The following is a 144,179-nucleotide window of genomic DNA, read 5'->3' as shown; positions in this document are numbered from 1 at the left end:
TTAATAAATGCCGTCATTATCAATAACAATAACGACGGCATACGTTAAGGATTTACAAAGTGCCAAGCGCTGTTCTAAGCGCCGGAGTATAATACAACGGAGTTGGCGGACACGTTCCCTGCCCACCCACCGATTTAAGGGGGTTCCCTGACGGGGGTCTTCCCCTGCCTTTTCTCCTCCTCCTGGGGGGGTCCAGGGAAGCATTACGGGGTCCATAGCTGTGAAGGCTGCAAAGGATTCTTCAAGCGTACCATCCGGAAGGACCTGGTGTACATGTGTCGGGACAACAAAGACTGCTTCGTCGACCGGCGTCGTCGCAACCGATGCCAGTTCTGCCGCTACCACAAGTGCCTGCGCCAGGGCATGAAGCGCGAGGGTGAGGGACGCGGGCGCACGTATGCACTCGGGACATTTACCTGCATGGCACGTCACGCGTGTCACCCGAAGCGGCCCGGCCCCATGGGCAGAGCCCGGCCTACAGAGTCAGAAGGTCATGGGTTCTCATCCCGGCGCTGCCACTTGGCTGCTGTGTGACCGTGGGCAATAATAATAATAATAATAATAATAATAATAATAATAATGATGGCATTTGTTAAGCACTTACTATGTGCAAAACACTGTTCTAAGCGCTGGGGGGGATACAATGTGATCAAGTTGTCCCACGTAGGGCTCACAGTCTTAATCCCCATTTTTCCAGATGAGGTGACTGAGGCTCAGAGAAGTGAAGTGACTTGCCCAAGGTCACACAGCAGACTTGTGGCAGAGCCAGGATTCGAACCTATGACCTCTGACTCCAAAGCCCGGGCTCTTTCCACTGAGCCACGCTGGGCAAGTTGGAGAAGCAGCTTGGCTCAGTGGAAGGAGCCCGGGCTTGGGAGTCGGAGGTCATGGGTTCAAACCCCGGCTCCGCCAATCGTCAGCTGGGTGACTCGGGGCAAGTCACTTCACTTCTCTGGGCCTCAGTTCCCTCATCTGGAAAATGGGGCTTAAAACTGTGAGTCCCCTGTGGGACAACCTCATCACCTTGTAACCTCCACAGCGCTTAGAACAGTGCTCTGCACATAGTAAGGGCTTAATAAATACCATCAACATTATTATTATTAAGTCGCTTCACTTCTCTGGGCCTCAGTTCCCTCCTCTGGAAAATGGGGCTTAAAACTGTGAGCCCCCTGTGGGACAACCTCATCACCTTGTAACCTCCCCAGCGCTTAGAACAGTGCTCTGCACATAGTAAGCGCTTAATACATACCATCATCGTTATTATTATTAAGTCGCTTCACTTCTCTGAGCCTCAGTTCTCTCATCTGGAAAATGGGGTTGAAGACTGTGAGCCCTTTGTGGAACAGGGATGGTGGGCAACTCCGTTATCGTGGATCTACCTCAGTGCTTAGAACAGTGCCTGGAGTGTAGTAAGCGCTTAACAAATGCCATCATTATTAATTGTTATTATTATTATTATGGAGAACACAGCGTTCACCTATACCTCACAGGGGGCACATGTGATTCACCTATAGCTTGCAAGGGACACACACGCCATTCACCTTTAACTCACCCAGGGCATAGGCCGTTCACCTGTAACTTACATGGGAGACACACGCCTTTCACGTGTACCTCATCCGGGGCATCCACCATTCATGTGTACCTTATGCAGGGCATACACACACTCACACTCACACTCACACTCACAATCAATCAATCGTATTTATTGAGCGCTTACTGTGTGCAGAGCACTGTACTAAGCGCTTGGGAAGTACAAGTTGGCAACATATAGAGACAGTCCCTACCCAACAGTGGGCTCACAGTCTAAAACACTCACACTCACACACCCATCTGGAATCCCCCCCGTATCAGGGGTCCTATTTAGACACCTGCCCAATGTCTGCCACTTGTGTTCCCTGCCCATAATGAGCCTACAGTCTAGAGGACTGTATTATCAATTATAGCGGCGTGTGTGAAGTGCGGACTATGTGCTAAGCACTGGGCTAAACCCTGGGGTAGCTACGAGATAATTGGACCCAGTCCCTTGGGGGAAAAAGAAGGGTGGAGAGAGGGGAGATCTCTTTTGCACAGATGAGGATATTGAGACCCAGAGAGGGTAAGGGAAGCAGCGTGGTTCAGTGGAAAGAGCCCAGGCTTTGGAGTCAGAGGTCATGAGTTTGAATCCCGCTCCGCCACATGTCTGCTGTGTGACCTTGGTCAAGTCACTTAACTTCTCGGAGCCTCGGTTACCTCATCTGTAAAATGGGGATGACAACTGTGAGCCCCACGTGGGGCAACCTGATCACCTTGCATCCCGCCCAGTGCTTAGAACAGTGCTTTGCACATAGTAAGCGCTTAACAAATGCCATCATTGTGATTATTTATTATTAAGGGACTCCTTCAAGCGGGCCAGGGCCGAGCTGGGGTTTGGTTCCCGGGGTGGGTCTTGGGCGACCTGAGGCCGAACACCCCACTCTGGGCCCCAGACTTCGGGCCGCCAGCCAGTCAGCGGTATTTTTTGAGCGCTTACTGTGTGCAGAGCACTGTACTAAGCGCTTGGGAGAGTCCAATAGAGAGATTAAACTGACACGTTCCCTGCCCATAGTGAGTTTATCGACTGGAGGGCACCCGGGTCAATCAAGGTTCATGGGAACCAACCGGACGAGACTCTTTAGAGCGGCATCGCCCTTCTCGGAGAGGGTGAGGCTGGCATTTAAAACTCCGGCCCGGGACAGGCTGACCCCTCGCACCTCCAGTGACCCTTCATGGTGCCCTTCCCCCGGACCCCTGCCCTGCCTGGTGGTGCCGGGCACTGACCCCTCCACGTGTCTCTGGGCCCAGCGGTGCAGGAGGAGAGGCAACGGAGCCGGGAGCCCGGAGCGGAGCCCACGGGCACCGGCCACGAGGACATGCCGGTGGAGAGGATCCTGGAAGCAGAGCTGGCCGTCGAGCCCAAGATGGAGCCGGAGATGGATCGGGACCAGAATCCCCAGAACTCAGTCAGTGGGGGGCCGGCAGGGCGGGGCGGGGGGCGGTGGGAGAAACACCCAAGTCCTTTTCTCTCCCCAAATCCCCCAGGCCGCTCTGCCCGGACTTTCATTCCTGTATTTATTAATTCAGTCGTATTTACTGAGCGCTTACTGTGCGCGGAGCACTGTACTAAGCCCTTGGGAGAGGATAATGGAACAGTAAATAGACACAGTCTGGGAAGCGGCATGACGTAGTCGCTAGAGCCCGAGCTTGGGAGTCAGGAGGTCTTGGGTTCTAATCCCACTCCACCACTTGTCTGCCGTGGGACCCCGGGGAAGTCACTTCATTTCTCGGGGCCTCAGTTCCCTCATCTGATAAACGGGGCTTGAGAACGTGAGCCCCCCGTGGGACGGGGACCGTGTCCGACCCGATTTTCCGGTATAATAATGATAGCATTTATTAAGCGCTTACTATGTACAAAGCACTGTTCAAAGCGCCGAGCGCTGGGGAAGTTACAAGGTGATCAGGTTGTCCCACGGGGGGCTCACAGTTTTAATCCCCATTCTACAGATGAGGTAACTGAGGCCCAGAGAAGTGAAGTGACTCGCCCAAAGTCACCCAGCTGACAGTTGGCGGAGCTGGGATTTGAACCCATGACCTCTGACTCCAAAGCCCGGCCTCTTTCCACTGAGTCACGCAGCTTCTCACCCCAGCTCTTAGTACAGTGCCTGGCCCATTCATTCAGTCATTCATTCAATGGTATTTATTGAGCGTTTACTGTGTGCAGAGCACCGGACTAAGCGCTTGGGAAGTACAAATCGGCAACATAGTAAGCACTTAACGAATACCGTAATCATTATTATTATCACCTCACGTGCCCTGCTCACGACTGTGTGCAGAGCACCGGACTAAGCGCTTGGGAAGTACAAATCGGCAACATAGTAAGCACTTAACGAATACCATAATCATTATTATTATTACCTCATGTGCCCTGCTCACGACTGTGTGCAGAGCACCGGACTATAAGCACTTGGGAAGTACAAATCAGCACCATAGTAAGCACTTAACGAATACCATAATCATTATTATTATTACCTCACGAGCCCTGCTCATGATGAGCTCACGGCCTAGTGGGGAGTTCTGAAGTGATGTGATGGCCCCCTCCGCCCCTGTCCCTCTCTCCCCGCCTCGGGTCCCTTCCCGGGGATCCGCCACCAGAGCAACGATCCGGTCACGAACATCTGTCACGCGGCCGACAAGCAGCTGTTCACCCTGGTGGAATGGGCCAAGCGGATCCCCCACTTCTCCGACCTGGCCCTGGAAGACCAGGTCATCCTGCTGCGGGCAGGTGAGCCCCTTCCGCGGGGAGCCGGGTTGGGAGGCTGGGGTGCCAGGTCCGCAACTCTTGGCCTGCGCTAGGGGAACATCCGGGCAAGGGGGACGGAAGGGGTCACCTTCATCGGTTCCCTGGGGAGAGGGAGCATGGGGAATCGGTTCTTCTTCTTTCTTCTTCTCCTCCTTCCTTCTTCTTTCCCTTCTTCTCTCTCTTCTTCTCCCTTTTCCCCCTCTTCTTCTCCTCCCTCCTCCTTCTCCCTCCTCCTTTCTTCTTCTCCTTTCTTCTCTCTCTCCTCCTTTTCCCTTCCCCTGTCCTCTCCTTCCTCCCTCTCCCTCCTCCTTCTTCTCCTTTTTTCTCCCTCCTCCTCTCCCTCCTCCCGTCTTCTCCTTTCTTTTCCCTCTTTCCTCTCTCTCCTCGTTCTTCTCCTCTTCCTTCTTCTTTCCCTTCTTCTCCCTTTTCCCCCTCTTCTTCTCCCTCCTCCTTTCTTCTTCTCCTTTCTTCTCTCTCCTCCTTTTCCCTTCTCTTGTCCTCTCCCTCCTCCTTCTTTCTTCTTCTCCTTTTTTCTCCCGCCTCCTCTCCCTCCTCCCTTCTTCTCCTTTCTTTTCCCTCCTTCCTCTCTCCTCATTCTTCTCCTCCTTCCTTCTTCTTTCCCTTCTTCTCTCCCTTCCTTCTTCTTTCCCTTCTTCTCTCCCTTCTTCTCCCTCCTTCCTCTCTCTCCTCCTTCTCCTCCTTCCTTCTTCTTTCCCTTCTCTCTCTTCTTCTTCCTTTCCCCCTATTCTTCTCCCTCCTCTTTCTCCCTCCTCCTTTCTTCTTCTCCTTTCTTCTCTCTCCTCCTTTTCCCTTCTCCTGTCTTCTCCCTCCTCCCTCTCCTTCCTCCTTCTTTCTTCTTCTCCTTTTTCTCCTTCCTCCTTTCCCTCCTCCTTTCTTCTCCCTCCTTCCTCTCTCTCCTCCTTCTGTCTTCTCCTTTCTTCTCCCTCCTGCCTCTCCCTCCTCCTTCTGTCTTCTCCTTTCTTTTCCCTCCTCCCTCTCCTTCCTCCTTCTTTTTTCTCCTATCTTCTTTGTCCTCCTCCCTCCTCCCTCCTTCTTCTCCTTTCTCTCCCTCCTCCTTCTCCCTCCTTCTTTTCTTCTCCTTTCTCCTCTCTCTTGCTTCTTTCTTCTCCTTTCTTCGTCTCTTCTCTTATTCTTGTTTTCTCCTTTCATCTTTCTTCTCTTCTTCTTCTCCTTTTCTCCTTTCATATTTCTTCTCTTCTTTCTTCTCTCTTCTTCTTTCTTTCTTCTTCCTTCTTCTTCCTTCTTCTCATTCAACAGAGGCGAGATACACATTCCAATCAATCCATAATAGTGTGAACTGTAAGCCCATTTTTCACTTTGTTCGGGGAGACAGACAGACAGATGCAGAAGCAGAGTGGCTTAGTTGGAAGAGCCCAGGCTTGGGAGTCAGGGGATGTGGGTTCTAATTCAGGCTCTGACTCTTGTCTGTTGCGTATCCTTGGGCAAGCCATTTAAAGTCTCTGTGCCTCAGTTACCTCATCTGTAAAATGAGGATTAAGACTGTGAGCCTCACCTGGGACAACCTGATTACCTTATATCGACCCCAGCGCTTACAGCAGTGCCTGTCACATAGTAAGCACTTAATAAATACCATTATTATTATTTTCATTACTAATAATAAAGATTTCCGGCCCCTTGGTCGCTTTGGGGTCCTCTGAGATGTTAGGGGCTAGGGTCGGCCTTCCAGAATCCCTCACTTCTCGCCCTTCCAGGCTGGAACGAGCTCCTGATCGCCTCCTTCTCCCACCGCTCCGTGTTTGTGCAGGATGGCATCCTCCTGGCCACCGGCCTGCACGTGCATCGCAATAGTGCTCACAGCGCCGGCGTCGGCTCCATCTTCGACAGGTATTTCACCCCCTCCGCCGGCACCCTCCCAGCCAAGTAGAGTATGTGAGGTCAACAGAACCGGGGTCACGGGGGGAAGTATCCCAGAACTCTTCCTGGGCCTGAGGGGTCTTGGTCCCAGCCAGAAAGGGAAGGGGGGGGGGGGTCTCTCTGACAGTCTAATTTTCTTGCTTCCCCCCCACACAGGGTCCTGACGGAGCTGGTGTCCAAGATGAAGGGCATGAGGATGGATAAGTCGGAGCTGGGGTGTCTCCGAGCCATCGTGCTCTTTAACCCGGGTAAAAGCCGCCTCGTGACCCCCCACGTGCCCCAAGGCCCTGCTTCCCCCGGGCCTGCACCTCGTCGCGGCCTACTGGAAAGAGAAGCATTTTGTTGAGCGCTTACTGTGTGCAGAGAACTGTACTAATCGCTTGCAAGAGGTCAATAGAAAAATAAAGACATTATCCCTGCCCCCAGCCAGCTTACAGTCTAGAGGGGGAAGACAGACATTAATTTGAATGAATAATAGGTATAACAATGATGATAATAATAATAGCAGTGTGGTCTAGTTGCTAGAACCCTGAAAGTCAGGAGGACCTGGGTTCTAATCCCGGCTCCGCCACTTGCCTGATGGGTGACCTTGGGCAAGTCAATTCACTTCTCTGGGCCTCAGTTCCCTCATCTGGAAAATGATGATGAAGACCGTGAACCTTTTGTGGGACAGGGACTGGGTCCAACCGGATTATCTTTTTTATGGCATTTGTTCATTCATTCATTCAATCGTATTTATTGAGTGCTTACTGTGTGCAGAGCACTGTACTAAGCGCTTGGGAAGTACAAGCCAGCAACATATAGAGACAGTCCCTACCCAACAACGGGCTCACAGTCTACTCTGTGCCAGGCACTGTATTAAGCTCTGGGGTGGGTAAAATCTAATCATAACCGTGGTATTTATCAAGCATTTACTATGTGCCGGACACTGTACTAAGTGCTGGGGCAGATACAAGCTAATCAAGTTGGGCACAGTACCTGTCTCTTTTGGGGCTCGCGATCTTAATCCCCATTTTCCAGGTGAGAGAACTGAGGCTCAGAGAAGTGGTGTGACCTGCCAGAGGTCACACAGCAGATAAGTGGCGGGGCCGGGATTAGAACCCAGACCAGGGCTCTATTCACTAGGCCACACTGCGACATGATGATATGCCGGCCTCCTCTTTTTCAGAAGCCAAAGGTCTGTCCAGCCCCTTGGAGGTGGAGTCCCTGAGGGAGAAAGTGTATGCTACGCTCGAAGGATACACCAAGCAGAAATACCCCAGCCAGCCAGGCCGGTGAGAATGATAATAATAATAATAATAATAATAATAGTAATAATAATAATAATAATAATAATGATATTTGTTAAGCACTTACTATACTAATAATAATGATGACATTTGTTAAGGACTTCCTATGTACAAAGCACTGTTCTAAGCGCTGGGAGGATACAAGGTGATCAGGTTGTCCCACGTGGGGCTCACGGTCTTCATCCCCATTTTACAGATGAGGTAACTGAGGCCCAGAGAAGTGAAGTGACTTGCCCAAAGCCACACAGCTGACAAGCGGCGGAGCCGGGATTTGAACCCATGACCTCTGACTCCCAAGCCCGGGCTCTTTCCACTGAGCCGCGCTGCTTCCCTATGTGCCGAGCACTGTTCTAAGCGCTGGGGAGATGATAATGATGGCATTTATTAACCACTTACTATGTGCAAAGCACTATTCTAAGCGCTGGGGAGGTTAAAATATGATCAGGTTGTCCCACATGGGGCTCACAGTCTTAATCCCCATTTTACAGATGAGGGAACTGAGGCCCAGAGAAGTGAAGTGACTTGCCCAAAGTGGCACAGCTGACAAGTGGTGGAGTCGGGATTCAAACCCATGATCTCTGACTCCAAAGCCCAGGCTCTTTCCACTGAGCCACGATGCAAGTTAATCAGGTTGGGCCCAGTTCCTGTCCCACACGGGGTTCACCCTCTTAATCCCCATTTTGCAGATGAGGGGACTGAGGCCCAGAGAAGGGAAATGACTTACCCAAGGCAACACAGGAGAGACAGCAGCATCTGCAAAGACGGGTCTGGCGCCGTCCAGCGGCTTCCCCTGCGCCCTCGGCTGATGGTCAGGGAAATGGGGGGCCCCAAAGTGACCAGAGGGACCCCCAGAAAGGGAGAGGGAGGGGCTCCCCCCCCACCTTATCATGAGAAGCAGAGTGGCTCAGTGGAAAGAGCCCGGGCTTGGGAGTCAGAGGTCATGAGTTCTAATCCCGGCTCTGCCACTTGTCAGCTGGGTGACTTTGGGGAAGTCACTTCACTTCTCTGGGCCTCAGTTCCCTCATCTGTAAAATAGGGATTAAGACTGTGAGCCCCCCGTGGGACAACCTGATCAACTTGTATCCCCCCAGCGCTTAGAACAGTGCCTTGCACATAGTAAGCACTTAACAAGTACCATTATTATTATTATTATTATTGTTCTCTGGGCCTCAGTTCCCTCATCTGTAAAATGGGGATTAAGACTGTGAGCCCCACGTGGGACAACCTGATCACCTTGTATCCCCCCGGCGCTTAGAACAGTGCTTTGCACATAGTAAGCGCTTAATAAGTACCATTATTATTATTATTATTATTATTCTCTGGGCCTCAGTTAGCTCAACTGGAAAATGGGGATGAAGACTGTGAGCCCCCCGTGGGACAACCTGATCACCTTGCATCCTCCCAGCGCTTAGAACAGTGCTCTGCACATAGTAAGCACTTAACAAATGCTATTATTATTATTATTAATAATAATAATAATAATTATCCTCCTCTCCTCCATCCACCCATCTCCCCTGCGGGCGGGGCTGGAGAGCCGGGCCGAGAGACGGTGCAGCGTCGCTCCCCAGCGGCCACAGGGGGAACTTCACCCAGCCGCAGCTATTATTATTATTATTATTATTAATAATAACATTTATTAAGCGCTTACTATGTGCCAAGCACTGTTCTAAACGCTAGGGAGGTTACAAGGTGATCAGGTTGTCCCACGTGGGGCTCACAGTCTTAATCCCCATTGTACAGATGAGGGAACTGAGGCCCAGATAATGATAATAATAATAATAACAGTATTTGTTAAGCGCTTACTATGTGCAAAGCACTGTTCTAAGCGCTGGGGAGGTTACAAGGTGATCAGGTTGTCCCACGGGGGGCTCTCAGTCTTCATCCCCATTTTACAGATGAGGTCACTGAGGCCCAGAGAAGTGAAACGACTTGCCCAAAGTCACACAGCTGACAATTGTCAGAGCCGGGATTCGAACCCATGACCGCTGACTCCAAAGCCTGGCCTCTTTCCAAGGAGCAACGCTGCTTAATAATAATAATAATAATAATAATAATAGTAATAATGTGTAGTCATTTATTCAATCATATTTATGGAGGGCTTACTATATGCAGAGCACTGTACTAAGCACTTGGAAAGTATGTTTAGCAATAGAGACAACAACAATAATAATAATAATGATCATCATCATCATCATCATAATCATAACAATAATGGTATTTGTTAAGCGCTTACTATGTGCCTAGTACTGTTTTAAGCCCTGGGGAGAATACAAGGTAATCAAGGTTGTCCCACGTGGGGCTCACAGTCTTCATTCCCATTTGACAGACAGTGCTCTACACACAGTAAGCGCTCAATAAATACGATTGAATGAATGAATGAATGAATGGATGAGGGAACTGAGGCCCAGAGAAGTGAAGTGACTCGCCCAAAGTCACATAGCTGTACAACCATAACAGACACAGTCCCTGTCCACAAGGAGCTAACGGTCTTTAAGGGCCTGGTCGGAGGGCGGTGGGCTTGGGGCTCGGGGGTTGTGGAGACGAAGGGTGGTGGGGAAAGATGGTGGGCGTGGGGCTGAGATTCGGGGGTCACGACCCCCCGGGCTCCCCCTGACCCTGATGGCTCCAATCCGACTCCCGTCCTCAGGTTTGCCAAGCTGCTGCTGCGCCTACCGGCCCTGCGCTCCATCGGCCTCAAATGCCTGGAGCACCTGTTTTTCTTCAAGCTCATCGGCGACACACCCATCGACACCTTCCTCATGGAGATGCTGGAGACCCCGCTCCGCCTCACCTGACTCGCTGATGCCCTTTTCATCATCATCATCAATCGTATTTATTGAGCGCTTACTGTGTGCAGAGCACTGTACTAAGCGCTTTTGCCCTCCAGGTCACCTGATTGTTGCCCTTTCCCGCTCCTGGTCACCGGACTATCCTCCATCCCTTCCCGCTCCTGGTCACCTGACTGCCCTCCATCCCTTTCCACTCCAGGTCACCTGATTGTCCATTGCCCTTTCCCACTCCTGGTCACCTGACTATTCCTTCCCACTCCAAGTCACCTGATTGTCTGTTGCCCTTTCCCACTCCAGTTCACCTGGTTGTCTGCTTCCTCTTCCCATTCCAGTTCACCTGGCTGCCCTCCTCCTTTTCCCCTCCGCATCACCTGATTGTTGCCCTTTCCCACTCCAGGTCACCTGATTGTCCGTTGCCCTTTCCCACTCCTGGTCACCCGACTACCCTCCATCCCTTCCCACTCTAGGTCACCTGACTGTCGGCCATCCCTTCCCGCACCAGGTCACCTGATTGTCCGTTGCCCTTTCCTGCTCCAGTTCACCATCACCTGATTGTCTCCTTCACCTTCCCACTCCAGGTCACCTGATTGCCCATTGTCCCTTCCCACTCCAGGAGACTTGACTGCCCTCCATCCCTTCCCACTCCAGGCCACCTGATTGTCTGCTGCCCTTTCCCACTGCAGGTCACCTGGCTGCCCTCCATTCCTTCCCGCTCCAGGTCACCTGACTGCCCTCCATCCCTTCCCACTCTAGGTCACCTGATTGTTGCCCTTTCGCACTCCAGGTCACCTGTTTGTCCATTGTCCTTTCCCGCTCCTGGTCACCCGACTACCCTCCATCCCTTCCCGCTGTAGGTCACCTGACTGTCTGCTGCCCCTTCCCACTCTAGGTCACCTGATTGCCCCTTGTCCCTTCACACTCCAGGTCACTTGACTGCCCTCCATCCCCTCCCGCTCCAGGCCACCTGATTGTCCGTTGCCCTTTCCCGCTCCAGATCACCTGACTACCCTCCATCCCTTCCCGCTTCAGGCCACCTGATTGTCCGTTGCCCCTTCCCGGTTCAGGTCACCTGACTGCCCACTACCCACATCACCTGCCTGCTCTCCACCCTTTCTTGCCCAGGCCCCCCGACTCTCTCCCACCCCCCCAGGGTCCACTGGGACCACCACCTCCACCCCCACCAACAGTGGCACGGGGCTCCGGGAGGAAACACCATCCAGCATAATCCTTCCTCCCTGTCTTCTCCTCCAACCCCTCCCTCCCACCCCACTGTGGCCACTTGCCTTCAGCTGAGAAGCCTCTTCCCACACCTGAGACCTCTGAGGTAAAGTTTTGTACAAGTGAGAGGCCCTCCACGATGGTGGGAGAGTGTGGAGGGGGAACCTCTGGCCAAACCCTCTGTACAAAGAATTGGTTTAAATTATTTTTTCACTTGCCACAGAAAAAGCCAAATGAATAAAAAAACGATAAAATCATAGCAAAGATTTTGGCCCCGTCCAGAGCCTATAAGGTGTAGACGCAAGGTTTTGAGACCAGACTCGGGTCCCTGTCCCAAACGGAGCTCACGATCCCTCTTATCCCCATTTTACTGGTGAGGAAATGGAGGCCCAGAGAGGTTCAGTGGCTAGGCCCAGGTCCCACAGCAGGCCAGGAGCAGAGTGGGGACTCTGGCTCCCAGGCTTGCATTCATTCATTCATTCAGTGGTATTTATTGGGCGCTTACTGTGTGTAGAGCACTGTACTAAGCCCTTAGAAAAGCATAATAGAACAATAAATGGACACATTCCCCACCCACAATGAGTTTACAGTCTGGAGGCGGGGAGACAGACATCAATACAAATAAATACATTTATGGAAGCTCTGGATGACCATTTCCCAAGATTCCCTGCAGGGAAATCAGGGCACCTGGTACTGCCAGAAACAATCTGGGCTTGGGAGCACAGAAGGGAGAGGGGCAATAATAATAACTGCGGTATTTGCTAAGCACTTACTGTCCCGGCCACTGTACTAAGCGCTGGGGTAGCTACAAGATAATTGCGTTGGATATAGTCCCTGTCCCTCACGGGGCTCACAGTCTTAATCCCCATTTTACAGGTGAGGTAACTAGGGCACAGAGAAGTGAAGTGACTTGCCCAAGGTCACATAGCAGACAAGGGGCAGAGCAGGGATTAGAACCCAGGTCCTATTGACTCCCAGGCCCAGCGGCTTTCCATTAGACCATGGGGAGGGGGAATCTGGCAAGAGCCAGGATGGAGGGGGAGTTCTCTGGGGAGGGGGTCGTCCACAGCCCAGACTATCTTGCCTAGTGGGCAGGATGTGACCAGAAAGCCGGCTTTGGTTGTGTTTCTGAGCTGGTCAGATTGACCCTGAGACAACCTGCTGAGAAAAGAAGTGGAGAAACCGATTCGGGGAGCCCCCAGTTATTCCAAGGGGCAGAGAAACCCTAGCACTTCTGATTGGAGGGGTGTGGTGGAGAAACCGAGGCATAAACAGCCCCAGAACCCACCTCTCCTCCGGCAGAGGAGACCGAATGTGAGAGACTCAGCTCTGCGCCTCGCCTCTCGACTTGGAGCCGCTGGACACCTCTTCTGTCCACCTAAAACCAGATTGGGCGTCGACTGGGGGAGTCTAAGTCTAGGCTACTCAACAGCGGTCATTTTCCCGCTGGACCTTCCTCCAGGGGGTTCATCAGTGACCAGCCCCGGGACTCCACTCCTTCGGCCGCCCACATCCACTTTCCCGGGCCCAAGAGGTCAAGGGGTGCTTGGATAGATACGTGGACGGTTTGGTTCATGACGGACCCAGAAAAGGGATTTGAGGGGTGGTCAGAGCTCCCTTGAAGTGTCCGGTTACCCCTCCTTAACCCCAAAGCTGCACATCCTCACCCCCAGACTGTAAGCTCGTCTCGGGCAGGGAACGTGTCTACGACTCTATTCTGTTGGACTCTCCCAAGCAGTAAGTGCAACGACATGAAGCTGTCCTTCCCTCTCCTCCTCCGGAGCCCCCAGACTCACCGTCTGGGCGGCCCCCTGCCCATCTCCAGCGCCAGTCCGTCCCCCTCCAAACCTAGGGCCGCTAAATGCCATCTCCCTTGCCCGGAGGGGGGAAGAAAAAGAATCCTTTGCTCATCAATTAGCATCAGTAATGACTCCGCATCCGTCAGGCCGGCATCGTAGTAGAGGGGCCTAAGGAGGCCGGAGCGTATTAAGGGTTGGGGGGCTACTTTGAACACAAGACAGTAGCCCGGCGGGGGTCTGGCTGACGTCTATTCATCCCCCCCCAGAGTCAGCTTTGTCAAGCCCTCGGCTAGGACTCCTTCGCGGGCCACTGATTAACTCTCCAGGCCTCGGTGGACAATGACCAGGTCGCCCTCAATTAAGGCCCAGTGGGGTGATGATGTCATTAAAGGGCAGATTAGGGGGGTCTCCGCCAGGACCCGCTATTCGGTTATTAGTTAAAAACACCGAGGTAACAAACCCGATTTAACGGTCTCGGTTCCATCTTGTAGGAATTTTTCCCAGCCCGGCCCTCTCGCCGGGATGTCGGGACTCAACCGCGGAGCGGGGCAGAATGGATTCAGTCGGCGTTCTGGGCTATAAAGTACAAAGGTCCTCCATGAAACTAGGGGCTGGGGTCATTTTCTCGGCCCCGGGGAGGGGCGTTTCCGACCCAGTGGTCTCCGGGAACGTTCCGTGAGGCGGACAGGCCCGGAGGGATTCTTGGAAAATTCTTGGAAAATGGCTCATCGTAATAATGATAGCCGTGGCGTTCGTTAAGTGCTTACCATGTGCTGAGCGCTGGAGGGATACAAGGCAATCAGGCCGGACGCAGTCCTCGTCCCACAAGGGGTTTGCCGTCTTAGGGAAGCAGCGTGGCTTCCTGGATAGAGCCCGGGCCTGGGAGTTGGAAGGAGCCGGGTTCTAATCCCGGCTCCGCCACTTGTCGGCCGCGTGTGACCTTGGGCAAGTCGTTTCACTCCTCTGGGCCTCAGTGACCTCACCTGTAAAATGGGGATTTAGAGAGTGAGCCCCAAGTGGGACAGGGACTGCGTCCAACCTGATGACCTTGTGTCTACCCCCACGCTTAGTACAGTGCCTGGCACATAGTAAGCACTTGACAGATGCCTCAATATCATAGGAGGGAGGACAGATGGTGAATCTTCATTTTACAGAGGAGGAAACTAAGGCCCAGAGAAGGGAGGCGACTTGCCCGAGGTCCCCCAGCAGGCGGGCGGCGGATGGAAGATGGAACTTTTGTATTTTCACACAGTGGAAACCGATTAGCCGGTAGCCACCCCGGGACTCAGTCCGGTGACCGGTACGTAATAGGTGTTCAACAAATGCCAAAACTATTATTATCACTACAAACAACAAATTCTCAAGGAGTCAGAAGAAGCGGTTGTGGCCTTGCAGATCATCATCATCATCAATCGTATTTATTGAGCGCTTACTGTGTGCAGAGCACTGTACTAAGCGCTTGGGAAGTACAAGTTGGCAACATCTAGAGACAGTCCCTAACCAACAGTGGGCTCACAGTCTAAAAGGGGGAGATGAGCCCGGGCTTGGAAGTCATAAGGACCTGGGTTCTAATCCCGGCTCCGCCACTTGTCTGCTGTGCGACCTTGGGCAAGTCACTTAATGTCTCTGTGCCTCAGTTCCCTCATCTGCAAAATGGGGATTAAGACTATGAGCCCCCCGAGTTGGACAACCTGATTACCTCGTATCTACCCCAGTGCTAAGTTCAGGGCCCGACACATAGTAAGCGCTTCAGAAATACCATGAAAAAAACCCCAAACCGAACAGAATCGCCTGCCAAGTTTTCCCCTTTATTTTTTCTTAAAGTTTGGCTCAGCGGAACAAAGCATCTCTTCCCCCCTCATTCTTCAAATCCCTCCGTTTCCGAAAGATCATGACCAACGTCGACAAGTGTAAGCCCTTTAGAAATATGCCCCAAGGTGAAATCCCCCGAAACCAGACACGATCTTCAGAATGGATGTTTGACCGAGGAATTCCAGGCCCGTTCCTCAGATGTTCCCGTGGCTCACGGACGATATTTCCTTCTCGTGTATTTCCTGTGCGCGCTCGGAGAGGAGGGGGAGATGACTCAGAGACGGGGAGTTCAGGAGGCAGGAGCTGCTTGGGGAAGGGAAGGGGACAGCTGGAGGGAGAGCGATGAGAAAAATGCCTCAGGTGGGGGACGGATTTGACGTTTATTCGTCTCGGTTTGGGCCGGGCCCAAGCGTGGGTTTTTATCGGGAACGCTGCGGAATTCCAGCCTCCCGGGTCAACCGGACTGGGGCCCTGACGGATTCCAAGATCCGCAGGAGCAGGGGAGAGCTGTCGGAATTTCGGAGATGTTTCCCGAGCGGCATTTCTGTGGGGCCCAAGTTCATACTAATAACTGCGGTATTTGTCAAGCGCTTACTATGTGCCAGACGTTGTAATAGGCGCTGGGGTGAACACAAGCGGATCGGATTGGACACAGTCCCCATCCCACGTGGGGCTCAGGGTCTCCATCCCCATTTTACAGATGAGGGAACCGAGGCCCAGAGAAGTGGAGTGATTTGCCCTAGGTCACACAGCAGACAAGGGGCAGGGCCGGGATTAGAACCCAGGCCGAGTTGGTGCTGGGAAGGGAGGCGGGGGAGAGGAGGGTCTCCGGTGGGTGGAAATTGACCAAACTTTCAGATCGAGACCCCGAGCGGAGGAGTTTAGTGACGCTATAGATGCTATATAGCACCTGTATATATGTATATATGTTTGTACATATTTACTACTCTATTTATTTATTTATTTATTTTACTTGCACCTATCTATTGTATTTATTTTATTTTGTTAGTATGGTTTTGTTCTCTGTCTTGCCCTTTTAGACTGTGAGCCCACTGTTGGGTAGGGACTGTCTCTATATGTTGCCAATTTGTACTTCCCAAGCGCTTAGTACAGTGCTCTGCACATAGTAAGTGCTCAATAAATACGATTGATGATGATGATGATGATGATGATGACGGTGGCTTGTCTGGCATCATTCATGGGTCTTTTGGGTTTTCTTCATGGTATTTTTTAAATGTTTACTATGTATCAGGCGCTATCCTAAACACCAGGGTAGATCCAAGCTAATCAGGTTGGACACAGTCCCTGTCCCACATGGGGCTCCCGGTCTTCACCCCCATTTTCCAGATATGAGAATTGAGGCCCAGAGAAGTGAAGTGCCTCGCTCGAGGTCACACAGCGGATGAGTGGCGGAGTCGGGATTAGAACCCAGGGCCTTCCGACGCCCAGGCCCGGACTCTACCCACTAGACCGCACCAGGGGAGGGATCTGAGAAGCAGCGTGGCTCAGTGGAAAGAGCCCGGGCTTTGGAGTCAGAGGTCATGAGTTCAAATTCAGCTCCGCCAACTGTCAGCTGTGTGGGCAAGTCACCTAACTTCTCTGTGCCTCAGTTACTTCATCCGTAAAATGGGGATTAAGACTGTCCCCCTCCGTGGGACAACCTGATCACCTTGTAACCTCCCCAGTGCTTAGAACAGTGCTTTGCACCTAGCAAGTGCTTGATAATAATAATAATAATAATGGCATTTATTAAGTGCTTACTATGTGCAAAGCACCGTTCTAAGCGCTGGGGAGGTTACAAGGTAATCAGGGTGTCCCACGGGGGGCTCACAGTCTTAATCCCCATTTTACAGATGAGGTAACTGAGGCACAGAGATAAATACCATTTATTATTATTATTATTATTATCATCTGAGGGGCACCGGTGGGCGGGGGTGTGGATTTGGGGCTCTGGGGAGGGGGCTGGCTTTGAAGCCGGTGGGAGAGCCGGCCAGGTTTGATTTTCATGAAGGAGAGTAAGATCGGCCTGACCTCCAAAGTCAAAGGGAGGTGAGGTAAAAAGAGACGAGAGGGGAGGATTTTGCTTTCATCTCCAACAGGCCGGGAGGGAGGAAGATAAGGTTGAGACAGTCACTTCAAGGCATCTGGGTGGGAGAGAGAAAAATCTGTCTGGAAGCGGGTGGTCAGCGGGAAGAGACGGAGGAAGGAGGCGCCCAGAGGAAATAGGCAAAACTCACACGCTCCGCTCCTTTGACGCCAACCTACTCCCTCGGCCTCGTTCTTCTCTCTCACTCTCATCGTCATCATCATCAATCGTATTTATTGAGCGCTTACTATGTGCAGAGCACTGGACCAAGCGCTTGGGAAGTACAAATTGGCAACAGTCCCTACCCAACAGTGGGCTCACAGTCTAAAAGGGGGAGACAGAGAACGAAACCAAACATACCGACAAAATAAAATAAATAGGATAGATATGTACAAGTAAAATAAATAAATAAATAAATAGAGTAATAAATATGTACAACCATATATACATATATACAGGCGCTGTGGGGAAGGGAAGGAGGTAAGATGGGGGCCCGTCCTCCCCTCGGGCCTGGAATTCCCTTCCCCTTCCCACTCTCCCCCTCTTCCTAGCCTTACGAAAATCACATCTCCTCCAGGAAGTCTTCCCTGATTAACCTCCAATCTCCCTCAGCTCCGTAACCCTCCCAACTCGATTTCAGTGCTTTCCCGCTGCTTCCACCCCCTAGACTGTCAGCTCGCCGTGGTCAGGGTCTGTTTATTGTTCTGTGGTACTCTCCCAAGTGCTTAGCACAGTGCTCTACACACAGTAAGCGCTCAGTAAATACAATTAGATAAGCCCCCACACCCTATTTCTTAAGTACAAGCCCATAGCCCGTGCAGACTCATGGGTCTGTTTGCTGTCCTTTCCCAAACGCTTAGTACAGAGCTTTGCACACAGTAAGCGCGCAATAAATATGACTGAATGAATGGATGAATCGTAAGCTCTCTGTGGGCAGGGATTGGGGCTACCAACTCCGTTATACCCTACTTTCCCAAGCGCTTAGAGCAGTTTCTGGACTGTGAGCCCATTGTTGGGTAGGGACCGTCTCTATATGTTGCCAACTTGTACTTCCCAAGCGCTTAGTACAGTGCTCTGCGCACAGTAAGCGCTCAATAAATACGATTGAGCGAATGCTCAGCACACGGTAAGCACTCACTAAATAGCATCGATCGAACATTTTGTCGAGAAAGAGCTGCTGCTGCTCCTGGCCCCGGGGTCATCCATAATCATTTATACTATAAATTATTTATTTTTATTAATGTCTCTCTAACCCCCTAGGATTTTTTTTAATGGTATTTGTTAAGCGCTAACTCTGTGCTAGGCGCTGTACTGACCTAAGCTAATCGAGTTGGACTCAGTCCCTGTCCCAGGTGGGGCTCGGAGTCTTCACCCCCATTTTACAGATGAGGGAACTGAGGCCCAGCGAAGTGAAGTGACTTACCCAAGATCACACGGCAGACAAGTGGTGGAGTCGGGATGAGAACCCGGGCCCTTCTGACTCCCACGCCTGGCTCTAACCACTAGGCTACACTGCTTCTAGACTGTAAGCTCGTTGTGGGCAGAGAATGTGTCCTCTATTGTTATACTGTACTCTCTCAAGTGTTTAGTACAGTGCTCTGCACACATTAAGCGCTCAGTAAATATGATTGAATGAATGCTTCTCTCCTCAGTTCCCTCATCCGTAAAATGGGGATTAAGACCGTGAGCCCCATGTGGGACAACCTGATCACCTTGTATCCCCCAGCGCTTAGAACAGTGCTTTGCACATAGTAAGCGCTTAACAAATACCATTATTATTATTATTATTACTCACCAGAGACACCAAACGTTCCCATTGATTCCTAGAAGAAATCTCCATCCCTCTCAGTCCCTATTTCATTCATTCATTCAATGGTATTTATTGAGTGCTTACTGTGTGCAGAGCACTGTACTAAGCGCTTGGGAAGTACAAGTTGGCAACATATAGAGACGGTCCCTACGCAACGGCGGGCTCACGGTCTATTTGAATTAATCACTATTTACTCCAAGTTAGATAATAATAATGATGGTATTTGTTAAGCGCTTACTATGTGCCAAGCATTCATTCATTCATCCATTCAATCATATTTATTGAGCACTTACTGTGTGCAGAGCACTGTACTAAGCGCTTGGGAAGTACAAGTTGGCAACATATAGAGACGGTCCCTGCCCAACGGCGGGCTCACAGTCTATTTGAATTAATCACTCTTTGCCCCAAGTTAGATAATAATAATGATGGTATTTGTTAAGCGCTTACTATGCACCAAGCATTCATTCATTCATCCATTCAATCATATTTATTGAGCACTTACTGTGTGCAGAGCACTGTACTAAGCACTTGGGAAGTACAAGTTGGCAACATATAGAGACGGTCCCTACCCAACGGCGGGCTCACAGTCTATTTGCATTAATCACTCTTTGCCCCAAGTTAGATAATAATAATGATGGTATTTGTTAAGCGCTTACTATGCGCCAAGCATTCATTCATTCATCCATTCAATCATATTTATCGAGCACTTACTGTGTGCAGAGCACTGTACTAAGCGCTTGGGAAGTACAAGTTGGCAACATATAGAGACGGTCCCTACCCAACGGTGGGCTCACAGTCTATTTGAATTAATCACTCTTTACCCCAAGTTAGATAATAATAATGATGGTATTTGTTAAGCACTTACTATGCGCCAAGCACTGTTCTAAGCGGTGGGGGAGATACAAGGTCATCAGGTTGCCCCAGGTGGGACTCACAGTCTTAATCCCCATTTTACAGATGAGGGAACTGAGGCTCAGAGAATAATAATTGGGAGAAGCAGCGTGGCTCAGTGGAAAGAGCCCGGGCTTTGGAGTCAGAGGTCAGGGGTTCGAATCCTGGCTCCGCCAAATGTCTGCTTTGTGACATTGGGCAAGTCACTTAACTTCTCTGAGCCTCAGTTACCTCATCTGTAAAATGGGGATTGACTGTGATCCCCACTTGGGACAACTTAATCACCTTGTATCCTCCCCAGCGCTTAGAACAGTGCTTTGCACATAGTAAGCGCTTAACAAATGCCATTAAAAATAATAATATAATGATGGCTTTTGTTAGGCGCTTACTGTGTGCCAAGCACTGTTGTAAGTGCTGGAGGAGGTACAAGGTCATCAGGTTGCCCCACGTGGGACTCACAGTCTTCATCCCCATTTTACAGATGAGGGAACTGAGGTACAGAGAAGTGAAGTGACTTGCCCAAGGTCACACAGCAGACAAGCGGAGGAGCCAGAATTAGAACCCATGTCCTCTGATTCCCAAGGCCGGGCTCTTCCGACTAAGCCACACTGTTTCCCCAACACAATGTCTCCTCTTTCATCATCAATCGTATTTATTGAGCGCTTACTGTGTGCAGAGCACTGTACTAAGCGCTTGGGAAGTACAAGTTGGCCTCTTTCCTTTCCTCTCTCTTTCATTTCCTCTCTCCGTCCGGCTCCGGTGCCCTCTCTCTACCTCTCAGTGTGACCACCGGCCCCTTGGACTGGCCAGTGTGCGTCCGTCTTTCCGGGAGTTGTTGTTGTGAAGGTGTGTCTCTGTGGCAGTGTTTTGTGTGGCTGTGTTTCTCCCTCTTCGTGCGTACCAGTTTGACATCCCTGCCTTCACGTCTGTGGATAAACATGATTCTGTGTGCTCTGGATGTATTTCCTGCACACATGGGTATGTGTCTGTACACGTACGTGTGTATGTATGCATGTGTGTGTGTGTATATTTGTACATATTTATTATTCTATTAATGATGTGTATGTAGCTCTAATTCTATTTATCTACTTCGATGCTATTGACACCCATCTACTTGTTTTGTTGTCTGTCTCCCCCCTTCTAGACTGTGAGCCCGTTGTTGGGTAGGGATTGTCTCTATCTGTTGCCGAATTGTACTTTCCAAGCGCTTAGTACAGTGCTCCGCACACAGTAAGTGCTCAATAAATACGATTGAATGAATGAATGAATGAATGTGTATATGTGTGTGTACATATTTGTACATATTTATTATTCTATTAATGATGTGTATAGATCTATAATTCCATTTACCTACTTCGATGCTATTGACACCCATCTACTTGTTTTGTTGTCTGTCTCCCCCCTTCTAGACCGTGAGCCCATTGTTGGGTAGGGATTGTCTCTATCTGTTGCCGAATTGTACTTTCCAAAAGCTTAGTACAGTGCTCCGCACACAGTAAGTGCTCAATAAATACGATTGAATGAATGAATGAATGAATGTGTATACGTGTGTATGGGTGTTTGTGTATATTTGTACATATTTATTATTCTATTAATGATGTGTATATATCTATAATTCCATTTATCTACTTCGATGCTATTGACACCCATCTACTTGTTTTGTTGTCTGTCCCCCCCTTTCTAGACTGTGAGCCCGTTGTTGGGTAGGGATTGTCTCTATCTGTTGCCAAATTGTATTTTCCAAGCGCTTAGTACAGTGCTCCGCACACACTAAGCGCTCAATAAATACGATTGAATGAATGAATGAATGTGTATGGGTGTGTCTGTATATTTGTACATATTTATTATTCTATTAATGGTGTGTATAGATCTATAATTCTATTTATCTACTTCGATGCTATTGACACCCATCTACTTGTTTTGTTGTCTGTCCCCACCTTTCTAGACTGTGAGCCTGTTGTTGGGTAGGGATTGTCTCTATCTGTTGCCGAACTCTATTTTCCAAGAGCTTAGTACAGTGCTCCGCACACAGTAAGCGCTCAATAAATACGATTGAATGAATGAATGAATGAATGTGTATATGTGTGTGTCTGTATATTTGTACATATTTATTATTCTATTAATGATGTGCATATATCTATAATTCTATTTATCTACTTCGATGCTATTGACACCCATCTACTTGTTTTGTTGTCTGTCTCCCCGCTTCTAGACCGTGAGCCTGTTGTTGGGTAGGGATTGTCTCTGTCTGTTGCCGAATTGGACTTTCCAAGTGCTTAGTACAGTGCTCCGCACACAGTAAGCGCTCAATAAATACGATTGAATGAGTGAATGAATGAATGTGTATATGTGTGTGTATATTTGTACGTATTTATTATTCTATTAATGATGTGTATATATCTATAATTCTATTTATCTACTTCGATGCTATTGACACCCATCTACTTGTTTTGTTGTCTGTCTCCCCCCTTCTAGACCGTGAGCCCGTTGTTGGGTAGGGATTGTCTCTATCTGTTGCCGGATTGTACTTTCCAAGCGCTTAGTACAGTGCTCCGCACACAGTAAGCACTCAATAAATACGATTGAATGAATGAATGAATGTGTATATGTGTGTATGGGTGTTTGTGTATATTTGTACATATTTATTATTCTATTAATGATGTGTATATATCTATAATTCTATTTATCTACTTCGATGCTATTGACACCCATCTACTTGTTTTGTTGTCTGTCTCCCCCCTTCTAGACCGTGAGCCCGTTGTTGGGTAGGGATTGTCTCTATCTGTTGCCGAATTGGACTTTCCAAGCGCTTAGTACAGTGCTCCACACACAGTAAGCGCTCAATAAATACGATTGAATGAATGAATGAATGAATGTGTATATGTGTGTGTATATTTGTACATATTTATTATTCTATTAATGATGTGTATATATCTATAATTCTATTTATCTACTTCGATGCTATTGACACCCATCTACTTGTTTTGTTGTCTGTCTCCCCCCTTCTAGACCGTGAGCCCGTTGTTGGGTAGGGATTGTCTCTATCTGTTGCCGGATTGTACTTTCCAAGCGCTTAGTACAGTGCTCCGCACACAGTAAGCACTCAATAAATACGATTGAATGAATGAATGAATGAATGTGTATATGTGTGTATGGGTGTTTGTGTATATTTGTACATATTTATTATTCTATTAATGATGTGTATATATCTATAATTCTATTTATCTACTTCGATGCTATTGACACCCATCTACTTGTTTTGTTGTCTGTCTCCCCCCTTCTAGACCGTGAGCCCGTTGTTGGGTAGGGATTGTCTCTATCTGTTGCCGAATTGGACTTTCCAAGCGCTTAGTACAGTGCTCCACACACAGTAAGCGCTCAATAAATACGATTGAATGAATGAATGAATGAATGTGTATATGTGTGTGTATATTTGTACATATTTATTATTCTATTAATGATGTGTATATATCTATAATTCCATTTATCTACTTCGATGCTATTGACACCCATCTACTTGTTTTGTTGTCTGTCCCCACCTTTCTAGACTGTGAGCCCGTTGTTGGGTAGGGATTGTCTCTATCTGTTGCCGGATTGTACTTTCCAAGCGCTTAGTACAGTGCTCCGCACACAGTAAGCACTCAATAAATACGATTGAATGAATGAATGAATGTGTATATGTGTGTATGGGTGTGTCTGTGTGTGAGTGTAATTTGTGCTTACGTTTTATGCTTCCAGGCGCCCCAGATTAATCTTTTCTCCTCACATTCTGGTCCTTCGCCAGGAAACGTTTGGAAGATAATCACCCCCACCACTGACTCTTCTGCTCCAAGAACAGATCAATCAATCAATCAATCAATCAATCAATCATATTTATTGAGCGTTTACTGTGTGCAGAGCACTGTACTAAGCGCTTGGGAAGTACAAGTTGGCAACATATAGAGACAGTCCCTACCCAACAGTGGGCTCATCCAATTGCAGGGACCAGAATCTAATAATAATGATAGTAATAATAGTGATGATGATGATAATGTGCCAAGCACTGAAGCAGCGTGGCTCAGTGGAAAGAGCCTGGGCTTTGGAGTCAGAGGTCGTGGGTTCGAATCCCGGCTCTGCCACATGTCTGCTGTGTGACCTGGGGCAAGTCACTTAACTTCTCAGAGCCTCAGTGACCTCATCTGTAAAATGGGGATGAAGACTGTGAGCCCCACGTGGGACAACCTGATCACCTTGTAACCTCCCCAGTGCTTAGAACAGTGCTTTGCACATAGTAAGCGCTTAACAAATGCCATTATTATTATTAAGTACTGTACTAAGCACTGGGAAAGACATAAGACAACCAGGCCTGACATGGTTCCTGTCGCATTTGGGGTTCATAGTCCAAAGCAGAGGAGAACAGGTGTTATTATTATTATAATATAGTAATAACATAATAATAATAACTGGTATTTGTTAAGCACTTACTGTGTGCTAGACAGTGTACTAAGCGCTGGGAAAGACATAAGACAACCAGGCCTGACATGGTTCCTATCGCATTTGGGGTTCATAGTCCAAAGCGGAGGAGAACAGGTGTTATTATTATTATAATATAGTAATAATATAATAATAATAACTGGTATTTGTTAAGCACTTACTGTGTGCTAGGCAGTGTACTAAGCGCTGGGAAAGACATAAGACAACCAGGCCTGACATGGTTCCTGTCGCATTTGGGGTCCATAGTCCAAAGTGGAGGAGAACGGGTATTATTATTATTATAATATAGTAATAATATAATAATAATAACTGGTATTTGTTAAGCACTTACTGTGTGCTAGGCAGTGTACTAAGCGCTGGGAAAGACATAAGACAACCAGGCCTGACATGGTTCCTGTCGCATTTGGGGTCCATAGTCCAAAGCGGAGGAGGACAGGTGTTATTATTATTATAATATAGTAATAATATAATAATAATAACTGGTATTTGTTAAGCACTTACTGTGTGCTAGGCAGTGTACTAAGCGCTGGGAAAGACATAAGACAACCAGGCCTGACATGGTTCCTGTCGCATTTGGGGTCCATAGTCCAAAGCGGAGGAGGACAGGTGTTATTATTATTATAATATAGTAATAATATAATGATAATAACTGGTATTTGTTAAGCACTAACTGTGTGCTAGGCAGTGTACTAAGCGCTGGGAAAGACATAAGACAACCAGGCCTGACATGGTTCCTGTCGCATTTGGGGTTCACAGTCCAAAGCGGAGGAGGACAGGTGTTATTATTATTATAATATAGTAATAATATAATAATAATAACTGGTATTTGTTAAGCACTTACTGTGTGCTAGGCAGTGTACTAAGCGCTGGGAAAGACATAAGACAACCAGGCCTGACATGGTTCCTGTCGCATTTGGGGTCCATAGTCCAAAGCGGAGGAGGACAGGTGTTATTATTATTATAATATAGTAATAATATAATGATAATAACTGGTATTTGTTAAGCACTTACTGTGTGCTAGGCAGTGTACTAAGCGCTGGGAAAGACATAAGACAACCAGGCCTGACATGGTTCCTGTCGCATTTGGGGTTCACAGTCCAAAGCGGAGGAGGACAGGTGTTATTATTATTATAATATAGTAATAATATAATAATAATAACTGGTATTTGTTAAGCACTAACTGTGTGCTAGGCAGTGTACTAAGCGCTGGGAAAGACATAGGACAACCAGGCCTGACATGGGTCCTGTCGCATTTGGGGTTCATAGTCCAAAGCGGAGGAGGACAGGTGTTATTATTATTATAATATAGTAATAATATAATAATAATAACTGGTATTTGTTAAGCACTAACTGTGTGCTAGGCAGTGTACTAAGTGCTGGGAAAGACATAGGACAACCAGGCCTGACATGGGTCCTGTCGCATTTGGGGTTCATAGTCCAAAGCGGAGGAGAACAGGTGTTATTATTATTATAATATAGTAATAATATAATAATAATAACTGGTATTTGTTAAGCACTTACTGTGTGCTAGGCACTGTACCAAGCGCTGGGGGGGGGATACAAGGTAATCAGGTTGTCCCACGTGGGGCTCACAGTCTCAATCCCCATTTTCCAGAGGAGGCAACCGAGGCCCAGAGAAGTGAAATGACTCGCCTAAGGTGACAGAGTAGACAAGTGGCAGAGCCGGCATCATTTCCGTCCATCGTCTGGAGCGTTCATATATTAGCTAGAAACTAGAATAGTGCCCACTTTCAAAGCGAACTCAGAACTATATGTCTAGAATTTGGACGGACATATTGGGAGGGGAATCACCTGTATATATGTATATATGTCTGTATGTATTTATTACTCTATTTATTTATTTATTTATTTTATTTGTACATATATTTTCTATTTATTTTATTTTGTTAATATGTTTTGTTTTGTTCTCTGTCTCCCCCCTCTAGACTGTGAGCCCACTGTCGGGTAAGGACCGTCTCTATATGTTGCCCACTTGGACTTCCCAAGCGCTCAGTACAGTGCTCTGCACCCAGCAAGCGCTCAATAAATACGATTGAATGAATGAACCCATGACCTTCTCTAGAACCCACACCCCGGGCTGTATCCGCTAAAAAAATCGCCCAATTTATAGACAAGGAAACTGAGGCCCAGAGAAGGGAAATGACCTGACTGAGGTCACGCGGCGGGCGAGTAGACTGTGAGCCCACTGTTGGGTAGGGACTGTCTCTATATGTTGCCAACTTGTACTTCCCAAGCGCTTAGTACAGTGCTCTGCACATAGTAAGCGCTCAATAAATACGATTGATTGATTGATTGATTGAGTAGCGGAGCTGGGATTAGAATCCAAGAGTTATGACTCCCAGCAGGGTTCTTTCCACTAGGCCGCACTGCTTGGCGTTGGGTTATCAATCAATCAATCAATCGTATTTATTGAGCGCTTACTGTGTGCAGAGCACTGTACTAAGCGCTTGGGAAGTACAAGTTGGCAACATATAGAGGGTTATCGCCTCCTCCTGAAACGTTGTTGCCTCATGGAGTCTGTTCATCCTTGTGAACCTCTCTCCAGGAACTGGGGCTGTTCTAGGGTGAGATTAATCACTGGCGAGCGATGAGGGGAAGGCAGTGTGGCCTAGCGAAGCAGTGTGGCTCAGTGGAAAGAGCCCGGGCTTTGGAGTCAGAGGTCATGGGTTCAAATCTCGGCTCTGCCAATTGTCAGCTGTGTGATTTTGGGCAAGTCACTTCACTTCTCTGGGCCTCAGTTCTCTCATCTGTAAAGTGGGTATGAAGACCCATGGGACAACCTGATCACCTTGTATCTACCTCAGTGCTTAAAACAGTGCTTGGCACATCGTAAGCGCTTAACAAATGCCATTATTATTATTATTCTCTGAGCCTCAGTTATCTCATTTGTAAAATGAGGATTAAGAGAAATGAGCCCTGTGTGGGACAGGGACTGTGTCCAACCTGACTACCTTGTATCTACTCCAGTGCTTAGTACAGTGCTTGACACATATCTATTATATATCGTATCATATCATATCATATATCACATCATATATCATATCGTATCATAACATATCATAATATCATATCATATCATATCTTGTAAATATCTATTCTATTCTATTTATTTTATTTTGTTAGTATGTTTGGTTTTGTTCTCTGTCTCCCCCTTTTTAGACTGTGAGCCCACTGTTGGGTAGGGACTGTCTCTATATGTTGCCAACTTGTACTTCCCAAGCGCTTAGTCCAGTGCTCTGCACACAGTAAGCACTCAATAAATACGATTGATCGATTGATTGATCGGCACATAGTAAGGCCTAACAATATTATTATGATGATTATTAGTGGAAAGAGCATGGGCCTGGCAAAACAGGAGACCGGGGCTTCTAATCCCAGAGCAGGCCTCGGCCCGCCGCGTGCCCTTGGGCAAGTTTGGGCCTTCTGCAAAATGGGGTTCGGCTCTCTGTTTCCCCCTCCCTCTTTCATTCATTCAATCGCATTTATTGAACGCTTATTGCCTGCAGAGCACTGGCATATTACTCCCTTCCTCAAAAATCTCCAGTGGCTACCAATCAATCTGCGCATCAGGCAGAAACTCCTCACCCTGGGCTTCAAGGCTGTCCATCCCCTCGCCCCCTCCTACCTCACCTCCCTTCTCTCCTTCTCCAGCCCAGCCCGCACCCTCCGCTCCTCCACCGCTAATCTCCTCACCGTACCTCGTTCTCGCCTGTCCCGCCATCGACCCCCGGCCCACATCCTCCCCCGGGCCTGGAATGCCCTCCCTCTACCCATCCGCCAAGCTCGCTCTCTTCCTCCCTTCAAGGCCCTGCTGAGAGCTCACCTCCTCCAGGAGGCCTTCCCATACTGAGCCCCTTCCTTCCTCTCCCCCTCGTCCCCCTCTCTATCCCCCCCATCTTACCTCCTTCCCTTCCCCACAGCACCTGTATATATGTATATATGTTTGTACATATTTATTACTCTATTTATTTTACTTGTACATATCTATCCTATTTATTTTATTTTGTCAGTATGTTTGGTTTTGTTCTCTGTCTCCCCCTTTTAGACTGTGAGCCCACTGTTGGGTAGGGACTGTCTCTATATGTTGCCAATTTGTACTTCCCAAGCGCTTAGTACAGTGCTCTGCACATAGTAAGCGCTCAATAAATACGATTGATGATGATGATGATGGTGATTAAGCGCTCGGGAAGTCCAGGTTGGCAACATCTGGAGAGGGTCCCTACCCAACGACGGGCTCCCGGTCTCGAAGGGGGAGACGGCCAACAGGACAAACCATTGTCCCGTTTGTGCCCCCAGAGCCGAGTTGGGTGGTCTGCCCATTGGAAGAGCCTGATAAATGGCCTGATCATTAGGATGATAAGGCTGAGCAGTACCACCCTGGGCACTTCTCCAAAGGCCCTGCCACAGCTCCGGGGCTGCCCACAAGGGGGCGGCCCAGGAGCCGAAGGCCTCCATAATAATAATAATAATAATAATAATAATAATAATAATAATAATAATAATAGCATTTATTAAGCGCTTACTATGTGCAAAGCACCGTTCTAAGCGCTGGGGAATTTACAAGGTGACCAGGTTGCCCCACGTGGGGCTCACCGTCTTAGTCCCCATTTCACAGAGGAGGCAACTGAGGCCCAGAGAAGTGAAGTGACTTGCCCAAAGTCACACAGCTGACAAGCGGCAGAGCCGGGATTTGAACCGATGACCTCTGACTTCAAAGCCCGGGCTCTTTCCGCCGAGCCACGCTGCTTCCCAACTTCCCAAGGGGCCTGGGCCTGGGACGGCGGGGTGGGGGGGGCAAGGAGACCCTGGGTTGGGCCACTGGCCACTGAGCAGAGGATGCTGGGTATGGGGCTCTGGGCAGGGGGCAATGAGTAGAGGATGCTGGGCGGGGGGCATTGGGCAGGGGGCACTGAGCAGAGGATGCTGGGTAGAGGGCTCTGGGCAGGGGACGTTGGGCAGGGGGCACTGAGCAGAGGATGCTGGGTAGAGAGCTCTGGGCAGGGGGCGTTGGGCAGGGGGCACTGAGCAGAGGATGCTGGGTAGAGGGCTCTGGGCAGGGGGCGTTGGGCAGGGGGCACTGAGCAGAGGATGCTGGGTAGAGGGCTCTGGGCAGGGGACGTTGGGCAGGGGGCACTGAGCAGAGGATGCTGGGTAGAGGGCTCTGGGCAGGGGGTGTTGGGCAGGGGGCACTGAGGAGAGGATGCTGGGTAGAGGGCTCTGGGCAGGGGGCGTTGGGCAGGGGCCACTGAGCAGAGGATGCTGGGTAGAGGGCTCTGGGCAGGGGACGTTGGGCAGGGGGCACTGAGCAGAGGATGCTGGGTAGAGGGCTCTGGGCAGGGGGTGTTGGGCAGGGGGCACTGAGGAGAGGATGCTGGGTAGAGGGCTCTGGGCAGGGGGCGTTGGGCAGGGGCCACTGAGCAGAGGATGCTGGGTAGAGGGCTCTGGGCAGGGGGTGTTGGGCAGGGGGCACTGAGCAGAGGATGCTGGGTAGAGGGCTCTGGGCAGGGGGTGTTGGGCAGGGGGCACTGAGCAGAGGATGCTGGGTAGAGGGCTCTGGGCAGGGGGCCTTGGGCAGGGGGCACTGAGCAGAGGATGCTGGGTAGAGGGCTCTGGGCAGGGGGTGTTGGGCAGGGGGCACTGAGCAGAGGATGCTGGGTAGAGGGCTCTGGGCAGGGGTGTTGGGCAGGGGGCACTGAGCAGAGGATGCTGGGTAGAGGGCTCTGGGCAGGGGGCGTTGGGCAGGGGGCACTGAGCAGAGGATCCTGGGTAGAGGGCTCTGGGCAGGGGGCCTTGGGCAGGGGGCTCTGGGCAGGGGGTGTTGGGCAGGGGGCACTGAGGAGAGGATGCTGGGTAGAGGGCTCTGGGCAGGGGGCGTTGGGCAGGGGCCACTGAGCAGAGGATGCTGGGTAGAGGGCTCTGGGCAGGGGGTGTTGGGCAGGGGGCACTGAGCAGAGGATGCTGGGTAGAGGGCTCTGGGCAAGGGGTGTTGGGCAGGGGGCACTGAGCAGAGGATGCTGGGTAGAGGGCTCTGGGCAGGGGGCCTTGGGCAGGGGGCACTGAGCAGAGGATGCTGGGTAGAGGGCTCTGGGCAGGGGGTGTTGGGCAGGGGGCACTGAGGAGAGGATGCTGGGTAGAGGGCTCTGGGCAGGGGGCGTTGGGCAGGGGCCACTGAGCAGAGGATCCTGGGTAGAGGGCTCTGGGCAGGGGGCCTTGGGCAGGGGGCACTGAGCAGTGGATGCTGGGTAGAGGGCTCTGGGCAGGGGGTGTTGGGCATGAATTTCTGGGCAGGGGGCTCTGAGCAGAGGATGCTGGGTAGAGGGCTCTGGGCAGAGGTAGTAAGGGCTAGGCAGGGGGCACCGGGCACCGGCCAGTGGACATGGGTCAGACTCTCCTATCAGATTTAAAAGTCCTCCCGTTGGCAGCAGAGTCTGTAGAGAACATTTTTTCTCCTGTCCTCCTTGCCAAAGTCCCCGCAGGAACTGCGGAATGACCGATGTAATTCGCCTCCCACAAAAGGAAAGATTTCAATGATTAATGGACCCCCAAACCCCCGGCTCCGTCATCTCTCTGAGACTCCTCATAACGCTGGTACCTGTTCCTTCATTCGTTCAGTCGTATTTATCGAGCGCTTACCGTGTGCAGAGCACTGGACCAAGCGCTTGGGAAATCCAAGTCGACAAGAAGTGGGCAACCTGTTGAGCGCTTACTATGTGCCAAGCACCGTACTAAACGCCGAGGTAGACCCAAGACCATCGGGTTACACGCCGACCACTAACCGAAACCATCAGGTCATACTCCGACCCCTCCCGGGTCTCACAGCCTGAGTAGGAGGGAGGGCAGGTATTGAATCCGCATTTTACAGAGGAGGAAACTGAGGCACGGAGGAGGGAAGGGGATTACCCAAGGTCTCCCGAGTGGCGGAGCCAGGATTAGAAGCCAGGATCCTCCGCCTGACAGGCCCGGGCTCTTCCCACTAGGCCGCATTGCTTCCGTAGTGAAACGCGTCCACTCCCAGTGCCAAACCCCAACTCCCCCCCATTCCCTTGGCCTCTCCCCAAGGAAGGGCCATTTTCTACTCTTTTCCCCCTCTACCCAAATGCGAAGCGACGCGTTTAACAGAAAACACAGTTTCTCCGGCGCGCGTGCCAATTAATAGCACACAGATAGGCCGGAGGATAAGGAGAAGTAAAAAAAGATGTCCCGATCTTGCTTTGTTTCCCATGAGCTCCTCGGCCCCTCATTCGTTCATTCGACCGTATTTATGGAGCGCTGACACTGCGCGGAGCACTGTGCTAAGCTCGGACCGGGCGGAGATGGGGGTTTCCTGTCAGCTGGGCTCTTGGGCCGGCGAGGAAGCTACCAACACTCCCTAATGGAAGGAGCACCAAAAGTCAGGATAATAGTAGCAAATGTCGTATTTGTTAAGCGCTTACTGTGTGCCAGGCACTGTACTAAGCGCTGGGGTGGATTCAAGCAAATCGGGTTGGACCCAGTCCCTGTCCCACGTGGGGCTCAAGGTCTCCATCCCCATTTGACAGATGAGGAAACTGAGGCATGGAGAAGTGAAGACACTTGCCCAAGGGCCCATGGCAGACAGGCGGTGGAGCCAGCATTAGAACCCAGGACCTTCTGACTCCCGGGCTGGGTTCTAATCCCAGCTGCGTGACCTTGGGTGAGTCATTTTACTTCACTGGGCCTCAGTTTTTTCACTTAAGGATTCATTCAATCGGACAGTCGGATTTATTGAGCGCTTACCGCGTGCCGGACACTGTACTAAGCGCTTGAGAGAGAACAATATAACAATAAACAGACACATTCCCTGCCCACGTGGAGTTTGCAGTCTAGATTCATTACCTGTTCTCTCTCCTGCTTAAGCTATGAGTCCTCTGTGGGTCAGGGACGGTGCCAAGCGCTTAGTACAGGCTCAGTGGAAAGAGCCTGGACTTTGGAGTCAGAGGTCATGGGTTCAAATCTCGACTCTGCCACTTGTCAGCTGGGTGACTTTGGGCAAGTCACTTCACTTCTCTGGGCCTCAGTTCCCTCATCTGTAAAATGGGGATGAAGACTGGGAGCCCCCCGTGGGACAACCTGATCACCTTGTAACCGCCCCAGCGCTTAGAACAGTGCTTTGCACATGGTAAGCGCTTAATAAATGCTATCATTATTGTTATAATTATTATAAAGAAAAACAGGGTAAGGAAAAATGGACCAGTAGAAAGGCACGTCGCGATGCCAGCGTCACGATAGAAGATAACCCGTCTGCCCCCTGCCAAAAAATAAAACAAAACAATTAGAGTCTGAGCTGCAGCAACGGAATCAATCCATGGTATTTATTGAACACCTACTATGTGCAGAGCGCTGTACTAAGTGCTTGGAAGAGTACCGTACAACAGATGTAGCAGAAACATCAGTCAATTCTATTTATTTAGCGCCAACCATGTACTGTATTAAGCACTTGGGAGAGGACAAGAGAAATAGACACATTCCCTGCCCACAACAGGCTTAAAGTCTAGAAGGGGAGAAAGGTGCTAATAATAATAATAAGAAGAAGAATGGCATTTATTAAGCACTTACTATGTGCAAAGCACTGTTCTAAGCGCTGGGGAGGTTACAAGGTGATGTGGTTGTCCCACGGGGGGCTCACAGTCTTAATCCCCATTTTACAGATGAGGGAACTGAGGCACAGAGAATAATAATAATAATAATTGGCATTTGTTAAGCGCTTACTATGTGCAAAGCACTGTTCTAAGCGCTGGGGAGGATACAGGGTGATCAGGTTGTCCCATGTGGGGCTCACAGTCTTAATCCCCATTTTCCAGATGAGGTAACTGAGGCCCAGAGAAGTTAAGTGACTTGCCCAAGGTCACACAGCAGACATGTGGTGGAGTCGGGATTCGAACCCATGACCTCTGACTCCAAAGCCCGGGCTCTTTCCACTGAGCCACAGCTGCTGCTCTATATATAGAGAGAAGTGACTACATAGAGAAGTGAAGTGACTTGCCCAAAGTCACCCAGCTGACAGTTGGCGGAGCCGGAATTCGAACTCATGACCTCTGACTACTTACTATGTGCAGAGCACTGTACTAAGGGCTTGGGAAGTACGAGTCGGCAACAGATAGAGACGGTCCCTACCCAACAACGGGCTCACGGTCTAGAAGGGGAAGACGGACAACAAAGCAAAACATGGAGAAAGGTGTCAAAGTCGTCAGAATAAATAGAATTAAAACTAGATGCACATCATTAACAAAGTAAATAAGATAGTAAATATGTTAAACGCTTACTATGTGCCAAGCACTGTTCTAAGCACCGGTGTAGAGGCAAGTTAATCAAGTTGGACACAGTCCGTGTCCCACACGGAACTCACTGTCTCGACCCTCAATTTAGAGATGAGGTCACTGAGGCCCAGAGAAGTGAAGCGACTTGCCCAGCGTCACACAGCAGACAAGTGGAGGAGGCAGGATTAGAACCCGGGTCCTTCTGACTCCCAAGCCAGGGCTCTATCCATTATAATAGGCTCCTTCCCAGGGCAGAGCTTAATCATCATCATCATCATCAATCGTATTTATTGAGCGCTTACTATGTGCAGAGCACTGTACTAAGCGCTTGGGAAGTACAAATTGGCAACATATAGAGACAGTCCCTACCCAACAGTGGGCTCACAGTCTAAAAGGGGGAGACAGAGAACAAAACCAAGCATACTCACAAAATAAAATAAATAGAATAGATATGTACAAATAAAATAAATAGAGTAATAAATATGTACAAACATATATGCATATATACAGGTGCTGTGGGAAAGGGAAGGAGGTAAGATGGGGGGGGATGGAGAGGGGGACGAGGGGGAGAGGAAGGAAGGGGCTCAGTCTGGGAAGGCCTCCTGGAGGAGGTGAGCTCTCAGCAGGGCCTTAATGGGAAGAGGATGAATTTATGGAGTCTCAGCTCCTTTCTCTTTGGGCAATAAAGTTGGCTCTGCTGTGGTCCATGTTCCCTGCCCTCAGGGAGCTGACAGGCTAGAGGCGGGGACAGCGTGGTCTAGTGGACGGAGCCCAGGCTTGGGCGTCAGAAGGTCATGGGTTCTAATTCTGACTCTGCCACTTATCTGCTGTGTGACCTTGTTAAGTCACTTGGCTTCTCTGGGCCTCACTGGTAAAATGGGGATGGAGACTGTGAGACCCACCTTGGACAGGGACTGTGTCCAATCTGATTTGCACCCCAGCGCTTAGTTCAGTGCCTGGCACATAGTAAGCGCTTAACAGACACCGTAATTAGTATAATTATTACAGGCGAGACAGAGAACTGGTCTGGCTCCTGAGGGAGGAAAGATCTGGCTTCTAATTCCCGCTCGAGTGTCAGCTCCTGGAGGGCAGGGATCTAGTCTCTACTCTATCGTGCTCTCTCAAGTGCTCCGCACAGAGTAAACGCTCAATAAATACCACCGATTGATCGATAATCCCGACTCCAACGTTGCCAGGCTATGTGATCCCGGTGAGGCGGCTGACCCTCTCTGAGCCCGGATAATAATAATGAGAATAATCATGGCATTTGTTAAGCTCCTACTATGGGCGAGGCCCTGTACTAAGCGCCGGGGTGGATCTCTGGTGGGTTCCAGTTCTTCCCGCCCTGTCCCCCACCCCGGGGTTTGGGGGAGATGCGGGAAGGGGTCGCGGGGGAGGAAGAGGGAATGCTCTGGGTTCCGGAATGATGGATGGGTGGGCGAGGGGAGGTTGAATTCCTCCAGGTGATTAAGCCTGGATTATCTCCCACCCGATGGGCAGGGGGTGTCCAGTGGGGGTGTCCACATGGAAGGGGCAGAAGGAAGGGGGTGGGAACCACCCCACTCAGGAAGCTCGGGATCCCTCCGGCCCGCCGGGCGATGGGCGAGGGAGAGGGTTTGAAATTCAACCCAAAGGTATTTGCCCTCCGTCGCCCCTTTCCCTCTGTAATAACAATAATTATTATTGTGGTATTTGTTAAGCGCTTCCTTTGTGCCAAGCACTATTCTAAGCGCTGGAGTACATACCAGCTCATCAGGTTGTCCCAAGTGGGGCTCACAGTCTTCATCCCCATTTTCCAGATGAAGTCACTGAGGCCCAGAGAATCTGGGAAGTGAGAATTTGGGAAGTGCTTAGTACAGTGCTCTGCACACAGTAAGAGCTCAATAAATACGATTGAATGAATGAAAGTGGCTTCCCAAAGTCACTCAGCAGATAAGTGGCCGAGCCGGGATTAGAACCCACGTCCTCTGACTCCCAAGCCTGGGCTTTTTCCACTTAAGCCACACTGCTTCCTTCTCACACCCCCCTGCCCCAGTACCCCTTTTCCTCCCCACCTCAGCGCTCAGTACAGTGCCCGGCACAAAGTAAGCGCTTAATTTAGAGAAGCAGCACGGCATGGCCCTGGGAGTCAATCAATCAATCAATCAATCATATTTATTGAGCGCTTACCGTGTGCAGAGCACTGTACTAAGCGCTTGGGAAGTCCAAGTTGGCAACATATAGAGACGGTCCCTACCCAACAGTGGGCTCACAGTCTAGAAGTCAAAAGGTCACGGGTTCTAATCCCGGCTCCGCCGCTCGTCTGCTGTGTGACCTTGGGCAAATCACTTCATTTTTCTGGGCCTCAGAAGCCTCAGTGGTGATGGAGACTGTGAGCCCCACGTGGGACAACCTGATTCCCTTGCATCTACTCCAGAGCTTAGGACAGTGCTTGGCACATAGGAAGTGCTCGACAAATACCATCATCAATATTATTATTATTATTACCCCCCTCCCCGCTGTACTCATCATCAATCGTATTTATTGAGCGCTTACTATGTGCAGAGCACTGTACTAAGCGCTTGGGAAGTACAAATTGGCAACATATAGAGACAGTCCCTACCCCTCTCTCCCCATATCCTCCTCCCCCCTACACCCCTCTCCCTCCACTCCAACTGCCCCCCTTCCCTATTTCCCCTTCCCCTCTATGTCCCCCCAATGTCCCCCCTAGGCCTGCCCTCTGTATCCCCCTCCCCATTCCCAGCTCCCAAGCCTGCTGCCTTCCCACTTTCTCCAGTTCCTCCCATATCCCTGGCATCCCTGGCTCCCCTCCCCTAGGTAGAAGAGGCCTGAGGCCCGGGGGGGTGGCAGGGATTAGGGCGACCCCCGATTTGGGGGGAGACCTAAGCTAGGGGTGTGGAGGCTGGAGGCTTCCTTTCCCTCTCCTAGGGGGTGGGGAAGAAGGAGGAGGAGGAGGAGGAGGATGGAAAGATGGGGGCGGGGGCTGTCGGGGAGGGGTGTCCGGGCTGGATAAGAAAGCTGCGAGTCTCTTTCTTCCTCCTCCCCGGACGGGTCCTTTCTGGAGCCCCCCGCCCCCCCGCAGCCCCCCACCCCCAGACCACCATGCTGGACGCGTTGAAGATGGAAGAGAATTTGCAGAGCGTCATCGACTCCTCGGCCTCTTTCTCCTCCCTGCTGGGTAAGTCGAGGCTGCAGGGGGTGGGGGGCTGCGGGACCCCCGGGATACTTCTGGACGCCCCCCTCTTCAACCCCCAGCCCCCTGAGCCGGGGATGGTCCCCGAAGTCCAAAAGGATCAGCGCTAAAGAAGGGGCCACTTCCAAATGCTAAACGCTCTGCCGGAGTGGGTTTGAGTGGGAGTGTTTGTGTGGTTGTGGGTGGGTGTGTTAAGGTGGGGGGGCCTATGAGGGTGGGTGTTTTGTGGGTGTGCGTTTGTGGGGTTGCATAGGTGTGCGTATGTATAATAATAATAATGATGGCGTTTATTAAGCGCTTACTATGTGCAAAGCACTGTTCTAAGCGCTGGATATATGTGGGTGGGTGGGTATGTGTGTTTGTGGGGTTGCATAATAATAATAATAATGATGGCTCTTCTAGACTGTGAGCCCGCTGTTGGGTAGGGACCGTCTCTAAATGTTGCCAACTTGTACTTCCCAAGCGCTTAGTACAGTGCTCTGCACACAGCAAGCGCTCAATAAATACGATTGAATGAATTTATTAAGCGCTTGCTATATGCAAAGCACTGTTGTAAGCGCTGGGGAGGTTACAGGGTGATCAGGTGGTCCCACGGGGGGCTCACAGTCTTCACCCCCATTTTACAGACGAGGGAAGTGAGGCACACAGAAGTGAAGCGACTTGCCCGAAATCACACAGCTGAGAAGTGGCGGAGCCGGGATTTGAACCCACGACCTCTGACTCCAAAGCCCGGGCTCTTTCCACTGAGAAACGTTGCTTCTCATATATATATGTGGGTGGGTGGGTATGCGTGTTTGTGGGTGTGCATATTCCTTCTTTCCATCGTATTTATTGAGCGCTTACTGCGTGCAGAGCACTGGACTAAGCGCTTGGAAAGTACAATTGGGCGACATATAGAGACGGTCCCTCCCCAACAACGGGCCCACAGGCTAGAAGGGGGACACAGACAACAAATGTGAGTGGGTGGGCGTTTGTGTGTATATGTGTGTGTTTGTGTCGCTGCGGACAGGCTTCGAGGCCTTCGACTCAAACGAGTGAGAATTCCCATGGCCGGGATTTTTCATCGCTGAATGACAGACGAGTCCTAAATGACTCCTTATTCCCGGCGGGCCCGGCTGAGGATTGAAGGGAGGGAAAAGTGTGTGAGTGGGAGTGTGAGTGAGTGTGTGTGTGTATTTTGGGGCGTCGGGGGGTCTCCCCCTGGGCCCCTCTTGGCCCGTTGGGGGCTCTGGGGAAAAATGAAGTTGGCAGCTACTCCGGGCCGGGCTTGGAGGGAATGGGTGGGACCTTGGAGACCAAATTCCCAGCCCCTTTCCCTCTTGTCCCCCCCCCGGGCGGGAGCTTCCTGGGAAGTCGGGGGACGCGAACCCCGTTTCTTTTCGAGCCCGCAGGAGTGGCCTAAATCCCACAGAGGACGTGGGTTCTAATCCCGGCTCCGCCACTTGTCTGCTGTGTGACTTTGGGCAAGTCACTTCACTTCTCTGGGCCTCAATTCCCACATCCGTAAAATGGGGATGAAGACTGTGAGCCCCCCGTGGGACAACGCCCACTGAGCCCCCTTTTTCCTCTCCTCCTCCCCATCCCCCCCCGCCCTACCTCCTTCCCCTCCCCACAGCACCTGTATATAAATTTGTACAGATTTATTACTCTATTTTACTTGTACATATTTACTATTTATTTTGTTAATGGTGCGCATATAGCTTGAATTCTATTTTTTCGGACGATTTTGACACCCGTCTACATGTTTTGTTTTGTCGCCCGCCTCCCCCTTCTAGGCTGTGAGCCCGTTGTTGGGCAGGGACGTCTCTATATGTTGCCGACTTGGACTTCCCAAGCGCTTAGTCCAGTGCTCTGCACACAGTAAGCGCTCAATAAATACGATTGAATGAATGAACAACGCGATTGTTGTTCAGTGCTTGTCACATAGGAAGCGCTTAGCAAATATCATCATTATTATTACTGTTATTATTATTATCATTACTGCTATTATTATTACTGAAATTATTCTTATCATTGCGGTTATTATTATTATTATCCCCGACAGATGGTCGAGGGGAGCGGGCGGTGGTCGCTTTTTGGAGGGGGAAAAAAAAGGAATTCATTCATTCAATCGTATTTAGGGAGCGCTTACTGTGTGCGGAGCACTGGTCTAAGCGCTTATTTTCGCTTAAGAAATCTCCTCTTTCGGAGCTTCCCCCAGCCCGGACAACTATTTTACGCCCCCCAATGCTGGCATCCTCGACTTCTCCGTGTGTGTGTGTGTTTGGACACCCCTCTCCCCCAACCAAGAGGGGCCCCAAAGTGTGTCCCGGGTTTGGTGGTGGTCTTCTTCTCCAGGAATATTTTGGGGGGCCAGAGGGGTCAGAGGTCAGGGGCAGGGGGGGCAAAAACGACAGCCAAGGAAACGGGGTTGGGGGCGACGGCGATGAGGACCGGCCTCTTCTCCTCCCGCCAGCATCCTGCTTCCCTTTCCAGACCCTCCCCCCCGTCCCTTCCTTCCTTCTTTCCTTCCATCAGTACTTATTGAGCGCTTACTGTGCGCAGAGCACTGTGCTAAGCCACCTGTCGGCTGTGTGACCTTGGTCAAGCCACTTCACTTCTCTGGGCCTCAGTTCCCTCATCTGGAAAACGGGGATGAAGACTGGGAGCCCCCCGTGGGACAACCTGATCACCTTGCATCACCTCCAGCGCTTAGAACAGGGCTTGGCACATAATAAGCGCTTAACAAATACTATCATCATCATCATTATTATTACTAAGCGCTTGGAAAAGTACAATTTGGCAACAGAGAGAAAGAGAGAGACAATCTCTGCCCAACAACGGGCTCACGGTCTAGAAGCGGCGAGGGTGTATCCAACTCCCAGTCTGGACAGATTGCGCCCCGTTAAATGCCCCGACCTTCCCGTTTTTAGCCATCCCATCGCCCGGTCCTTTCCGTTTTTAGCCATCCCATCGCCCCGTCCTTCCCGTTTTTAACCATTCCATGCCTTTGTGGCCATCCCATCGCCCTGTCCTTCCTGTTTTTAGCCATCCCATCGCCCGGTCCTTCCCGTTTTTAGCCATCCCATCGCCCCGTCCTTCCCGTTTATAGCCATCCCATCGTCCGGTCCTTCCCGTTTTTAGCCATCCCATCGCCCTGTCCTTCCAGTTTTTAGCCATCCCATGCCTTTTTAGCCATCACATCGCCCCGTCCTTCCCCGTTTTTAGCCATCCCATCGCCCGGTCCTTCCCGTCTATAGCCATCCCATCGCCCGGTCCTTCCCGTTTTTAGCCATCCCATCGCCCCCGTCCTTCCCGTTTATAGCCATCCCCTCGTCCCATCCTTCCCGTTTATAGCCATCTCCTCGTCCCGTCCTTCCCGTTTTTAGCCATCCCATGCCTTTTTAGCCATCCCATCTCCCGGTCCTTCCCGTTTATAGCCATCCCATCGCCCCGTCCTTCCCGTTTTTAGCCATCCCGTTTCCCGGTCCTTGCCCTTTCTAGCCGTCCTCTCGTCCCATCCTTCCCGTTTATAGCCATCCCCTCGCCCCGTCCTTCCCGTTTTTAGCCATCCAGTCGCCAGGCCCTTCCCATTTCTAGCCACTCCGTGGCCCAGTCCTTGCCTTTTCTAGCCGTCCCGTCCTTCCCGTTTTTAACCATCCCGTCTCCCGGTCCTTGCCCTTTCTAGCCATCCTCTCGTCCCGTCCTTCCCATTTTTAGCCACCCCGTCGCCCCGTCCTTCCCGTTTATTTATTTATGATGGCATTCGTTAAGCGCATACTATGCGCCAAGAACTGTTCTAAGCGCTGGGGTAATAATAATAGTAATAATAATAATAATAACATTTGTTAAGCGCTTACTATGTGTAAAGCACTGTTCTAAGCGCTGGGGGAGATAAAAGGTAATCAGGTTGTCCCACGGGGGGCTCACAGTCTTCATCCCCATTTTACAGATGAGGGAACTGAGGCCCAGAGAAGTGAAGTGACTTGCCCAAAGTCACCCAGCTGACAAGCGGCGGAGCCCGGATTCATTCATTCATTCATTCATTCATTCAATCGTGTTGATTGAGCGCTTACTGTGTGCATGGCACTGTACTAAGCGCTTGGGAAGTCCAAGTCGGCAGCAGATAGAGACGGTCCCTACCCAACAACGGGCTCACAGTCTAGAAGGGGGAGACGGACAACAAAACAAAACGTGGAGACAGGTGTCAAAACCGTTAGAATAAATAGAATTATGGCTATGTACACATCATTAATAAAATAAATAAAGTAATAAATATGTACAAATAGACACAAGTGCTGTGAGGAGGGGAAAGGGGTAGGGCAGAGGGAGGGAGTGGGGGCAGTGGGGAGGAGGAGCTGGGGAAAAGTGGGGCTCAGTCTGGGAAGGCCTTCTGGAGGAGGTGAGCTGACCTCGGACTCCCAAGCGCTTAGCACAGTGCTCTGCACACAGTAAGCGCTCAATAAATACTATTGAATGAATGAATGAATGACTCCTTTCCGCTGAGCCACTCTGCTTCTAACCACCTCGTCCCCCGGTCCTTCCCGTTTTTAGCCGTCCTATCGTCCCGTCTCTTTCCCGTTTCTAGCCATCCCTTCTCCCGTTCCTTATCCCGGCTCTGCCACCTGTCAGTTGTGTGACTTTGAGCAAGTCGCTTCACTTCTCTGGGCCTCACTTTCCTTAGCTGTCAAATGGGGAAGAAGACTGGGAGCCCCACGTAGGGCAACCTGATTACCTTGTATCCCCCCCAGCGCTTAGAACAGTGCTCAGCACATAGTAAGCGCTTAACAAATACCATTATTATTATTATTCTCTGTGCCTCAGTTGCCTCATCTGTCAAATGGGGATGAAGACCGTGAGCCCCACGTGGGACAACCTGATGGCCTTGTATCTCCCCCAGGGCTTAGAACAGTGCTTGGCACATAGTAAGCGCTTAACAAATACCATTATTATTATTATTGTTCTCTGTGCCTCAGTTCCCTCATCTGTCAAATGGGGATGAAGACCGTGAGCCCCACGTGGGACAACCTGACGGCCTTGTATCTCCCCCAGCGCTTAAAACAGTGCTTGGCACATAGTAAGTGCTTAACAAATACCATTATTATTATTATTCTCTGTGCCTCAGTTCCCTCATCTGTCAAATGGGGATGAATCAATCAATCAATCAATCGTATTTATTGAGCGCTTACTGTGTGCAGAGCACTGTACTAGGCGCTTGGGAAGTACAAGTTGGTAACATATAGAGACAGTCCCTACCCAGCAGTGGGCTCACAGTCTAAAAGAACTGTGATGAAGTTAATAAACACACAATAAACGCACATAATAAACGCTTAACAAATACCATCGTGATTATGATTATTTTCGTGCCATTCCATGGCAGTCCAGGCGACTTGGTTCCACGCCCTTCCATCCTTCGCCGGCCCCGGGCCTTCCCGTTTTATCTTCCAGCCCGGGAGCCTGTTGTTGAGTAGGGATTGTCTCTGTTGTCGATTTGGACTTTCCAAGCGCTTAGTACAGTGCTCTGCACACAGTAAGCGCTCAATAAATGCGATGGAATGAATGCTTTCCCAAGCGCTTAGTCCAGTGCTCTGCACACAGTAAGCGCTCAATAAATACGATGGAATGAATGCTTTCCCAAGCGCTTAGTCCAGTGCTCTGCACACAGTAAGCGCTCAATAAATACGATGGAATGAATGCTTTCCCAAGCGCTCAGTCCAGTGCTCTGCACACAGTAAGCGCTCAATAAATACGATGGAATGAATGCTTTCCCAAGCGCCTAGTCCAGTGCTGTGCCCACAGTAAGCGCTCAATAAATACGATGGAATGAATGCTTTCCCAAGCGCTCAGTCCAGTGCTCTGCACACAGTAAGCGCTCAATAAATACGATGGAATGAATGCTTTGCCAAACGCTTAGTCCAGTGCTGTGCCCACAGTAAGCGCTCAATAAATACGATGGAATGAATGCTTTGCCAAGCGCTTAGTCCAGTGCTCTGCACACAGTAAGCGCTCAATAAATACGATGGAATGAATGCTTTGCCAAGCGCTTAGTCCAGTGCTGTGCCCACAATAAGCGCTCAATAAATGCGATGGAATGAATGCTTTCCCAAGCGCTTAGTCCAGTGTTCTGCACACAGTAAGCGCTCAATAAATACGATGGAATGAATGCTTTCCCAAGCGCTCAGTCCAGTGCTCTGCACACAGTAAGCGCTCAATAAATACGATGGAATGAATGCTTTGCCAAACGCTTAGTCCAGTGCTGTGCCCACAGTAAGCGCTAAATAAATACGATGGAATGAAAGCTTTCCCAAGCGCTTAGTCCAGTGTTCTGCACACAGTAAGCGCTCAATAAATACGATGGAATGAATGCTTTCCCAAGCGCTCAGTCCAGTGCTCTGCACACAGTAAGCGCTCAATAAATACAATGGAATGAATGCTTTGCCAAACGCTTAGTCCAGTGCTGTGCCCACAGTAAGCGCTCAATAAATACGATGGAATGAATGCTTTCCCAAGCGCTTAGTCCAGTGCTCTGCACACAGTAAGCGCTCAATAAATACGATGGAATGAATGCTTTCCCAAGCGCTCAGTCCAGTGCTGTGCACACAGTAAGCGCTCAATAAATACGATGGAATGAATGCTTTGCCAAGCGCTTAGTCCAGTGCTCTGCACACAGTAAGCGCTCAATAAATACGATGGAATGAATGCTTTGCCAAACGCTTAGTCCAGTGCTCTGCACACAGTAACCGCTCAATAAATATGATGGAATGAATGTTTTGCCAAGCGCTTAGTCCAGTGCTGTGCCCACAGTAAGCGCTCAATAAATAGGATGGAAGGACTGAATGCATGAATCCCATCCCGTCTCCTCCCGTCCCGCTCCATCCCGTTCGAGCCCCTTCCCCATCGCCCCCCGGCCCAGGATCCTCCCCTTCATTCATTCATTCGTATTTATTGAGCGCTTACTGTGTGCAGAGCACTGTACTAAGCGCTTGGGAAGTCCAAGGTGGCAACATCTAGAGACGGTCCCTCCCCAACAGCGGGCTCACAGTCTAGAAGGGGGAGACGGACAACAAAACAAAACATATTAACAAAATAAAATCAATAGAATATGTGCAAGTAAAATAAGTGGAGTAATAAATCTGTACAAACATATATATATATATATATTATATATATATATATATATATGTATATATATACAGGTGCTGTGGGGAGGGGGAAGGGGAGGAGGGGGAGAGGAAGGAGGGGGCTCAGTCTGGTCGGATCCTAAGCTTCCTGCCCGGGAACGGCCCCTTCCCGTTATTATTATTATTATTATTATTATTATTATTATTATTATTATTATTATTATCATTAGCAACATCATCATTATTATGTTCATCATTATTATTATCATTATCATCATTATTATCATTATCATTATTATCATTATTGTATTCACCATTATTATTGTTAACATCATCATTATCATCATCATTATCACCATTATCATTGTTATTATCATTATCATCATCATTACTATTATCTTTATTATGACCATTATCATCATTATTATATGATCGCATATAATTAATACATACGCCGTAATAATTAATCAACAAGATATACTTATAATAGAATAATTATATGTATATATGTTTGTACATATTTATTACTCTTTATTTTCCTTGTACATAGAATAATTATATGTATATATGTTTGTACATATTTATTACTCTATTTATTTATTTTACTTGTGCATATCTATTCTATTTATTTTATTTTGTTACTATGTTTGGTTTTGTTCTCTGCCTCCCTCTTCTAGACTGTGAGCCCACTGTTGGGTAGGGACCGTCTCTAGACGTTGCCAACTTGGACTTCCCAAGCGCTTAGTCCAGTGCTCTGCACACAGTAAGCACTCAAGAAATACGATTCATTGATTGATTAATTGAATAATCATCATTATAATCATCATATCACAATGATCATCATTATTATATGATCGTATATAATTAATACATACGCCGTAATAATTAATCAACAAGATATACTTAGAATAATTATATGTATATATGTTTGTACATATTTATTACTCTTTAGTTTACTTGTACATAGAATAATTATATGTATATATGTTTGTACATATTTATTACTCCATTTATTTTACTTGTACATATCTATTCTATTTATTTTATTTTGTTACTATGTTTGGTTTTGTTCTCTGCCTCCCCCTTCTAGGCTGTGAGCCCACTGTTGGGTAGGGACCGTTGCCAACTTGGACTTTCCAAGTGCTTAGTCCAGTGCTCTGCACACAGTAAGCACTCAAGAAATACGATTCATTGATTGATTGATTGAATAATCATCATTATAATCATCATATCACAATGATCATCATTATTATATGATCGTATATAATTAAGACATATGTTGTAATAATTAATCAAGATATACTTATAATAGAATAATTATATGTATATGTTTGTACATATTTATTCCTCTATTTATTTATTTTACTTGTACATAGAATAATTATATGTATATATGTTTGTACATATTTATTACTCTATTTATTTATTTATTTTACTTGGACATATCTATTCTATTTATTTTATTCTGTTACTATGTTTGGTTTTGTTCTCCGTCTCCCCCTTCTAGGCCGTGAGCCCACTGTTGGGTAGGGACCGTCTCTAGATGTTGCCAACTTGGACTTCCCAAGCGCTTAGTCCAGTGCTCTGCACACAGTAAGCGCTCAATACATACGATTGATTGATGGAATAATCACCATTATAATCATCACATTACAATTATTATAATCGCATTTCTGGAGCGCTCTCTGAGCGCGGAGCGCTGTACTAAACGCTCTGGAGAGGACACTAGAACATCAGCCCCATTCCCTGCCCACAAGGAGCTGACAGTCTACAGACAAGCTCCTCTGCAGCGCTTGGCACATAGTAAGCGCTTAACGCATACCATCATGGTGATCTTGTCGGAGCGGTTAGTACAATCAATCAATCAATCAATCAATCGTATTTATTGAGCGCTGACTATGTGCAGAGCACTGTACTAAGCGCTTGGGAAGTACAAATTGGCAACATATAGAGACAGTCCCTACCCAACAGTGGGCTCACAGTCTAAAAGGGGGAGACAGAGAACAAAACCAAACATACTAACAAAATAAAATAAATAGACTAGATAGGTACAAGTAAAATAAATAAATAAATAGAGTAATAAATATGTACAAACATATATACAGTGCTCTGCCTAATAAGCGCTCAGTAAATACGATGGAAAGAAGAGGCAGGGCCGGTTTCAGGGCCCCAGGGAAACGGACTGAGGTGAACGCCCCCTCCTCACCCCCTAAACCCTCTCGGGGGTCTCCAAAACGCTCCTTCCTAATCACGGTATCTGTGCAGCGCCTACTATGTGCCCGGCTCCTTCGTTCATCCATTCAATGGTATTTATTGAGCGCTTACTACGTGCAGAACACTGGACTAAGCGCTGGTCCCCATCATTCCCCAGCCGGCCGGCTCAACAATTGCGCTTGCCCGTTTTCTAACGGTTTTAGCATTCATTCATTCAATCGTATTTATTGAGCGCTCACTGTGTGCACAGCACTGGGCTGAGCGCTTTATCCAAGCCGGGGACTGTTTCGGGCGCGCTCCCTCGGGGGAATAATAATAATAATAATAATAATAATGATGGTATTTAATAATAATAATAAGCGCTTAGAACAGTGCTTGACACATAGTAAGCGCTTAACAGATACCATTATTATTACCAAGCGCTTACTACGTGCCAAGCGCTTAACAAATACCATTATTATTATTATTATTGTTAAGCGCTTACTATGTGCCAACCGCTTAACAAATACCATTATTATTATTATTATTATTATTTTTAAGAGCTTACTATGTGCCAAGCGCTTAACAAACACCATTATTATTATTATTATTATTAAGTGCTTACTATCTGCCAAGCGCTAAACAAATACCATTATTATTATTGTTGTTATTATTAAGCGCTTACTATGTGCCAGGCGCTTAACAAATACCATTATTTTTATTATTATTAAGCGCTTACTATGTGCCAAGCGCTTAACAAATACCATTATTATTATTATTATTATTATTATTATTATTAAGCACTTACTATGTGCCAAGCGCTTAACAAATGCCATTATTATTATTTTTTATTAAGTGCTTACTATGTGCCAAGAGCTTAATAAATGTCATTATTATTATTATTATTAAGCATTTACTATGTGCCAAGCGCTTAACAAATGCCATTATTATTATTATTATTAAGCATTTACTATGTGCCAAGTGCTTAACAAATACCATTAAATTATTATTAAGCCCTTAACAAATACCATTATTATTATTAAGCACTTACTATGCGCTAAGTGCTTAACAAATACCATTATTATTATTATTATTATTATTATTAATAAGCACTTACTATCTGCCAAGCGCTTAACAAATACCATTCTTATTCTTATTGTTCTTTTTATTATTATGAGCTTACTATGTGCCAAGCACTGTTCTAAGCTCTGGGGTAGATACGAGGTAATCAGGTTGTCCCCCGTGGGGCTCACAGTCTTCATCCCCATTTTACAGATGAGGTCACTGAGGCTCAGAGAAGTGAAGTGACTGGCTTATTTATTGAGCGCTTATTATGTGTCAGGCACTGTTCTAAGCGCTGGGGTGGATCCAAGCAAATGGGGTTGGATACAGTCCCTGGTCCCACGTGGGGCTCACGGTCTCCATCCCCATTTTCCAGATGAGGGAACTGAGGCACAGAGAAATGAAGTGACTTGCCCAGTCACACAGCAGCCCGTTGTTGGGTAGGGGCCGTCTCTAGATGTTGCCAACTTGTACTTCCCAAGCGCTTAGTACAGTGCTCTGCACACAGTAAGCGCTCAATAAATACAATTGAATGAATGAAGGAAGGAATGAAGTATCCGCCCCAGCGCTTACATAGTGGTGTGGCTTAGTGGAAATAGCCCGGGCTTGGGAGTCAGAGGTCATGGGTTCTAATTCCGGCTCCGCCACTTGTCTGCTGTGTGACCTTGGACAAACCATTTCACTTCTCTGTGCCTCAGTGACCTCATCTGTAAAATGGGGACGAAGACTGTTAGCCCCACGTGGGACAAACTGATTACCTTGTATCTCCCTCAGGGCTTAGAACAGTGCTTGGCACATAGTAAGTGCTTAACAAATACCATTATTATTATTATTATTATGCACTTGTATCTACCCCAGTGCTTAGAACAGTGCTTGGCACATAGTAAGTGCTTAACAAATACCATTATTATTATTATTATTATTGTGCACTTAACAGTACCAGAATTATTATTATTAGTAGTAAACGTTTAACAAATACCAGAATTATCATTATTAGTAAGCACTAACAAATATTATTATTATTATTAGTAGTAGTAATAGTAGTAAGCGCTTAACAAGTACCAGAATTATTATTAGTAGTAAGCTCTCAACAAATACCATAATTATTATTACTATTATTATTATTAGTAGTAATAATAGTAGTAGTAATAAGCGCTTAGCAAGTTCCAGAATTATTGTTATTAGTAAGCACCTAACAAAATTCATTATTATTATTATTAGTAGTAGTAAGCCCTTAACGAATACCAGAATCATTATCATTAGTAAGCACTTAACAAATAGCACTATTATTATTATTATTAGTAGTAGTAGTAAGTGCTTAATAAGTGGCAGAATTAGTATCATTAGTAAGCACTTAACAAAGACCATTATGATTAGTAGTAGTAAAAGTAAGGGCTTAACAAGTACCAGAATTATTATTATTAGTAAGCTCTTAACAAATGCCAGAATTATTATCATTAGTAAGAGCTTAACAAATACCATTATTATTATTAGTAGTAGTAGTAAGCACTTAACAAGTAGCAGAATTATGATTATTAGTAAGCTCTTAACAAATACCAGAATTATTACTATTAGTAAGCTCTTAACAAATACCATTATTATTATTATTATTATGAGGAGGAGTAAGCACTTAGCAAGTAGCAGAATTATTATCATTAGTAAGCACTTAACAAATACCATTATCATTATTAATAGTAGTAGTAGTAGGAGGAGGAGGAGTAAATGCTTAGCAAGTAGCAGAATTATTATTATTAGTAAGCTCTTAACAAATGCCAGAATTATTATAATTAGTAAGCACTTAACAAATACTATTATTATTATTATTAGTAGTAGTAAGCACTTAAGTAGCAGAATTATGATTATTAGTAAGCTCTTAACAAATACCAGAATTATTACCATTAGCAAGTGCTTGACAAATACCATTATTATTAGTAATAGCAGTAATAGTAGGAGGAAGAGGAGGAGTAAGCGCTTAGCAAGTAGCAGAATTATTATCATTAGTAACCACTTAACAAATACCATTATTATTAGTAGTAGTAGTAGTAATAGTAGGAGGAGTAAATGCTTAGCAAGTAGCAGAATTATTATTATTAATAAGCTCTTAACAAATGCCAGAATTATTATAATTAGTAAACGCTTAACAAATACCATTATTATTATTAGTAGTACTAGTAAACACTTAACAAGTAGCAGAATTATAATTATTAGTAAACTCTTAACAAGTACCAAAATTATTACCATTAGTAAGCACTTAAAATACCATTATTATTAGTAGTAGGAGGAGGAGGAGGAGGAGGAGGAGGAGGAGTAAATGCTTAGCAAGTAACAGAATTATTATCATTAGTAAGCACTTAACAAATACCATTATTAGTAGTAGTAGTAGTAGGAGGAGGAGTAAATGCTTAGCAAGTAACAGAATTATTATCATTAGGAAGCACTTAACAAATACCATTATTATTATTATTAGTAGTAGTAGTAGGAGGAGGAGGAGAAGTAAATGCTTAGCAAGTAGCAGAATTATCATCATTAGTAAGTGCTTAACAAATACCATTATTATTATTAGTAGTAGGAGAAGGAGGAGGAGTAGTAAATGCTTAGCAAGTAGCAGAATTATTATCATTAGTAAGTGCTTAACAAATACCATTATTAGTAGTAGTAGGAGGAGAAGGAGGAGGAGTAAGCGCTTAGTAAGTAGCAGGAGGATGATGCTGATGATGTCTCTAGGCCGGGGTGGGGGCGGGATTGGGGGCAGGGTGTGTTGGGGGGCTGGGGGGATGCCTGCTGCTGTTGGCGAGCCCGTTGTTGGGTAGGGATGGTCTCTCTCTGTTGCCAAATTGTCCTTTCCAAGCGCTTAGTCCAGTGCTCTGCACACAGTAAGTGCTCAATAAATAATAATGATGGAATTTGTTAAGTGTTTCCTTTGTGCGAAGCACTGTTCTAAGCGCTGGGGGGTTACAAAGTGATCAGGTTGTCCCACGTGGAGCTCACAGTCTTCATCCCCATTTTACAGATGAGGGAACTGAGGCCCAGAGAAGTGAAGTGGCTTGCCCAAGGTCACACAGCGGACAAGTGGTGGAGGCGGGATTAGAACCCATGACCTCTGACTCCCAAGCCCGGGTTCTTTCTGCTGAGCCACGCTGCTTCTCAGTAATAATTATGGTATTTGTTAAACTAAGTGACAAGCACTGTTCTAAGCGCTGAGGTAGATACAATAATAATAGCATTTGTTAAGCTCTTACTTTGTGCAAAGCACTGTTCAAAGCACTGGCAATAATGATGGCATTTGCTAAGCACTTATTATGTGCCAAGCACCGTTCTAAGCGCTGGGGTAGATACAAGGTAACCAGGTTGTCCCACGTGGGGCTCACAGTCTTCATCCCCATTTTCCAGATGAGGGAACTGAGGCCCAGAGAAGTGAAGTGACTTGCCCACAGTCACACAGCTGACAAGTGGCAGAGTTGGGATTAGAACACACAACCTCTGACTCCCACCTCTGACTCCCAAGGTGATCATGTTGTCCCCTGTGGGGCTCCCAGCCTTCATCCCCATTTTCCAGACGAGGGAATTGAGGCGCAGAGAAGCTAAGTAACTTGCCCAAAGTCACACAGCCGACAAGTGGCGGAGCTGGAATTAGAACCCATGACCTCTGACTCCCAAGGTGATCAGGTTGTCCCCCGTGGGGCTCCCAGTCTTCATTGCTCTGCTCACAGTAAGCGCTCAATAAATACGATTGAATGAATGACCGTCTCTGTATGTTGCCAACTTGTACTTCCCAAGCACTTAGTACAGTGCTGTGCACACAGTAAGCGTTCAGTAAATACGATTGAATGAATGAATGAATGAATTCCCATTTTCCAAATGAGGGAACTGCGGCCTAGAGAAGCCCAAGGTCACCCCGCTGACAAGCAGCGTGATTAGAACCCATGACCTTGGACTCCCAAGGCAATCAGGTTGTCCCCCGTGGGGCTCCCAGTCTTCATCCCCATTTTCCAGATGAGGGAACTGTGGCCTAGAGAAGTGAAGTGACTGGCCCAAGGTCACCCAGCTGACAAGCTTGGTTTTGTTCTCTGTCTCCCCCTTCTAGACTGTGAGCGCACTGTTGGGTAGGGACTGTCTCTATATGTTGCCAACTTGTACTTTCCAAGCGCTTAGTACAGTGCTCTGCACACAGTAAGCTCTCAATAAATACGATTGATTGATTGATTGATTAATTGATTAGAACCCACGACCTCTGACTCCCAAGGCGATCAGGTTGTCATTCATTCATTCAATCGTATTTAATGAGCGCTTACTGTGTTCAGAGCACTGTACTAAGCACTTGGGAAGTCCAAGTTGGCAACATATAGAGACAGTCCCTACCCAACAGCAGGCTCACAGTCTAGAAGGGGAGACAGACAACAAAACAAAACATATTAACAACATAAAATAAATAGAATAGTAAATATGTACAAGTAAAATAGAGTAATAATCATGTACATTCATTCATTCATTCAATCGCATTTATTGAGCGCTTACTGTGTGCAGAGCACCATACTAAGCGCTTGGGAAGAACAAGTTGGCAACGTATAGAGACGGTTCCTACTCAACAGCAGGCTCACGGTCTAGAAGGGGGAGACGGAAAACAAAACAAAACGTATTAACAAAATAAAATAAATAGAATAGTAAATATGTACAAGTAAAATAGAGTAATAAATGTGTACATTCATTCATTCACTCGTATTTATTGAGCGCTTACTGTGTGCAGAGCACCGTACCAAGCGCTTGGGAAGAACAAGTTGGCAACATAGAGAGACAGTCCCTACCCAACAGCGGGCTCACAGTCTAGAAGGGGGAGATGGACAACAAAACAAAACATACTAACAAAATAAAATAAATAGAATAGTAAATCAATCAATCAATCAATCAATCAATTGTATTTATTGAGCGCTTACTGTGTGCAGAGCACTGGGCTAAGTGCTTGGAAAGTACAATTCATTCATTTATTCATTCAATCGTATTTATAGAGCGCTTACTGTGTGCAGAGCACTAGACTAAGCTCTTGGGAAGTTCAATTCATTCATTTATTCCTTCAATCGTATTTATGGAGCACTTACTGTGTGCAGAGCACCGTACTAAGCGCTTGGGAAGTCCAAGTTGGCAACATCTAGAGACGGTCCCTACCCAACAGCGGGCTCTCGTGGGGCTCCCAGTCTTCATCCCCATTTTCCAGATGAGGGAACTGCAGCCTAGGGAAACGAAGGGACTGGCCCAAGGTCCCCCAGCTGAGGAGCGGCGGGATTAGAACCCAGGACCTGTGACTCCCAAGCCTGGGCTCTTTCCACTAAGCCACGCAATGTTGGGTTTCAGGGCGAGCGGTGAACCCCAAATCTGTGTGCGAGGGGTGTCAGCGGGCCATTTCCGATCGCTTTCTGCTGCGCCTCAACGACGCCTTCTGGCACGAGAGCTGCGTCCAGTGCGCGGCCTGCAAGGAACCCCTCGAGGCCACCTGCTTCTGTCGCGACAAGAAACTCTACTGCAAATACGACTACGAGAAGTAAGTCCCAGCGCCGTCCCAACCCAGACCCCCCCTTTCCCCCCACCAAAATAGCCTCCACCTCCCCCCAAAAATCAATAAAATCCAAGGCAGGCCTCTCATTCATTCAATCCTATTTAGTGAGCACTTACTGTGTGCAGAGCACTTGGAAAGTCCAATTTATTCATCCATTCCTTCAATCATATTTGTTGAGCACTTACTGTGTGCAGAGCACTGGGCTAAGTGCTTGGAAAGTCCAATTTATTCATCCATTCCTTCAATCGTATTTATGGAGCACTTACTGTGTGCAGAGCACTATACTAAGCACTTGGAAAGTCCAATTTATTCATCCATTCCTTCAATCATGTTTGTTGAGCGCTTACTGTGTGCAGAGCACCGGGCTAAGTGCTTGGAAAGTACAATTCATTCATTTATTCATTCAATCGTATTTATAGAGCACTTACTGTGTGCTTAGCACTATACTAAGCACTTGGAAAGTCCAATTTATTCATCCATTCCTTCAATCGTATTTATAGAGCACTTACTGTGTGCTTAGCACTATACTAAGCACTTGGAAAGTCCAATTTATTCATCCATTCCTTCAGTCGCATTTATGGAGCGCTTACTGTGTGCAGAGCACTGGACTAAGCTCTTGGAAAGTCCAATTCATTCATTCATTCATTCATTCAGCCGTATTTATTGAGCGCTTACTCTGTGCAGAGCACTGGACTAAGCTCTTGGGAAGTCCAATTCATTCATTTATTCATTCAATCGTATTTATAGAGCGCTTACTGTGTGCAGAGCACTATACTAAGCACTTGGAAAGTCCAGTTCATTCATCCATTCTTTCAATCGTATTTATTGAGCGCTTACTGTGTGCAGAGCACTGGGCTAAGTGCTTGGAAAGTACAATTCATTCAATCGTATTTATTGAGCGCTTACTGTGTGCAGTGCACTGTACTAAGCACTTGGAAAGTCCAATTCATTCATCCATTCTTTCAATCGTATTTATGGAGCGCTTACTGTGTGCAGAGCACTGGACTAAGTGCTTGGAAAGTTCAATTCTTTCATCCATTCTTTCAATCGTATTTATTGAGCACTTATTGTGTGCAGAACACTGGACTAAGCGCTTGGAAAGTCCAATTCATTCATTCAATCGTATTTATTTAGCATTTACTGTGTGCAGAGCACTACACTAAGCACTTGGAAAGTCCAGTTTATTCATTCATTCCTTCAATCGTATTTATTGAGCGCTTACTGTGTGCAGAGCACTATACTAAGCACTTGGGGAGTCCAGTTCATTCATTTATTCATTCAACCGTATTTATGGAGTGCTTACTGTGTGCAGAGCACTGTACTAAACGCTTGGAAAAATAAAATAATAATAATAGCATTTATTAAGCGCTTCCTAGGTGGCTAGCACTGTTCTAAGCGCTGGGGTTGATACAAGGTGATCAGGTTGTCCCACGTGGGGCTCACAGTCTTCATCCCCCTTTTCCAGATGAGGCAACTGAGGCCCAGAGAAGTGAAGTGCCTTGCCCAAAGTCACCCAGCTGACAAGTGGCGGAGGTGGGATTAGAACCCACGACCTCTGACTCTCCAGCCCGGGCTCTTTCTTTATATTCATCCCTCCCCCTCCCAGCCCCTCACCTTTATGTCCTGATCTGTCATTTTATTTATTTTTATTCGTGTCTGCCTCCCCCCTCCAAGGCTGTCGGCTCGTGTGGGCAGGGAATGTGTCTGTTCTATTGTTAGCTCTTCCTCTCCCAAAGCGCTCAGTACAGTGCCCTGCGCGCAGTAAGCGCCCAATAAATGCGATTGACGATTGATTGACACCCCGAGACAGGTAGAAGGAGCCGTACTCATCGCGGACACACACACAAAACAACACAACACACCCACCCAGACAATGACTCTTCAGTGATCCTTATACACTTGCGGGACAGGGACTGTGTCCAACTGGATTTGCTTGTATCCACCCCAGCGCTTAGCACAGTGCCTGGCACGCAGTCCCCTCCTCCCGCTTCCTTGGGGGGTCATGGTCACTGGGAAGGAGGGGGTCGCCCAGGGGTTTTCTAGCCCCCTTCTTTTGCTCCAGCCTTAGCCTTCCCCCTCCGTTTCCTTCTCCTCTTCTTCTCCCCCTCCTCCCGCTTTCCTCCTCCCCTTTTCCTCTCTCCTCTCCTTTTTCCCTCTCCTCCTGTCTTCCCCCTTCTCCTCTGCTCCTCTCTCCTCTTCTTCTCTCTTTCTCTTCCCCCTCTCCTCCTCTTTTCTCTCCTTCTATTCCCCCTCCTCTACTCCTCTCCTTTTCTCTCCTCTTCCCCACTCTTCTCCTCTCTCCTCCTCCCTCTCCTCTCTCCTCTTTACTCTTTCTTTTCCCTTTCTCCTTCTCCTCTCTCTTCTTTTCTCTCCTTCTCTTCGCCCCTCCTCCCCTCTCCTCGTCTTTTCCCTCCTCTTTCTCCTCTCCTCCTCTCTCCTCTTTTCTCTCCTTCTCTTTCCCATTCTCTCTCCTCTTTTTTCTCTCCTTCTCTTCCCCCTTCTTCTGTCTCCTCTCCCCCTCCTCTTCTCCTCTCTCTTCTTCTCTCTTTCTCTTCCCCCTCTCCTCTTCTTTCTCTGTTTTCTCTCCTCTTCCCACCTCCACTTCTCCTCTCTACTCTTTTCTCTCGTTTCTTCCCCCTCCTCTTCTCTTCTCTCTTCTTTTCTCTCTTTCTCTTCCCCTTCTCTTTTCCTCTCTTCTCTCCCTCTCTTCCCACCTCCTCTTCTCCTCTCTCTTCTTTTATCTCCTCCTCTTCTCCTCTCTCCTCTTCTTTTATCTCCTTCTCTTCCCCTCTCCTCTTCTCCTCTCTATTCTTTTCTCTCTTTCTCTTCCCCCTCTTCTTCTCCTCTCCTCTTTTCTCTCCTCTTTCCCCCTCCTGTTCTCCTCATCTGTTCTCTCCTTCTTCCTTTGTTCCTCCCCTCCCCCTTCTCCCTCCCTCCCTTCCTCCCTCTCTCTCTCTCTCTCTCTCTCTCTCTCTCTCTCTCCCTCTCTCTCTCCTCATTCAGGACAGAGGGAGAGGTGTGAGCCTGGGGATTTTATTCATCAGATCCATCCCATTTTATTGTCCTTCCAGGAAGGTCTGGAAGTTGGGGTGGGGGAGTAGGGGGAGACAGCCATCAAAGCAGGGCGGTCATTTTCCCCAAATATCAGGTATGAAGAAAGCAGTGAGAGAGAGACTGGGGGAGGGTTATTTGGTGGGGGGGGGGGGGGAATGGTTCGAACTGGAGGGAGGTCAGTATAGGATGGGAAGGAAAAAAATGGGAAGGAAAAAAATCTCCTCTGGTGGAGATTTTTTTAATGAAGACATTCGCTTCCGCTGGCTGGGGGAAGGGGAAGAAGTTTGGCTGGAAAATATTTCCCCATTCAACCTTTCGCTGGTGGATGCGGTTGGACTCCTAGAAATGGGCACATGGGGAAACTAGACCCTAAAGCGGAATGGAAGGAGGATTAGTATGTTAGGAAAAATCACTCTGGCTTTATTATTAAAACCATGCAACCCCGTTATGCCGGAGGGAATCTCAATCCAGGGAAAGACTCTGACATATGCCCTGAGAGAAAGAAAGAGATATTTGCCTGTTGTTGTTTTTTTCCCGTTCACCAACTCCCTCTTATTAAAAACGCTGTCATTTAACAACCAGAGCAAGGGGACGTTCGCACAAGCCTTGAAGTCACATATATTGCTCGTGATGTCTGAAGGGGGTTTGTTGTCTATTTTTTCATCCCCCTGTTTCACCCCTGCTTTCTCCCCTCACCCAAATCCTGTCCTCATAAATTCTACAACTGCAGAAGAATTTGAGAAAATATTAGGAATTGGGAGCACCTTAAATACTCGATTGAATGGCGAACTCTTGTTCTGGCTATAAAAATTCAAATTACCAGTTCGATTTGTCCGGTCTGCTCTTCTTGAAGAGACTCAGAGGGTGTCAGGAAGAGAAAAAAATAAACAAGAGTGAAACCATGAATAAAAATGCCCTTTCTTTTCCAGTCTTCCAGAGAGTCTCTGGTTTGGGTTCCTCAGTCAAATGGAGTCTTGTCTCCCAAGCCACTTCATTCATTCCTTCATTCATTTCATTCAATCGTATTTATTGAGCGCTTACTTTGTGCAGAGCACTGCACTAAGCGATTGGAAAGTACAATTTGGCAACAGATAGAGACGATCTCTACCCAACGGGCTCACAGTCTAGAAGGGGGGAGACAGACAACAAAACAAAACAAAGCAGGTGGACAGGCAATCACTTCTCTCTCTTTTTCTTTTTCTCTCTCTTTCACGGTATTTGTTAAGCACTTACTGTGTTCCAGGCACTGTACCAAGCGCTGGGGTAATCAGGTTGGACACAGACCATGTCCCTCATGGGGCTCACAGTCTTAACCCCCGTTTTACTGATGAGGGTACTTGAGGAAACTTGCCCAAGGTCACACAGCAGACGAGTGGCAGAGCAGGAATTAGAAGCCAAGTTCTTCTGACTCCCACGCATGTGTTCTATCCCCTAGGCCACGGTAGTTCTCTTTAGCCTGGTCTGGCACTTTTCGAAGTGGCTTCATTTTGGCTCGGTCTGGGGAGCTCCCTTGAGTTGTTCCAGAGGGCTTAGATGTGTGGGGGAGTTCAATTTGAATCGATAGCAATGTGGAAAACGGCAGTTTGCGGCTCTAAAGACACAATACTATCCTCTCGCCATATCAACTTGGGGATCAAGATGTGCTGGATGGCAGTGGAGAAAGCGTGAAATGGAAAAGAGAAACAGGTCCTATTTTCAAAGCGTGTTGGGGTGTGTTTATGTGTGTGTATTTACACTATATTGGACGTATATGCTTTGGAAATGGTACCCTCTTGCCTGACTTGTTCATGACATCATCCAGAGAAGGCGACCTGGTATATATGTCTTTTTCAAATTTGCCTACGTCACTCTGCGGAACTTCGGAAATAACCATTCACCTTCTTACCCAAGGCCGGTTGAGTGGACCTCGAGACATTTTGCCATCGCTGACCCTTCCTGAGCGAGGCAGGGCGGATCAGCATAAAAACATAAGGTGACTGCTAAAATCTAAGTGTTGTCCTTTCCAAGATGGAAAGTTGCCGTCCACATCAATCACGGCGATGGGATGTTCCAAACGAGGCTTCCATTTCCTTCCCGAGTTTCCTGAAAATTAGCAGGCCGCCAAAATGTGTTTTCCCGACGGAGGGAATGCCGATTTCTGGAACCGTTCTGTTTTTGGAACGGGCCCCCGTCGGCGATGGGGTTTGTCTGAATCAAATCCCGTTGTTGGAATTGAAGCAGAGACCAGAAGCTTTCGCTGAAAAGAGGGAATGTGGCGGGCGATACAATGGATAATTAAGTCTTCTGGACCAGATCCCAAATTTCAATCAAGTTTATACCGCTTCTTTCAAGGGTTCGGGGAGGGCAGAGGGGGGAGACAAGGCTGGGTCCTTTCCCTCGGCTAATGAAGTTTAGCATTCTGTGTTCGATCTCTTTCGATGACCTCGGAGCGCGATGGGATAAGACTGCCGTCTCGGTGACCATTCTTAGAACATCATCTCTCCTCTTGCGGCAGCGTGTCTTTAGAGTTCGAGATCTCTTCCCTCAGAGAGAGAAGCCCCCTCTTCTCCCCCTTTAGGGACAGAACTATTATCTGAGAAAGAGAGTAAATCACTGGGAGGCAAGGGGACACCTTAAGGAACGGTGTGCTTTCTTCCAAGACCGAGGCGAACATGTCCAGTTGGTTGGATTGAATTTTGCGTGCTGGTCAGTCCTGAATTCTTTCCCTCTGAGGTACTTTCCCTGGCCAAGCCAACTCGGGCTGTGGTTGCTCACCGAAGGACGCAGATGCAGTAACAGCAGCGACTGTTTGTTCGATCGGATGTTATCTCTTCTGGGTCCCGGATCCCGGAAAAATAAAATTTAAGGAATAGAAAAATCAAACAGAGCCGGGCAATAAATTTAGCGTCGGGTGAAATGGCCCGTGGTCTGGGGATTTAATAAGATCGGCCGTGGGCGAGGGGGAGGGATAGACTGTTTACACAGTCAAATCTACATCCCTCTGTTTTTACAGGGTGACTGGAATTGTGTCTGGGGACCTCCTTTCTAGTTTCTTATCCGGGGCGGGGGGTCTCCCGGCATGACACGCTCTTCCACCCGGGAGTTTGTGTGCAGAAACTAGAGGCCTCAAAGGATGGGTTTGGAAGAGCTGGAGGAAGGAGAAGTTTAAAAAGGAGATGAATGAATGTCAAACTCAATTCCGGAGTCTAAATCATGCCGCCTCAAATCCCCTTTCACTTTGGCACCCCCCCACGTTGTTTTTTTCTGATCATTTTTAAGAGGTTTTTCCTATCTAGTTTTCAATAAGTCCAGGAAACTGTGTCTGTTGGTCTTGGAATTCCTCTGTGGACATTTTCTTCTTGATTCTTTGTGTACTTTTGCCACCTCCTAACTTCACCGTTTGACTGGCTGACTTTTGTTTTCTTGTGAATTTTTGCAGCAGGAATAAATCTGATCTCTCTCTCTCTCACTCTCTCTCTCCCCTTAAAGTAATAGGCTGCTCAATGTGTTTTCAACAATGAAGAAGGGACAGGGAATGGAGCTGAGATCGTTATAGTTCGGTGTTGTTGGGGGGCAAAGGGGGGCACTCAGAGAATTAAGGTGTCTAAAACACGAGCCGTTTTGCGGCAGAATCACTTTACCCATCGGTCGATTTAATATCAAGGAATTGACACCGGCTGGGTTGATGTGCTTTTTTTTTTCCTCAAGGAGCCAACGAATGAACCTTAGAATTGATTATTAAATGTGGCAAAGAGACAGCTGAGAATAGATTTGGAAAAATCCAGGTCCGAATTCATCCCGACTTCTGTAAATTGTAGCCGGGTCCTTGCTCGAAACCGAAACCCTTTCTCCGGTTCTTAAATTTCAGTTTCTTCTTGTCTGTGAAATACTAATGATTATCGCCGAGATAATAACTGACAGGCGTAATCAATAACCGGTTAATTTCCTAGGATCGCTCAGCGCTCCGAAGGGGTGAGTGTCTTGTCCAATTTATTACAGGTAGAATTAATTACGGTACAGCAGGACTGTTTGAAACATTCGGGTTCCCTGCAGCTTCGTCTATATGGAAATATTTAAAAACAAAACCCGTGAAATCCAGCTGGCCCTCCCTGACTACCTTTCACGTGTTGAACCGACATTTTTATTCTTTCTGGTCCCAATCTCACCTCCCCCCCCGCCATTCTTTATTCTTAACCGAGGCGGAGTTAATAAAATTCCTACGGCCAGTGTTAATTAGCAGGAGGATTAGTGCTATTTTGGATAAAAGGAGGCGTCAACATTGTAATCTTAGCTACATGTTTGCTTTCACACCACTGAGAAAAAATAAAATGGGAACGAAGACGGGGATTAAGTCCCTTACCCCTGCTGGACTTTTTACCCCGGGTTGAGGAGGAGATGGGGAAGCTGAGATTCCCTAGGAAGGGTGATCCGATCTGCTCAGAGTCTCCCGGCCTTCCCCATGCCAAGCAAGCGGCCCTCAGTTTCTGGATTGACATCGGCTCTCTAAGATGGAGCCCTCTGAGCTCACCATCATTTTTGCGAGCCGGTCACCTGGATACAGGGCGAAGAGGAGCTGGAATGTAACGAGCCTCTCCCACCGCCCCCTTCTCTCTAATTAGGAAAAATAATGTCGTGACAACTCAAAATACAACATGGAAACCCGATCTCCCCGTGCCGTCCGGCCCCCGAAACCCAAGTCACATGAAATCGCTGGCCCCTTCCAACGTCCAAGGCCGGGCCTGGGCGATCCTATTTTTGGAGAATGGCAAACCTCCCGCTTGTTTTCCCTTCCTGCCGTCGGCATCTGGCTCTGGCCACACTGGCGGGGAAGGAGGCGAAGGGTCTCCTTGTGTTAAAAAAATCTGCTTTAACTCTCGTCTACAGAAAGAGCCAACTGCATACCAACCACCATGTTCTGGCTTCCTGCCTTGCTGTGGGAAGATATAGGGGGGCTGAGGGAAGGGGAATTTGTTTGTATTTGAGTTTGCTTGCCCCCGTGATTGTGTACAACGGTGGAGACCCCACAGAAATGGCATGTCAGGAGGTGGGAGAGATGGTGAGGGGGAGTGTCCAGAGTTAGGAGTTGGGGAGGTCTTTGGGGAACAAATTTGGGGTGGTCACTGTCTTTGGCACTGTCACTAGTATTGCCCGCTCACTGTGTCCCTCACATCCCTCTTCCCCGCCGCTCCATTTCTATTTAGGGTTTCAGAGGCACCTCACGTTTTCGACCTCAAGTAGCATCACCATCAGTGGTATTTATAATAATAGCAATAATGATGGTGTTCGTTAAGCGCTTACTATGTGTCAAATGCAGTTCTAAGCGCTGGGATAGATCCAAGGTGATCAGGTTGTCCCACGTGGGGCTCACAGTCTTCATCCCCATTTTACAGCTGAGGTCACTGAGGCGCAGAGAAGTGAAGCGACTTGCCCAAAGTCACCCAGCTGACAAGTGGCGGAGCCGGGACTAGAACTCATGACCTCTGACTCCCAAGCCCGGGCTCTTGCAACAGAGCCACACTGCTTCTCAAAGCCACGCTGCACTTGCCGCGTGCTAAGCACTGTACTAAGCGCTTGGGAAAGTACGATACAATGGATTTGGTACAAAACAATATGATAGGGTTGATAGATATGTTCCCTGCCAACACGAGTTTACAGTCTAGAGTGGGACAAAGGGGCTGAACATGGGGTGAATATCAAATGCCCAAAGGCCATGGATGGTAAACTCGTTGAGGGCAGGGAATGCGTGTGCTTATTGTTATATTGTATACTCTCAAGTGCTTAGTACAGTGCTCTGCACATAGTAAGTGCTCAATAAGTACCACTGAATAAGTCCAAGTTGGGACAAAGAAAGCTTCAATGCTCGAGATCATGAACTCTGTGAAGGATGGGGATTGTATCCAAGCTGATGATATTGAATTCATTCAATTCATTCATTCAATCATATTTATTGAGCGCTTTCTGTGTGCAGAGCACTGTACCAAGTGCTTGGGAAGTACAAGTTGGCAACATATTCATTCATTCATTCATTCAATCATATTTATTGAGCGCTTTCTGTGTGCAGAGCACTGTACCAAGCGCTTGGGAAGTACAAGTTGGCAACATATAGAGACAGTCCCTACCCAACAGTTTGCTCACAGTCTAGAAGAGGGAGATAGGCAACAAAACAAAACATGTGGACAGGTGTCAAGTCATCAGAATAAATAGAAGTAAAGCTAGATGCACATCATTAACAAAATAAATAGAATAGTAAATATGTACAAGTAAAATAAATAGAATAATAAATCTTACAAACGTATATACGGGTGCTGTGGGGAGGGGAAGGAGGTAGGGCGGGGGGGATGGGGAGGAGGAGAGGAAAAAGGGGGCTGAGTGTGGGAAGGCCTCCTGGAGGAGGTGAGCTCTCGGCTTTGAAGGGAGGAAGAGAGCTAGCTTGGCGGATATGAGGAGGGAGGGCGTTCTGGGACGGGGAGGATGTGGGCCGGGGGTCGACGGCGGGACAGGCGAGAACGAGGCCTAACGGTGAGGAGATTAGCGGCAGAGGAGTGGAGGGTGTGGGCTGGGCTGGAGAAGGAGAGAAGGGAGGTGAGGTAGGAGGGGGCGAGGGGATGGACAGCCTTGAAGCCCAGGCTGAGGAGTTTTTGCTTGAATCTACAGTGCTTGGCCCAGAGTAGGCACACAACAAATGCCGCCAATATTAATATAATAATTACAGGCATTCTGGTGCAAACTGAACTATCTGGCATAGAGTCGGATGAATAACCACTCTAGACGTAGCTTGTCTAGTGCATTTGTTAAGTGCTTCCTATGTGTCAAGCACTGTTCAAAGCGCTGGGGTAGAAACACGTTATTCAGGTTGGGTCACAGTCGCTGTTCTAGATGGGACTCACTGCTAAGTAGGAGGGTACAGGATTGAATCCCCATTTTACAGTTGGGGAAACTGAGGCAGAGAGCAGTGACTTGACTTCCCCAAGGTGTCATAGCAGACACATTGGCAGAGCCAGGATTAGAACCCAGGTCATTCTGACTCCCAGTGGGCTCTATCCACTGGGCCACACTTCTTCTGGACCAACAGCAAATTGCAAGCTTCTTGAGGGTGGGAGAACGCCGGTTTTGCTTCTGTTGTCCTCTCAAGTGTTTAGTGCAGTGCTCTGTGCTCATTGAGCACTCATTAAATATCTTTGATTGAATTATTGACTTTATAAAGGAATGAGGCAGACTTCCTCAACAAAGAGGAATCCATCAGTGGTATTCATTGAGCCCTTACTGTGTGCAGAGCACTGTACTAAGTGCTTGGGAGAGTCCAGTATAGAGAAGCAGCGTGGCTCAGTGGAAAGAGCCCGCACTTTGGAGTCAGATGTCGTGGGTTCAAATCCCCGCTCTGCCAATCGTCAGCTGTGCGACTTTGGGCAAGTCACTTCACTTCTCTGTGCCTCAGTTCCCTCATCTGTAAAATGAGGATGAAGACTGTGAGCCCTCCGTGGGACAACCTGATCACCTTGTAACCTCCCCAGCGCCTAGAACAGTGCTTTGCACATAGTAAGCGCTTAATAAATTCCATTATTATTATTATTATTAAGAGTTGGTCAATATGTTCCCTGCTCACAATGAGCTTACAGTCTAGAGGGAAAGAAGCCATTGGGAGGACACTCGTGGACTCTGTGGTGAAAGAAATTTTGGGTAAAATGGACTGTCTCTCCACAGCCCTTAGAAGTGTCATTCCTTGTCTAGGGTTGCCAGGAAGGCTGGATTATCCCATATTTCAGTGCCTGATCCTGTTTTCTCTGCGGAGACGGTAAGCTCCTGAAGGGCAGGGATAGCATCACCTTACCACAATGCTCTGTACACAGTTGACTGCAAAGCAGTATTTCCCAGCCGATAGAGCTCAGGCCTGGGAGTTAGAAGGTCATGAGTTCTACTCCCCACTCTGCCATTCATCTGCTGTGTGACTTTGGGCAAGTCACTTCTCTGGGCCTCAGTTATCTCATCTGTAAAATGGGGATGAAGACTGTGAGCCCCACATGGGACAGGGACTGCGTCCAACCTGATTTACTTGCATCCACCCCAGAGCTCAGTACAGTGCCGGCACAGAGTCAGAATTTAACAAATATCACAATTATTATTATTATTAGAAGGACCTGGGTTCTAATCCCGGCTCCGTTTGCCTGCTGTGTCACTTTGGGCAAGTCACTTCACTTCTCTGGGCCTTAGTTACCTCCCCTGGAAAATGGGGATTAAGAACGTGAGCTCCATGCGGGATAGGGACTGTGTCCAACCTGATTAGCTTGTATCCACCCCAGCGCTTAGTGCAGTGCCTGGCATACAGTAAGCGTTTAATGAATGCCATAAAATAAGTAATTTAGAGTGTATGTGGACATATGTCATTCACGACAGTGGACAGAAAGCCATCTGGAGCTTGATCCAAACTGGACAGGGGACAGGTTGGCTGGACACCCTGAGAGAGGTCAAGAAACCTGGCCAAGAAACCCAGTCCGTCCCCCCAAATTCTCACTTCTCCTTATTCTGCCTCCCCAAGAAGTTGGGGCTCCCTTTTCCATCCCAGCCCCCTGACACCCCTGTTTTGCTTGGCTTCTTCCTTTCTCCACCTCAGTAGGCTTTAAAAGGATTTTTCCCCTTCCTCCAAAAAACAAAATGAAAACCCACTGAGCTCCAGATTACCCACTTAAGCTCATTAAAGCCCCTTAAAATGTTGAGACGCGAGACTCCCGCTCCCCTCCCCACCCCCGAATTCATATTTTCATTCTTCGCATTGTTGTCACGTACCCGAACCCAGATTAAGGCTGGTTCCTTGGCATCCCCCCAACCAGTCCCCTACTTGTTTGGACCCCGTGAGTATATTTTATTGGAGGCCCTCCCTGCCCCTCAATGCAAAGCTCTGGGGAGGAAAAATTGGGGTGCTCAGGGGAACTCCAGAGCCTCCCTCCTCCGTGCCCTCCTTGTGGCAACAGAGCCATGCTGAACTGTCCGGAAGTGACCAGGATGGGAGGAAGCGAGGGGGCCCAAAAGATTCTGGGAAGCCCGGCCTGCTCCGGCCCAGTCTCTAGACTTGAGGGCGAAGGTTATCCCAGAAGTGGATTTGAGGGTCCCTGGCCCAGGGGCCGTGGCCCGAGATCCTTCCTCGAAGCCGGAGACTTTCCTCGGTGCTTTTTTGGCTGCTGTTCCACCCCTCTCTGTCCTCCCCTCCTAGCCCCTTTACCCCCCCGGGCTCTTCTCTAATTCCCAGCTGTCCCCTCCCTCCCTCCTCTAATGCCGCTCTTAGGGAGACCTTTCTGTCTTTGACAGTGGAACAAATCCTTTTTAACACAACCATCACTCCTTTCCCCCCCCACTGGGATGGCCGCCCCCTTTCCCATCCTTCCCATGCTCCTCCCCCCCAACATTGTTGCGGAATTTCCCTATGCGAGTCTTCGCCCCAGCAATGCCAACCATCCGGCCTCGCCTGCGGTGCCCCAGAGGCTCACGGGAGGACTCTTGGGGAGTTTGTGGTGCATTTTGGGAATCAATCAATCAATCAATCGTATTTATTGAGCGCTTACTGTGTGCAGAGCACTGTACTAAGCGCTCGGTCCCCAGGAAGGCCCGACTGACAAACGGCTCCCTCCCGTCTCTCTTCTGGGTGGGAGATTTTCTTCCTCTGCCTCTGCATTGCTTCCCTGGTGCTTCCTTGTCAATCAGTCAACCGTATTTATTGAGCGCTTACAGTGCTCAGAGCACTGTAATAATAATAATAAATAATAACGATGGTATTTGTTAAGCACTTACTATGTGCAAAGCACTGTTCTAAGCGCTGGGGAGGTTACAAGGTGATCAGGTTGTCCCACGGGGGCTCACAGTCTTCATCCCCATTTTACAGATGCGGTAACTGAGGCACAGGGAAGTGAAGTGACTTGCCCAAAGTCACACAGCTGACAATTGGCAGAGCTGGGATTTGAACCTGTGACCACTAACTCCAAAGCCCGGGCTCTTTCCACTGAGCCACGCTGCTTCTCTAAGCGCTGTACTAAGCGCTTGGGAGAGTAATAATGATGGCATTTATTAAGCACTTACTATGTGCAAAGCACTGTTCTAAGTGTTGGAGAGGTTACAAGGTGATCAGGTTGTCCCACGGGGGGCTCACAGTCTTAGTCCCCATTTTACAGATAAGGGAACTGAGGCCCAGAGAAGTGAAGAGACTTGCCCAAAGTCACCCAGCTGACTGCTGAGTTGGGTCAGGGACTGTGTCTATTCACTTCATTGGATCCTTCCAAGAACTCAGTAGACTAAAAGCTCATCCAAGCGCTCAGTACAGCGCTCTGCACATAGGAGACTGTTGAGTTGGGTCAGGGACTGTGTCTATTCACTTCATTGGATCCTTCCAAGAACTCCAAGAACTCTAGACTGTCAGCTCACGTCTGCTAATTCTGTTGGATCGTCCTCTCCCATGCGCTTAGTACAGTGCTCAAACTAGTAAGCGCTCAATGAATACGATTGATTGGTTGATTGAGAGCAGATATCACGTCTTCTAACCATACCGGACTTCCCCAAGGGCTCAGTCCAGTGTTTTGAGCACAGGCGACCGAAAGCTTCTTGAGGGCAGGGAACTCTACTGGCCTGGTTACCCAGAAGCCTCTGGGCCCCAACAATCAATCAATCAATCAATTGTATTTATTGAGCACTTACTATGTGCAGAGCACTGTACTAAGCGCTTGTGAAGTATAAGTTGGCAACATGTAGAGACAGTCCCTACCCAACAGTGGGCTCACAGTCTAGAATCAATCAATCAATCGTATTTATTGAGCGCTTACTGTGTGCAGAGCACTGTACTAGGCGCTTGGGAAGTCCAAGTTGGCAACATATAGAGACAGTCCCTACCCAACAGTGGGCTCACAGTCTAAAAGGGGGAGACAGAGAACAAAACCAAACATACTAACAAAATAAAACCAATAGAATAAATATGTACAAGTAAAATAAATAAATAAATAGAAGGAGGAGACAGGGAACAAAACCAAACATAGTAACAAAATAAAAGAAGTAGAATAGATACGTACAAGTAAAATAACTAAATAAATAAATAGAGTAATAAATATGTACAAATGTATATACATATATACAGGTGCTGTGGGGAAACCAACAAGGGCTAACCGTTCTCCGCCTGCATTAAACTTTTAAGAGCCTGTGCGGGTGTGGTGGGGGGGAGGAGAGTTTTTGGAAGCTAACCCTCAGCCCTCCCATCATTAGGAAAGGCGGGAACAGCCTCAATTAATGGTTCTTCCCGGCAACCGCTCCAGTGTTGGCATTGGCCATTTAGGAGGATGCGTTGCCTTCGGTCTGTGCTCTTTACCTGTCAACGGAGAAGTCAGAACGTAATGCATTATTCCCGGTTGTGATATCCTCCCAAAGTTCCCTCTCGCTCCCTCCCCCTCTCCGCCCGCCACACTTTCAGTCTAAGAGCTGGGCTCAAAACCCGCTGCAAAGATAATAATAATAATAATTGGGGTATTTGTTAAGCGCTATGAGCCAGGCACCGTGCTAAGCGCTGGGGTGGATACAAGCAAATCGGGTTGGCCACAGTCCCTCCTGTCCAGCATGGGGCTCGCAATTTTAGTCCTCATTTTATTCATTCCTTCAATCGTATTTATTGAGCGCTTACTGTGTGCAGAGCACTTGGAAAGCACAGTTTGGTAACAAGATAGAGATAATCCCTACCCAACAACGGTCTCACAGTCTGGGAGGGGCGAGACAGACAACAGAACCAAACAAAACAAGTAGACAGGCATCAATGGTGAGGTAACTGAGGCACAGAGAAGTGCTGATTTCTTTTTAAAATGGTATCTGTTAAGCGCTTACTATGTGCCAAACACTGTTCTAAGCGCTGGGGTAGATACAAGCTAATCAGGTTGTCCCACGCGGGGCTCACAGTCTTAATCCCCATTTTGCAGATGAGCTAACGAGGCACAGAGAACTGAAGTGACTTGCCTAAGGCCACACAGCAGACACATGGCCGGGATTAGAACCCGTGACCTTCGGAATCCCAAGCCCGTGCTTTAATCGTTAACGCCGAAACTCCTCAGGTTTTACAGTGCTGCACACGTATCTCAAAACTACTAGAAATACCTCTATACTGTGAGCTTGTTGAGGGCAGGGAATAGGTCTGTTTTTGGATTGTATGCTCCCAGGCGCTTAGTACAGTGCTTTGCACACAGTAAGCGCTCAATAAATACGATTGAATGGACTCCTTACGTCGAGTGGAAGCTCCCTGTGGGCAGGAGACAGTACCTTTGTTTCTGTTGCACTCTCCCAAGTGCTCAGTACATTCGGTCAGCTGCTGAGATCAGGGAGGTGGCAGAGCAGGATTAGAACCCAGGTCCTTCTGACTCCCAAGCCCGGGCTCCAGCCACTAGGCCGCACTGCTTCTGATTGATTGATTGATTGATTGATTGTAAATGTTGCTTGGGGAAGTAACGTGGCTCAGTGGAAAGAGCCCGGGCTTTGGAGTCAGAGGTCAGGGGTTCAAATCCCGGCTCCGCCGCTTGTCAGCTGTGTGACTTTGGGCAAGTCACTTCACTTCTCTGGGCCTCAGTTCCCTCATCTGGAAAATGGGGATGAAGACTGTGAGCCCCCCGTGGGACAACCTGATCACCTTGTAACCTTCCCAGCGCTTAGTGCAGTGCTTTGCACAGAGTAAGCACTTAATAAATGCCATTATTATTATTATTATTACTGATTGTCCTCCAGTAACGGCCGCAAGATTTGTTGTGTTGGGGTGGGGTGGCTGGTTTAGAAGTGCAACAAATCATCTGATGCTTCTCTGACTTTGAAGTCCACCTCCTACCCCCTCTCAGGGTCCTCTCCCCCACCCCGCTGGACCCGAGAATTCGGGCGGTGGTCCTGAAATGACCCCTGACCTTAGAAACGGCCTGTCGCTCCACGCCACCCTCTGACTTGTTGATGGAGCTGAAGTCGAACTCCAGACACACACGGTTCTCCATTGCTCTGCACACAGTAAGTGCTCAGTAAATACGATTGAATGAATGAATGAATTGCCCTAATCATGGGGTCTTTGATCCAAACGTCGTTATTATTATTGTTCGTTGATCAATCAATCACATTTACTGAGTGCTTACAGTGTGCAGAGCCCTGAACTAAATGCTTGGGAGAGTATAATACAACAATATAATATAACAATACGAGATATATCTCATATATATATAATATAACAATATGAGAAGCAGCATGGCTCAGTGGAAAGAGCACGGGCTTTGGAGTCTTCAATCCAAAAGTCATTATTATTATTATTATTATTATTATTGTTCGTCGATAAATCAGTTGTATTTACTGAGCACTTACAGTGTGCAAAGCACCAAACTAAATGCTTGGGAGAGTATAATATAACATATAATATATATACATATACATATAATATAACAATATGAGATAAAATTCATCTCATATATATATAACAATATGAGAAGCAGCATGGCTCAGAGGAAAGAGCCCGGGCTTTGGAGTCAGAGGTCATGGGTTCAAATTCCAGCTCCGCCAATTGTCAGCTGTGTGACTTTGGGCAAGTCACTTCACTTCTCTGTGCCTCAGTTCCCTCATCTGTAAAATAGGGATTGAGACTGTGAGCCCCCCATGGGACAACCTGATCAGCTTGTAACCTCCCCAGAGCTTAGAATGGTGCTTTGCACATTGTAAGCGCTTAATAAGTGCCATTAAAAAAATATACACACATTCCCTGCCCACAGCGAGCTGACCGTCTAAGAGCTTATTATGTGTCCAGCACTGTATTAAGCGCTGGGGTACATTCAAGATCATTAGATCAGACACAGTCCCATTTCTACATGGGGCTCACAGTTTGAATAGGAAGGAAGACAGGTATTGAATTGGGGCTTAATCAGTCAATCAATTAGCAGAAACTTTCCCTGCTCATAATGAGCTTATAGTGTACAGGGGGAATCATCATCATCAGAGGTATTTATTCAGTGCTTACGATAAGCAGAGCACTGTACTGAGCGCTTAGGAGAGTCTCTAGACTGTAAGCTCGTCTCTCGACTGTCAGCATGTTGTGGGCAGGGAAATGTGTCGGTGTATTGTTGTGTTGTCCTCTCTCAAACGCTTAGTCCAGTGCTCTGCACACAGAAAACACTCAATAAATACGACTGAATGAGTGAAAGTTCGAAAAACGGAATCAGAGGGGATGTTTCCTCCCTCTAAGGAGCTGACAGAAATCGACAACAAGGGCCCAGCGCCGTGACTTGGGATTGATAAAATTCACTCCTCGCTTCCTCGCCTTTCCTTCCCGATCTTTCCAGCTTCCTTCTCTCCCTCGCTTCCTCCCTTTTTGCCTTCCCTTTCTTCCTCCTTCACTGTTTCTGTCAGCAGAGAAGGCCTCCGTATATTGTCTTTCCAGGAAAAGAGAGAGAACATCACCGATTCCTCAAGGAGTAAAGGGTGTGTGTGTCTATGTGTGAAGTGGGGGAGCGGAGGAGGGAGGGAAAGGGGGCAGAAGGGGAGAGGAAAGAAGGGGGGACCCTCTGGGTCGGAGAATTCCTGCGCAGGGCTTTGGAAGTCCTACCTTAATCCGGTAGGATTTACAGCGGAGACAATGCCGCTTTCACAGCCTTTAATTATGTTTGATTTTTTCCAAGCCTCCCGCTGGCAACCCCTGCCTGGTTAAAGTCTCCTGGGCGGTTGGCAGAGAGCAAGGCCGACCCCTCACCCTGGGGGGAGTCAAGGTGTTCCCTGTGCCAACCAGACACTGGGCCCCGGGGCAGGACGGAGCGTTATAATAATAATTGTGGTATTTCTTAAGCGCTTACTGTACTGAGCGTTGGGGTAGAGACGAACAAATTAGGTTGGATACGGTCCCTGTTCCAACCCGGGCCCCATTTTGCAGATGAGGTAACTGAGGCCCGGAAAAGTGAAGAGACTTGCCCAAGGTCACACAGCCGACGAACGGCAGAGCTGGGATGAGAACCCGTGACCAATGCGGCCTGGTGGATAGAGTCCGGGCCTGGGGGTTGGAGGACGTGGGTTCTAATCCCGGCTCCCCATTTCTCCCCCTTTTAGACTGTGAGCCCACTGTTGAGTAGGGACTGTCTCTATATGTTGCCAATTTGTACTTCCCAAGCACTTAGTACAGTGCTCTGCACACAGTAAGCGCTCAGTAAATACGATTGATGATTGATGATGATGATGATGATCTGCTGGGTGACCTTGGGCGAGTCGCTTCGCTTCTGTGGGGATTGCCTCAGGGGGATTAAGACCGTGAGCCGCATGCGGGACAGGGATTGTGTCCAACCTGATTTGTTGTTTGTATCTATCCCAGCGCTTAGTACAGTGCCTGGCACATAGTAAGTGCTTACAGATATCATTAAAAAAACAGGGAGGGCAACGGGAGCCCGTAAAGAAAGCAAAGGAGATTGCAGATGTTTGCATCTTGAAAACTGGAGACGGTTCTGATCCCTGCAACATAGGAAGGACAACCAGGATGATTAAAGGGGGAGGGAGGTCGAACAGAATCCTTTTATTTTATGGTATTAATTAAGTGCTTACAGGACTAAGCACTGGGGTGGATTCAACGTGGCTTACTGGAAAGAGCACGAGCTTGGGAGTCAGAAGTCGTGGGTTCTAATTCCACCTCTGCCACTTATCAGCTGTGTGACTTTGGGCAAGTCCCTTAACTTCTCTGGGCCTCCGTTCCCTCATCTGTAAAATGGGGATGAAGCCAGTGAGCCCCACGTAGGATAACCCGATTACCTTGTATCTACCACAGCGCTTAGAACAGTGCTTGGCACATCGTAAGCGCTTAACAAATGCCATCATTGTTTTATTATAATTATACAAACTAATCAGGTTGGGCGCGGTCCCTGTCCCACATGAGGCTCACAGTCTTAATCCGCAGTTTACAGATGAGGGAAATGAGGCCTAGATAATAATAATAACAATAGTAATAATAATAACGATGGTATCTGTTAAGTGCTTACTATGTGCCAAGCACTGTTCTGAGCGCTGGGGTAGACACAAGATAATCAGGTTGTCCCACGTGGGGCTCACAGTCTTCATCCCCATTTTACAGATGAGGGAACTGAGGCACAGAGAAGAGAAGCAGCGTGGCTTAGGGGAAAGAGCCCGGGCTTGGGAATCAGAGGTCGTGGGTTCTAATCCCAGCTCCGCCACCTGTCAGCCGTGCGACTTTGGGCAAGTCGCTTCACTTCTCTGGGCCTCAGTTCCCCCATTTTACAGATGAGGGAACGGAGGCGCTTAACAAATACCACAATTATTATTATTATGATTGTTATACCTGCCTCAGTCCTGAAGTGGGGGTGGGGGACAGATGGGTTGAGGGGAGGAGGGGATGTGTGTGTGCAGAGAAGACCCCCGTCTTCAGACCATTTTGGGCCCAGAGGACTTCTGGCTCTCAGACGTGGCCCAAACTGAACCCGCTGGCCCCCTCCCGCCCCCCACTCCCTCCTTTAATCACAGCTTCCACCCGACCCTCTTCCTCAGCCGCGAAAGGTCTCGGAAAGCGGGCCGTGATGGATTTGACTGAAGAGCGTGTAATATAAAAGGGGAGAGACGGGAGTCCGGGGGGACCATACCACAAAGATCTTATTGCTTCCTCCGCCAGGCCGGGGCTGGGGGGCTCCCTGGGGATTCCACAGACAATATTACTGCCGGGGGGCTCTGGGGGTCTCGAGGCGCCTCGGGTTGGGGGGCTGGCCCCCCCTCACCCGGGCAGGGTAATAATCACTGTAGAAATAACGCTAATTCCACCTTCCGGCTCGATTCACTTTGGAAGCGATGGTTTATTAACTTCCGCGGGCTTATTAATTCGGCGAAGGCCACGCTTGTGACGGGAAGGCCGCCCGGCCGGCCCGAGTTCGCCATGTTCCCAGAGATGGGCAGGGGGAATGGAGTGGGGTGTAATTAGAGGGGTTTTATGGAAATCCAATGTGGGCAGGGGGTGGTTTTTAATCTGAGGGAGGGGGCTCCACCTCCTCTTTCCATCAGAGCTGGGTTGAGACAGGGTGGGGGGCTTCGCCGTTGATTCCCCCTTCTGTGTCTTAGTGGGTAGAAGGACCTGGGTTCTAATCCCAGCTCTGCCACATGTCTGCTGTGTAACCTTGGGTGAGTCACTTCATTTCTCTGGGCCTCAGTTCCCTCATCTGGAAAATGGGGATTAAGAATGGGGCCCCATGTGGGACAGGGATTGTGTCAAAGCTGATTAACTTGTATCTACCTCAGTGCTTAGAGCAGTGCTTGGCGCATAGTAAGTGCTTAACAAATACCATTATTATTATTATTAACTTGTATCTACACCTTCACTTAGAGCAGTGCTTGGCACATAGTAAGTGCTTAACAAGTACCACCATCATTATTATTATTATTAATAAAGAACAGACACATTCCCTATCCATAAAGAGCTTACAGTCTAGTCTTACAGTCTATAATAATAATAATAATGATGGTATTTGTTAAGCGCTTACTATGTGCCAAGCACTGTTCTAAGCACTGGGGTAGATACAAGGTCATCAGGCTGGATGCAGTCCCTGTCCCACGTGGGGCTCACAGTCTCCACCCCCATTTTCCAGAGGAGGCAACTGAGGCCCAGAGAAGTGAAGTGATTTGAAGCAGTGTGGCTCAGTGGAAAGAGCACAGGCTTTGGAGTCAGATGTTGTGGGTTCAAATCCTGGCTCTTCCAATTGTCAGCTGTGTGACTTTGGGCAGGTCACTTAACTTCTCTGTGCCTCAGTTCCCTCATCTGGAAAAATGGGGATTAAGACTGTGAGCCCCCCGTGGGACAACCTGATCACCTTGTAACCTCCCCAGCACTTAGAACAGTGATTTGCATATAGTAAGCACTTAATAAATGCCATCATTATTATTATTACTTGCCCAAGGTCCCACAGCAGACCAGCGGCAGAGCCGGGATTAGAACCCAGGTCCTTCCAACTCCCAGGCCCTGGCTCTAGTAGTGGAATAGCAGTCACCCCTCCGCCCGCCGGGAGCCAAGAGCTGTGGAGACGCGTTGTGGCGACGATTAATTGCTTCCTGAACTTTATCCAGCATCACTAAGAGACGTTGTCGAGGAGTGAGTTAGCCAGTGGATAAACGCTCTCCCATTAATGCATCGTTGACCTCAGACCTAGGAGATGAAGGGGAAATTCAGAGCATGCTCAAGAAATGTTCCAGAACCCATTTCGGCTGGGGCGGTGGGGGGTTGGTGGCGATGGGTTTTAAAGCCTCCTCTCATGCAGGGAAAGGGGAATCAAATTAGATAATCGTTCGCAGAAACCTGTGGGCAAGGAGCCCCGTCAAGAAGGCCCCATGTGGGACGAGGATGGGGTCCAAGCTAACAGGCTGATATCAACCCCAGTGCTTAGTACGGTGCCTGCCACCTAAGAAGCGCTTAACAAATAGCAGAAAATAAAATAAAAATAGCCCTCTCTCAGCTGGGTTTACAGTCAGGGTCACTCTGATGGTCAGCTCGTTGTGGGCAGGGAATGTGCCTTTTATAATAATAATAATAATAATGATGGAATTTATAAAGTGCTTTCTATGTACAAAGCACTGTTCTAAGCGCTGGGGAGGTTACAAGGTGATCAGGTTTTCTCACAGGGGGCTCAGTCTTCATCCCCATTTTACAGATGAGGTAACTGAGGCCCACAGAAGTGAAGTGACTTGCCCAAAGTCACACAGCTGACAATTGGCGGAGCTGGGATTTGAACCCCTGATCTCTGACTCCAAAGCCACAATGCTTCTCATATATGGTTCTATTGTCCTCTCCCAAGCACTTAGTATAGTTCTCTGTACACATTAAGCGCTCAATAAGTACGACTGATTGATTGATGGGAAAGAGCTCCAGAGAACTGTGGTTCCTGTCGAGAAGGATGGATGGATGGACAGAAGGACAGACCGTCTGGCCTCGGTCCTGGTGAGCCGGAATCTGAGCGGCGGGATCAATTCCAGGGCCGCTAGAGATGGGTCTTCCCCGCATTGACATTCTTCCTCATCCCGCTAGACCGTCAGCTTGCTGTGGGGAGATGTGTCCGTTTATTGTTCTTTCGGACTCACCCAAGCGCTTATTACAGTGCTCTGCACACAGTAAGCGCTTAATAAATACGATTGAATGAAGCTGGCTCTGTCAGCAATCCAGGCTCAACACCCTCTGCTCCCACGGCCAATCAGTAGTTCGACGCGGCGTTGGATGGGCAACCATTGGAGATTCTTGAGGACTATATGTTTGTATAGATTTATTACTCTATTTATTTTACTTGTACATATTTACTACTCTATTTATTTTGTTAATGATGTGCATATAGCTATAATTCTACTTGTTCTGACGACTTTGACACCTGTCTCCATGTTCTGTTTTGTTGTCCGTCTCCCCCTTCTAGACTGTGAGCCCGTTGTTGGGTGGGGACCGTCTCTATATGTTGCCGACTTGTACTTTCCAAGTGCTTAGTCCAGTGCTCTGCACACAGTAAGCGCTCGATAAATACGATTGAATGAATGAATGAATGAGTAGGAAAACGTGGACTGAACATTTTTGTAGAAGTATGATCCGACCCCCGTGCTTAGAACATAGTGAATGCTTAATATGTTGCCAACTTGTACTTCTCAAGCACTTAGTACAGTGCTCTGCACACAGTAAGCGCTCAATAAATACGATTGATTGATTAATAAGTACCACCATCATCATAGGAAAGGATGCACAAAGCAGCGTGGCTCAGTGGAAAGACCCCGGGCTTTGGAGTCAGAGGTCATGTGTTCGAATCCCGGCTCCACCACATCTGCTGTGTGACCTTGGGCAAGTCACTTAACTTCTCTGAGCCTCAGTTACCTCATCTGTAAAATGGGGATTAAGACTGTGAGCCCCACGTGGGACAACCTGATCACTTTGTATCCCCCCAGTGCTTAGAACAGTGCTTTGCACATAGTAAGCGTTTAACAAATGCCAACATTATTAGTATTATTATTATTATTATTCTTTAGCACCCAAATCATAATTATTCAGAGGAATCAGGGGGTCATGAGGAGTAAGGATCAGTAAAATCCTGAGGGGAGCATCAGGGAGTTGTTTCAAGCTCAGGGGACAGTGGGATTCGGCCTGGGGAGTGTGGGGGGGTCAACCTCATTGCCGATGGTGACGTGGAGGTCTTCCCCCCTTGTTTCCCATCTGTAGGGGTGACTGGGGTCAAGTAAGCCCCAAATAATAATAATAATAATAATAATAATAATAATAATAATAATAGCATTTGTTAAGCACTTACTATGTTCCAATGTGCGGAGACCGCACTGAGGGTGTTGGCAGGAGGGGCGTTACTCCCACAGTGCCCCGTGACGGGACCAGCCGGGCCACCCGGACCCCCGAAAAACCCATGGGCTCTGCTGCTGAGGGCTACTTCCAGGCCCAGATTTTTACAATTGCAACCGATCCCGCGGATGAGAAATTGCAAGGCCCAGAAAGCCTGGGGGAACTCCGAGAACAGCCGGAAGCCATGTTCCCCTGCTCTCCTACTCTCCTACTGCTGCTGCTGCAGTTCGTGCCAAGTTCTGGGGTAGCAGCGGGGCCTGGGGGGGGCTGGGAAAAGGGCTGGGGGGGGCCAGGGGTGTCTCCCCCATCCTTCACTCTGTCAGGATACCTCGGCGCTAATGGCTTCCAAATGGCGGGAGGGCCAGGGCGGGAGAGGCTCCCCCTCCAGTCGCCCTCAGATTGACTGGGCTGACGAGGGGAAGGGGCTTCTCTTCCCGAAGAAGCTGCTCTAGCCAAGAAGGACGGAGATTAGGGGGCAGGGGTCCCACGGGGGCCTGGGAGCTGGGGTAGACTTCCAAGCAGCGTGGCTTAGTGGAAAGAGCCCGGGCTTGGGTGTCAGAGGTCATGGGTTCTAATCCCAGCTCCGCTACGTAAGAGCTGTGTGACTTTGGGCCAGTCGCTTCACTTCTCTGTGCCTCAGTTCCCTCATCTGGAAAGTGGGGATGAAGACTGTGAGCCCCACCTGGGACAACCTGCTTACCTTGTATCTACCCCAGTGCTTAGAACGGTGCTCGGCACATAGTAAGCGCTTAACAAATACCAGCATCATCACCATCAGAGTGGTGGTGCGGTCAGCCCCCTGGTCCCCGATCCGCACCGGGCCCTTGCCTCAGGCCTCTGGACAGAACGCCCCTTGGATCCTTGGAAGACAGCCATCAGTACACAAACACACACACACACACACACACATACACAGCCGTGTAGGGTTATCGTGGCCGAAAATACGTGGAAGGTCATAATTCCGAGGGCTCCGGGGTATTTCTACCCCTCCCGTCGGCACTTTGTCAAGGCTTCCCCGGACATCTCCAGGATCAATCAATCAATCAATCAATCGCATTTATTGAGCGCTTACTGTGTGCAGAGCATTGTACTAAGCGCTGACAACTCTTTAGTGTTGGCTGTGGCTTCAGACACACACACACACACCCACGCCTCCTCCCACTACCACCCGCCCGCGGAAACAAGCCGGGCCCGGGAGTCAGGAGACCTGGGTTCTAATCTTGGCTCCTCCACCCGCCCACTGTGTGACTTCTCTGGATCTCAGTTTCCTCCTCTGTAAGATGTGGAAGTTTGATACCTGTTCTTCCTCCCTATTAGATTGAGAATTCCATGCGAGACAGGGACCGCTTCTGATTCCATTCATTCAATCGATCGGATTTATTCAGCGCTTACTGTGTGCAGAGCACTGGGCTCCGCGCTTGGAAAATACAATTCGGCAACAGATAGAGACTGATTTGATTGGATTGTTTCTACAAGGACTTGGCAACTAGTAAGTCCTTAACAAATACTACTCTTTATCATTATATTATTATATTTGTTAAGTGCTTACTATGTGCCAGGTACTGTACTAAGCTCTGGGGTGGATACTAGTGCTCGGCACGTAGTAGCGCTTAACACATACCATAATTATTATTATTTTTATTACTAGCAAATCAGGTTGGGCACAATCCCCGTCCCAAGTGGGGCTCACAGTCTTAATCCCCATTTTCCAGATGAGGGAACTGAGGTCCAGCGACGTAAAGTGACTTGCCCCAGGTCACACAGCAGACTGTCTCCCCCTTCTAGACTGTGAGCCTGTTGTTGGGTAGGGACCGTCTCTATATGTTGCCAACTTGTACTTCCCAAGCGCTTAGTGCAGTGCTCTCTGCACACAGTAAGCGCTCAATAGATACGATTGAATGAATTAAGCGCTTACTATATAATTCTATTTATTTTAACGCAATTGATGCCTGTCTACTTGTTTTGTTTTGTTGTCTGTCTCCCGCTTCTAGACCGCGAGCCCGTTGTTGGGTAGGGATTGTCTCTATCTGTTGCCGAATTGGACTTTCCAAGGGCTTAGTACGGTGCTCTGCACACAGTAAGCGCTCCATAAATACGATTGAGTGAATGAATGTGCAGAGCACCGTACTAAGCTCTTGGAGGCATATAATGTAACAGAGATGGTAGATCTTGCATCTCCCCCCTCCCTCCTGGGAAGCTACTCTTTCCCTCACCTCCTTCTCCAAGTGGCCCAGGGAAATCCGAACCCAAAGCAGGATAGCACTCTGGTTTTATTGCTGTGTCCAATGGGCGACCACTTGATTTCTTTCATTCCCTCACTCCCCCGGGCTGAGCCCCTGATCTGCAAGAGACAATATTTGCTAGCAATGCCCGCCCCGATTTCCCTCAGGCACTTCCCTCAGGAATATTGCCATATGTTGCCAACTTGTACTTCCCAAGCGCTTAGTACAGTGCTCTGCACACAGTAAGCGCTCAATAAATACGACTGATTGATTGATTGAGTGATTGAAGCCCAAACCTGGGAGCCAGAAGGACCTGGGTTCTAATTCCTGGCTCTGCCACTTGTCTGCTCTGTGACCCTGGACAAGTCACTTAACCTGAGAAGCAGCGTGGCTCAGTTGAAAGAGCCAGGGCTTTGTAGTTAGAGGTTATGGGTTCAAATCCCAGCTCCGCCAACTGTCAGCTGTGTGACTTTGGGCAAGTCACTTAACTTCTCTGTGCCTCAGTTACCTCATCTGGAAAATGGGGATTAAGACTGTGAGCCCCGCATGGGACAACCTGATCACCTTGTAACCTTCCCAGTGCTTAGGACAGTGCTTTGCACATAGTAAGCGCTTAATAAATGCCATCATCATTATTATTATTATTAACTTCTCAGCACCCTCATCTGGAAAATGGGGATGAAGACTGTGAGCCCCACCTGGGACAGGGACTGTGTCCAACCTGAATAACTTGTAATAATAATAATAATAATGATGATATTTGTTAAGCGCTTACTATATGCAAAGCACTGTTCTAAGCGCTGGGGAGGTTACAAGGTGATCAGGTTGTCCCATGGGGGGCTCACAGTCTTCATCCCCATTTTACAGCTGAGGGAACTGAGGTCCAGAGATGTGAAGTGACTTGCCCAAAGTCACACAGCTGACAAGTGGTGGCCCCAGCGCTTAATACAGGGCCTGGCACATAGTAAGCACTTAACAAATACCATGATTATTATTACCTAGAGAAGCAGCGTGGCTTAGTGGAAAGAGCACGGATTTGGGAGTCGGAGGTCCTGGGTTCTAATCCCGGCTCCGCCACTTGTCGGCTGTGTGACTGGGCAAGTGACTTCACTTCTCTGGACCTCAGTTACCTCATCTGTAAAACGGGGATTAAGACTGTGAGCCCCATGTGGGACAATCTGTAAAATGGGGATTAAGACTGTGAGCCCCATGTGGGACAACCTGATTACCTTGTATCTCCCCCAGTGCTTAGAAGAGTGCTTGGCACATAGTAAGCGCTTAACAGATACCTTTATTATTATTATTATTATGAACATCTAGCACCATTTATTGTGGTTTAGAAGTGTGTGCACCATGCAGACAACAACTCTCTAATAATAATAATAATAATGGTACTTGTTAAGTGCTTACTTACTATGTGCCGGGCACTGTACTAACCTCTGGGGTTATGCCTCCGCTCTCTTTCCCTGGACAGGGCCTAATTTATGACCAAGACCAGTGTGGCCATCTGCCCCTTTTGGGACTGAACAATCCCCTGCCCTATTCGGATTTGGTGCCGGACGCTTTTTCTCCTGTCCAGTGCGTTCCTCGTCAGGGTCGGCGACCATCAGTGCTTAGAACAGTGCTTTGCACATAGTAAGCGCTTAATCAATGCCACCATTATTATTCTCCCTCCTCCCCGGTTTCTGCTGCCGAGTTCTGCCGCTGGGTTCCTAGTAAGGGCTCAATGAATGCCGCGAGAAGCAGCGGGACGTAGTGGTTTTCAGAAACACCTTGGAGGGGGCCTGCGATTTCTGACACCGCGCGGGGAGATTTGGCGGGACCCTCTGACTTTCTTCGGGAAGCGGGTAACAGGGCGGAAGACGTCATCAGGAGGCCACGGAGGGGAGACCAGTACTAGGGAGGGGTGGCGGATTGGAGGGCCAAAACGTTCCCCCAGGGGGATGTAGAAAGGAGGAGATGGACTTGTCCCGTTTTTTGGGTCTCCCTTCCAGGTCTGGGCCTCGAAGTCCGGCCTTCTACAACCCAGCCTCTAGTGTTAACCTTCTCGCTGGGCCTCCATCTCGCCTGTCTCGCTGCCGATCCCCGTCCCCCGTCCTGCCTCTCCTCAAATCCAACCGACCATTACTCTCCCCCACATTCAAAGCCTTACTGAAAGCTCATCTCCTCCAAGAGGACTTCCCAGATGAAGCCCCACTTTTCCTCATCTCCCACTCCCTTTTGCTGACTTGCTCCCTTTTCCCTTTCCCCTTATCCCCAGCCTCACGGCACTATGTATGCACCTGTCATTTTATTTATTTGTTTTGATGTCTGTCTCCTCCCCTCTAGACTGGGAGCTTACAGTCCCTCGACTGAATAATAATAATAATAATGATGGCATTTGTTAAGCGCTTACTATGTGCAAAGCACTGTTCTAAGCGCGGGGGGGGGATACAATGTGATCAAGTTGTCCCACGTGGGGCTCACAGTCTTAATCCCCATTTTACAGATGAGGTAACTTAGGTTCAGAGAAGTTAAGTGACTTGCCCAAGGTCACACAGCAGACCTGTGGTGGAGCCGGGATTCGAACCCATGACCTTTGACTCCAAAGCCCATGCTCTTTCCACTGAACCACACTGCGTCTCTTAATTTAACAATTTAACAATAATAATAATGATAGCATTTGTTAAGCGTTTACTATGTGCCAAGCACTGTTTTAAGCACTGGGTGGGGGGCTACAAGGTGATCAGGTTGTCCCACGTGGGCCTCACAATCTTAATCCCCATTTTACAGATGAGGTAACTTAGGTTCAGAGAAGTTAAGTGACTTGCCCAAGGTCACACAGCAGACATGTGGCAGAGCTGGGACTCGAACCCATGACCTCTGACTCCCAAGCCTGGGCTCTTTCCATTGAGCCATGCTGCTTTAGTGAGCCCTTACTTTGTGCACAGCACTGTACTAAGCGCTTGGGAGAATACACTAGAAAAATAAACAGACACATTCCTTGCCCACAATGAGGTTGCAGTCTAGATGGCAGGGGGGAGACAGATATTAATAGAAATACATAAATTACAAATATTTCCAAAAGTGCCTTGGGGCTTGGACAGGGGAATGGATAAAATGAGCAAGTCAGGGTTCAGTACAATGTCGAAATCCAGAAGGAGCTCAGTAAATACCATCACCATTAACATCTCTCTCATTGGAATGGAAACTCCTGTAATAATAATAATAATAATAATAATAATAATAATAATGGTATTTGTTAAGTGCCTACTATGTGCAAAGCACTGTTCTAAGTGCTGGGGAGGTTACAAGGTGATCAGGTTGTCCCATGGTGGGGCTCACAGCTTTAATTCTCATTTTCCAGATGAGGTAACTGAGGCACAGAGAAGTTAAGTGACCTGCCCAAAGTCACACAGCTGACAGTTGGCGGAGCAGGGATTTGAACCTGTGACCTCTGACTCCAAAGCCCATGCTCTTTCCACTGAGCTAAGCTGCTTCTCATCCCCATTTTACAGATGAGGTAACTGAGGCCCAGAGAAGTGAAGTGACTTGCCCAAAGTGACACAGCAGACAATTGGCGGAGCTGGGATTTGAACCCATGACCTCTGACTGCAAAGCTCGTGCTCTTTCCACTGAGCCACGCTGCCCCTTGTTCATTCTCTATTTCCTGAGCGCTCAGTACAGTGCACCGCCCACAGTGGGTGCTCAATAAGTACCGTTACTGAGACCACAGGTCTGCAGCTGGAGCTGCCAAGACATCAGGGGTCATTCATTCATTTATAATAATAATAATAATGGCATTTGTTAAGCGCTTACTATGTGCAAAGCGCTGGGGAGGTTACAAGGTGATCAGGTTGTCCCGCGGACGGCTTACAGTCTTAATCCCCATTTTACAGATGAGGTAACTGAGGCACAGAGAAGTGAAGTGACTTGCCCGAAGTCACACAGCTGACAACTGGCGGAGTCGGGATTTGAACCCATGACCACTGACTCCAAAGCCCGGGCTCTTTCCACTGAGCCATGCTGCTTCTCATTCAATCCTATTTATTAATCAATCAATTGTATTTATTGAGCGCTTACTGTGTGCAGAGCACTGTATCAAGTGCTTGGGAGAGTACCATACAACACTAAACAGTGACATTCCATGCCCACAACAAGCTCACAGTCCAGAGGGAAGAAGGGAAGTGACTTGCCCGAGGTCACACAGCAGACAAGTAGCAGAGCCGGGATTAGAAGCAGCATGGCTCAGTGGAAAGAGCCCGGGCTTTGGAGTCAGAGGTCATGGGTTCAAATCCTGGCTCCGCCATTTGTCAGCTGTGTGACTTTGGACAAGTCACTTCACTTCTCTGGGCCTCAGTTCCCTCATCTGTAAAATGGGGATTAAGACTGTGAGCCCCCCGTGGGACAACCTGATCACTTTGTAAACTCCCCAGCGCTTAGAACAGTGCTTTGCACACAGTAAGCGCTTAATAAATGTCATTATTATTATTATTATTATTATCATCATCATCATCAGTCGTATTTATTGAGCGCTTACTGTGTGCAGAGCACTGTACCAAGCGCTTGGGAAGTACAAGTTGGTAACATCTAGAGACAGTCCCTACCCAGCATTGGGCTCACAGTCTAAACGGGGGAGACGGAGAACAAAACCAAACATACTAACAAAATAAAATAAATAGAATAGATATGTACAAGTAAAATAAATAAATAGAGTAATAAGTAAAATAAATAAATAAATAAATAGAGTAATATTATTATTATTAGAACCCACCACCTCCTGATTCCCAGGCCTGAGTTCTATCCATTACGTCCCCCCCCCGGCATCGATCAGTTGTTCCGGGGCGGGGGTGGTGGTGGAAGGAGACAGCCTTTCCCGAGCCGGATTCCCAACTTCCAGGTTGAAATGGAAACTGTCTCTGGCCAAAGCCCCTCCGCTGCCCAACAAATATTTGTCCAGCAGGAAGCAATCAGCGCGCAATATCCTGACCGCTGATGATAGCCACCCCCCTGTTCCTCCTGGCCACCCCAGGAGGAGCCTGGCTACCTTTCCCGCTCTGGGAGGACTGGTCTGAACTGGTTGGAGACAACCCCCTCCGCAAGGCCCTCCTTTCCTCTTCTCCCACTCCCTTCTGCTTCACCCTGACTTGCTCCCTTTATTCATTCCCCCTTCCCGGCCCACATCTATCATTTTATGATGGCATTTATTCAGCTCTTACTATGTGTAAGCGCTGGGGGGATTACCAGGGGTGATCAGGTTGTCCCATGGGCAGCTCACAGTCTTAATCCCCATTTTCCAGATGAGGTAACTGAGGCACAGAGAAGTGAAGTGACTTGCCCAAAGTCACACGGCTGGCAAGTGTCAATCATTCATTGACACTTCATATCAATCATTTGTATCAATCATTCATTCATACGATTGAATGAATGATAATAATAATAATGATGGCATTTATTAAGCGCTTACTATGTGCACAGCACTGTTCTAAGCCCTGGGGAGGACACAAGGTGATCAGATTGTCCCACGGGGGGCTCACAGTCTTAATCCCCATTTTACAGATGAGGGAACTGAGGCACACAGAAGTGAAGTGACTTGCCCAAGGTCACACAGCTGACAATTGGTGGAGCCAGGATTTGAACCCGTGACCTCTGGCTCCAAAGCCCGGGCTCTTTCCACTGAGCCACCCTGCTTCTCATGAATGAATGAATGAAAGTGGTGGAGTCGGGATTGGAACCCAGGACCTCCGACTCCCAAATCCGTGCTCTTTCCACTAAACCACGCTGCTTCTCTAAGTAATAATCATTATGGTATGGGATTATTTATTTCTATTTATTTATTTATTTATTTATAAATAAATAACAGGCTGTCATTTATTTATTTCTATTCATGTCTGTCTCCCCCTCTAGACTGTCAGCTCCTTGTGGGCAGGGAATGCATCTGTTTATTGTAGTATTGGATTCTCCCAAGAGCTTATTCTTATTCTTCTTATTATTGAATCATTCATTCAATCGTATTTATTGAGCACTTACTGTGGGTAGGGAATGCGTCTGTTTATTGTAGTATTGGACTCTTCCAAGAGCTTATTCTTGTTCTTCTTATTATTGAATCATTCATTCAATTGTATTTATTGAGCACTTACTGTGGGCAGGGAATGCGTCTGTTTATTATAGTATTGGACTCTTCCAAGAGCTTATTCTTGTTCTTCTTATTATTGAATCATTCATTCAATCGTACTTATTGAGCACTTACTGTGGGCAGGGAAGGTGTCTGTTTATTGTAGTATTGGATTCTCCCAAGAGCTTATTCTTATTCTTCTTATTATTGAATCATTCATTCAATCGTATTTATTGAGCACTTACTGTGGGCAGGGAATGCATCTGTTTATTGTAGTATTGGACTCTCCCAAGAGCTTATTCTTATTCTTCTTATTATTGAATCATTAATTCAATCGTATTTATTGAGCACTTACTGTGGGCAGGGAATGCATCTGTTTATTGTAGTATTGGACTCTCCCAAGAGCTTATTCTTATTCTTCTTATTATTGAATCATTCATTCAATTGTATTTATTGAGCACTTACTGTGGGCAGGGAATACGTCTGTTTATTTTAGTATTGGACTCTCCTAAGAGCTTATTCTTATTCTTCTTATCATTGAATCATTCATTCAATCGTACTTATTGAGCACTTACTGTGGGCAGGGAATGTGTCTGTTTATTGTAGTATTGGACTCTCCCAAGAGCTTATTCTTATTCTTCTTATTATTGAATCATTCATTCAGTCATATTTATTGAGCACTTACTGTGGACAGGGAATGTGTCTGTGTATTGTAGTATTGGACTCTCCCAAGAGCTTATTCTTATTCTTCTTATTATTGAATCATTCATTCAATCGTATTTATTGAGCACTTACTGTGGGCAGGGAATGCATCTGTTTATTGTAGCATTGGACTCTTCCAAGAGCTTCTTCTTATTATTATTATTATTGAATCATTCATTCAATCGTATGCCCAGGAGAAGCAGCATGACTCAGTGGAAAGAGCCCGGGCTTTGGAGTCAGAGGTCATGGGTTCAAATCCCGGCTCCTCCAGTTGGCAGCTGTGTGACTTTGGGCAAGTCACTTCACTTCTCTGGGCCTCAATTCCCTCATCTGTAAAATGGGCATGAAGCCTGTGAGCCCGCCGTGGGACAACCTGATTACCTTGTATCCCACCAGTGCTTAAAACAGTGCTTTGCACATAGTAAGCGCTTAATAAATGCCATCATTATTATTAGTATTGTTATTTATTGAGCACTTACTGTGTGCAGAGCACTGTTCTAAGCGCTTGTGAAAGAAAGGTCCCTGTCTAGGCTCTCCCCTTCCTCGCGTCTTCCAACTCAGGGAGAATCCCGTCTCCTCAGACCCTGCCTTGGGGGTCTCCGGGCCTAGCTTCTTTTCCGCTTGCCATCAGGTCACTGGGATTTGCCCGAGATTGCCGTCGTCAACCTCTTTCTAGGAGCAATGCAGCCTGGTGCCTAGAGCCCAAGCCTGGAAGTTGGAGGACTTGGGTTCATTCATTCATTCAATCGTATTTATTGAGCGCTTACTGTGTGCAGAGCACTGGACTAAGCACTTGGGAAGTCCAAGTTGGCAACATCTAGAGACGGTCCCTACCCAACGACGGGCTCACAGTCTGGAAGGGGGAGACAGACAACAAGACAAAACATGTGGACAGGTGTCAAGTCATCAAAATAAATAGAAATAAAGCTGGATGCACATCATTAACACAATAAATAGAATAGTAAATATGCACAAGTAAAATAAATAGAGTAATAAATCTGTACAAACATATATACAGTTGCTGTGGGGAGGGGAAGGAGATTCTCATCCCGGCTCCGCCACTTGCCCGCTGGGTGACCTTGGGTGAGTCACTTCACTTCTCTGGGCCTCAGTTCCCTCATCCGCAAAATGGGGATTCAATCCTACTCCTACCTAGACTGTGAGCTTCACGACAGGGATTAGGACCAACCTACTTAGCTTATATTCATTCTTTCATTCAATCGTATTTATTGAGCGCTTACTGTGTGCAGAGCACTGGACTAAGCGCTTGGGAAGTACAAGTTGGCAACATATAGAGACAGTCATCATCATCATCAATCATATTTATTGAGCGCTTATTGTGTGCAGAGCACTGTACTAAGCGCTTGGGAAGTACAAGTTGGCAACATATGGAGACGGCCCCTTCCCAGCAGCGGGCTCACAGTCTAGAAGGGGGAGACAAACAACAAAACAGAACACGTGGACAGGTGTCAAGTCATCAGAATAAATAGAAGTAAAGCTAGACACACATCATTAACAAAATAAATAGAATAGTAAATATGTACAAGTAAAATAAATAGAGTAATAAATCTGTACAAACATATATACGGGTGCTGTGGGGACGGGAAGGAGGTTCTCATTCCGGCTCTGCCACTTGTCCGCTGGGTGACCTTGGGTGAGTCACTTCACTTCTCTGGGCCTCAGTTCCCTCATCTGCAAAATGGGGATTCAATCCTACTCCTACCTAGACTGTGAGCTTCACGACGGAGATTGGGACCAACCTACTTAGCTTTTATCTACCTCAGCGCTTAGAACAGTGCTTAACATAAGGCGTGCCCTTGGTTTGTCTCATCTTATCGTCTCCGACCCAAGGCGAGTCCATGGACACATCTCTCCCAGAACGCCCCACCCTCCGCCTGCAATCTTCCTGGTAGTGTAACCTTGGAGTTTTCTTGGTAAAATACGGAAGCGGTTTACCATTTTCCCTCTTCCGTCTCCGCTCTCAACTCTCCCACATCGCTGCTGCCCAGCACGGGTGAATTTTGGATCATAGCAGATGGCCTGCCACTCGCTAGCCGCTGCCCAAGCTAGGAATGGAACGGGAAGCCCTCTGCTTGACTTTCCCGTCCGTAGCCAAAACTGGTAAAATGCTGGAAACCCTCCAGGTGCCATCCTGAGAGGGCGAATGCTTAACAAATGCAATAACAATTATAATATAATAATAATAATAATAATGATACCGTGGAGACCCTGAGTTTGGATCTGGATTCTTACCCCTGCACCTCCATCCCCTGGCGACTGAATTCAGATTTCCTTGCGGCAACAAACTAATCGGGTTGGACACAGTCCCTGCCCCCCATGGGGCTCACAGTCTTAATCCCCACTTTCCAGATGAAGGAACTGAGGCATGAAGAAGTGAAGTCACACAGCAGGCAAGCAGAGAAACTAAGATTAGAACTCAGGTCCTCCGATTTTCAGGTCCGGGCTCTTTCCACTAGCCGATGCTTCTTCTTTAATTCTAATTTTTCTCTAATTTTATTTTCCCCAAACTCTTTCACATTTTACTCCCACCACTTCCCAGAGGGGTAGGGAGAAGCTGGCAACTTCTCCCCATTTTCCAGAGAAGGAAAAAGAGGCCCAGAGTGGTTCAGTGAGTTAATAATAATAATAATAATAATAATAATAATAATAATAATAATGGTATTTGTTAAGCACTTATTACATGTCAAGCACTAAGTGCCCAGCACTGTTCTAAGCACTGATAGATACAAGATAATCAGGTTGTCCCACGTGGGGCTCACAGTCTTAATCCTCATTTTACAGCTGAGGTAACTGAGGCCCAGAAAAGTGAAGTGACTTCACCAAGGTCACAAGCAGACGAGAGGAAGGGGCAGGATTAGAACCCACCTCCTTTGACTCCCAGGCTTGGGGTCTTGAGACTACGCTGTGCTGCTTCTCAGTATTGTTGCCCCCCTGAGTCCTAGGGGATGATTGATCCAGATCCATCTCTGTTCGTGGGATGGTCGTTGGGGTTGGATTAATTTTTAAATATCGGTTGATGGGGAGAGCTGGGACTTGCTTTATGTATGTGCATGTTTGGGGGGATTCATTCAATCGTATTTATTGAGCGCTTACTGTGTGCAGAGCACTGTACTAAGCACTTGGGAAGTACAAGTTGGCAACATATAGAGACGGTCCCTACCCAACAGTGGGCTCACAGCAATAAATTGCATTCATTAATAAAAGGCCCTTTATTCCTTGCGTTAACATGTCACTATCTGAACCTGGTTGAGTATTGAGTTAAAGTTCCAATGAGATTTATAATAATAATAATAATAACAATAATAATAGTAACAATAGTGATGATGTTTTGTTAAGCACTTACTGTGTGTCAAGCATCGGACACAGTCCCTGTCCCACATGGGGCTCAAAGACTAAATCCCCATTTTACAGATGAGGTAACTGAGGTGCAGAGAAGTGAAGTGATACATATATAGTGAAGGGATATGTAATAATGATAATAATGATGGCATTTGTTAAGTGCTTACTATGTGCAAAGCAGGGCTGGAATAATGACAACATTTGTTAAGCGCTTACTATGTGCCAACCACTGTTCTAAGCGCCGGGGTAGATACAAAGTGATCAGGTTGTCCCACATGGGGCTCGCCATCTTCATCCCCATTTTACAGATGAGGGAACTGAGGCCCAGAGAAATAGAGTGACCGGGCTCTTGCCACTAATCCATGTGAATGAAGCCCCCTCCTTCCTCTCCCCCTCCTCCCCCCTCCATCCCCACCACCTTACCTCCTTCCCTTCCCCACAGCACCTGTATATATGTATATATGTTGTACGTATTTATTACTCTATGAATTTATTTATTTTACTTGTACATATTTATTCTATTTATTTTATTTTGTTAATATGTTTTGTTTTGTTCTCTGTCTCCCCCTTCTAGACTGTGAGCCCACCGTTGGGTAGGGACCGTCTCTAGATGTTGCCAACTTGTACTTCCCAAGCACTTAGTACAGTGCTCTGCACACAGTAAGCGCTCAATAAATACGATTGAAAGAAAAAAAAGAAAATGAAGCGGGTGGGTGCCCAAACAGGGGGACTTTGTGTTTGTGTGTGTGTGGGTCATGTATATGTGTCTGTGTGATTCGTGGTGTATGTGTGTATGTATGTGTGTGTTACTTTATTTTGTTAATATGTTTTGTTTTGTTCTCTGTCTTCCCCTTCTAGACTGTGAGCCCACTGTTGGGTAGGGAACATCTCTATATGTTGCCAACATGTACTTCCCAAGCGCTTAGTACAGTGCTCTGCACACAGTAAGCACTCAATAAATACGATTGAAATAAAAAAAAGAAAATGAAGCGGGTGGGTGCCCAAACTGGGGGCCTGTGTGTTTGTGTGTGTGTGGGTGTGTGTATGTGTCTGTGTGATTTGTGGTGTACGTATGTATGTATGCGTGTGTTACTGGAAGAGCTGTAGCTGTGTGTGTTTGTGTAGCCCCGTATCTCTCATATAACTGTTTGAACAACCCCAGGGGAAACAAATTTTCTGTTGTAATAAAGAAAAAGCACAATCCTCAGGCGTCACCTAGGAGACCCAGGGGTGACCAGCCTCAAATCTTTAACCGTTTCCCCACCTGCCCTGGGGCGTCTGCCGCCTCCTCCAATCCCCCCCATCTTCTCTGGGCCCCCCTCATCCTCCCTTGTCACTGGGGTTCGCCTCCAGCTGCCTCCCTTTGCTCAAAAGCGACAAGGCTCACAGGGCCCCAAGGAGAAACAGCCCCCTTCCCATTTTCCCTTTTCCCCCCAGAAATTCCTGGGTCCAAGAGCAAAACTGGAATCCCTCACCATCAGTCCAGGCCTCTCGCTGGCTAAGCTGGAATCCCTCACCATCAGTCCAGGCCTCTCTCCGGCTTCCTAAGAGACTCCTTCCAGCCCCTACTAAAGTCCTCCGTCCCCCCAAGCCCCCAATCTCAGACCACCCCCTCTGAGAGGGGAGACACAAGCGTCATCATCATCATCATCAATCGTATTTATTGAGCGCTTACTGTGTGCAGAGCACTGTACTAAGCGCTTGGGAAGTACAAGTTGGCAACATATAGAGACGGTCCCTATCCAACAGTGGGCTCACAGTCTAAAAGGGGGAGACGGAGAACAAAACCAAACATACTAACAAAATAAAATAAATAGAATAGATATGTACAAGTAAAATAAATAAATAGAGTAATAAATATGTACAAACATATATACATATATACAGGTGCTGTGGGGAAGGGAAGGAGGTAAGATGTGGGGGATGGAGGGGGGACGGAGGTCATCATCATCATCATCATCAGTCGTATTTATTGAGCACTTACTATGTACAGAGCACTGTACTAAGTGCTTGGGAAGTACAAATTGGTAACATATAGAGACAGTCCCTACCCAACAGTGGGCTCACAGTCTAAAAGGGGGAGACAGAGAACAAAACCAAACATACTAACAAAATAAAATAAATAGAATGGATATGTACAAGTAAAATAAATAAATAAATAAATAAATACAGTAATAAATATGTACAAACATATATACATATATACAGGTGCTGTGGGGAAGGGAAGGAGGTAAGATGCGGGCCATCCCCCTGCCTCCCTGCCACGGGCACTGTATTAAGCGCTTGTTTTGTTGTCAGTCTCCCCCTTCTAAACTGTGAGCCCGCTGTTGGGTAGGGACCGTCTGTATATGTTGCCAACTTGTACTTCCCAAGCGCTTAGTCCAGTGCTCTGCACACAGTAAGCGCTCAATAGATACAATTGAATGAATGAATGAATGAGAGTACAATGCAACGATAAACCAGCACGATGAAAAGAGAAAAGCCTGTCCCTCGAAGATGATTTTCCTGTACTCTGTTAGCTTAATGTATCTGTTCTGTGGTTTCAGACTGTACTGAGCAACTGGGAAAGTACGATACAGTACTACAGAGTTGGTAGGTGCAATCTCTGGTCCCAAAGAGCTTACAGTCTATAGGGCTTTTTATGGCATAATGGAGTAAGTAATATTCTTGTATACCTTAATGTAGGTAACAAGTATCAGTCCATGTCGAGACAGAATCTGCAGAGAATCCAATGAAACTTGTATGTATGTATATATATGTATGTACGTACAGTGCTCTGCACACAGTAAGCGCTCAATAAATACGATTGATTGATTGTTTGTATGAACATATCTTATATCATTAGTGTCCCTCCCCATCCCCCCGCCTTACCTCCTTCCCCTCCCCACAGCACCTGTATATATGTATATATGTTTGTATGTATTTATTACTCTATTTTATTTGTACACATTTATTCTATTAATATGTTGTGTTTTGTTGTCTGTCTCCCCCTTCTAGACTGTGGATGTATGTATATATGTTTGTACATATTTATTACTCTATTTATTTATTTATTTTACTTGTACATATCTATTCTATTTATTTTATTTTGTTAGTGTGTTTGGTTTTGTTCTCTGTCTCCCCCTTTTAGACTGTAAGCCCACTGTTGGGTAGGGACTGTCTCTATATGTTGCCAACTTGGACTTCCCAAGCACTTAGTACAGTGCTCTGCACACAATAAGCGCTCAATAAATACGATTGATTGATTGATTGTATGAACACGTCTTATATCATTAGTGTTCCTCCCATCCCCCCCTCCTTACCTCCTTCCCCTCCCCACAGCACCTGTATATATGTATATATGTTTGTATGTATTTATTACTCTATTTTATTTGTACACATTTATTCTATGTATTTTATTTTATTAATATGTTGTGTTTTGTTGTCTGTCTCCCCCTTCAAGACTGTGAGCCCGCTGTTGGGTAGGGACCGTCTCTAGATGTTGCCAACTTGGACTTCCCAAGTGCTTAGTACAGTGCTCTGCACACAGTAAGCGCTCAATAAATACGATTGAATAAATGAATGAATGAATAAACAGACACATTCCCTGTCCCCTTGAGAGACCCTCTCAAAGATCTGGCTAGAAGTAAAGGTCTGGAGAGATGTAAAGTCGCCGTGGGCATATCCCGATTAGAAGCGCCCCATATCAGGCACGGAATTCCGTTGCCTTGGAGCCAGAAAGCCTGGGAAGGGGACTGAGGGCGTTGGAATTAACTCTGGACCCAGCCTGAGATTGGCTTCTAATTCCGGCTCCACCCCGGCCTGCTGAGTGGACCTGCGGCAAGTCACTTCTCCCCGAGCCTCAATTTCTTCACCTGTAAAATGGGAACATCGTCACCATGGGCAGAGGTATTTATTGAGCACCTACTGTGGGCAGAGTAGGGGATTAAGCACTTGAGCGCTTCATCTCTGTGCTCCTCCCTTTTAGACTGTGAGCCCACTGTTGGGTAGGGACTGTCTCTATATGTTGCTAACTTGTACTTCTCAAGTCTCAATTTCTTCACCTGTAAAATGGGAACATCATCACCATGGGCAGAGGTATTTATTGAGCGCCTACTGTGGGCAGAGTACGGGATTAAGCACTTGAGCGCTTCATCTCTGTGCTCCTCCCTTTTAGACTGTGAGCCCACTGTTGGGTAGGGACTGTCTCTGTATGTTGCCAACTTGTACTTCCCAAGTGCTTAGTACAGTGCTCTGCACACAGTAAGCGCTCAATAAATACGATTGATTGATTGATTGATTGATATGTCGTATCTCGTCCAGGGCTTAGCACAGTGAGCGGCACACAGTGAGAGCCCGTTATTGGGTAGGGACCGTCTCTGCATGTTGCCAGCTTGTACTTCCCAAGCGCTTAGTACAGTGCTTTGCACACAGTAAGCGCTCAATAAATACGATTGAATGAATGAATACTGAGGGGTTTCTGCCGCTCCGGATCAAATGGGAAACTGGGATCTGACCCCTGACCCCCCTCAAAACATTCGCCTGGTCCAAAGTGCCAAAATGCTTGGTCTCCCCAAAGATGGAAAGCAGCGTGGCTCAGTGGGAAGAGCCCGGGTTTGGGAGTCAAAGGTCGTGGGTTCTAATCCCAGCTCTGCCACTTGCCTGTCATGTGAACTTGGGCAAGACACTTAGCTTCTCTGTGCCTCAGTGACCTCATCTGGAAAATGGGGATTAAGAGTGGTGTGTGGGGGGATGGTAGTGTCAAGGTCCCCGATTTGGCAGAGGGGGAAACTGAGGCCTAGGGAGTAGCTCATTTACCTCATCTGTAAAGTGGGGTTGAAGACTGCGGGCCCTACGTGGAACAACCTAATTACCTTGTATCCCCCCAGTGCTTAGAACAGTGCTCTGCACATAGTAAGCGGTTAACAAATACTATTATTATGAGTGCCATGCTGGGTGCCTCCTAGGTGCAGAGCTCTGTATTGGATGCCTATGTGAAGAATGCTGTACTGAGCACGGTCCTGGGGGCTCAGAGAATACACAGAAGGTAACCGTGCCTCACCCCTGTACTAAGTTTTTTTATGGTATTTGTTAAGGGCTTTACTTTATGGCAGGCACTGTACTGAGCGCCGAGGTAGATCATCATCATCATCATCATCAATCGTATTTATTGAGCGCTTACTATGTGCAGAGCACTGTACTAAGCGCCTGGGAAGTACAAACTGGCAACTTATAGAGACAGTCCCTACCCAACAGTGGGCTCACAGTCTAAAAGGGGGAGACAGAGAACAAAACCAAACATACTAACAAAATAAAATAAATAGAAAAGATATGTACAAGTAAAATAAATAGAGTAAAAAATATGTACAAACATATATACATATATATACAAGTGCTGTGGGGAAGGGAAGGAGGTAAGATGGGGGGGATGGAGAGGGGGACGAGGGGGATACAAGATAATCCGGTTGGACACAGTCCCTGTCCTACATGGGGCTCGCACTCTTGTTCATTTAGCTTTATTTCTGTTTGTTCTGATGACTTGACACCTTACTATTCTACTTACTATTCTGTTTATTTTATTTTGTTAATACGTTTTGTTTTGTCGTCTGTCTCCCCCTTCTAGACTGTCAGCCAGTTGTTGGGTAGGGACCGTCTCTAGGTGTTGCCGACTTGTACTTCCCAAGCACTTAGCCCAGTGCTCTGCACACAGTAAGCACTCAATAAATACGATTGATTGAAGGAATGAATGAATGTCCACATGTTTTGTTGTCCGTCTCCCCCTTCTAGACTGTGAGCCCGTTGTTGGGGAGGGGCCATCTCTATATGTTGCCGACTTGTACTTCCCAAGCACTTAGCCCAGTGCTCTGCACAAAGTAAGCGCTCAATAAATACGATTGAATGAAGGAATGAATGAATGTCCACATGTTTTGTTTTGTTTTGTTGTCTGTCTCCCCCTTCTAGACTGTGAGCCCATTGTTGGGTAGGGACCGTCTCTATAGGTTACCGACTTGCACTTCCCAAGCGCTTAGTCCAGTGCTCTGCACCCAGTAAGCACTCAATAAATACGATTGAATGAATGGTTGACTGCGGCCACTCCTCCATCCCGGGGGATGGATGGGAGCGGGCGGCTTGGTACTGCTCTGCAGTGGGCCCAAAGCCCAAGACCCCCCAACCCCAGCAAGGTCCCTCCCCCATTTAGCTTGGGATGACTGCTGCTGCCTCTACCTCCCCCCCACGGGCAGTGTCCAGGCAGGGGACCGGCAGGCCAGCCCCCAGGGGCTGTGAAATTCATTCGTCCTGGGCTGGCTGTCACTCACTCCCTCTCAATGGCATCCAAGACAACTGCCTCCTCCTGATCCCCTCCCCTCTCTCACCCCCTCTCTGCTTGCCCCTCCCTGCCCGTCCCCCCCGCTTCTCCCCTGCTCCCCCTGTCCCTAGTTTCTCTTCCCACCCCATCTCTCTCTCCCCGGCCCAGTGGCTTTCTCCGGACAGTATCTTGGCTCAGGCAGGCCGAGAAATCCAAATCCATCTCCCTCTCCCCCTGCCTCTCACCCCCACCAAGCCACGACATCCATAACTGCGGCTCAGAGACCCTCAGAGACCCTCACACTATTTCTGGCAACCTGGACTGATTTCTCTTTGCCTCCCGGGGCTACTCAGGGATGAGGGGGGATTCTTTGATCCATCTGATTTCAAAACTGATCAGGGTAATCCAGCCAGATCTTTTTCCTTTTCACGCCCTTCTTCTACACCCTCCTCCTCTCCTTCCTCCTTCTCCACTTCTTTTTTTTTTTGTAGGGTAGTTGTTAAGTGCTTACTATGTGCCAGTCACTGTACCAAGCGCTGGAGTAAATGCAAGCTGATCAGGTTGAATCCAGCCCATATCCTATATGATGCTCCATAGACTCCATTTTGCTGTTGAGGTAACTGAGGCCCAGAGAAGTGAAGTGACTTGTCTAAAGTCACACAGCAGACTAGTGGCAGAGCAGGGATTAGAACCCAGGTCTTCCCACTAAGCCATGCTGCTTGCTCTTACCTCTCCTTTTCCTCCATCTCCTCCTCCTGGTCCTTCTCCTCTAATATTCTTTTCCTTCTCCTCTTTCTCCTCCTCTGCTCTATCATTCTCTTCCTTTTCCTCCTCCTGTTTTTTCTCCTCCTTTGCCATGACCATCATTCCCTCTTCCGCTTCCTCCTTCTCCTCCTCCACTCTATCATTTTCTTCCTTTTCCTCTTTCTTTCCTCTCCCATCATTCCCTCCTCCTCTTCCTCCTTCTCCTCCTCTATCATTCTCTTCCTTTTCCTCTTTCTTTTCTTCATCCACCATTCCCTCCTCCTCTTCCATCATTCTCTTCCTTTTCCTCCTTCTCCTTTTCTTCAGCCATCATTCTCTCCTCCTCTTTCTCCTCCTCACCCTTCTCCTCTTTCTCCTCCTCCTCCTCCTCTTTCATTATCCTCCTTTTCCTCCTCCTTTTCCTCATCCATCATTCTCTCCTCCTCCTTCTCCTCCACACCCTCCTCCTCCTCCATCATTCTCTTACTTTTCCTCCTTCTCCTTTTCTTCAGCCATCATTCTCTCCTCCTCTTTCTCCTCTTCCTCCTCCTCCTCCTCTTTCATTATCCTCCTTTTCCTCATCCATCATTCTCTCCTCCTTCTTCTCCTCCTCACCCTCCTCCTCCTCCATCATTCTCTTCCTTTTCCTCCTTCTCCTTTTCTTCATCCATCATTCTCTCCTCATTTTCCTCTTCACCCTTCTCCTTTCTCCTCTTCCTCCTCCTCCTCCTCTTTAATTCTCCTTCCTTTCCTCCTCCTTTTCCTCGTCCATCATTCTCTCCCCCTCCTTCTCCTCCTCACCCTCCTCCTCCTCTATCATCTCTCCTCCTTCTCCTTTTCCTCGTCCATCATTCTGTCCTCCTCCTGCTTCTCCTCCGCCCTTGCTCCTCTCCCCATCCCGGCCCACCCCACCATCTTGCGTCCACAAGCCTGGGTCGATGGAGAAGCTGTGGGATGAGGGTTGGTGGGGCGGGGGAGAGAGATGGGGGGGCAGCTCTGGAGTTGTCCGGGGGGCGGGAGAGGGTGGGGAAGGGGAAAGGATCTCCAAGCTCAGAGCCTCCACTAGTGGGTGAGCCAGGCCGCTTTAAGCGAGCAGAGGAGGCCGACTGAGGCCTGCTCTCATCCGTGAAACCAGAGGAGTCTCCCCGGGGCCCTTGAAAAATGGGGTTCCCTTCGACAGCGAATGTTTGCAATTAGCCGGGGTGGACGGTGGAATTTGTCTCTGGGCCTGGAAGCAGGAGAGGGTCTAAGCCTCTGACAGCCTGTGGGTTCCCTCCCCACCCCCCGGCTGGCTTGAAGGGGGCCGCGGGGAGTTGGGGGTGGGCAGCAAGTCATCCATCAGGGCGTCGGGAGCCCAGGCAGACGGATGGATGGGCAGACAGGTGGGGAGAGTCCCAGTATTCCGGCCTCGCAGGAAGGCGTGATGAACTGTTTTCACTCCACAAAACCCTGTGGGCCCTCTACCGCAACTGGCTACAGACCCCTCCCCGCTCAGACGGTGTCTGTAACAAGCACTTAGTACAGTGCTCTGCACACAGTAAGCGCTCAGTAAATACGATTGAATGTCCAACCCTACTGCACCTGCCGCGTTAGTTGGTCCGGGTTTGCCCAGGTAATGCCAACCTTCCCTTCTTAGCCACTCTAAGACCACCCAAAGAGACAGGTGCACTTGTCTGCTGTGTGACTTGGGGGCCATCATTTCACTTCTCTGGGCCTCAGTTTCCTCATCTGTGAAGTGGGGATTCGTCCTTCCTCTTAGACTGGGCATCCCGTGTGGGACAGGGATGGGTTCTGAACGGATGCTCTTGTATCTCCCCAGCGCTTAGCACAGCACAGCCTAGTTGCTAGAGGCTGGACCTGGGATTCAGAAGGACCTGAGTTCTAATCCCGGCTCCGCCATTTGTCTGCTTGTGGGAACCTGGGCAAGTCAGTTCACTTCTCTGTGCCTCAGTTCCCTCATCTGGAAAATGGGGATTATAATAATAATAATGATAGTATTTGTTAAGCGCTTACTATGTGCCAAACACTGTTCTAAGCGCTGGGATAGGTACAATAGATAGATAGATACAGGGGGAAGCAGCGTGGCTCAGTGGAAAGAGCACGGGCTTTGGAGTCAGAGTTCATGGGTTTGAATCCCGGCTCCACCAGTTGTCAGCTGTGTGACTTTAGACAAGTCACTTCACTTCTCTGGGCCTCAGTTACCTCATCTGGAAAATGGGGATTAAGATTGTGTGCCTCCCGTGGGACAACCTGATCACCTTGTAACCTCCCCAGTGCTTAGAACAGTGCTTTGCACATAGTAAGCGCTTAATAAATGCCATTATTATCATTATTATTATTATTATAAGGTTATCAGTTTGTCCCGCTTGAGGCTCACAGTCTTGATCCCCATTTTACAGATGAGGTAACAGGCACGGAGAAACGAAGTGACTTGCCCAGAGTCACACAGCTGACAAGTGGCAGAGTCAGGATTAGAACCCATGACCTCTGACTCCCAAGCCCGGCCTCTTTCCACTGAGCCACGCTGTTTCCCCATGTGGGACAGGGACTGTGTCCAACCCAATTTGCTTGTATCCACCCCAGTGCTTATACAGTTCCCGGATCATCATCATCAATCGTATTTATTGAGCGCTTACTATGTGCAGAGCACTGTACTAAGCGCTTGGGAAGTACAAATTGGCAACATATAGAGACAGTCCCTACCCAACAGTGGGCTCACAGTCTAAAAGGGGGAGACAGTAAGCACTTAACAAATATCACAATTATTATTATTATTATATAGGAAACACTTAAATGTCACCATTATTCATTCAATCATTCATTCAGTAGTATTTATTGAGCGCTTACTGTGTGCAGAGCACTGTACTAAGCGCTTGGGAAGTACAAGTTGGCAACATATATGAGGATTAGTACGCTGAGCTGGTGGGTTTTCCACTTTGTATCACTTGGGACAACTTCATAGAGTCATCACAGTCAGGTAGAAGTCAATCCACAGTATTTATTAAGCGCTTACTATGTGCTGAGCACTGAACTAAACACTTGGGAGAGTGCAATGCAACAACATTAGCCAACAAGTTCCTTCACCACAACAAATTTACAGTCTAGAGAAATCTCTGGATTAGACTGTGGAGAGGGTTCACAAAAGAGTGAGAGGAGTAAATCTTAAGCCGTTTGGAAGTGGGGATCCTCTGGGAATAATAATAATAATGATAATAATAATTGTGGTATTTGGTAGGCGTCTATTATGTATCAAGCGCTATGCCCAGCATTGGAGTAGATATAAAATAACAGGAATAATGATAATAATAATGATAATAATAACTGTGGTCTTGTTGAGTGCTTACTATGTGCCAAGCACTGTGCTAAACACTGGGATCCACATAAGGTCATAACGATTGTGATTTTGTTGAGAACTAACTGTAAGTCAGGCACTGTGCTAAGCACTGGGGTAGATCCAAGATAATAATAATAATAATGATGGCATTTATTAAGCACTTACTGTGTGCAAAGCACACTGTACTAAGATAATTGTCATAATAATTATGCTAATGCTAATGGTGACTTTGTGAAGTGCTTACTATGTGTCAAGCACTGTGCTGAGCACTGGGGTAGATCCAAGATAATTGTCATAATAGTAATGCTCATGATAATGGTGACTTTGTGAAGTAATAATAATGGCATTTATTAAGCGCTTACTATGTGCAAAGCACTGTGCTTACTATGTGTCAAGCACTGTGCTGAGCACTGGGATAGATATAAGATAAGAATAATTTTGCTTTTGGTAATAATAATGATAATAATGATGGGATTTATTAAGCGCTTACTATGTGTCAAGCACTGTGCTGAGCACTGAGGTAGATCCAAGATAATTGTCGTGATAATAATGCTCATGATAATGGTGACTTTGTGAAGTAATAATAATGGCATTTATTAAGCGCTTACTATGTGCAAAGCACTGTGCTTACTATGTGTCAAGCACTGTGCTGAGCACTGGGGTAGATATAAGATAAGAATAATTTTGCTTTTGGTAATAATAATGATGGGATGTATTAAGCACTTACTATGTGCAAAGCACTGTTCTAAGCGCTGGGGAGGTTACAAGGTGATCAGATTGTCCCACGGGGGGCTCACAGTCTTCATCCCCATTTGACAGATGAGGTCACTGAGGCACAGAGAAGTGAAGCGACTTGCCCAAAGTCACACAGCTGACAATTGGCGGAGCCGGGATTTGAACCCATGACCTCTGACTCCAAAGCCCAGGCTCTTTCCACTGAAACATGTCGCTTCTCCACTTACTATGTGCTAAACGCTGGGTTGGATGCAAGGTAATCAGGTGGAACGCAGTCTCTGTCCCACACAGGGCTCACAGCGTAAGGGGGAGGAAGGACGGGGATCTTATCCCCATTTTACAGATGAGGTAACTGAAAGCCAGAGAAGGGAAGTGACTTGTCCAAGGTCACACAGCAGGTAAGCGGCGGAGCCGCGATTAAAACCCAGGTCCCCTGGATCCCAGGGCTCTTCAGCTGTTCCAACCAAGTCAAATTTTACTCTTTTAATAACACTTTCCTCCGACAAGCTCTACGCTTCTCCCGAGTCTCTCAGTAGCCAGATGGAGATGGAGAATTAATTAATTATGGCATTCGTTAGGAGCTTGCTATGTGTCAGACGCTGTTTTAAATGCCGAGGTACAGACAGGTTGTGGGGGATTTTCTCCTAGACCAGTATCTACGCGAGTGGAGATGACTGAAAGTCAAGAGATCTGAGTTTTAATCCCAGGTCTTCCCATGAACTGTTGTGTGACCTGCCAAAAAATCCCTTTTTGAAAATGGTATTAGTTCATTCATTCACTCAATCGTATTTATTGAGCTCTTACTGTGTGCAGAACACTGTACTAAGCTCTGGGGTATCTAACAAACTGATCATGTTAGACACGGTCTGTGTCCCACGTGGGGCTCACAGTCTTAATCCCCATTTTAGAGACGAGATGGGGAAACTGAGGCACAGAGAAGTGAAGTACTTCTTGCACTTGTACTTCCCAAGCGCTTAGTACAGTGCTCTGCACACAGTAAGCGCTCAATAAATACGATTGATGATGACGATGATGATGAAGTGACTTCCCCAAGGTCACCCAGCCGGCGCACAGCAGAGCTGAGATTAGAACCCAGGTTCCTTCCAGTAGGCTATGTGGCTTTTCAACTTTTTACTTCTCTTCTCCCTTTTAACTTCTCTCGGCCTCAGCTTCCTCATCTGTAAAATGGGCTCCGTCTCTCAAACTGTGTTAGAACTGGGTTAATCGTGTAGTTACACCAATCCTCAGTGCCTCATAAATACTTAATAAATGCCCTAATTATTGATTAATTCCTTTATTACGAGCACTAAGCCCCCAGATGAAGCCCCACTTTTCCTCAGCTCCCCCTCCCCTCCCATCGCCCCGACTCACTCCCTACCCCATACATACACGTATGTATATATGTACATATCTATAATTCTATTTATTTATATTATTGCCTGTTTACTTGTTTTGATGTGTATAGATCTAGAATTCTATTTATTGCTATCAATGCCTTTTACTTGTTTTCATTTATTCATTCATTCAATCGTATTATTGAGCGCTTACTGTGTGCAGTATACATGTATATATGTATATCCTGTATATATATATATATATATATATATATATATGTTTGTACATATTTATTACTCTATTTATTTATTTTACTTGTACATATCTATTCTATTTATTTTATTTTGTTAGTATGTTTGGTTTTGGTCTCTGTCTCCCCCTTTTAGACTGTGAGCCCACTGTTGGGTAGGGACTGTCTCTATATGTTGCCGACTTGTACTTCCCAAGCGCTTAGTACAGTGCTCTGCACATAGTAAGCGCTCAATAAATACGATTGATGATGATGATGATGATGCAGAGCACTGTACTAAGCACTTGGGAAGTCCAAGTTGGCAACATATAGAGATGGTCCCTACCCAACAGTGGGCTCACAGTCACAGTTTTGATGTCTGTCTCCCCCATGTCTAGACTGTAAACCCAGTGTGGGCAGGGATTGTCTCTCTTCTAATCCCACCTCCACCATTTTTCTGCTGTGTGACCTTGGGCCAGTCACTTAACTTCTCTGTGCCTCCGTTAACTCATCTGTAAAATGGGATTTCAAAGTGTGAGCCCCACATGGGACCACCTGATTACCCTGTATCTCCTCCGGCGCTTAGAACAGTGCTTAGCACATAGCAAGCACTTAACAAATACCATAATTATTAATTATTATTTATTGCTACATTGTACTTTCCAAGTGCTTAGTACAGTGCTCTGCACAGGGTAAGCGCTCAATAATTATGATCGAATGAATAAATGAATGAAAACACACCATGATGCAAAAAAAAAACTTTATAAAAAGTATTTAATGTGACTAACACTTAGTATAGTCCTCGGCATACAATAAATGCTCAATAAATCCCATTGATTGATTGATGACAGCTAGTGGAACAGTTCCTTGGAAATCTTCAGAACATTTTAAACTATGATCATTCTCAAAAAGCATGTGTAGACAACTCTGAAACTGCTTGGTGCCAAACTTGGAAGCTCTTGGTTTATAGCTAAATGTTTGTTTTTTTTTTATATGGGATTCATTAAGTGCTTTGGGCCAGGCACTGTACTAAGCGCTGGGGTGGATACAAGCTAATCAGGTTGGACACATTCCCTGTCCCACGTGATTCCCGGGCCTCGGACTCTATGTGAGACATAGACCGTGTCCTTCCCCATCGACTTGTATCTACCCCAGCGCTTAGTACAGTGCCTGGCCCAAAGCACTTAACAAACCCCATATTTAAAAAAAATTAGCTGCCTGGCACATAGTAATTACTTAACAAATACGATTAAAAAAACCTCAACTGTACTGTTCTCCCCTCAGCATCTAGTACAGTGCTCAGCACACTGTAAACGTGTGATTAATACCACATTAAATGCTTACTTTGTGCCAGTCATCAGGTCAGATACAGTCCCTCTCCCACCCTGGATTTGCAGTCTAAGAGAGAGGGAGAATGGGCTTTCAACCCCATTTTACGGAGGAAAAACTGAGGCCCAGAGAGGTTAAGCGACCGATCGAAGGTGGCAGAGCGGGACGGAGGCAGGAGTCCAGGCTCGGGCTCCATCCACTGGGCCAGGCCGCCTCGACATCGCTCGGTTTGGGGGGGTGAAATTAATTAATTCATTCATTCAATGGTATTTAAACAGCGTGGCTCAGTGGTAAGAGCACGGGCTTTGGAGCCAGAGGTCATGGGTTCGAATCCTGGCTCCGCCACATCTGCTGTGTGACCTTGGGCAAGTCACTGAACTTCTCCGAGCCTCAGTTACCTCATCTGTAAAATGCGGATTGACTGTGAGCCCCACATGGGACAACCTGATCGCCTTGTATCCCCCAGCACTTAGAACAGTGCTTTGCACATAGTAAGCATTTACCAAATGCCATCATCATTATTATTATTATTTATTGAGCACTTACTGTGTGCAGAGCACTGTACTAAGCGCTTGGGAAGTCCAAGTTGGCAACATATAGAGACGGTTCCGACCCACCAAAGGGCTCACAGTCTAGAAGGGGGAGACAGACAACAAAACAAAACACGTATGATGTGTGTTTATCTCCCCAGCAGGGAGCTGGATTTGAGAACCAGGAATCCGGTTTCTCCAGGGCTGTTTCTGTGGTCCCCGGATCTGCCGCCATGCTGTAATCCCCCCTGGCGGACCGGGGTTGGGATGGGGAGTGGGAAGGGAGGGGGAGAACGGCTGGGGGCCAAGGCTGGAAATTACACCCTAGGCGTGCAAGCAGTTTAGTTGGATCATCAATCGTATTTATTGAGCGCTTACTATGTGCAGAGCACTGTACTCTTGGATGAGGTTGAGGGGGCTCAGCAGTTGGCCCTCTCACCCCTCTCTACAGCCTCCTGGGATTTTCCACTTCCTTCCCTTCCCTCGGCCCCTTTGGCCTGGTCTGGCCTGAGTGGGAAGGCCGGGATGGGTGTGGGGAGAAGATCTTCTAGACTGTGAACCCACTGTTGGGTAGGGACCGTCTCTATACGTTGCCAACTTGTACTTCCCAAGCGCTTAGTACAGTGCTCTGCACACAGTAAGCGCTCGATAAATACGATTGAATGAATGAATCTGGCCCCCTGTCTTCCCTCCCATCAGCTCCCTTTTCTTGGGCTGCCCTGAGTGGGGAGGGTCTCGCCCTCTCTAAGTTTGAGCTCAGCAGGTGGCAAGTTTCCCTCCCACCCCCATCCCCTAAATGCTTGTCTCCCCCTTCTAATAATAATAATTATGATGGCATTTATTAAGCGCTTACTATGTTCAAAGCACTGTTCTAAGCACTGGGGAGGTTACAAGGTGATCAGGTTGTTCCACGGGGGGCTCACAGTCTTCATCCCCATTCTACAGATGAGGGAACTGAGGCAAAGAGAAGTGAAGTGACTTGCCCAAAGTCACGCAGCTGACAATTGGTGGAGCCGGGATTTGAACCCATGACCTCTGACTCCAAAGCCCGGGCTCTTTCCACTGACCCATGCTGCTTCTCTAACAAGAACAAGGAAGCAAGTCTGCTTCTAGACTGTGAGCCCGTTGTTGGGTAGGGACTGTCTCTATAGGTTCCCACCTTGTACTTCCCAAGCGCTTAGTACAGTGCTCTGCACACAGTAAGCGCTCAATAAATACGATTGAATTAATGAATGAACACTCACCTTTAGCCCAGAGTCCTGAGGACTAGGGTTTTAGCCTCGGGATCGATATCCCCATTTCCCAAGCGTCGCTCTGCCCCCGGACTGCTGGGTGGCTCTGGGTAAGTCCCTTCATTGCTTTTGGCCTCAGTTTCCTCATCTGTTAGATGGGGAGAACAACATTCATTCATTCATTCAATCGTATTTATTGAACGCTTACTGTGTACAGAGCACTGTACTAAGCACTTGGGAAGTACAAGTTGACAACATATAGAGACGATCCCTACCCAACATCTTGCCTCTTGGAGCTGTTGTAAGCCCATGGGTGCGAAAACCCATTGGGAAAATGAAAGCGTTTGCAGAATTTGGGGGATTTTCAATCAGTGGTATCATTCCATCAGTATATTTATTAGGCGCTTAAGTCATGCAGAGCCCTGTGCTGAACGCTTGGGAGACTACAATACCATACAGTGGGGAGACATGATCCCAAGGAGTTTACAGAGTATAGGGCAGGGACCGTCTCTATATGTTGCCAACTTGTACTTCCTAAGCGCTTAGTACAGTGCTCTGCACACAGTAAGCGCTCAATAAATACGATTGAATGAGTGAATGAATGAATAGGGGGAGATGGAAGTTATAATCAATTACAGATAGCGGAAATAATAGAGCAAAAAACCACAATAATTTCAAATAGGAGTAGCATGGCCCGACAGAGAGAGCCCAGGCCTGGGAATTATAATCCCAGTCATCATCATCATCAATCGTATTTACTGAGTGCTTACTGTGTGCAGAGCACTGAACTAAGCGCTTGGGAAGTACAAGTTGGCAACATATAGAGACAGTCCCTACCCAATAGTGGGCTCACAGTCTAAAAGACTGCCACTTGTGTGCTGGGTGTGACCTTGGGCAAGTCACTTCACTTCTCTGGGCCTTAGTTACCTCATCTGTGAAATGGGGATTAAGACCGTGAGCCCCATGCGGGATGTGGTCTGTATCCAACCTAATTAACTTACACCTACCCCAGAGCTTAGTACAGTGCTTGGCACATAGTAAGCGCTTCTAAACTGTGAGCCCACTGTTGGGTAGGGAGCGTCTCTATATGTACTTCCCAAGCGCTTAGGACAGTGCTCTGCACACAGTAAGCGCTCAATAAATACGATTGATTGATTGATTGATTAGCAAAAACAGAAGGGATGAGGTAATGGGGGTGAGTTTGGTCACGCCCGCTAAAGGCTCCCCTTCTGTTCCCCCCCAAATTCAACCCCGAGTCCAGGACGCGCTCATTTTTTGCAAAGCGGAGTCATCTGGTTGGGTCTCTGCCAGCCCGGAGAGCCAAACATTACGAAACCCAAGGAACCGGTGCCCAGAACATCGGCTAAAAATACCCCATTACCCCCATCCCCTTCCCAGTTCGCTGGATAGGGCCTGGGGGTGTCCCAGGAGGCTAATGACTCCGGGTAAAGAAAAGAGAAACTGACAATTTTCCAAAGAACCCAAATCTCCGGCCTCCTGAAGGAAAATGCATTTTCCGTCCGTCTGGTTTGTGTTTCACGGGGTCTCCGTGCGTCTGGGTGACACCGGGACAAGACCCTGTTGGGACTTTTAGACTATGAGACCCTTTTAGACAGTGAGCCCACTGTTGGGTAGGGACTGTCTCTATATGTTGCCGACTTGGACTTCCCAGGTGCTTAGTACAGTGCTCTGCACACAGTAAGCACTCAATAAATACGATTGATTGATTGATTGATTGATTGATTGACTTGGGTCAAGCCATTCTGGCCAGAGGCAAGGTTTACCTAGAATGCCTCAGGTCTCGAGCTGCTTTTCTCCGCATCCTCCAGCAGGCCCTTCAGGGGGAAAAGATGGGGGGCTGTGGGAGATAATAATAATAATAATAATAATAATGGCATTTGTTAAGCACTTACTATGTGCAAAGCACTGTTCTAAGCGCTGGGGGGGATACAATGTGATCAAGTTGTCCCACGTGGGGCTCACAGTCTTAATCTCCATTTTTACAGAAGAGGGAACTGAGGCTCAGAGAAGTTAAGTGACTTGCCCAAGGTCACACAGCAGACTTGTGGTGGAGCCGGAATTCGAACCCGCGACCTCTGACTCCAAAGCCCGGGCTCTTTCCACTGAGCCACGCTGCTTCTCTACGTCTAATAATGGGGAGATATTAAGCAGGAGGATGGGGGCAGGGAGGGATTTTGAGGGGGCTTTCCTCTCCCCATTAAGACAAGGCGGCACGTCCTCCACAGTAGGGACCGTCTCTATATGTTGCCGACTTGTACTTCCCAAGCGCTTAGCACAGTGCTCTGCACACAGTAAGCGCTCAATAAATACGACTGAAGGAAGGAAGAAGACCGCTAATATCAGGGCTGCTTTGGCGAGAGACTGGCAGTCGGGAGGGCTCAGGCTTCTGCTTAATGGTGGAGTCTTGTCTAACACAATCAATCAATCAATCAATCCAACAATCGGTGGTATTTATGGAGCGCTTACTCTTCGCAAAGCACTGTAATAATGATGGCATTTTATTAAGCGCTTACTATGTGCAAAGCACTGTTCTAAGCGCTGGGGAGGCTACAAGGTGATCAGGTTGTCCCACGGGGGGCTCCCAGTCTTCATCCCCATTTTACAGATGAGGGAACTGAGGGCCAGAGAAGTGAAGTGACTTTCCCAGAGTCACACAGCTGACAATTGGCAGAGCCAGGATTTGAACCCAAGACCTCTGACTCCAAAACCCGGGCTCTTCCCATCCTATGCCCTTGAGAGAGGACACTACAACAAAATTGACTGTTCCCAGACTGAATCCCCTCCTTCCTCTCCCCCTCCTCCCCATCCCCCCCGCCTTACCTCCTTCCCTTCCCCAAAGCACCTGGATATATGTTTGTACGGATTTATTACTCTATTTTATTTGTACATATTGCTTAACAAATACCATTATTATCATTATTATTACCCCCCTCCCCACCCCACAGCACTTGTGTATATATGTACATATTTATTATTCTATTTATTGTATTAACTACATGTATCTATAATTCTATTTATATTGATGCTATTGCTATTGCTACTTGTAGTGTTTTGTTGTCTGTCTCCCCCACTTCTAGACTGCGAGCCCGTTTTTGGGTAGGGATTGTCTCTATGTGTTGCCGAATTGTACTTTCCAAGCGCTTAGTACAGTGCTCTGCACACAGTAAGCGCTCAATAAATAAGATTGAATGAATGAATGAATATGTACAAGTAAAATAAATAAATAAATAAATAGAGTAATAAATACATACAAACATATATACATATATACAGGGGGAGACAGAGAACAAAATCAAACATACTAACAAAATAAAATAAATAGAATAGATATGTACAAGTAAGATAAATAAATAAATAAATAGAGTAATAAATATGTACAAACATATATACAGGGGGAGACAGAGAACAAAACCAAACATACTAACAAAATAAAATAAATAGAATAGATATGTACAAGTAAAATAAATAAATAAATAAATACAGTAATAAATATGTACAAACATATATACATATATACAGGGGGAGACAGAGAACAAAACCATGTAAATAGAATAGATATGTACAAGTAAAATAAATAAATAAATAAATAAAGTAATAAATATGTACAAACATATATACATATATACAGGGGGAGACAGAGAACAAAACCAAACATACTAACAAAATAAAATAAATAGAATAGATATGTACAAGTAAGATAAATAAATGAATAAATAGAGTAATAAATATGTACAAACATATATACATATATACAGGGGGAGACAGAGAACAAAACCAAACATACTAACAAAATAAAATAAATAGAATAGATACGTACAAGTAAGATAAATAAATAAATAAATGGAGTAATAAATATGTACAAACATATATACATATATACAGGGGGAGACAGAGAACAAAACCAAACATACTAACAAAATAAAATGAATGGAATAGATATGTGCAAGTAAAATAAATAAATAAATAGAGTAATAAATACGTACAAACATATATACATATATACAGGGGGAGACAGAGAACAAAACCAAACATACTAACAAAATAAAATAAATAGAATAGATATGTACAAGTAAAATAAATAAATAAATAAATAGAGTAATAAATATGTACAAACATATATACATATATACGGGGGGAGACAGAGAACAAAACCAAACATACTAACAAAATAAAATAAATAGAATAGATATGTACAAGTAAGATAAATAAATAAATAAATAGAGTAATAAATATTCACAACATATTTACAGGGGGAGACAGAGAACAAAACCAAACATACTAACAAAATAAAATAAATAGAATAGATATGTACAAGTAAGATCAATGAATAAATAAATAGAGTAATAAATATGTACAAACATATATACATATATACAGGGGGAGGCAGAGAACAATACCAAACATGCTAACAAAATAAAATAAATAGAATAGATATGTACAAGTAAAATAAATAAATAAATAAATAGAGTAATAAATATGTACAAACATATATACATATATACAGGGGGAGACAGAGAACAAAACCAAACATACTAACAAAATAAAATAAATAGAATAGATATGTACAAGTAAAATAAATAAATAAATAAATGGAGTAATAGATATGTACAAACATATATACATCTATACAGGGGGAGACAGAGAACAAAACCAAACATACTAACAAAATAAAATAAATAGAATAGATAAGTACAAGTAAAATAAATAAATAGAGTAATAAATATGTACAACATATATACATATATACAATATACATAATTGAATGAATGAATGAAGCACAGAGAAGTGAAGTGATAATTAGCCAGGTGGCTTTCTGATTTAAGTGGGGGGTGGGGGTCGCCTGTGGGGGTGGGGGTCACAGAGGTGACCCCTCACACCACACTCAACCCAGTCTTCAATCAATCAATCAATCAATCGTATTTATTGAGCGCTTACTATGTGCAGAGCACTGTACTAAGCGCTTGGGAAGTACAAATTGGCAACATATAGAGACAGTCCCTACCCAACAGTGGGCTCACAGTCTAAAAGGGGGAGACAGAGAACAAAACCAAACATACCAACAAAATAAAATAAATAGGATAGAAATGTAGAAGTAAAATAAATAAATAAATAAATAGAGTAATAAATATGTGCAACCATATATACATATATACAGGTGCTGTGGGGAAGGGAAGGAGGTAAGATGGGGGGATGGAAAGGGGGACGAGGGGGAGAGGAAGGAAGGGGCTCAGTCTGGGAAGGCCTCCTGGAGGAGGTGAGCTCTCAGCAGGGCCTTCAGGATGGACTCGAGCCCTACCCTCTTCTCTGTCCCACCACACTTGTGTATATTTGTACATATTTCTTACTCTATTTATTTTATTAATGCTGTATATAGATCTATAGCTATAGAGAAGCAGCGTGGCTCAGTGGAAAGAGCCCGGGCTTTGGAGTCAGAGGTCATGGGCTCAACTCCCGGCTTGGCCAAGTGTCAGCTGTGTGCCTTTGGGCAAGTCGCTTACCTTCTCTGTGCCTCAGTTACCTCGTCTGTTAAATGGGGATGAAGACTGTGAGCCTCCCGTGGGCCAACCTGATCACCTAGTAACCTCCCCAGCGCTTAGAACAGGGCTTTGCACATAGTAAGCGCCTAGAGAAGCAGCGTGGCTCATTGGAAAGAGCCCGGGCTTTGGAGTCAGAGGTCATGGGTTCAAATCCCGGCTCCGCCAATTGTCAGCTGTGGGACTTTGGGCAAGTCACTTCACTTCTCTGGGCCTCAGTTACCTCACCTGTAAAATGGGGATGAAGACTGTGAGCCCCCCGTGGGACAACCTGATCACCTTGTAACCTCCCCAGCGCTTAGAACAGTGCTTTGCACATAGTAAGCGCTTAACAAATGCCATTATTATTAATAAATGCCATCATTATCATCATTAATTCCATTTACCTATTTTGATGGTATTGATGCCTGTCTTTTAGACTGTGAGCCCACTGTTGGGTAGGGACTGTCTCTATATGTTGCCAACTTGTACTTCCCAAGCGCTTAGTACAGTGCTCTGCACACAGTAAGCGCTCAATAAATACGATTGATTGATTGATTGTCTACTTGTTTTGTTTTGTTGTCTGTTTCCCCTTCCTAGACGGTGAGCCCGTTAATAATAATGATGATGGTATTTGTTAAGCGCTTACTATGTGCAAAGCACTGCTCTGAGTGCTGGGGAGGTTATAAGATGATCAGGTTGTCCCACGGTGGGGCTCACAGTTTTAATCCCCCTTTTCCAGATGAGGGAACTGAGGCCCAGAGAAATGAAATGACTTGCCCAAAGTCACACAGCTGACAGTTGCAGGATTTGAACCCACGACCTCTGACTCCAAAGCCCCTGCTCTTTCCACTGAGCCACGCTGATTCTCCGTTGTTGGGTAGGGATTGTCTCTATCTGTTGCCTAATTGTATTTTCCAAGCGCTTAGTCCAGTGCTCCGCACACAGTAAGCGCTCAGTAAGTACCATTGAATGAATGAATGAATGCGACTGTGCTGCCCCCTGGTGGAAAAGGTGGAAACCACGTAGTGACCAACCCCCAATTGGTCTTTGTTAAGCGCTTACTATGTGCCACACACTATAATAATAATAATAATAATAATAATGTTGATATTTGTTCACTCATTCATTCATTCAATGGTATTTATTGAGCGCTTATTGTGTGCAGAGCACTGGACTAAGCGCTTTGGAAGTCCAAGTTGGCAACATATAGAGACGGTCCCTACCCAACAGTGGGCTCACAGTACAGTTAAGCGCTTCCTATGTGCCAAGCACTGTTCTAAGCGCTGGGGGTAGATACAAGGTAATCAGTTTGTCCCACGGGGGGCTCACAGTCTTCATCCCCATTTTCCAGATGAGGGAACTGAGGCCCAGAGAAGCGAAGTGACTTGCTCGAAGTCACACAGCTGACAAGTGGCGGAGTCAGGATTTGAACCCACGACCTCTGACTCCAAAGCCCGGGCTGTTTCCACTGAGCCATACTGCTTCACAGTACTAAGCGCTCATCTGGTGTTCCGACATGGGGCTCACAGTCTTAATCATCATCAATCGTATTTATTGAGCGCTTACTATGTGCAGAGCACTGTACTAAGCGCTTGGGAAGTACAAATTGGCAACATATAGAGACAGTCCCTACGCAACAGTGGGCTCGTAATCCAGCTCGTCTCCTCCAGGAAGCCTTCCCTGACTGAGCCCTCCTCTCCTCTTCTCCCCTTTCCTTCTGCGCCGCTCTGACTTGCTCCCTCATTCATCCTCTCTCCCATCCCCACGGCATAGATCTGTAATTTATTGATTTAATTTATTTATTCATATTATTGTATGTCTCCCCCTCCAGACTGTGAGATCGCTGCGGGCAGGGAATGTGTTTGATGTTATATTGTCCTCTCCCACATGCTTAGTACAGTGCTCTGCACACAGTGAGCACTCAATAAATATGATTATTAATACTACTACTACTAATAATAATAATAATGGCATTTGTTAAGCGCTTACTATGTGCAAAGCACTGTTCTAAGCACTGGGGAGGTTACAAGGTGATCAGGTTGTCCCATCGGGGGCTCACAGTTTTAATCCCCGTTTTACAGATGGGATAACTGAGGCACAGAGAAGTCAAGTGACTTGCCCAAAGTCACACAGCTGACAGTTGGCAGAGCCGGGATTGGAACCCATGACCTCTGACTCCAAAGCCCGGGCTCTTTCCACTGAGCCACGCCGCTTCTGAGAAGTGAAATGACTTGCCCAGGGTCACCCGGCGGACAAGTGGCAAAAACAGGGTTGGAACCTCAGACTCCCAGGCCTGCTTTCTTCCCACTAGGCCAATTTGTACTTCCCAAGCGCTTAGTACAGCGCTCTGCACACAGTCAGCACTCCATAAATACGATTGAATGAATGAATGTCGCTTCTCAGTTACTTGTGGTTAAGAAAGCCGGAGAGCATTGCATTGAGCAGTGGCACGGCTTAGTGGAAAGAGCACAGGCTGGGAGTCAGAAGTCACGGGTTCTAATCCCGGCTCCACCACGTGTCTGCTGTGTGACCTCGGGCAAGTCACTTCACTTCTCTGTGCCTCAGTTACCTCATCTGTCAAATGGGGATGAAGATTGTGAGCCCCACGTGGGACAACCCGATTACCTCGTCTCTGCCCCAGCTCTTTGAACAGGGCCTCCGCTCCTCCGCCGCTAATCTCCTCACCGTACCTCGTTCTCGCCTGTCCCGCCATCGACCCCCGGCCCACATCATCCCCCGGGCCCGGAATGGCCTCCCTCTGCCCATCCGCCAAGCTCGCTCTCTTCCTCCCTTCATGGCCCTGCTGAGAGCTCACCTCCTCCAGGAGGCCTTCCCAGACTGAGCCCCTTCCTTCCTCTCCCCCTCGTCCCCCTCTCCATCCCCCCCCATCTTACCTCCTTCCCTTCCCCACAGCACCTGTATACATGTATATATGTTTGTACATATTTATTACTCTATTTATTTATTTATTTATTTATTTATTTATTTATTTATTTATTTATTTAACTTGTACATATCTATTCTATTTACCTTATTTTGTTAGTATGTTTGGTTTTGTTCTCTGTCTCCCCCTTCTAGACTGTGAGCCCACTGTTGGGTAGGGACTGTCTCTATGTGTTGCCAATTTGTACCTCCCAAGAGCTTAGTACAGTGCTCTGCACATAGTAAGCGCTCAATAAATACGATTGATGATGATGATGCTAATAAGCGCTTCAGAAATACCATACAAAAAAAAGTGAAGTTTTTGGTGGAGGTGAAAGAGATGAAATCCTCTCTGCTCACCGGGGGTTGGGGGGTCCCGGGAAGGGGGTGAGGGCGAACAGCCATGGGAAACCATGGCCTTGGGGAGCCCTCAGGGGTAGCTTGCGTTAGCCGTCTTTGGGGACGGATAGGAGGACACAGACAGTGTTTTAATTACGGCCGCGGCCTCTCCCCCAAATCCTCTCCTCCGCCCGTTGAGCCGGAGAGAAAACAACAGCCGGGTGGACCGCCTGGCAGCTGGCTCCCACAGACTGGGGGGCAAAGTTGGGGGTGACCCCAAGACAGCTGCGCACACAACTGCCACCCAGGTGTTCAACTGACCGAACCCTCCGCCTTTGGGGCAGTGTCGGACCGAGGATTTCGGAAAACTGCGGAGCCTTGGGGTGACTAGCTGTCGACTGGGGCAAAAATCGACTAATAATAATAATAATAATAATAATAATGGCATTTATTAAGCGCTTACTATGTGCAAAGCTCTGTTCTAAGCTCTGGGGAGGTTACAAGGTGATCAGGTTGTCCCACGGGGGGCTCACAGTCTTCATCCCCATTTTCCAGATGAGGTGACTGAGGCACAGAGAAGTTAAGAGAAGCAGCGTGGCTCAGTAAGAGCCCGGGCTTTGGAGTCAGAGGTCATGGGTTCAAATCCTGGCTCCGCCAACTGTCAGCTGTGTGACTTTGGGTAAGTCACTTAACCTCTCTGGGCTTCAGTTCCCTCATCTGTCAAATGGGGATGAAGACTGTGAGCCCCCCGTGGGACAACCTGATCACCTTGTAACCCCCCAGAGCTTAGAACAGTGCTTTGCACATAGTAAGCGCTTAATAAATGCTATCATTTATTATTATTATTATTAAGTGACTTGCCCAAAGTCACACAGCTGACAAGTGGAGGAGCCAGGATTTGAACCCATGACCTCTGACTCCAAAGCCCGGGCTCTTTCCACTGGGCCACATCTTGGGCGAGTCACTTCACTTCTCCGGGCCTCGGTTACTTCTTCTGTAAAATGGGGGTGAAGACCGGAGCCCCACACAGGTCTCCCCCTTTTAGACTGTGAGCCCACTGTTGGGTAGGGACTGTCTCTGTATGTTGCCAACTTGTACTTCCCAAGCGCTTAGTACAGTGCTCTGCTCACAGTAAGCGCTCAATAAATACGATTGACGATGATGATGATGACAAGGCCTGTATCCAAGCCAATTAGCTCGCATCTATCCCCAGCGCTCAGTACAGTGCCAGGCACAGAGTAAGCGCTGAACAGATAGCATAAAAAACAAATGAATCAAGAAGAGAGAAATAGTTGGAATTCAGTGAAGAATAGTAATATAATGATAATAATTGTGGAATTTCTTCATTGCAGAACAATGCAGATGGCAGTTTGTCTTATATCTCTATCCTCACCCTCTTCCACAATGACTGGCCCCTTTCCTACCCCTTCCTCCAACACTCTGGAGGGGAGGTCGTGGATATGTTTACATTGGACTCTCTTAAGCGCTTAGTACAGTGCTCTGCACACTGTAAGCGCCCAGTATCAACGTGACCACCTGCTGCTTTTCGCCCTTGCTCCCGAGCACTCATTCTCAAGTGCTCGTCGGTTCCGGGAGCATTTTCCCTGGGTGGTTTCACCAGTTCCTTCAGTGGCGGGGTGGGAGTTTGAATGAAGGGAGCCTGGAAGAGCGGGAATTAGTTTACTCAGGATGATAAGCAGAGGTGGATTTCTTCCCCCAAAGCTTCCTACCATCCGGCAGCTGAGAGAGAACCCAGTTGATTTCCAGCAGGAGGAAGAAGAGACTTAAATTCTAGCCCTTTGTCTTTTCCATCGTTTCATTCCCCTCCTTATTTATTATTCAGTGATCTTCAGCGGGAAATGATATTTGCTCACGGGCTTTTGGGTCTGGATAAATTCATGGTTGAGTGGTCCATTATCGGGTTGCTAGAGGGACACCAGAGATGGAGAGGGGAGAGCCAGCGGGGTTGGATGGGTCACTGGGGGAGAGTCAGGGATGGAGAGGGGAGAGTCCTCTCCTCCTCAGCTCCTCTGCCGCCAATCTCCTCACCGTGCCTCGTTCTCGCCTGTCATCATCATCATGTCGTATTTATTGAGTGCTTATTGTGCGCAGAGCACTGTACTAAGCGCTTGGGAAGTACAAGTTGGCAACATATAGAGACAGTCCCTACCCAACAGTGGGCTCACAGTCTAAAAGGCCTGTCCCGCCGTCGAACCCCGGCCCACATCATCCCCCGGGGCCTGGAATGCCCTCCCTCCACACATCCACCAAACTAGCTCTCTTCCTCCCTTCAAAGTCCTACTGAGAGCTCACCTCCTCCAGGAGGCCTTCCCACACTGAGCCTTCCTCTCCCCCTCCCCCCCCCCCACCTTACCTCCTTCCCCTCCCCACACCACCTGTATATATGCATGTATGTTTGTACGGATTTATTACTCTATTTATTTATTTATTTTATTTGTACATATTTATTCTATTTATTTTATTTAGTTAATATGTTTTGTTTTGTTATCTGTCTCCCCCTTCTAGACTGTGAGCCCACTGTTGGGTAGGGACCGTCTCTATATGTGGCCACCTTGGACTTCCCAAGCGCTTAGTACAGTGCTCTGCACAAAATAAGCGCTCAATAAATACGATTGAATGAATGAATGAATCTTGCCTTTTAGCAATAAGAGCCTGGGCTTGGAAGTCAGAGGTCCTGCGTTCTAATCCGGGCTCCGCCACTTGTCAGCTGTGTGACTTTGGGCAAGTCACTTCACTTCTCTGGGCCTCAGTTACCTCATCTGGGAAACGGGGATGAAGACGGTGAGCCCCACACGGGACAACCTGATGACCTTGTATCTCCCCCAGTGTTTAGAACAGTGCTTGGCACAGAGTAAGCGCTTAACAAATGCCATTGTTATTAATATCAGCACCACCCGAGAGAGCGTGGATGGTTCACACTTCTGCAAAACACGCATGTCCCACTGCCGATGGGATGGATCCTTGCCCTCTTAATAATAATAATTCATTCATTCATTCATTCATTCAATCGTATTTCTTGAGCGCCTACTGTGAGCAGAGCACTGTACTAAGCGCTTGGGAAGTCCAAGTTGGCAACATATAGAGACGGTCCCTACCCAACAGTGGGCTCACAGTCTAGAAGGGGGAGACAGAGAACAAAACAAAACATATTAACGAAATAAAATAATTAGAATAAATATGTACAAATAAAATAAATACAAACATATATACATATATACAGGTGCTGTGGGGAGGGGAAGGAGGTAAGGCGGGGGGGTGGGGAGGTGGAGGGGAGGGAGGGGGAGAGATAATAATAATAATGGCATTTATTAAACCCTTACTATACCCCTGGGGTCTGAGCAACGTTCACCCGAACGACAAGGGGCATTTAGACTGTGAGCCCTTTTAGACTGTGAGCCTACTGTTGGGTAGGGACTGTCTCTATATGTTGCCAACTTGTACTTCCCAAGCACTTAGTACAGTGCTCTGCACACAGTAAGCGCTCAATAAATACGATTGATTGATTGAATGAAAGGGCCATGGGATGTCATGTCCATGGGAGCGCTTATGCGAGCACGCCAGAGGGCAAGAGTTTCTCGGCCATCATTGCCCCTCTCCCCCTTGCCCGGGCCCGGCCTGGTCTCGCCTGGGCCCCGAGGGTGGCCGGGTTCGGTTCCGACGCCCTCTCTGTGCTCCCTTCCCCTCCCGGCCAGGCTGTTCGCGGTGAAATGTGCCGGCTGCTTCGAGGCCATCGCGCCCAGCGAGTTCGTGATGCGGGCGCAGAAGAGCGTCTACCACCTGAGCTGCTTCTGTTGTTGCGTGTGTGAGCGGCAGTTGCAGAAGGGCGACGAGTTCGTCCTGAAGGAGGGCCAGCTCCTGTGCAAAGGAGACTACGAGAAGGAGAGGGAGTTGCTCAGCTTGGTCAGCCCCGTGGCCTCCGACTCAGGTAAGAGGGGAAGAGGGACGGGAGCGCGGTGGGCGGTGGGGGGCTGGAGTGGGAGGGGGCTTGGGCTGGTGGCTCTGTCCCTTTCCTCCCATGGATACTCCAAGTGGGAAAGAGTCTTTGTCTCCTTGGTCTGGAAGCTCTGCCCATTTCCTCTCATAGATACCCCCAGGGGACTCTGGGAAAAGAGTTGGTCTCCCTGCTGGAGGCTCGATTCCTTTCCTCTCCTGGATACCCCAAAGGACTCTGGGGTATCTCTCTGTTTGTCTCTCTGGGCTGGTGGCTCCACTCTTTCCCTGCCACGGATACCCCAGGGTACTCAGGGAAAGAATCTTTGTCTCCCTGGTCTGGAAGCTCTTCCCATTTCCTCTCATGGATACTCCCAAGGGACTCTGGGAAAAGAGTTGGTCTCCCTGCTGGAGACTCGATTCCTTTCCTCTCATGGATACTCCAAAGGACTCTGGGGTATCTCTCTGTTTGTCTCTCTGGGCTGGTGGCTCCACTCTTTCCCTCCCATGGATACCCCAGGGGACTCAGGGAAAGAGTCTTTTTTCTCCCTGGTCTGGAAGCTCTGCCCATTTCCTCTCATGGATACCCCCAGGGGACTCCGGGAAAAGAGTTGGTCTTCCCGCTGGAGGCTCTATTCCCTTCCTCTCATGGATACTCCAAAGGACTCTGGGAAGGAGTTTGTCTCTCTGGGCTGGTGGCTCCACTCTTTCCCTGACATGGATACCCCAGGGGACTCAGGGAAAGAGTCTTTTTTCTCCCTGGTCTGGAAGCTCTGCCCATTTCCTCTCATGGATACCCCCAAGGGACTCTGGGAAAAGAGTTGTTCTCCATGTTGGAGGCTCTATTCCTTTCCTCTCATGGATACCCCAAAGGACTCAGGGAAGGAGTTTGTCTCTCTGGGCTGGTGGCTCCAATCTTTCCCTGCCATGGATACCCCAGGGGACTCAGGGAAAGAGTCTTTTTTCTCCCTGGTCTGGAAGCTCTGCCCATTTCCTCTCACGGATATCCCCAACAGACACTGGGAAAAGAGTTGTTCTCCCTGCTGGAGGCTCGATTCCTTTCCTCTCATGGATATCCCAAAGGACTCTGGGAAAGAGTTTGTCTCTCTGGGCTGGTAGTTCCACTCTTTCCCTCCCATGGATACCCCAGAGGATATCAGGGAAAGAGTCTTTGTCTCCCTGGTCTGGAAGCTCTGCCCATTTCCTCTCACGGATATCCCCAACGGACACTGGGAAAAGAGTTGGTCTCTCTGGGCTGGCGGCTCTGCCCCTTACCTCTCATGGCTACCCCAAGGGATTCTGGGAAGGAGTCTTTGTCTCCCTGGGCAGGCACTCTTCTAAGCGCCAGAGTCGATACAAAGAAATTAGGTTGGACACAGTCCCTGTCCCACACAGGACTCACAGTCTTAATCCCCATTTTCCAGATGAGGGGACGGAGGCACGGAGAAATGAAGTGACTTGCCTAAGGTCACACAGCAGGCAAGTGGCAGAATCAGGACTAGAACCCAGGGCCTTCTGAGTCCCAGGCCCGGGCTCTAGCCACTAGGCCACACTGCCTCTCTGCAGAATTCAAGTACAGTTGATAGACACAATCCCGGCCCTCAAGGAGCTACAGTGTAACGGAGCTTACAGTTTAAAGGACTAAAACAAATTAGCTAAGAACCAATCAATCAATCAATCGTATTTATTGAGCACTTACTGTGTGCAGAGCACTGTACTAAGCGCTTGAAGTTTCTGGGTGATTATTCAGGCTCTCCCCACATTCAAAGCCCTGCTAAAATCATGTATCCTCCAGAGGCCTTCCCCAGCAAAGCCTTCATTTCCCCTATTTGCCGTTCCTTCGGCATCACATATGCACTTGAATCACTATTCTTTAAGCACTTGATAGTCACCTCAGCACTTTTATAGACTGATATATATATGATATATATATATATATATATCACAGTAAGTGCTCAATAAATACGATTGAATGAATGAAAAATGAATGAATTCAGCGCTCTGCAGATCAAAGTGAAGGTGGATTCATTCATTCAATCGTATTTATTGAGCGCTTACTGTGTGCAGAGCACTGTACTAAGCGCTTGGGAAGTACAAGCTGGCAACATATAGAGATGGTCCCTACCCAACAGTGGGCTCGCTGTCAAGAAGGGGGAGACAGAGAACAAAACAAAACGTAGTAACAAAATAAAATAAATAGAATATGTACAAGTAAAATAAATAAATAAATAGAGTAATAAATCTGTACAAACATATATACATATATACAGGTGCTGTGGGGAAGGGAAGGAGGTAAGGCGGGGGGGATGTAGAGGGGGAGGAGGGGGAGAGGAAGGAGGGGGCTCAGTCTGGGAAGGCCTCCTGGAGGAGGTGAGCTCTCAGTAGGGCCTTGAAGGGAGGAAGAGAGCGAGCTTGGCGGATGGGCAGAGGGATTGGGGACATTCCAGGCCCGGGGGATGATGTGGGCCGGGGGTCGACGGCGGGACGGGCGAGAACGAGGCCTAACGGTGAGGAGATTAGCGGCGAAGGAGCTGAGGGTGCGGGGTGGGCTGGAGAAGGAGAGAAGGGAGGTGAGGTAGGAGGGGGCGAGGGGATGGACAGCCTTGAAGCCCAGGGTGAGGAGTTTCTGCCTGATGCGCAGATTGATTGGTAGCCACTGGAGATTTTTGAGGAGGGGAGTAACATGCCTAGAGCGTTTCTGGACAGAGACAATCCAGGCAGCGGTGTGAAGTATGGATTGAGGTGGGGAGAGACAGGAGGATGGGAGATTGGAGAGGAGGCTGATACAGTAATCCAGACGGGCTAGGATGAGAGCTTGAACGAGCAGGGTAGCGGTTTGGATGGAGAGGAAAGGGCGGATCTTGGCAATGTTGCAGAGGTGAGACCGGCAGGTTTTGGCGACGGCTTGGATGTGAGGGGTGAACGAGAGAGCGGAGTCGAGGGTGACACCAAGGTTGCGGGCTTGTGAGACGGGAAGGATGGTAGTGCCGTCATCAGTGATGGGAAAGTCAGGGAGAGGGCAGGGTTTGGGAGGGAAGACAAGGAGTTCAGTCTTGGACATGTTGAGTTTTAGATGGCGGGCAGACATCCAGATGGAGATGGCCTGAAGGCAGGAGGAGATACGAGCCTGGACGGAGGGAGAGAGAGCAGGGGCAGAGATGTAGATGTAATATGGGGATTAAGACTGTGAGCCCCCCGTGGGACAACTTGATCACTTTGTAACCTCCCCAGCGCTTAGAACAGTGCTTTGCACATAGTAAGTGCTTAATAAATGCCATTATTATTATTTTTATTTTTATTATTATTATCAGGTGGGACACCGGTTGGTCCCGGCTGGGATCAGGTTGGTAAGGTCGCTGGAGGTCATTAATGGACCATGATGAGGGGGTTGATGCGTGGCTCAGTGGAAAGAGCCCGGGCTTTGGAGTCAGAGGTCATGGGTTCAAATCCCAGCTCCGCCAATTGTCAGCTGTGTGACTTTGGGCAAGTCACTTCACTTCTCTGGGCCTCAGTTACCTCATCTGTCAAAGGGGGATGAAGACTGTGAGCCCCCCATGGGACAACCTGATCACCTTCTAACCTCCCCAGCACTTAGAATAGTGCTTTGCACATAGTAAGCACTTAACAAATGCCATTATTATTATTATTATTATTATAGTAGTAGTTGCAATAGTAATAGTAGTAGTAATATTACCTCAGTATATAATGATGGTTGCATAAGCACTGAGAACAGGTATAAAGTCAAAAGTGGCAAGAGGAATGTTGGGATTGATAAGATGTGGAATGGTGGGAAGCAATCAGTCAATTGTATTTATTGAGCGCTTACTGCGGGCGGAGCACTGTACTGAGCGCTTGGGAGAGGACGATACAACAATAAACAGACCCATTCACTGCCCACAACGGGCTTACAGTCTAGAGGGGGGAGACAGATATTAATAGAAAAAAGTAAAATGACAGAGAGAAGCAGCATGGCTCAGTTGAAAAAGCCCGGGCTTTGGAGTCAGAGGTCGTGGGTTCAAATCCCAGCTCCACTGCTTGTCAGCTGTGTGACTCTGGGCAAGTCACTTCACTTCTCTGTGCCTCAGTTCCCTCATCTGTAAAATGGGGATTAAGACTGTGAGCCCCTCGTGGGACAACCTGATCACCCTGTATTTCCCCAGTGCTTAGAACAGTGCTTTGCACATAGTAAGCGCTTAACAAATACCATTATTATTATTATGTGGACATCAGTGGTGTGGGGCTGGTTGGGGGATGGATAAAGGGAGCAAGTCAGGGCGATGCAGAAGGGAGTGGGGGAAGAGGAAAGGAGGGTTTAATCAGGGAAGGCCCCCCTGGAGGAGCTGGGCTTTCCAGGTGGCTGGGCGGCCATGATGGCCTCCACTTCCTGTCCTAGGGCCTCCATCTTACCTCAGCGCCCGACGTCCCGCTGGGTGGCCATGATGGCCTCCACTTCCCGTCCTAGGGCCTCCATCTTACCTCAGCGTCCGACGCCCCACTGGGTGGACATGATGGCCTCAACTTCCTGTCCTAGGACCTCCATCTTACCTCAGCACCCGATGCCCCACTGGGCGGCCATGATGGCCTCCACTTCCTGTCCTAGGGCCTCCATCTTACCTCAGCGCCCGACGCCCCGCTGGGTGGCCATGATGGCCTCCACTTCCCGTCCTAGGGCCTCCATCTTACCTCAGCTCCCAAAGCCCCACTGGGTGGCCATGATGGCCTCCACTTCCTGTACTAGGGCCTCCATCTTACCTCAGCGCCCAACGCCCCACTGGGCGGCCATGATGACCACCACTTCCTGTCCGAGTGCCTCCATTTTACTCAGCACCCAACGCCCCACTGGGTGGTCATGATAGCCTCCACTTCCCGTCCAAGGGCCTCCATCTTACCTCAGCTCCCGACGCCCCACTGGGCAGCCATGATGGCCTCCACTTCCCGTCCTAGGGCCTCCATCTTACCTCAGCGCCTGACGCCCCACTGGGCGGCCATGATGGCCTCCACTTCCCGTCCTAGGGCCTCCATCTTACCTCAGCGCCCGACGCCCCGCTGGGCGGCCATGATGGCCACCACTTCCCATCCTAGGGCCTCCATCTTACCTCCGTGCCCGACGCCCTTTCGGTCCCGGGAAGGTGCCCGGGCGGGCGGAGGCGGACCCTGAGGCTGAGGTGTCGGCGGGAAGCCCGCCACATTTTCCATCTGCCTCTTCAAAGACCCCTTTAGAAATGCAAGGGGGTGAGAGGAGGAACGCAAATGAAAGGCAGTTTTATGAGAAAATGCAGATAAAGGACCAGGCTGTACAAGCCATATGTTGGCCATAATCTCCAAAGCCTTCTCTTCAATTACGGCCCCCACAGCCAGGCCCAGCTCCCAATACTAAGTAAACAACTCCTTCTGAAAGAAGAACCCGGTTTCTAATTAAAGGCCTACTAACGTTTCTCCTTCCCCTAATTCCCCCCCGAACCGAAGAATTTCTTCATCTCTAACCCACACAATCGACTCTTCAATCTTTTTTTTTCCTCTTCCCCGGCTCCCCTCTTCCCTTCAGACCCCAAAGGAGGAGGGGGGTCGCACGGAGGTCACGGGTGGGAATACGATTCCCGCTCCCCCCAACCCGCAATCCCCCCTCGACCTCCAACCCCCGCCTCGCGCTTTCCCAGGATTCGCCGGGAAAGGCCTGAACGACGAATTAATTCCTACCTTGTTCACCGAGGGCCGGCGAGGCCCAGTTAATTAAAAGTAAAACCCCGTTAAATCCGCCGCGGCGCTTTTAACGGCGAGGAGTGGGGCTTTGGCGAGGCCGAGTGGGGGGATTTATGGATTGGGTGTTGGAGTGGGTGGGTGGATTGGAGCCGGGGGGTGGGAGGTGTTTGTTAATTTTCCAGACCGGCATTCTGCTCCGCTTCTCCTACCCTCCCGTTCTCCCAACCCTCCCCGCAAACAACGAGGGCTCCGTCCGGGCCTGCTCTGAGATCATCGATCATCATCAATCGTATTTATTGAGTGCTTACTGTATGCAGAGCACTGTACTAAGCGCTTGGGAAGTACAAGATGGCAACATATAGAAACAATCCCTACCCAACAGTGGACTCGCAGTCTAAAAGAATGTCTCCGGTCCGCATCTAATAATGATAATATACGGTATTACAGATACAATTTGAGTTGGTATATTTGGTAGACACATTCCCTGCCCACAGTGAGCTTACAATCTAGAGGGAGAGACAGATATTAATACGAACACGTAATTAATAACAGATAATTTTAAGATTAAAGGTATTTATACACAAAGATTGATCATCATACAATCAATCAGTGGTATTTATTGAGCGCTTAATGTGTGCAGAGCATTGGACTTCGCGTTTGTGGGAGAGTATAATACAACAGAGTTAGTAGACACATTCCCTGCTCACAGGAGCTTGCAGTCTAGAGGGGGATAAGGACATTTGTATGAATATATAATTTATAGACATAGAGATCGATCATCAGTCAATCAATGGTATTTACTGAGCGCATACTGTGTGCAGAGCAACGTACCAAGCGCTTGGGAGAGGACAGTGCAACTATAGACCCTGTTTGCAGTCTGTAAGTCAAGTACTACTTGAACAAACAGTGTTTAGCAGATAGTCACGCGCTTAGTACGGTGCTCTGCATACCGTAAGCGCTCAATAAATACGATTTAATGAATGAATGATTAGTCAGTTAAAAATGATTACTTCTTCCCATTCTTTCATTCAATCGTATTTATTAAGCGCTCAATAAACACAATGGAATGAATGAATGAATAAATACCATTAATGTTGTTGTATTGTATTCTTGTTGTATTGTAACTTGTTGTTGTATTGTACTTGTTGTTGTACTGTATTTCTTGTTGTTGTACTCTCCCAGGCACTTAGTGTTTTGCACACAGTAAGCGCTCAATAAATACGATTGAATGAAAGAATGGGAAGAAGTAATCATTATTAAGTGATGACTAATCATTATTATCGTTATTGGTGGATGAGAAGGTGATGAGTCTGACACAGCTGACTCTCCCTCGGGGCTGCATTTTCCCTCCGGAATTCCAAAGTACCTCACCTCCAGGAAGACCTCCAGAGAGAGGCGGGAATGGAGAGGGATAATTGAGGCTAGATTCGTGGGAGATTCCAGTCAATCCATGGAGGGAGAGCCTCGTTTGCCTCACCTGGTTGGCTATGACATCTTCCACCCAAAACCTATTAAAACCCTCCACTCCTCATCAATGATATTAATCAATCAATCAATCAATCGTATTTATTGAGCGCTTACTGTGTGCAGAGCACTGTACTAAGCGCTTGGGAAGTACAAGTTGGCAACATATAGAGACAGTCCCTACCCGACAGTGGGCTCACAGTCTAAAAGGGGGAGACAGAGAACAAAACCAAACATACTAACAAAATAAAATAAATAGAATAGATATGTACAAGTAAAATAAATAAATAAATAAATAAATAGAGTAATAAATATGTACAAACATATATGCATATATACAGATGCTGTGGGGAAGGGAAGGAAGTACGATGGGGGGATGGAGAGGGGGACTGTTGTTATTAACAGTAACAATAATAATAATAATAATAATAATAACTGTAGTTTTTGTTAAGCGCTTACCGTGTGCCAGGCACTGTACTAAGCGCTGGGGTGGGTAGAAGCAAATCGGCTTGGACACAGTCCCTGTCCCACATGGGGCTCACGCTCTCAATCCCCATTTTACAGATGAGGGAACTGAGGCCCAGAGAAGTGAAGTGACTTGTCCAAGGTCATATAGCAGACAAGTGGCAGAGCCGGGATTAGAACCCGTGACCTTCTGACTCGCAGGCCTGGGCTCTATTTGCTACATTATACTGCTTCTTAATAAATTAAATTGCATCCTTGGAAAACACTTTAAGGTGTGGATGTCATCCCCGATCTATCATAACAGTCTACGGTGGTCAGAGCACTTTACCAGCCCCCGTGAGTGGTGTGGAAAACATCAGAAGGTGTTAAAGATGCGATTCCCACCCGAGACCCAGGGAGGAATCGAGCAGATAGAAAATGTTGAATAGATAATGGCAAAAAGAGCCCGAGAAGAGATGAAAGCCAAGGGGATAAAGGAATCGATAAGGAGTAATTGAAAGATGAATGCTGAAGGGAAAGGGTGCTCTGCTCTGGATGGCAAGGAGGGAGTGATCAGGGAAAGCTTCCTGGAGGAGAGGAACGAGGTTTGGAGGAGGTGAGGCTGGAGGGAAAGAGGTGTGGTGTGTTGGGTGGGGGAGAAAGTCAGAGACAGAGACAGAGATGATTTTCTAGACTGCGAGTCCCCTGTGGGCAGGGATTGTCTCTATTTGTTGCTGAGCTGTACTTTCCAAGCGCTTAGTACAGTCTTCATACAGTGAGCACTCAATAAATACGAATAAATGAATGATGTGAAGGACGAGAGACAATCATTCAATCAATCAATCGTATTTATTGAGCGCTTACTGTGTGCGGAGCACTGTACTAAGCGCTTGGGAAGTACAAGTTGGCAACGTAGCATGATCAATGTGGGGTGAGAGAAATGGGCAGGCCCAGCTGGCGAGAAGGCTTGGCGCCAATCTCCAGGTTCCTACATGTGATTGTCAGTGACCAGAGGGGTGCCATTCATTCATTCATTCATTCAATCGTATTTATTGAGCGCTTACTGTGTGCAGAGCACTGGACTGAGCGCTCGGGAAGTCCAAGTCGGTGCCCAATAGAGACGGTCCCTACCCAACGATGGGCTCACGGTCTAGAAAGGGGAGACGGACGACAAAACAAAACAAGCCATGATGATGGGTACCTCCCCCCCGAAAAATAAACCAACCCCGGTTCCCAATCAGACTCCAATCACCATGGTAACCCTAGAACCCCCCCCTAGTAGAAGCTGTTAATTCCTCCCTCCACCCAGGCAAGACTAATGTGATTACCCTCTGCCTAGCGGTAGATGAGAATTTCAGGGCCAAAGTGAAATCTCCCACATTCCCTCCTTCTGTCCCGTCCATTCCTGCTGGACTCGATGAAGGACCGTTTAAAGATCCATTGACTCCCTTTCTCAAAGGAAAGGATAAGTGGGTGAAAATTTGCCCCCCCATCCCACAATGTAGAGGCATTGTGATGAGCAAAAGAATGCTCTTTGGGACTCCTGAATTGCAGTCAGCACTTAGAACAGTGCTTTGCACATAGTAAGCGCTTAACAAATTAGTAGTAGTAAAGCCAGGAGACCCACTCTAGGCCAGAATTGGTTTTACCTGCAGCCAGAAATATGGTGAATTGTATTCCGGACCAAAAAAAAAAAAAATGTAAGCTCCTTGTGGGCAGGGAACTTATCTGCTGACTATTGTATTGTCCTCTCCCAAGTGCTTAGTACAGTGCTCTGCACATAGTAAGCGCTCAGTAAATACCATTGATTGATTGATTGATTGATTGACTCGGGGAGGGAGAGGGGGAAGACAGCCATCCCAACATCCCAGATCTCCAGGAAACACATGTTACCAGGAACAGCGAGGCGGATTTGAGAACGGGTGATGGGTGGGAAGCTTATCTAATTCACTGGGAGGGGGTGAGGTGATTGTAAAATCGATTTCAATAATAATAATAATAATAATGTTGGTATTTGTTAAGCGCTTACTATGTGCAAAGCACTGTTCTAGTCCTGGAGGTCAGGGAGTATCATCTCCAAGGGCTTTGCCCAGTCCTTCTAGACTGTGAGCCCGCTGTTGGGTAGGGACCGTCTCTATATGTTGCCAACTCGGACTTCCCAAGCGCTTAGTACAGTGCTCTGCACACAGTAAGCGCTCAACAAATACGATTGAATGAATAATAATAATAATAATAATATTGGCATTTGTTAAGCGCTTACTATGTGCAAAGCACTGTTCTAAGCGCTTGGGGGGATACGAAGTGATCAGGTTGTCCCACGTGGGGCTCACAGTCTTAATCCCCATTTTACAGGTGAGGTAACTGAGGCTCAGAGAAGTTAAGTGACTTGCCCAAGGTCACACAGCAGACATGTGAGCCCACTGTTGGGTAGGGACTGTCTCTATATGTTGCCAGTTTGTACTTCCCAAGCGCTTAGTACAGTGCTCTGCACATAGTAAGCGCTCAGTAAATACGATTGGTGATGATGGGGTGGAGCCGGGATTCGAACCCATGACCTCTGACTCCAAAGCCCGGGATCTTTCCACTGAGCCACGCTGCTTCTCTGTATGCTTTGCACACAATAGACTTGTAAGAAACTTGAGGGCAGGGATCGTAATGATAGTGAATAATTACGGTATTTGTTAAGCACTTACCATTCATTCATCCATTCAATCATATTTATTAAGCGCTAACTGTGCGCAGAGCACTGGACTAAGCGCTTGGAAAGTAACAATTCGGCAACAAATATATGATTGATGACTAAGTGCTTGGAAAGTAACAATTTGGCAACAAATAGAGACAAGCCCTACCCAACAACGTACCAGGCACTGTTCTAAGCACTGGGGTGGATACTGTGAGCCCGTTGTGGGCAGGGATTGTCTCTATTTGTTGCTGAATTGTACTTCCTAAGCGCTTAGTACAGTGCTCTGCACACAGCACGGCTTAGTGGAAAGAGCCCGGGCTTGGGAGTCAGAGGTCGTGGGTTCTAATCCCGGCTCTGCCACTTGTCAGCTGGGTGTCTTTGGGCAAGTCACTTAGCTTCTCTGTGCCTCAGTTACCTCACTTTAAAATGGGGATTAAGGCTGTGAGCCCCACGTGGGACAACCTTATGTCTCCCCCAGCGCTTAGAACAGTGCTCGGCGTATAGTAAGCGCTTAACAAATACCACCACCATCATCATCAGAATCATCACAGTAAGCACTCAATAAATACAATTGAATGGATGAATGAATACAAGCAGATCGGGTTGGGTGCAGTCCCTGTCCCCCATGGGGCTCACAGTCTCAATCCCCATTTTACAGATGAGGTCACCGAGGCCCAGTGAAGTGAAATGACTTAATAATACCTCCTTCCCCTCCCCACAGCACCTGTATATATGTTTGTACAGCTCTATTACTGTATTTATTTTACTTGTACATATTTACTATTCTATTTTTTTGTTAATGATGTGCATTTAGCTTTAATTCTATCTGTTCTGATGACTTGACACCTGTCCACATGTTTTGTTTTGTTGTCTGTCTCCCCGTTCTAGACTGTGAGCCCGTTGTTGGGTAGGGACCACCTCTAGATGTTGCCAACTTCTAGATTGTGAGCCCACTGTTGGGTAGGGACCGTCTCTCTATGTTGCCAACTTGTACTTCCCAAGCGCTTAGTCCAGTGCTCTGCACACAGTAAGCGCTCAATAAATACGGTTGAATGAAGGAATGAATGAACTTGTACTTCCCAAGCACTTAGTCCAGTGCTCTGCACACAGTAAGCGCTCAATAAATATGATTGAATCCCTTCTAGACTGTGAGCCCGTTGTTGGGTAGGGACCGTCTCTATATGTTGCCAACTTGTACTTCCCAAGCGCTTAGTCCAGTGCTCTGCACACAGTAAGCGCTCAATAAATGATTGAATGAATGAACTTGTACTTCCCAAGCACTTAGTCCAGTGCTCTGCACACAATCAATCAATCAATTGTATTTATTGAGCGCTTACTGTGTGCAGAGCACTGTACTAAGCTCTTGGGAAGTACAAGTTGGCAACACAGAGAGACGGTCCCTACCCAACTGTGGGCACACAGTAAGTGCTCAGTAAATACGACTGAATCCCTTCTAGACTGTGAGCCCGTTGTTGGGTAGGGACCGTCTCTCTATGTTGCCAACTTGGACTTCCCAAGTGCTTAGTCCAGTGCCCTGCACACAGTAAGCGCTCAATAAATATGACTGAATCCCTTCTAGACTGTGAGCCCGTCGTTGGGTAGGGACTGTCTCTCTATGTTGCCAACTTGGACTTCCCAAGTGCTTAGTCCAGTGCTCTGCGCACAGTAAGCGCTCATTATATACGATGGAATGAATGAATTCATTCCATCGTATATATTGAGCGCTTACTGAGTGCAGAGCACTGAATGAATGAAGAATAATAATAATGATGATGATGATGATGGTATTTGTTAAGTGATTACTATGTGCCAAGCATCGTTCTTGGGTGGGTACTTCCAGGGGACAATCCTCTGCGAACAGCAATTCCGGAGTGGTTGTCTCCCGGATTTGGGATGATAGCGCCGATGGATTGATGGATGGATTGTTTCAGGGAAGAGCGACGACGAAGAGGCCCGGAGCAAGCCCGGCCCCGGGACGGGGAAAGGGTCCGGAGAAGAGGGCAAGGATCACAAGCGGCCCAAGAGGCCACGGACCATCCTGACCACGCAACAGCGGAGGGCTTTCAAGGCCTCCTTCGAGGTCTCCTCCAAGCCCTGCCGCAAGGTACCGGGATTCGGGGGGTCAAAGACGGAGATGGGGGACGGATGGGGGGAAGAGGCGTCCAGAAAGTATGGCCGGGGGAGAGAACGTCAGCCTGGTGGGCAGCCTGGGGGTCAACTGGGATAAAAATAATCATAATAATGATGGTATTTCTTAAGCACTTCCTATAATAATGATAATAATAATGATGGCATTTGTTAAGCGCTTACTATGTGCTAAGCACTGTTCTAAGCCATGGAGGGGGCCACAAGGTGATCAGGTTGTCCCACGTGGGGCTCACGGTCTTCATCCCCATTTTGCAGATGGGGGAACTGAGGCACAGAGAAGTTAAGGAACTTGCCCAAGGTCACACAGCTGACAATGGGTGGAGCAGGGATTTGAACCCATGACTGTGACTATAATAATAATAATGATAGCATTTATTAAGCGCTTACTATGTGCAAAGCACTGTTCTTATCACTGGGGAGGTTACAAGGTGATCAGGTTGTCCCACAGGGGGCTCACGGTCTTCATCCCCATTTTACAGATGAGGTAACTGAGGCACAGAGAAGTGAAGTGACTTGCCCAAAATCACACAACTGACAACTGTGTGCAGTTGCAGAGAAGCAGCCTGGCTCAGTGGAAAGAGCCCGGGCTTTGGAGTCAGAGGTCATGGGTTCGAATCCCGGCTCCACCAATTGTCAGCTGTGTGACTTTGGGCAAGTCACTTCACTTCTCTGGGCCTCAGTTCCCTTATCTGTAAAATGGGGATTAAGACTGTGAGCCCCCCGTGGGACAACCTGATCACCTTGTAACCTCCCCAGCGCTTAGAACAGTGCTTTGCACATAGTAAGCGCATAATAAATGCCATCATCATTATTATTATTATAACTGGTGGAGCCGGGATTTGAACCCATGACCGTGACTATGTGCCAAGCACTGTTCTAAGCACTGGTTGGTGGCACCTATCTGTAATTAAGCACTTAGTACGGTGCTCTGCCTGCCATAAGCACTCAATAAATAGGATTGAATGAAGGAACGAATGTAATTTATTTTTTATTCACTCATGTATTTATTTCTTTATTTCTATTCATGTCTGTCTCCCCTGCTAGACTGTAAGCTCCTTGTGGGCAGGGAATGTGTCTGTTCTATCGTCCTCTTGTCCTCTCCTCAGCGCTTAGTCCAGTGCTCTGCACACAGTAAGCGCTCAATAAATACGATTGAATGAGTGAATGGAAGCGGTCAATAAATGCCATTGACCACTGACTGGACTGGGACAGTGTAATGTATTTTTATTTATTTCTGTATTTATTTCTATCCATGTCTGTCTCCCCCTCCAGACTGTAAGCTCCTTGTGGGCAGGGAGTGTGTCTGTTTATTGTTCTATTACACTCTCCCAAGTGCTTAGCCCAGTGCTCTGCACATGGTAAGTGCTCAAAAAACACCACTGAGGATTGATTGATTGGTCTGGGATAATAATAATAATGATAATGGCATTTATTAATCGCTTACTATGTGCAAAGCACTGTTCTAAGCGCTGGGATGGCGGCATATAACCATAATTTATGTATTTATTCATTCATTTATTAATTTATTTTCATGTCTGCACACAGTAAGTGCTCAATAAAGACGACTGAATGAATGAATGAATTTTACTTGTACGTATTTATTCTATTTATTTTATTTTGTTAATATGTTTTGTTTTGTTGTCTGTCTCCCCCTTCTAGACTGTGAGCCCGCTGTTGGGTAGGGACCGTCTCTACATGTTGCCAACTTGGACTTCCCAAGCGCTTAGTACAGTGCTCTGCACACAGTAAGCGCTCAATAAATACCATTGAATGAATGAATGTCTGTCTCCCCCTCTAGACTGTAAGCTCATGTGGGCAGGGGACGTGTCCGTTATATTGGACTCTCCCAAGCGCTTAGTACAGTGCTCTGCACACAGGAAGCACTCAGTAACCACGACTGACAATTGACCGGCGGCTGGGAGGGCGGTACATATCTGGAATATATTTATTTATTTGATTATTTATATTGACAGGCGTCTCCCCCTCCAGACTGTAAGCTCGTTGTTGGCAGGGAACGCGTCTGGGATATTCATTCAATTGTATTTATTGAGCGGTTACTGTGTGCAGAGCACTGTACTAAGCGCTTGGGAAGTCCAAGTCGGCAACATCTAGAGACGGTCCCTACTCAACAACGGGTTCACGGTCTAGAAGGGGGAGACGGACAACAAAACAAAACATGTGGACGGGTGTCAAAGTCGTATTGTTGTATCTGACTCTCCCGAGCGCTTAGTACAGTGCCCTGCACATAGTAAGCGCTCAATGAGTACGATTGACTGACTGAATGAAGGCCCAGAAGCCACAGGAGAAACCGTCTCGAGTCCTTGCTATTGTTGGTGATCCTAAGTCTGCTCTCTCTCAACGGGAACTTTACCGAGCGTGATTTTAGTTCCGTGCTTTGTAGATACTGAGCGCTCAACTGATCGTCGATGATTGTCTCTGCCCATACGGGGTTTCCAGTCTAATGGGGAGGGGGAGTAGGCCTCTTATCCCCATTGTACAGTTGAGGCAACTGAGGCCCAGCACGGCAGCCCGGCCGGGGGCAGAGCTGTGATTAGAATTCATTCCTTCATTCAGTCGTATTTATTGAGCGCTCACTGTGTGCAGAGCACTGTACTAAGCGCTTGGGAATCCAGGTCCGCTGACTCATTCATTCATTCGGTCGTGTTTATTGAGGAAGAAGCAGGGGAAGCAGTGTGGTTCCCTTAAGCTGCTTCCCTTATTGAGGGGAAGCAGCGTGGCTCAGTGGAAAGAGCATGGGCTTGGGAGTCAGAGGTCATGGGTTCGAATCCTGGCCCCACCACTTAGCTGTGTGACCTTGGGCAAGCCCCTTCACTTCCCTGTGCCTCAGTTACCTCATCTGTAAAATGGGGATTTCAGAGGTCATGGGTTCAAATCCCGGCTCCGCCAATTGTCAACTGTGTGACCTTGGACAAGTCATTTAACTTCTCTGTGCCTCAGTTACCTCATCTGTAAAATGGGGATTAAGACGGAGCCCCCCCCGTGGGACAACCTGATCACCTTGTAACCCTCCCAGCGCTTAGAACAGTGCTTTGCACATAATAAGCGCTTAACAAATATTCATTCATTCATTCAATCATATTTATTGAGTGCTTACTGGGTGCAGAGCACTGTACTAAGCACTTGGGAAGTCCAAGTCGGCAACATGTAGAGATGGTCCCTACCCAACAACGGGCTCACAGGCTAGAAGGGGGAGACAGACAACAAAACAAAACACGTAGATAGGTGTCAAAACCATTAGAATAAATAGAATCCATCATTCATTCATTCAATCATATTTATTAATTAATAATGGCATTTGTTAAGCGCTGGGGGGGATACAAGGTGATCAAGTTGCCCTACGTGGGGCTCACAATCTTAATCCCCATTTTGCAGATGAGGGAACTGAGGCTCAGAGAAGTGAAGTGACTTGCCCAAGGCCACACAGCAGACATGTGGATGAGTTGGGATTTGAACCCGTGACCTCTGACTCCAAAGCCCGTGCTCTTTCCACTGAGCCAAGCTGCTTCTCTATTGAGCGCTCTATTTATTGAGCGCTTACTGTGTGCAGAGCACTGTACTAAGCGCTTGGGAAGTCCAAGTTGGCAACATATAGAGACGGTCCCTACCCAACAGTGGGCTCACAGTTATTAATACTATGTACCAAGCACTGTACTAATCAATCAATCAATCAATCAGTTGTATTTATTGAGCGCTTACTGTGTGCAGAGCACTGTACTAAGCGCTTGGGAAGTCCAAGTTGGCAACATCTAGAGACGGTCCCTACCCAACAGTGGGCTCACGGTCTAAAAGGGGGAGACAGAGAACAAAACCAAACATACTAACAAAATAAAATAAATAGAATAGATATGTACAAGTAAAATAAATAAATAAATAGAGTAATAAATATGGACAAACATATCATCAATCGTATTTATTGAGCGCTTACTATGTGCAAAGCACTCTACTAAGTGCATATATATATATATATATACACCTCTCTCTCTCTCTCTATATATATATATATATATACACCTCTCTCTCTCTACATATATAGAGAGGTGTATATATATATATACACCTCTCTCTCTCTCTCTCTCTCTCTCTCTATATATATATATATATACCTATATATACCTATATACTAAGTGGACACAAGATCAAGAGGTTGAACACAGGCCCTGTTCCCCACGGTCAATTGTATTTATTGAGTGCTTAGTGTGTGCAGAGCACTGCACTGAGCACTTGGGAGAGTCCAATAGAACAATAAACAGACACACTCCCTGCCCACAATGAGCTGACAGTCTCCTGGGGGCTGTTCTTCACTAGAGCAAGACGCGGGGCTCCTTCTCGGCCCTGGTGCCAAGCCGTGTGTGCATACGTGTGCATGCGTGTTCACGTGTGTACGGATGCAAGCCCCACCCCCGGCTCCAGCCGGACGGATTAACGGATCTCAATAAATACGATCGATTGATTGATCTGAAGTACCTTCCGTGTCCTTTCAAGGTGAGAGAGACTCTGGCGGCGGAGACCGGCTTAAGTGTTCGTGTCGTCCAAGTTTGGTTCCAGAACCAGAGAGCCAAGGTAATGATAATCCTCGCTGTGGTCTTTGTTAAGCGCTTGCCATGTGCCAGGGACTGTACTGAGCGCTGGGGTGGATACAAGGCAATTAATTGGGTTGGATACAATCCCTATCCCACATGGGGCTCCCAGTCGTAACCCCCATTTGACAGATGAGGGGACTGAGGCCCAGAGAAGTGACGCGCTTTGCCCAAGGTCATTTGCAAAGGCACTTTGACATTCAGCAGGACTGCAACTTACCTCCAATTGAACCCATGCAGGAAGGGCCTGGGGCGGTTGAATCTGCCCGATTGGCATTTTGAAACACATTTAAACACCTGAAAACTGCAAGCATCCTTGATAACATTTTATATCTCCCACTGGGAGTAAATTTCACATTCAACTGCTAATTCCAGGAGGGTCGGGTGAAACGCTTTATATAATGTACAGAGGAACGACACCCCCTTCATGAATCCAAACCATCTGGGGCTATAAACGAAGCAGCGTGACTTTCTGAAGTTGCTTCTGAATACGATGAATGTGTAGAGTAGCTTGAAAAAATATATATGTTTATGTTTATAAATCCAGATAGACATAAAGCATACATTCTGGGAGGAATAGGCTGAGACGATTTCCTCTTGTCAGTGAAAAATACAGTTCCTGGCCATTTTTCTTTTCCCTGAAGTACTAGCTGTCTAATGAAGGACGAATGGGTGACCTCTCTCTTGCTCCTGGCATCTAGGTCTTCACTCCCTGACGTCGGACAGAGTCCCCCGTGATTGTTAGATTGTCTCTATATGTTGCCAATTTGTACTTCCCAAGCGCTTAGTACAGTGCTCTGCACACAGTAGGTGCTCAATAAATATGATTGATTGATTGATTGATTGATTGATTCCATCCTCAGATGTGTCAGTTCTCACGTAGTAGGACTGGGAACCCACTGTGTGCACAGCACTGTGTTCAGCATTTGGGAGAGTCCAATAGAGTGCGTAGATGCGATCCCTGTCCTCAAGGAGCTGCCAGTCTACTGTGGGCAGAGCGCTGTACTGAGCGCTTGGGAGAGTCCAATAGAGTGCCCACAATCCCTGTCTTCAAGGAGCTACAATCTAGAGGAGGTTGGACATTGGGTGCTGAGATTTCTCTGAAAGGGTAGGAATCTGGTTGATGTTTTTACCATGCAAATAATAATAATAATTCCTCCCTCCCCTCCCCACAGCACCTGTATATATGTATATGTTTGTATGAATTTATTACTCTATTTATTTATTTATTTTATATGTGCGTATTTATTCTATTTATTTTGTTAATATGTTTTGTTTTGTTCTCTGTCTCCCCTTCCTAGACTGTGAGCCCACTGTTGGGTAGGGACCGTCTCTATATGCTGCCAACTTGGACTTCCCAAGCGCTTAGTCCAGTGCTCTGCACCCAGTAAGCGCTCAATAAATACGACTGACTGACTGACTGAATGAATGGATAATATTTATTAGGTGCTTACTAGGTGCCAAGCACTGAGACCTGGGGTAGATTCATTCATTCATTCATTCAATCGTATTTATTGAGCGCTGACTGTGTGCAGAGCACTGGACTAAGCGCTTGGGAAGTACAAGTTGGCAGCATATAGAGACAGTCCCTACCCAACAGTGGGCTCACAGTCTAAAAGGGGGAGACAGAGAACAAAACCAAACATACTAACAAAATAAAATATATAGAATAGATATGTACAAGTAAAATAAATAGAGTAATAAATATGTACAAACATATATCCATATATACAGGTGCTGTGGGGAAGGGAAGGAGGTAAGATGGGGGGGGATGGAGAGGGGGACGAGGGGGAGAGGAAGGAAGGGGCTCAGTCTGGGAAGGCCTCCTGGAGGAGGTGAGCTCTCAGTAGGGCCTTGAGCCCTATTTACTGAGCGCTGTGGGTGAAGCACTGTATTAAGCGCTTGGGAGGGGACAACAGAATAACACACAGGCACATTCCGGCCCCACTCCTGGTACAACCGGGTGAAACGCCGGGTGGTCATCAGGGTCCCACGATTGCTCTATTTATTTATTTATTTTTTTATTTTATTTGTACCTATCTATTCTATTTATTTTATTTTGTTAGTATGTTTGGTTTTGTTCTCTGTCTCCCCCTTTTAGACTGTGAGCCCACTGTTGGGTAGGGACTGTCTCTATATGTTACCAATTTGTACTTCCCAAGCGCTTAGTACAGTGCTCTGCACATAGTAAGCGCTCAATAAATACGATTGATGATGATGATGATGATGCTCCCAGGGGGACCCCGGATGCCCTGCTCCCGGTCCCCCCGCTGTACCTAGAGACCCCCCCGGCTCCGGGCCCCGGTTGGGGGGCGAGGGGTGATCACCATCTATTCGTGTCTCCCTCCCTGATCTCCAGATGAAGAAGTTGGCTCGGCGTCAACAACAGCAGCAGCAGCAAGAACAGAGAAGCTCACAGGGCCTCAGCTCAGGTAAGTCGGAATTCAGCCCGTCAGTGGTATTTATTGAGCGCTCATTGTGTGCTGAGCACTGTCCTATGCGCTTGGGAGAGGACAATAATAATAATAATAATATTGGCATTTGTTAAGCACTTACTATGTGCCAAGTACTGTTCTAAGCGCTGTGGGGGGGAAGCAAGGTGATCAAGTTGTCCCACGTGGGGCTCACAGTCTTAATCCCCATTTGACAGATGAGGTCACTGAGGCTCAGAGAAGTTAAATAATAATGTTGGTATTTGTGAAGCACTTACTATGTGCAAGGCACTGTTCTAAGCGCTGGGGGTAGATACAAGGTAATCAGGTTGTCCCACATGGGACTCACAGTCTTCATCCCCATTTTACAGATAAGGGACCTGAGGCCCAGAGAAGTGAAGTGACTTGCCCAAAGTCGCACAGCTGACAAGTGGCAGAGCCGGGATTTGAACCCACGGCTTCTGACTCCAAAGCCCGGGCTCTTTCCACTGAGCCACGCTGCTTCCCCGACTTGCCCAAGGTCACACAGCAGACGTGTGGCGGAGTCAGGATTCGAACCCATGACCTCTGACTCCAAAGCCCGGGTTCTTTCCACTGAGCCACGCTGCTTCTCTAGCAGACAACAGAAAATACACAGACACAATCCCTGCCCACAGCGAGCTGACAGCCTAGAGGACACGGGTGTCTCTATGCGGATGGGTGTGCACGTATGATAACAATAATAATAATAATAATACTGCAAACGGCGTGGCCCAATGGGTAGACCCCGGGCCCGGCAGTCAGAAGGACCTGGGTTCTAATCCCGACTCTGCCACTCATCTGCTGGGTGACCTTGGGTGAGCCACTTCACTTTTCTGGGCCTCAGTTCCCTTATCTGGAAAATGGGGATTAAGACTGGGAGCCCCACGTGGGATAGGGACTGTGTCCAACCTGATGTGCTTTTTAAATTTAATTTAATTTAATTTAATTTATTTAATTTTATTTTATATTTATTTTATTTATTATTATATTATATCATAATATTATATATATATTATATATATAATATAATATATTATATTATTTATTTATTTTATTTATTTTATTTTGCTAGTATGTTTGATTTTGTCTCCCCCTTTTAGACTGTGAGCCCGCAGTTGGGTAGGGACTGTCTCTATATGTTGCCAACTTGTACTTCCCAAGCGCTTAGTACAGTGCTCTGCACACAGTAAGCACTCAATAAATACGATTGATGATGATGTGGTTGCTGCGTGCTGAGCGCTTACAACAGTGTCTGGCACATAGAAAGTGCTTAACAAAAACCATTATTATTATTATTATTATTATTATTATTATTATTATTATTATTAGAACAGACACGGTCCCGGCCCGCAGTGAATTGCAGGGCTCTGCATGCAGTAAGCGCTGAGTTTATGCGCCGGATTGATTGATTGAATGATTTTTTTTTTATAGCATTTGTTAAGCACTTACTATGTGCAAAGCACTGTTCTAAGCGCTTACTATGTGCAAAGCACTGCTCTAAGCGCTGGGGGGGATACAAGGTGATCAGGTTGTCCCACATGGGGCTCACAGTCTTAATCCCCACTTTACAGATGGGGTAACTTGAGGCTCAGAGAAGTTAAGTGACTTACCCAAGGTCACACAGCAGACATGTGGCAGAGCCGGGATTCGAACCCATGACCTCTGACTCCAAAGCCCGGGCTCTTTCCACTGAGCCACGCTGCTTCAATGATTGATTGATTTATGCCCGGGCAGAGGGTTAGGTCAGAGTCACTCGGGAGGGAGAAGATGACTCTGAACTGAGCGCCTCCCAAGGCCAAAGGAAAGGCTGACCACTGGCCTTCCCTAAGGGTCCCTCATGGCTCTATTCCGACTGGGGGCTTCGGCAAATTCTTCAGGAGGTCATCCCAGGTAGCTTCGGGGGAACGAAATGTCCCCAGACCCCCGAGGAAGCGCTCCTCACACCCCACCTGCAGATGCATCCTGAGACCCTGGCAGCTGGGGGGGTGGGGGGTGGTCTAATAATAGTAAGGGTATTTATTAAGCGCTTACTATGAGCCAGGCACCGTACTAAGCACTGATGTGGATCCCCACGGAAACCGTAAGGCAGTGGAGGGGGTCTAATAATAGTAATGGTATTTGTTAAGTGCTTACTAAGTGCCAGGCACTGTACTAAGTGCTGAGGAGCAAATCAAGTTGGACACAGTCCCTCTCTCGTGTGGGGCTCACAGTCTCCACCCCCATTTTCCAGGTGAGGGAGCTGAGGCCCAGAGAATAATAATAATCATTATTTTGGTATTTGTTAAGCTCTTACCATGTGCCAAGCACCGTTCTAAGCGCTAGGGTAGATACAAGGTAATCAGGTTGTCCCACGTGGGGTTCACAGTCTCCACCCCCATTTTCCAGGTGAGGGAACTGAGGCCCAGAGAATAATAATAATAATCATCATTTTGGTATTTGTTAAGCGCTTACTATGTGCCAAGCACTGTTCTAAGTGCTAGGGTAGATACAAGGTAATCAGGTTGTCCAACGTGGGGCTCACAAGTTTCCACCCCCATCTTCCAGGTGAGGGAACTGAGGCCCAGAGAATAATAATAATAATCATTTTGGTATTTGTTAAGCGCTTACCATGTGCCAAGCACTGCTCTAAGCGCTAGGGTAGATGCAAGGTAATCAGGTAGTCCCACGTAGGGCTCACAGTATTAATCCCCATTTTACAGATAAAGGAACTGAGGCCCAGAGAAGCTAAGTGACTTGCCCAGAGTCACACAGCTGACATGTGAGGGAGCCGGGATTAGAATCAATCAATCAATCAAGCAAGCAATCAATCAAGCAATCAATCAATCAATCGTATTTATCGAGCGCTTACTGGGTGCAGAGCACTGTACTAAGCGCTTGGGAAGTCCAAGTTGGCAACATATAGAGACGATCCCTACCCAACAGTGGGCTCACAGTCTAGAAGGGGGAGACAGAGAACAAAACCAAACATATTAACAAAATAAAATAAATAGAATAGATATGTACTAGTCAAATAAATAAATAAATAAATAAATAGTGTAATAAATATGTACAAACATATATACATAGATACAGGTGCCGTGGGGAAGGGAAGCGCTTATCATGTGCCAAGCACCGTTCTAAGCGCCAGGGTAGATACAAGGTAATCAGGTTTTCCCACATGAGGCTCACAGTATTAATCCCCATTTTACAGATGAAGGAACTGAGGCCCAGAGAAGCTAAGTGACTTGCCCAGGGTCACACAGCTGACATGTGAGGGAGCCGGGATTAGAATCAGTCAATCGATCAATCAATCGTATTTATCGAGTGCTTACTGGGTGCAGAGCACTGTACTAAGCGCTTGGGAAGTCCAAGTTGGCAACATCTAGAGACGGTCCCTACCCAACAGTGGGCTCACAGTCTAGAAGGGGGAGACAGAGAACAAAACGAAACATAGTAACAGAGTAAAATAAATAGAATAGATATGTACAAGTAAAATAAATAAATAGAGTAATAAATACGTACAAACATATATACAGTTGTACATATATACAGGCATATATATACATTATATATACATGTATATATACATACATACATGTATGTATATACATGCATATGTACATATATACATATATAGAACCCATGACCTCTGACTCCCAAGGCCAGGCTCTTACCACTAAGCCACACTGCTTCTCCGCTCCTCTGCCGCTAATCTCCTCACCGTGCCCCATTCTCGCCCGTCCCGCCGTCGACCCCCGGCCCACGTCCTCTCCCTGGCCCGGAATGCCCCCAATCCCTCTGCCCATCCGCCAAGCTCGCTCTCTTCCTCCCTTCAAGGCCCTACTGGAGAGCTCACCTCCTCCAGGAGGCCTTCCCACACTCAGCCCCCTCCTTCCTCTCCCCTTCCTCCCCCTCTCCATCCCCCCCGCCTTACCTCCTTCCCTTCCCCACAGCACCTGGATATATGTTTGTACAGATTTATCACTCTATTTATTGATTTATTTTCCTTCTACATATCTATTCTATATATTTTATTTTGTTAATATGTTCGGTTTGGTTCTCCGTCTCCCCCTTCTAGACCGTGAGCCCGCTGTTGGGTAGGGACCGTCTCTAGATGTTGCCCACTTGGACTTCCCAAGCGCTTAGGACAGTGCTCTGCACACAGTAAGCGCTTGATAAATACGATTGATTGATCCTCTTGAGAGGGGAAGTGACTTGTCCAAGGTCACCCAGTAGACAAGCGGAGGAGCTGGGATGAGAACCTGTGATCTCATGACTGTCAGGCCCGGGCTTTACATCATGAGTCTCTACCCCGATCCCAGCCATTCCTTTCCCGCCCCGACCCCTCTGCCGCCTCCGCCCCCCGGACTACTGTGATGACGCCCCTTCTCCTCCCTTGTCCTGCAGGCCAGACCAACAGCGGTGGAAATGTGGGGATGGTGGACGGGCTCTTGAGCCCCTACTCAACCCTCCCCACGGCCCAGCAGCTCCTGGCCCTGGAGCAGAGCGTCTACGGCTCGGATTCCTTCCGACAGGGCCTCACCCCACCCCAGATGCCCGGAGACCACATGCACCCCTACGGTAAGAGGGGCTCCCCCTCCTCCCCTCTCCTCCTCTCCCCCTCTGCATTCACCTGCCAGCTGCGTGACTTTGGCCAAGTCACTTCACTTCTCTGGGCCTCAGTGACCTCATCTGGAAAACAGGGATTAATAATAATAATAATAATGATGGCATTTATTAAGCCTTACTATGTGCAAAGCACTGTTCTAAGCGTGCGGAGGTTACAAGGTGATCAGGTCGTCCCACGGGGGGCTCACACTCTTAATCCCCATTTTACAGATGAGGGAACTGAGGTCCGGAGAAGTGAAGTGACTTGCCCAAAGTCACACAGCTAAGTGGCGGAGCCGGGATTTGAACCCATGACCTCTGACTCCAGAGCCCAGGCTCTTTCCACTGAGCCACGCTGTGAGCCCCCCATGGGACAACCCGATCACCTTGTAACCTCCCCAGTGCTTACAACAGTGCTTTGCACATAGTAAGTACTTAATAAATGCCATTATTATACTTATTTGGCAGGCACTGTTTAAAGCCCGGGCTTGGGAATCAGAGGTCATGGGCTCAAATCCCAGCTCCGCCGCTTGTTTTTTCTTTTTAATGACATTTATTAAGAGCTTACTATGTGCAAAGCACCGTTCTAAGCGCTGGGGAGGTTACAAGGTGATCAGGTCATCCCACGGGGGGCTCACAGTCTTCATCCCCATTTTAAAGATGAGGGAACTAAGGCACAGAGAAGTGAAGTGACTTTCCCAGAGTCACACAGCTGACAAGTGGCAGAGCTGGGATTTGAACCCACGACCTCTGACTCCAAAACCCGGGCTCTTTCCACTGAGCCACGCTGCTTGTTGGCTCTATGACTTTGGGCAAGTCACTTCACTTCTCTGTGCCTCAGTTCCCTCATATGTAAAATGGGGATGAAGACTGTGAGCCCCCCATGGGACAATCTGATCACCTTGTAACCTCCCCAGCGCTTAGAACGGTGCTTTGCACATAGTAAGCGCTTAATAAAAATGCCATTATTATTATTATTCTAAGACTCTCCCTTCTGCCTCTCTAATAATAATAATAATAATAATAATGGTATTTGTTAAGCGCTTGCTGTGCACCAAGCACTGTTCTTTTAGACCGTGAGTCCACTGTTGGGTAGGGACTGTCTCTATATGTTGCCAACTTGTACTTCCCAAGCGCTTAGTACAGTGCTCTGCACACAGTAAGTGCTCAATAAATACGATTGATTGATTGATTGATTGTTCTAAGCGCTGGGGTAGATGCAAGGTAATCGGTTGTCCCACATGGGGCTCACGGTCTTAATCTCCATTTGACAGTTTCATTTATTCAATTGTATTTATTGAGCGCTTACTGTGTGCAGTGCACTGGACTAAGCGCTTGCGAAGTACAAATCGGTAACATATAAGAGACGGTCCCTACCCAACAAGGGGTTCACGGTCTAGAAGGGGGAGACAGACAACAGAACGAAGCAAGTAGTCAGGTGAGGTAGCTGAGGCCCAGAGAAGTGAAGCGACTTGCCCGGGGTCACACAGCGACAAGTGGAGGAGCCGGGATGAGAACCCGGCTCTTTCTGAATCCCAGGCCTGGGTTCTAGCCACCGGGCCACAGTCCTCAGTTATCATCACTCCGACGGAGGGAGAGCTACCCTTTCGTCAAATCCTGCAGGAAAAACCCACACGACCCAGCAAGGCCCTTTCCCCAGATGGATAATGCATCCATCATCCCCTGAGTCTAAAAAGTTTGGACCAAATCCCTCAGGACCCTCGTCTAGCCCCCCGGATAACACCCGGATCATCCAATGGAGTATCCTATCTCCGCTGGCCAAAAGGCAACGGCTTCTCCCAGGAGACCCCACCTGACTGGGCTCCGTTACCACGTCAGGCCCCGCTGCAGCGGAAGATGACGATGACGATGTTGCCAACTTGTACTTCCCAAGAGCTTAGTACAGTGCTCTGAACACAGTAAGCGCTCAATAAATACGATTGATTGATTGATTGATTGGTGATGGTATCTGCTAAACGCTTATTGTGTGCCGGGCACTGTACTAAGCTCCGAGTTGGACGCAGTCCCTGTCCCACAAGGGGCTCGCAGCCTCAATTTCCATTTTACAGACCATCAATCGTATTTATTGAGCGCTTACTATGTGCAGAGCACTGTACTGAGCGCTTGGGAAGTACAAATTGGCAACATATAGAGACAGTCCCTACCCAACAGTGGGCTCACGGTCTAAAAGATGAAGTGACTGAGGCCCAGAGAAGGGGTTCCTCCTCCTCTGTCCCCTCAATCCACCCCGGTCCTCCCCCCGACCCCCTTTCCCTAGTTCAGACCGGACCCTAACGCCGACTCTTCCATCCTCCCTCCAGGGTCCGAGCCCCTTTTCCACGACCTGGATAGCGACGACACCTCTCTCAGTAACCTGGGCGACTGTTTCCTAGCGACCTCAGAAGCCGGTTCCCTGCAGCCCAGGATGGGTAACCCCATCGACCATCTGTACTCCATGCAGAATTCCTACTTCACCTCCTGAGCTCCCCCCTGGAGCCGGGCTGGGGGTGGGCTCTCGGCCCCGATGGAGCGACGGGGCGGGGAGCGGGCGGGAGGTGGGGGGGCATGGGAAGCGTTCTGGGGAAAGGGGAGGAAGGGGAGGGTCGGTCTTGGAGATGCCGTTACCCCGATGTAGCTCAGCATTTCCAAAGACTAGATACGGTGGCGTAGTAGCCGAGTTATAGAATTAGATACAGGAAAAAAAAACAAAAAATGTGCTTATCGTCGAGGTCAGGGACTTTCGTTCTAGCTATTCTCGTGCGAAAAATGACTTTGGATTCTCCAATCTCCCCTCTCTGGGGCCAGGGGGGAGGGCTGAGGAGGTTTTTGTCGAGAGGGGGGACAGACGTCTTTCAATCCATCCACCCAAAGACAGAAAGGTGGAAGTGTGTGTGTGTGTGCGTGTGTTTGTTGTCGGCGTGCGTGAGCCTGCGTGCGTGTGAAATGGCCTCCTGTCCTCCACTGTACCCCTAATTATAACAGAAACCAACTGTACAGCGAGAGTGACTTTATTTTCCGTGTGAACTCTATTTAAGGAAATGCTTGATGCACTTAAGTTATAAGATGAGATGATTTACTTTTATAAACTTTTATTTGTC

At 47.6% G+C, this 144,179-nt stretch overlaps 2 protein-coding genes across 2 annotated transcripts in view; both read left to right on the top strand.

Annotated features, from left to right (window-relative positions):
* The window catches only part of RXRG (retinoid X receptor gamma), a 14,626-nt gene extending 4,319 nt beyond the window's left edge, over positions 1-10,307 (top strand). Inside the window, exons 4-10 of the mRNA XM_038758244.1 lie at positions 197-376; positions 2,821-2,978; positions 4,168-4,297; positions 6,049-6,181; positions 6,368-6,459; positions 7,380-7,485; positions 10,148-10,307. Of these exons, the coding sequence (XP_038614172.1) occupies positions 197-376; positions 2,821-2,978; positions 4,168-4,297; positions 6,049-6,181; positions 6,368-6,459; positions 7,380-7,485; positions 10,148-10,295 (947 nt within the window). The 3' untranslated portion in view covers positions 10,296-10,307. The remainder of the gene's footprint in view (positions 1-196; positions 377-2,820; positions 2,979-4,167; positions 4,298-6,048; positions 6,182-6,367; positions 6,460-7,379; positions 7,486-10,147) is intronic.
* A 26,469-nt stretch (positions 10,308-36,776) lies between these two features.
* On the top strand, positions 36,777-143,606 carry LMX1A (LIM homeobox transcription factor 1 alpha). Its single transcript, XM_038758355.1, has 8 exons — positions 36,777-36,852; positions 52,569-52,755; positions 116,767-116,999; positions 129,227-129,399; positions 133,947-134,024; positions 136,401-136,473; positions 140,881-141,054; positions 143,403-143,606. The coding sequence occupies exons 1-8, from the start codon at positions 36,777-36,779 to the stop codon at positions 143,561-143,563; spliced, it is 1,155 nt and encodes a 384-aa protein (XP_038614283.1). The 3' UTR covers positions 143,564-143,606.
* The last annotated feature ends 573 nt before the right edge of the window (positions 143,607-144,179 follow it).

This window comes from Tachyglossus aculeatus, chromosome 16 (assembly GCF_015852505.1).
Source record: "Tachyglossus aculeatus isolate mTacAcu1 chromosome 16, mTacAcu1.pri, whole genome shotgun sequence".
NCBI lineage: Eukaryota > Metazoa > Chordata > Mammalia > Monotremata > Tachyglossidae > Tachyglossus > Tachyglossus aculeatus.
Note: the sequence above shows the minus strand (reverse complement) of the source record. Positions and strands in the feature narration are given on the sequence as shown.

Excerpts from the sequence above, each read along its gene's own strand:
- LMX1A (XM_038758355.1), top strand. The coding sequence starts at position 36,777 with ATGCTGGACGCGTTGAAGATGGAAGAGAATTTGCAGAGCGTCATCGAC. Across the intron at positions 136,474-140,880 it reads CTCACAGGGCCTCAGCTCAG|GCCAGACCAACAGCGGTGGA; the intron begins GTAAGTCGGAAT and ends CTTGTCCTGCAG. Across the intron at positions 141,055-143,402 it reads AGACCACATGCACCCCTACG|GGTCCGAGCCCCTTTTCCAC; the intron begins GTAAGAGGGGCT and ends TCCTCCCTCCAG.